At 47.6% G+C, this 131,818-nt stretch overlaps 5 protein-coding genes and 1 long non-coding RNA gene across 11 annotated transcripts in view; 2 read left to right on the forward strand and 4 right to left on the reverse strand.

Moving 5' to 3' along the window:
- The window catches only part of LOC308515054, a 3,196-nt gene extending 1,391 nt beyond the window's left edge, over positions 1 to 1,805 (reverse strand). The window contains exons 1-2 of one of the 2 annotated variants that reach the window (XR_013995638.1): positions 1,671 to 1,805; positions 1,357 to 1,578 (exon numbers count right to left, since the gene is read on the reverse strand). This is a non-coding gene — a long non-coding RNA (uncharacterized lncRNA). Of the gene's footprint in view, positions 1 to 1,139; positions 1,579 to 1,670 lie in introns of both variants that reach the window. The other variant, XR_013995639.1, reaches the window with a different exon arrangement.
- Positions 1,806 to 1,833: 28 nt separating this feature from the next.
- Positions 1,834 to 9,559, forward strand: HEMK2 (HemK methyltransferase 2, ETF1 glutamine and histone H4 lysine). Its single transcript, XM_081085497.1, has 6 exons — positions 1,834 to 1,978; positions 3,959 to 4,045; positions 5,115 to 5,205; positions 6,091 to 6,174; positions 7,684 to 7,825; positions 8,763 to 9,559. The coding sequence occupies exons 1-6, from the start codon at positions 1,845 to 1,847 to the stop codon at positions 8,894 to 8,896; spliced, it is 672 nt and encodes a 223-aa protein (XP_080941623.1). The 5' UTR covers positions 1,834 to 1,844; the 3' UTR covers positions 8,897 to 9,559.
- Positions 9,560 to 12,246: 2,687 nt separating this feature from the next.
- LTN1 (listerin E3 ubiquitin protein ligase 1) lies at positions 12,247 to 63,544 on the reverse strand. Its single transcript, XM_081085498.1, has 30 exons — positions 63,433 to 63,544; positions 58,702 to 58,905; positions 58,140 to 58,238; positions 56,591 to 56,821; positions 52,971 to 53,023; positions 52,084 to 52,264; positions 50,354 to 50,527; positions 49,364 to 49,554; positions 48,107 to 48,242; positions 46,335 to 47,144; positions 45,970 to 46,011; positions 42,547 to 42,736; positions 41,637 to 41,876; positions 40,199 to 40,352; positions 39,333 to 39,477; positions 38,787 to 38,973; positions 37,040 to 37,199; positions 36,128 to 36,232; positions 33,366 to 33,508; positions 30,031 to 30,166; positions 29,690 to 29,834; positions 28,655 to 28,868; positions 27,781 to 28,018; positions 27,389 to 27,463; positions 25,287 to 25,473; positions 20,861 to 21,029; positions 19,445 to 19,665; positions 17,420 to 17,614; positions 16,168 to 16,335; positions 12,247 to 14,621 (listed from the first exon to the last, which is right to left on the reverse strand). Exons 1-30 carry the CDS (start codon positions 63,472 to 63,474, stop codon positions 14,559 to 14,561), a joined length of 5,298 nt encoding a protein of 1,765 aa, XP_080941624.1. The 5' UTR covers positions 63,475 to 63,544; the 3' UTR covers positions 12,247 to 14,558.
- Positions 63,545 to 64,009: 465 nt separating this feature from the next.
- Positions 64,010 to 72,636, reverse strand: RWDD2B (RWD domain containing 2B). Its single transcript, XM_081085499.1, has 5 exons — positions 72,423 to 72,636; positions 67,373 to 67,599; positions 67,226 to 67,293; positions 66,739 to 67,101; positions 64,010 to 66,195 (listed from the first exon to the last, which is right to left on the reverse strand). The coding sequence occupies exons 2-5, from the start codon at positions 67,577 to 67,579 to the stop codon at positions 65,961 to 65,963; spliced, it is 873 nt and encodes a 290-aa protein (XP_080941625.1). The 5' UTR covers positions 67,580 to 67,599; positions 72,423 to 72,636; the 3' UTR covers positions 64,010 to 65,960.
- Positions 72,637 to 72,705: 69 nt separating this feature from the next.
- Positions 72,706 to 97,676, forward strand: USP16 (ubiquitin specific peptidase 16). 4 transcript variants are annotated; one of them, XM_081085503.1, is made up of 20 exons: positions 72,706 to 72,847; positions 73,429 to 73,675; positions 75,669 to 75,785; positions 76,063 to 76,164; positions 76,729 to 76,907; positions 80,586 to 80,689; positions 81,552 to 81,655; positions 82,805 to 82,986; positions 83,449 to 83,544; positions 84,091 to 84,221; positions 84,530 to 84,617; positions 85,731 to 85,809; positions 87,101 to 87,192; positions 87,454 to 87,510; positions 88,372 to 88,548; positions 90,784 to 91,447; positions 93,218 to 93,312; positions 93,810 to 93,896; positions 96,540 to 96,696; positions 96,799 to 97,676. In XM_081085503.1, exons 4-20 carry the CDS (start codon positions 76,104 to 76,106, stop codon positions 96,921 to 96,923), a joined length of 2,478 nt encoding a protein of 825 aa, XP_080941629.1. In that variant the 5' UTR covers positions 72,706 to 72,847; positions 73,429 to 73,675; positions 75,669 to 75,785; positions 76,063 to 76,103; the 3' UTR covers positions 96,924 to 97,676. The 4 variants fall into 4 exon arrangements, with proteins under 4 accessions (XP_080941629.1, XP_080941626.1, XP_080941628.1 ...); XM_081085501.1 differs by lacking the exon at positions 73,429 to 73,675 and having other exon boundaries at positions 72,770 to 72,847; positions 82,802 to 82,986; XM_081085500.1 differs by lacking the exons at positions 73,429 to 73,675; positions 75,669 to 75,785 and having other exon boundaries at positions 82,802 to 82,986.
- A 443-nt stretch (positions 97,677 to 98,119) lies between these two features.
- CCT8 (chaperonin containing TCP1 subunit 8) lies at positions 98,120 to 111,056 on the reverse strand. 2 transcript variants are annotated; one of them, XM_081085504.1, is made up of 15 exons: positions 110,901 to 111,056; positions 109,429 to 109,519; positions 108,729 to 108,808; positions 106,746 to 106,895; positions 106,097 to 106,277; positions 105,943 to 106,004; positions 104,697 to 104,834; positions 103,651 to 103,829; positions 102,330 to 102,396; positions 102,168 to 102,255; positions 101,970 to 102,085; positions 101,527 to 101,598; positions 101,286 to 101,450; positions 100,969 to 101,088; positions 98,120 to 98,257 (listed from the first exon to the last, which is right to left on the reverse strand). In XM_081085504.1, exons 1-15 carry the CDS (start codon positions 110,958 to 110,960, stop codon positions 98,180 to 98,182), a joined length of 1,647 nt encoding a protein of 548 aa, XP_080941630.1. In that variant the 5' UTR covers positions 110,961 to 111,056; the 3' UTR covers positions 98,120 to 98,179. The 2 variants fall into 2 exon arrangements, with proteins under 2 accessions (XP_080941630.1, XP_080941631.1); XM_081085505.1 differs by having other exon boundaries at positions 109,429 to 109,509; positions 110,901 to 110,991.
- Between the last annotated feature and the right edge of the window lie 20,762 nt (positions 111,057 to 131,818).

A 131,818-nucleotide genomic window follows, 5' to 3' on the forward strand; every position in this document is an offset into this window, starting at 1 on the left:
GGGGGCATTCCACACGGGATTTAAGTCGCGTCAAGAAAGTCACAAATTTAACAGAAGAACGAACTTTCTGGGCGCTAAGATTATAAAACAGTAACCCGTTTCCGAGAGGTTTCGGATCTACTTTGGGGTTCGTAAGAAGCAGCTCTGTTCTCGCGTCTTTCTGCGGCAATGGGTGCAGCTCCGCCTGCCGGCCTCAGGCTCTCGGCCGCGGTGGGCAGTGACTGCTGGTCACGCGTGTGGTTCCCCCCGGAGCGCAGGGTGGGCGCCGGCTGGACGGACAGCGGCTGTGCCCCCGGCGGGCCGTCCTCACTCAGCGCCGCCTCCCCGGACCCGAGCCTCGGGCGCCTGGATCCTCGGACACCCGCCCGGCCTCCCTGTCACCGGGAGTCGCTCCCCCCGGTGCCCAGCCCTGCGGGGCCGGCCCCGTCCGCATCCCCACGCGGCTCCTCTGGCTCCAAGGGCCACACTGGCCTCCCCCCGCGGGCGCTGGTCCCGACTCTGCGGGCGGCTGCTCGGGCTCGCCTCCCCCCTCCGTCACCGGGAGGGACCACGCTGGCCCCGGGTCGCGCCTGGCCGCGGGGACCAGCCCGGCCCTGGCTGCCGGTGGGCGCGCGGTGGGTGCTGCGGGGACCAGCCCGGCCCTGGCTGCCGGTGGGCGCGCGGTGGGTGCCGCGGGGACCAGCCCGGCCCTGGCTGCCGGTGGGCGCGGTGGGTGCCGCGGGGAGCCCTCCAGCCGGAGCCGCCGCCGGGCTCTGAGCGCGTCCACAGCCGGAGCCGCGCCACGTCCCAACCTGCGACGGCGGGCGGAGGAGCAGAAAGGGCTCCGCCGGAGCCGGAGCCGAGGAGCCGGGGCGGCTGTGGCTCCTGAGAAAGAGTCCCAGCGACACCGGGAGCCGCCTCACCTGTGGCCCCGCCTCACTGCCCGCACCCCGCACCCCGCACCCCGCGGCCCGCCCGCCTCGTGTCCCGAACCCGCGCGGCTCCCGCGGGGCCCCCTCCCTCCCTCCCTCCCTCCCCGGGTCAGGCCTCCCGCCTCCGCTCCCGCTCCGCCTGCGCACCGGCGGGTCTCTGGGCTCCGGGCGCCCAGCACGGCCCCTCCCGGCCCGCCCTCCACGGGGCCTTCCGTCCTTGGTCCTCACCCGAGGGCATGGCTTCTCCGTCCGTTTTTGTGGAGAGCGCGGGGGGAGGGCAGAGACAGGGAGACATCATGTGAGACGCCACACCCTGCGCCCGACCGGAACCGAACCCCGAACCCCAGGGCCGCCCTCTAACCACTGGGCGCACAGCTCGGGCTGCAGGGACTTCCTCCGGGACCCGCTGCTCTCCCGGCCCAGCTCCATTTATTATTTCACGCACATTTTCCTCATGACCCGAGGAGACGTGTTCATCTGACAAAACCGATCTTTGGATCTGGGTCTCTTCCTGCACCTCCGATTCCGTTCCATGAACTGATCGATTCGGCCGGCCGGTGTGGCTCAGTGGGAGCGTCCGTCCCGTCAGGGCACCGGCCGGGCCGTGGGTCCGACCCCCGCGCGGGGCCTGAGGAGGCGGCGGTCAGTGACTCCCCCCTCCCTTCCTCTGAAACCAACGAAAACATTTGTTTTAAAGTAAGACTTTGTAACCACGTATTTTCCATTCGCTGCTGACTAGGAATAGATTTGTAAACGCACCATAAACATTCCGCTCAGTCAGAACCCGCTGAGGACTGTCAGGCGCGGACCCACAGGATGAGACACACTTCCATGTTCCCGGAGCTTTTACTCCGACCGGCCCGTTACCCGCCGCGTCACCCGCCCCGACGCCCGACGCCCCGCGCCCGGCGCCTGCGCGGACGCTCCGAGGAGATGGCGGTGCGCGGCCTCCCCACCCCCGCGCACGGGCACGCGGGCCGCGGCGCCTTCCGCGACGTGTACGCGCCCGCGGAGGACACCTTCCTGCTCCTGGACGCTCTGGAGGCGGCGGCGGCCGAGCTCACGCGGTGCGAGTGGGCGGGTCCCCGTGGGCCGGCGACGGGCGTCCCGCCGGCGGCGGCCCGGGGTCCCGGAAGGGACGGAGGCGCGGTCCGCGGGGCAGGTGACCCGGAAGCCGTCACCGCGCTCCCCGGAAGCAGGAGTAGGGCGCCGGGGTCCCGATGTCGGTACCGGAGCTGCGAGCGCTCCGCGCGGCCTTTCCGGGCGGCCTTTCCGCACCGGCCCCGCCAAACCCGCCTCCCCCGCGGCTCAGCCACGAGACCGGGAAGCGGGGCCGGCGCCGCCGACTTACCCGGAAGCCCCGCGGCCCCGGGGCCCAAACAGGAAGTGAGGTTGAGGGACCCGGATGGGAGGCATTGGGGGGGTTGTTTGGTGTTAATTCTCACTGGGGGACATTTTCCCATTGAATTTTAGAGAGAGTGGGAGGGAGGAGGGAGAGGTGGGGAAAGAGGAGAAAGAGCGCGCGCGTTCAGTCGGTCGCCTCCCACGGGCGCCCCAAGGGGGACTCCAACCCGCCCCCCGGTCGGGCCCTGGACGGGGATGAACCCTGACCCCTGACCCCGCCAGCACCGGCCGGGTTCTGACCTCTGCGCCCTTTAAAGCCCGATTCGCAGGCGGGGTGACGGCCGCCTGACTTTTTCATTGAATTGTAACAACTTCGGGACCTGCAGCCTCCATGTCCCTAGCACCTTACGCCTCATCACACCGACCTGTTGAAATGCTAGAAACTTGACATTTAATGACCAAAATGAATGAATACCGACATTGTCAGTGTTTGAAATGAAGGGAATCTGGGTATTCAGATGTATTTAAAAATCCAGCCTTGAAGTGGCTTTTCTCAGGATGAAACCTGGTTGGATTTTTCCACGTATAAAATGGCACAACTATTATTATAAACTAGTTTTTCATTGTAAACGATGGAGCTTTGGGGTTTCCTGCAATCTAGACTGAAATGGTGCTGTGCTGTAGGTCCTGACATGTCAACGATTTACAAGCACAGATTGGGCTCCGCACTGTGCTGGCAGCAGATCCGATTCTGTTTTAAAGTTTTGGGGATTTCTGGTCTTGGACTTTTAGGTATTTATGAGACCGTAACAGTTTATTTTGTCCAATATCAGCTGCCTGGTAAGATTCAGTCGCTCTTCCCATAGAATAAGGCTTTGTCGGATATGGGACTGGCGCCTAGTGAGGAACCCGGGCTTTGAGGTTGGGTAACTGGGGAGCTGGGTATCAGTGAGCCCCCTAAACCCCACCAAGCCCGTTCTGTAGTGGGGATACTTGGCGCTTTTGACACCATCTGTGTATGTAGTTATAGGCAAGGAAAGACATTTAATTGAAGGACAGAATACAGTAGAATGGAGATGTTCAGTGGCAGCCTTAAGATTATCACTAATAGTCTAAGAGCCAATACTTCAGTGTTTTCCCAATTTAGTATATAGTACAAATATGGAATTTCTTTGCTGCTCTAAATCTGTTATCTGTAGTATAGGGTAGCTTTCCTCCCCTAGGATATGCTGATGGATTTATGAGTGTTACATACTTTTAAATGATAGAGAAATGTCTTTCACAAATAAATATTGCAATAATCTATCATTTCAGGACATGCCACACTAGGAACTTCTCCTGGAAAGAACTGATGTCTTTCATATTAAAATGTCTAACCCTAAACTAACATTATTTCATCGTTTTTATGTAATGTGCTATAGAAATGAATTGAAAGCCATCTATTATATTAATATGTTATGGACTTAGAATAAACTGCATGCCCAAAATTTTAACAATTTTGAGCTATGAATATTAAATGAGGCCAAAACAGTTGTCAGAAATTAACTTATTTATAAATTTCTTTTATATTTGTATATTTTTGTGACACTCTGTACTTTAGGTGAGTGCTAATAGGGGAGAAATGGATTAAAAGCAGCATGAGCGTCATTTTCTGTGATGTGTGTTTCACTGCAGCTGTAGTAATGCGACTTTCTTTTGCTTAGAGTGGAGCTATGCCTGGAAGTGGGATCGGGGTCTGGAGTGGTATCCACATTCCTAGCCTCCATGATAGGCCCCCAGGCTCTGTACATGTAAGTGTCAGGATGTCAGAGGCATCCACGTCTTCCACTAAGAGATTGACTGTAAATACTATCAAGTGTTGCTTGAATGAAATCATTTGTGTAATTAGATAATATGTATCTGATGGTGTCTGTTTAAGTAGAGTAAGGACTCAGATTGCACATGAAATTCCCTAAAAATTACAACGGAGTGTTTCATTCCATCAGAATGGATAATTATAGAAGCTGCATAAGAATTTTAGGTCATCTCTAAATTTGAATTTTTTTAGGTAAATAATTTATCACAAATTAATTGAAAGTTACCAGAATCACTTTTGAGAAAATTTGAGAACATAGAAATTATAAAGATAAAAATTACCTATAAATGTTACCACACGGTTGCTTCAGTTTTTTCCGTTTCCTATGTTTTTCAATTAATATGGTATCATAAGCATTTTCCTTCCAAAAATTCTTTAAATTTCATTTCTGGTGGCTGTATAGTATTCCTTCATTGGATTCATAATTTAATAAATTCCTTCAGATGTGTGTGTGATTATGTGTAGTCTACTTTTGCACGTTATCCTATATAATAAAAGGCTAATACGCAAATCGACCAAACAGTGGAATGACCGGTTGCTATGATATCCACTGACCACCAGGGGTCAGATGGCCAATGCAGGAGCTGCCCCCTGGTGATCAGTGTGCCAGAAGCCGGGGTCACAGCTGGCGAGCGCAGCAGCAGTGGCGGGAGCCTCTCCCACCTCCACAGTAGTGCTAAGGATGTCCGACTGCTGCCTAAGCCAGCAGTCGGACATCTCCCGAGGACTCCCAGACTGCACTGTGAGAGGGCGCAGGCTGGGCTGAGGGACCCCTTCCACCGCCCCACTGAGTGCACAAATTTCGTGCACTGGGCCTCTATATCAATATAATAGCCTTTCTTTTTAAATCAGTGTAATAAATCTTTATTCTTTTTCTACCATTATTAAAGTATTCAATTTTTAAAAAATCTGCTCCACATAAAAGAAATGGAATATTCCTTGAATTTTTCAGAAGCTGATCTGTCTCCTGGGCATGGAATATAGTCTTTCTTTTCTGTTTGTAGGTGCACTGACATCAACCCCAAAGCAGCAGCTTGTACCCTGGAGACAGCACGCTGTAACAGAGTCCATGTGCATCCCGTCATTACCGATTTGGTGAGATGTTACTCCTTGCCCAATAATAGATTTCCTTTTCAGATAAGTTAAGGTCCACAGGATTTAAGTCAAAGATACTTGAGTGATTAATTTTTAACCCAGTAAGCAGTATATCACAGTTGATAAATTCTTGACTGATACAGTACTCTTTGTCACAGTTCATGGGGGATGTCTATTGGCTTGTATATGTCAGGCTCTGTGTGTCACGGTGACAGCATCCAGTTCAAACTGGCTCCACTAGAGTGGGTGGCTTCAGGCACAGCTGACTCTAGGAACTCAAGTACCATTACAGGCGTCCTTTTCTTGGGTCTGACCTTCTCTCTCGTGGCTCTGTTCCTAGGAAGTCTTCCTTGATGGTAGCAAGATACTTGCATGCCTGTTTCTTATTTTTCAGCAACCCCCCATGGAAAGAAACCCTGCCTTCCAGCAAAAGCCCCAGAATGAGTATAGCTTGCATCAGTTGGGTCATGTGTCTTTCTCTCAATCCGATGTCCTCTCGCAAACAGTCCTCCTGGTTGTGGACAGTAAATGCTTAGTTCATAGGATGCAGCTTTAAAGCTGTGCAGTCTGTACAAGACAGATGTACCAACTAGACCTTTCTCCTTCCTTCCTTCTCTCCTAAACGTGCAACCACATGTCAACACGTGGGCTGAGGAGCTGAGACTCCTGAACATCATCTTCATTCTGTTACACAGTCTTATTTCCTTATTTTTAGGGAAATTCATATAATCTTTATCTGAGTGAAAATGTAAGAATATTCACCTCCATTTCTGTTAATTAGTGTGGCTTAACACATTTTTCTTTCTAAAAATATGAGATATTTTTAAAGATGGTTGATTTAATTTATACTCTGGTTTAAAAGTCTGACAGTTGTTGAACATTTAGGTCAAAGGCTTGCTACCAAGACTGAAGGAGAAGGTTGATCTTCTGGTGTTTAATCCCCCATATGTAGTGACTCCGCCTGAAGAGGTAAGACTTAACAGAATTTAATCATTAATGCTGTCTGCTGCTTCCTTTCTAAATGCAAGCAAATTTCATCATTTGATGTCAGCTGTGGATTAACATAAACTGCTCTGATTAAACTGACCCATCTCCATCCTTTAAAATTCCATTCAAATCAGGCCATGGTATTTAAATGGTATGTAAATTCATGTGTGTTTGTGCGTGTGTACATGCCCTTTAACCCCCCTTAAATTCTAATAGGAATTCTTTTTGAAAGTGTTCGGTTTCCTCCTCTCAAGGGTATTATGAGGCAGTGGGGGCAGGAAAAGGAGGAAATTAGAAGATAAGCTTAGAGGTTATATCCGGGAGACAGAACACACAGGAAATAGACGTGCGTGCAGGAAGTGGTGGCTGTACTTACCAGTGTGTCTAGACACACAACATGGGTGCTGTTGGCGTGTGCCCTGACCTGCACAGGATCAAGGTCTGGTACAGCTCAGAGGTGGGCCCAGGCAGCAGGCAGGGCTTGACTCCTCCCTCCTGAGGGACACCTCCCTCCTCCGGGTATAAGAATGTGGTTGGTGCCGGCTGGTCTTCCCAGGGGCACCTCCAGTGCAAGCACTTACACCTGGCTGAGCATTCCTGGGGAGGCAGATCAACAGGGTCCAGCCCAGAGGGCGCCTGTCCACCCAGGAACACAATGACGAGAAGGGCCTGGCCAAAGCTGCCTTCCCAGGCACTTGTCCACACACCACGGTGCTTGGTGCAACATCCAGAAAATGGGGTCCACCGAAATAAGGGAGGAAACATGAGCCTAGAAAGGAAGGAATCAGGAATGCCGAAACGGAGTCTCTAGGAGGAAAGTCGGACAAAACAGAAGAATGCATGAATTTCCTCATGATTAACTTTGTGGAAAGTTGTATATTGAGGTAGATATGGGAATAACGTAAATACAAAAGAAATTAAGCAAGTGGACACGTTGAATGTTCATCAATAGCTATATGTGATTATTTTCCATCATAAAATGTTTTCCAGTCCTTAAAAGCAAGTTAGAACTCGACTAGATCACATGAAGAGATTTCATAAGGTATTGCATAAGAAAAGAAAAATATACATAAGTATACATAAAATAGATGGCTAGACTATTCCCTCATTTTTTCCCCCAACAGTGGGAAAATTAATTTTTTATCATTATTTTCTAACTTTATAATTGGAAACTATTGTTTTCCTAATTTTACAGATAAGGGAGGAAAGGAATTCACAAAGACTACACATTTATACAAGGTCACAAAGGCTAAGAAATGGTGGGGCTCAGATTAAATTTTACGCCTTTTGTGTGGCAGTAAAATACAAAATACATACTTGTTTGATGACTGTTACTTGTCAGAAAGATTAAGTTTGAGCCTAGCTGGTGTGGATCAGTCTCTCCCTCTCCTCCCCTCATCTCTGAAATAAAAAAATATATATATTTTAAAAAGATTAAGTTTGTGATTCTAAGTGTAACTTGAGTCAAAACAATCTTTCCATTGGTCACAGGTCGGAAGTCATGGAATAGAAGCAGCTTGGGCTGGTGGCAGAAATGGTCGCGAAGTCATGGACAGGTTCTTTCCACTGGTTCCAGATCTCCTTTCGCCAAGAGGGCTATTCTATTTAGTCACCATTAAGGAGAACGATCCAGGTAACACAGACCACTGTCAAAGACTGCACTCGATAAAGTAACCTGGAATGTTAGTATAACCAGCTGGCAGATGATACAGACAACACAAGAGGGGTTTGTAAGAGGTTGATTTGGGGGTTTTAAAAAGGATTGTCTTGCGGTGGGGGTGGCAGTTTTCCCGTAATTCCTAAACTAATATTCAAATGCATATTCAAATACAAAATCTTCAGTTTCTTCTTCTGACACTTCACCCTCCATATTGTGAATTCTCTCTCCTCCTTTAGTCTTCATGCCCTTGAAAATTCTGCTATGTACGTTTAGCTCATCAGAAGTTTTATCATGAAAGCTATCTCATGGTATGGGTGTTTATGCCTTAGCTTTCACATTACTTTGTAACTAAATTGACCATGATTTTTCTTTTTCTGTACACCTCAGAGTTTGATTTTTTTGTTATACCTTATATCCCCAGCCCTTCAAATCACATTATGATTACTAGGTTTTTGTTTTTCATAACTCCATTTTCTTAGTTCAGTCTTCAGTGTTGTTTGTAAAAGGGAAGGTTTTGCTTTTTTCAATGCGCCTAAACGAAATAAGATATTTCATTTACTACCATTGTTCCACGTTACTGTACACTTGGCCCAAACCTTCAGTGACATTTTTTTTTATCCAAAGGGAAGGATCTGGGCAGAGAATGGAGCTAAATAACTAAAAGTCCAATTATTGCTGTAATAACAAGCAGGCTCCACTGCAACGCAGGCCATTTAGTCTGGTTAGAATTCTCAGTAACACCTGTGTCAAGTCCAAGTTCACTGCAATAGAATCCTGCTTGGGGTGCACTGTTTTCTCAGATGAATATACTCTGTAAATAGTCTATTATTTATTAAACCGTTTAGCAGTCATACACACTTCACCAAATGGTTCAGTTGAATTTTACCTTTTGTTTTAATTTCCATTTTAGAAGACATTTTGGAAACAATGAAGGTGAGAGGTCTGCAGGGGACCACCGCACTTTCCAGGAGAGCGGGCCAAGAGCTCCTTTCAGTCCTGAGGTTCACCAGGTCCCCACACAGTGTCTGCTCCACGTTATACTGAATAATATGTATTACACTGAATATACACGTGTGTGTGTGTGTGTGTGTGTGTGTGTGTGTGTGTGTGTAGATAGGCTGAACGTATTCACCATATTTTGAAACAAGTCATTTTTTGGTTAACAAGTGCAACTGTCAGAAATCTGTCAACTAGAGAAAGGTGACAGGGCTGGGCATTATCTTTCACCTACGAATCAAGCCTACAGACAAATGCCAGGAAATATGTACATTATGTATAATTTGCATTTACATATAAAAGATAGTTATATTATATATGAAAGGACATTCATTTCAGCATTGTCTAAAATAGCAAAGCAAGAAGTCAACCAGTGTGCCATCATGAAAGGGGCTGGTAAAGGAAGTCACAATATGCCCAGGACACTGAATGTGAGTGACATCCAGCCATCCAGCGACTCGGAGCTGTATGGCCTGAACCAGAAGGGGTTCATGGTGTACTATTCAGTGAAAATAAAGCACGGTACAGAACAGTATTGTCCTGCATGTATATTTCTTAAAGACCCACAGAGAGGGTAGATTTGTGCATATGAGAGTCTTAGAAGACATCAGGTGGGATAGAGGAACTTTTGCTTTTTTGTAGTAGCATTTGTACAAGGATAATGTATTATATAATTTTTTAAACTTTTCAATGAAAATTTTTTAAAATTTACTTTCACTTGTGTATTGTTTTCATTCTATTATAACTAGGGGCCCAGTGCACAAAATTCGTGCACTGGGTGAGTCGTGGGGGGGGGGGTGTACCTCAGCCAAGCCTGCCCCCTCTCACATACTGGGAGCCCTCAGGGGATGTCCTAGTGATGGCTTAGGCCCGCTCCCTGCTCCCCTTGGGATAGGGCCTAAGCCGCAGTCTGGCCTCCCTTTGTGGGAGGTGACCGGGCTGATCAGGGGAAGGCACCAGCCCCATCACCCCGCTGCTGCAGCCACTGCCAGTCACCGCAGCCAGCAAGGTTTTTTCATCAACATGGACTCCAGTCCCTTCACCATGAAAAAATGACAACTTTCTTTAGGCATTTTAAGATGTGTCTTTCATATAATAATATTTCCTTATTATTTCTTTTTATCCTCACCTGAGGATGTGTTTTCATTGATTTTTAGAGACTGTGGAAGAGAAAGGGAAAGAAGAAACATCAAAGTGAGAGGAACACTTTGACTGGTTGCCTCCTGCATGAGCCCTGACCTGGGCCCCGGCCAGGGAGGAGCCTGCAACCTAGGTACATGCCCTTGGTCAGAATTGAACCCAGACCCTGCCATCAGCAGGCCAAGGCATTATCCACTGAGCCAAACGGGCTAGGGCAGGATGTGACATTTCTTAGCCCTCCAGCAGCGGACCTTCATTTTTTTCACCAGGAGTGTGGTGAAAAACCCTAGATCACCTTTTTGGATTCTTATTACCCAAGTTACTAAGAATATTACCAGTGGCATACAGGGAGCTTAACCAATGAGTGTTTCCTCTGTAGTTCACACCAATCACCGGCTTGCCTCCCCCACTCCTGCCGGCCTGACACCTCTGGCCCAGGCTTCAGGCCAGGGCAGGGGACTCCCATCTCCCTCCCATCACCAGCTCCGCCCTCACCCAGGCCTGACGCCTCGGCCAGAGGCGTCGACCTCCATCACGCTCCGATCGCCGGATCGGCACCTTACCCAGGCCTGACTCCAACGCCAGAGGTGTCAGGCCTGGGCAGGGGACCCCCATCTCCCTCCGATCACCAGATTGACCTGGGCAGGGGACCCCCAGACCCCTCCGATTGCTGGCTCTGACCCCACGCAGGCCTGACGCCTCAGCCAGAGGCATCGACCCCCATCACCCTCCAGTTGCCGGATCGGCCCCTTGCCCAGGCCTGATGCCTCCGCCAGAGGTGTCAGGCCTGAGCAGGGGACCCCCATGTCACTGATCACCAGCTTTTGGGGCCGGCCTGTGGCCCGGGATGGTGGCTTGCGCTCGCGGCTGCACTTCCCGCCCTGCCTGCAGTATGCAAATTTAGCCGCCACCTTTGTTGGCGGTTAATTTGCATATCACGCTGATTAGCCAATGGGAGGCATAGTGAAGGTATGGTCAATTACCATGTTTGTCTATTATTAGATAGGATGCCTTGCTTTCATTCTCCTTCCTGGTAAGATTTTCCCTATCTTTTATCCTTTACCATATACTTGTTTTCTTCTTGCATATATACTGCAAATTGCTATACATTTTTTCTTAGACCAAGGAGGATTACATGTCAATAATCTGACCACTCAGTGCAGTGAGGAGATGTCTATCCAAGGGAAGTCGGAAGAACAAGGGTCGAGGACTCTTTACTCTTCAAGATTAATCACAAACCTTTTTTAAAGAAAAAAAAAAGTGTAGAATTAACAGATAAATAGGTCAGTGGAACAGAACACACCCGGGTATTTGGCGGCATGAGAAGGCGCAGGAACCTGGGGACGAGATACTGCTTCATAAGTGATGCTGTGAGAACCAGCTATCGATATGGCTCAGGACTTCCATGGTCCAGCAATCACAACATTAATTTCCCGGTGAATTAGGCATAGAGTTTTTTTTAAGCCCTGGGGAACAAACAAAACTTTAAAAAAAAGATTGACAAATTTGACTAAACCTAACTGGAAAATTCTGTACAATTAAAGACAGCCACAGACCACATAATAGCCAAGCCCTATAGCCCCGGCCAGTGTGACTCAGCTGGTTGAGCCTTCTCCCATGCACCAAGTCACCTGTTCAATTCCTAGTCAGAACCCATGCCCTGGTTGTGGGCTCCATCCTTGGTAGGGGGAGTGCATGAGGCAGCCGATTGATATTTCTCTCTCTTCCTCTCCCTTCTCTCCTGAAAATCAATAAAAAAACCTTTTAAAAGTCAAACCCGGTACTTGAAGAAGCCCAGTAATAGATAAACATTGTGATCAATAAGATAATAAACTCACAAAATAATGACCAATAAATAGATGAAATGAAGTTAACACTCTTGACAGCCAGGTAAATGTAAATGAAAACAACGACCTACTATCTCACAGCTGTGACCAGAAGAGGCAGTGTCTTGTAAGCCGGAGTATTGGAGAGGAGGAGGGAAAGCAGGGGCTCATGGGTGCACACCCCCTGGAGAGCAGGCAGCCACCAGCTGCCGGTCCATGCGGGGCATTTACCCAGCACATTTGCACAAGAAAACACATCAAGAATGCACACGGGCAGCTCTGTTACAAATGGCAACGAATACCAATCGGAATGACCATTAGTGGGGGAACTGGTGAGTAAACTGATGTAATCTGGCCCTAAAAGGTAGTTATGTTGAGTTAAAAAGCAAGTTACAAAAAATAACATACAAAATCACAAATATGAATTTTTTTAAAACCACTATATATTATTTATGAACACAAACACGTGGTAAAGTATAAACTCTCCAATAGGAAGGAGTCCCACCAATTTCCATTTAGCTCCAAGGAAGGAGAGAGGAGAGGCCTCAGAGAGAAGTACAAGAGAGTAACATTTTATTTCTTTAAAAATTAGAAGCAAATGTGGCAAAATAGTTTGTGAAGAGCACAAGGGCTTTATATTAGTACTCTGTATATTTGACATTATTGTGTAATTAAAAAGAACTTTAATGGGCACATATGGCATAACAACCAAATAATAAATTAATTATTCACAGCACAAACTTATTAATAACAATTATTTAAGCTATGGAAACTTATGTACATACATTAGAGCGTGTGGTACACAGAGTTAAAAATAAATCCTAAAATTTTCAATTTACATTAGGATTTTAAGTTAATAATTTTGCTAATGGGCTTTGAATCTCATGCAAGTTAAAATGTCCCTATGCTATAATGTAAGGGGTGTTCTCTAGAGTTGCCAAAGCTCTATAAATACAATTGTTTATAGCGTGGTACTCTGAACTCCAGTCTCATTTTGGAAAGCCCTCTCTTTAGCAGGGCTTTAACAGTAACAAGCACTATTTACACGTGTATTTACAGCTCAGAGAGACGTGAGGAGTCTGGTGCGGAGCGGTGCCCACCTGGTCACAGTGGCAGGGGCCCAAGTCCCACTGGCAACACTGCTCCCTCCCTCCCTCCATGTCCTGCCTGGGTTTGGGTCAGAGGCCGAGAAGTACCAATACTGGAAAAGTCATAAACAAACTCTCATTATAAAACAATTTTTAAAGAAAAAGTGTGTGCCTTTGAAAGAAGTAACGCAGTCCTTTGGGAATACTATGTCAGAGGCTGACCTGGGAAGAGTGGCCGTTTGATGACAGGGGTTAAGAAGAGGTAGTAGGATTTCGCTATCTGCACTTCACTTACGGACTCTGAGCCCCGAGGCAGTAGGACTATAAATACTAAGAAGAAATTCAGGGGACAGACAGAACCGGGTAGGACTGTGCACCCACAAACACAACTCCAGAGACCTGAAACGCACGTAATACCTCATTCTCGACTACAATACTCTGACCACATTCATACTATTTCAACAATAACCATTTTACCCATTTGATGGTGAGCAGTTGTTTTATTAACATGAATTGCTTTTGCCAATTAAACATTTGCAAGAGATGATTAGCTGATCCTTCAAGTGACCTGGCTGCTAGATATGCTAATATTCCCCAGGGATGAAAGATTGCAATGGAATTATTCCAAGTTCCAAACCTCACACTTTCTGCTTCGGGCACAGCTGTTAGGGTGACACTGCTGTGACAGATCAGGTTTCACTATCCACGTCAGCCTGTCATGTTCCCTTTTACTTGGTACTAAAACCTTAACTTGACGGGAAAATTTAGCTTCCTCAAATCTAATTTAATGTAACTTTGGCAGCATGAATAGCAAACTTCGCTTACAAAATCGGAAGCTATCTACAGCATTACTTTTTGTTTTTAATTTCCCCCATCACCAATTTTAAGTTTCAGGACCACTCATTAATTTCCTCCTCCCTCTCACAGAGGGCTAGATGCCACTCTGCTACATGAATAAAGTAATCTGATTCCCGTTCTCTCAAATTCTCACGTAACTGAGTAATAATTCATGGGCAAGTCTACAGTTCGGATGTCATGGCACACGAAAGTCTTCCACAGCAAAGCTCGGTGTCGTGAGTTCCTGCTCTGGAAGTCAGAGCCCTAACAACGAAGGCCGTGAAGGCCCGCGGATTTGCTGATGGAGGACTGCAGAGCATGCTTCAAACAGCTCAAGATAAACTATATTGATAGCTTAGTCATTTTTATCATTAAATTAATCTACAAATAGCAGAATACTAATTTTGTTTTCATAACTAATAAATAAGCCTTAAAATATTGCTAGGTATAAATCATCCCTCTCAATTCATTTGCCTCACTGGACTGTTCTAGAACATAGATCAATGCAATGCTTTCACAAATTCCAAATCTGTAATTTAGGGGTTTTCCATATTTATTTTTAAATATATAAAGAGATTAAACTATTTTATGAATATTTTCTCCCAAATACGTAATATTCGTATGTCAAGAAAAGGTTCCCAAACTGTTCCAAACCAACCTAAAGGTAATTAGACCCAATTGCAGGGCCACTGCATTAACCAAGGGGCTCCCCCGAGCAGGCCGTCTAAGTACGCTCACTGCCTCCGCACACCAGCGCTTCCGGGCGGGCCCAGTCCACTGCCTTTGCTTTCCTTCAGGGTCACTTCCGGGGGGGAAACCTCAGAAAAAGGTCTCACGACAGAGCGGACAAGTGGATTTGTTGCTAGATGTAAACCATTTGTACTGAAAAAGAAAAGGTTTTAAATGTTAGAAGAACTTTTCAAAGAGCTGTCATTTTCCACATACATCTAAAGTAACCTTAACGCGATGCAGTAAGAGAGGGAGACGACTGTAAGCTCCTCCATTCGCCTCCAAATCCACACGCTCAATGTCATGTGCAAAGGCTACAGTGTGGTTCTTCCCACCAAGGCTCATGCACACGCCACTGAGACCCGCCAGGAAGGCCTCCAAGCAACTAACCGGCCACGTGACCTTTAAAAAGAGCAAGAGGGCCCTGGCCGGGTGGCTCAGTGGTTGAGCGTCAACCTATGAACCAGGAGGTCACAGTTCGATTCCCGGTCAGGGCACATGCCCGGTTCTGGGCTTGGTCCCCAGTGGGGGGCGTGCAGGAGGCAGCCGATCCAGGATTCTCTCTCATCATTGATGTTCCTGGCTCTCTCTCCTTCTCCCTTCCTCTCTGAAATCAATGAAAATACATTTTAAAAAAATAAAAAGAGCCAAGAGCTCTGATGCAAGACGGCGCTCAGTTCCAAATTTTTCAGTCCTTTAAGGTCTAGATCAGGGGTGGGCAACCTTTTTGTGAGTGCGTGCCCAAACCAGCAAAATCTCTGACTCAAAATTCTTCTGGTGCCAACCCTCATTTTTTGAGAACATGTTACACCTACTTGATATCTCTTAAGGTGTACGTATGTGAGGAACCTTGAAGAAATAATAAAATTCATTCAAGCGACAGAAACACAGTATATGATGATGAAAAATACATTTATTTTTTAATGTATACATGTACACTGATAGTCGAACAGAAAACTTTATGACTCCGTTTGACATTATCAGTGGGACTTTTGCTGCTGCATCACTGATGACAGAGATTTTACATCAGGTTTATATTTCGTGACCTTCAGAGATATGCACGAGCTACTACTTTCATCCGGCAGGCTACTCCTATTACGAGACTTAACGAAATTCATCACTGAGAACAAAGATTCACAAGCGTATGTGGATGAAACCAAAACACTGGTTGGATCTAGGAAGGCAGGGAGAGTTAAGGCAGAGGCATAGACATTGCTCTTCCCCTCTCTCGTCCATCCATGTCTATGGGCTTTAAGATAACTTGTTATGTAAAATTATTTATTTATCTAAGATGCACCTACACTAAATTTATCTGAAAAAATACAAAAGTCGATATTAAGAAAAAAAATTGTAAATGGAAGATTATAAGAGAGGGTTTCGCGTGCCAGCAAAAGTTACTGGCGTGCCATATTTGGCACACGTGCCAGGGGTTGCCCACCCCTGGTCCAGATCTTATAAGACCACCTATTTTTTGAGTGCTGAGACCTGTATTAGAAACACCCAATGATTAAAATGCTTTCTTGCTACCATTCTCAGTAATTTACTATTTACTTTGTACAGATTTTGAAAAACCATCTTAGTATGTCTCCCATTAACTACAATTAAGAGTTTATTTTTCACTGTTTTCTTTTCCAAAGTTAGATATCATACATAAACATTATACATAAAATAATAAATGTTAATTTCTTTTTAGACTCACCAAACAGGCTGAGTGAAACTTCTTCTTGCATGTTCTACAGGCTTTTTTGGGAAGAGAATAGTTGAACCCATGGATGACTGAAAAGCAGATCATGCAATCTTCAACACCCTCAAAGCGTTTGTCTACATTATTTTTCCATAACGCTAAGCCTTCCATAATACTTCCATTCTGTTAACAAGAAGAAAAATAAAGAGGAATATACAATGAAGACAACCAATCAGTTATTTTTATTCAACTTCAAAAATTTTAAAGTTGAGTTATAACTTGGAGAGAAGAAAATCTGTTTTGCTATATTCACATCTTTTAAGTTTTATGAATATTGGTTTTCAAAATGACCACCGAAATTTTGGAACAGATAAATCTTTCTCCAGTAAAGACAGGAATTAAAAAAGGGTTTTGCACCAGTACTTCAAAGTTCAGTCTCAGCTTGTTGCTTTATGAAACTCTTAGTAAGTCAATCATTTAGATTTTTTCTGAATTTTAAACTAAAACAATTAATCATTTTATCTTCCCAGCTGCTGATTTGTTCCAGCTCTACAAATTGGTGAATATATTTATTTATTTATTTATTTAAATATATTTTATTGATTTTTTACAGAAAGGAAGGGAGAGGGATAGAGAGCCAGAAACATCGATGAGAGAGAAACATCGATCAGCCACCTCCATCACTCCTCCTACTGGGGATGTGCCCGCAACCAAGGTACATGTCCCTGACCAGAATCGAACCCGGGACCCTTCAGTCCGCAGGCCGACGCTCTATCCACTGAGCCACACCAGTCAGGGCAATATATTTATTTTTTAAAAAGTTTTCTTTACTGTGCAATGTTCACAATGTGTAAACAAAACTAGAGAAGGCTTATAGGTGTTTAAAAGTCAAAGGTCTTTAAAAGTACTGGGATTTCTACAACCACAGAAGGAGAGTTGAAATGTTAGACTCAGCGTAGCTTGGAAGACATTCATCTGTCCGGCGTCTTACCAAAAAATTCCATCTCTGACCACTTCCTTAATTACCATGTATTGTTCTGTATCGTTTATAATGTCAATAAAGTCAAATCAATTCCTCTCGAACACCAGAAGGAGATGCACATGAAACCTTGACAGGTGCAAGTCACTCAGGCACAGATCTGTGCCCACCAAGGAGCCAGAATCCCATCTCCAGCTGAAGCAGGAGAGATGTGTGTTCAGTGTCACTGCTGTGGCAGGAACCGACGAGTGGCCCTCCGTGTGGAGGCCACGTGTGCGCGGAACCAACCTGATGGGTGAGGTAGGTGCTCAGCTGCAGCATCCAGTTCCGCCACTGCTGCACGGCCACGCCCACGCGCCGCCCGCTCTCCACGGTGATGGAGCCCAGCGGGTAGTTGGAAGGCAGCTGTATTATCAGCTCAATGACGATGTCCTCGATGCTGTAAGTAGCCATCACTTCTCGAGTCGTAGCTCGAGCCTTAACCTGCAACACACGAACAGTAGTATTTGTTTTGTCAAATTTTCTTTCCTTTTTTTCACTCAAAAAGTATTTCAATAGGTTGACTATTAGCAGCCAAAGTTTCCATTCAAGCAAAATGCAGGTAAACACATTCACTTATTGGACATCTATATTTAATAAGTACCTGACACAGTCGTCCCTCGGTACCCACAGGGTAACTTGGCAGGACTCCCCTGCCCCCACGAGTCCCTCTGTCCATGGGTCCACATCCCTGGAACCCTACTCTGATTTTGGACCCGAGGCTGCTGAGCCGTGGACAAAGAACCCACGGCTGAGGAGAGCTGAGTGTGTTTTATGGTGGTTTAGGACATTCCAAGTGCATTTTACTGGAAAGTCACACTTATGAAACAGTGTATTTTAGCCCTGGCTGGTTTGGGTTAGTGGATAGAGCATCAGCCTGTGGACCGAAGGGTCCCATGTTTGATTCTGGCCAAGGGCACATGCCTGGATTGAGGGCTTGATCCCTAGTAGGCGCCGTGCAGGAGGCAGCCGATCAATGATTCTCTCTCATCATTGATGCTTCTATCTCTCTTTCTCTCTCTCTTCCTCTCTTAAATCAATAAAGAAATATATTTAAACAACAACAACAACAAAAACCCCGTGTATTTTATTTTATTCTATCAGCTTCACCAGGTAACACTAGTTCTGACCGGACAAAGGACAGATGGGTTAGCCATTACTGCTTGTCTTCAGGGCATCAAGTGCCACGTGTGCCCAGCCTCCCTCTGCTGCGGATTCTGAATTTCACAGCAGAACACTCACCCCTGGTTCTGGTTTCCATACAGCATTGCAAACGCAACGTGAAACACCAACGACCCCCCCGCCCCCAACAACTCTACTCTCTGACGCCCGAATCTCCAGGCTGACACCACAGCGTCACCTTAAACGTCTCCTGCCTCCTCCCAGCTATTCAAGCCGGGATACATTTCCACCAAATTCCCCACCCCGTTTACATTCCCACCAGCACTGCCCACCAGGCCTGCCCATGCCCACAGCTGACGCCAGCACTCCCCACACGCCTCAACCCTGCGCTACTCAACAGCCCAGGGTTTATCTCATGGTCAGTCAGAGCAACTGCACAGATGATAACGCCACCCGTCACCGCCTCAACAGAAATTTGTCAGTGGCTACACAGGACCAAATACTTCAGACTGTTCTGTGAGGCCCTTCCCAGCGTGACCTAACCCCTCGCAGATCTGCCCGCTCCCTGACAGCCGCCTGCAGGAGCCTCCTCTCCACGAACACGGTTACTCGTCCTGCCTCGGGCAAAGACAGAAATTCTCACTCCCAGCCTTTTGCTTCTGCCACTGTTTCCCTGCAGCGAATGCCTTCCACACGTCTCCCCAGACAAACTCCTGCCCCTTCCAGCGCCTTTCTCCATCGTCTCCCCTCCCCAGCCAATGGTCCTCACCTGGGACCACACTCCTCCCCTCCGTGCGCCACTTTCTAGTCTCAAACACAAACCGTGGTCGGTGTCTCCGCTCCCCTGACCAGAAGGCACGCCCCACAGGCCAGGCCCTGGCTGTCGCCCACACGGCTCGCACCCAAGCCCGGCACCTGCAGGTGTCCGACGTATATTTTACAGGAACTGACGACTATTCAAAAGCTCCTTGGTGGTGGCTGTGAAATTATGCCACTGTTTCCATCTACGCATTCATATGAGATCTGATTTACAAGAGTCAGAGAATACAGTAGCAACTCCTGTGAATTCTAAACCAACGGTCCCAATGGTGATACTCAACTCACTACAAATGCCAGACACAAATTCTAGAAAAAGTTCAAGATCATACGAACCGTCATGCCATTGAACAGCTGTGTACTCGTCTGCACAGAAGCTATTTCCTGCAGAGAAAGCACGCTGCTGACGTACTTGCTGGTGAACCGGTCGACAACGCTGAAGACGCGCTTCTCGCTGCTGGTCCACCACAGCCGCACCATGGCGGGCAGGTCCTTCAGGGTCATGTGGTAGACGGAGCAAGCCAAGTGCGGGATGTGGTACGGAAGGGTTGCTGTTTCTGAGGGAAAAGCAAAGTCTTCATTCACAGCACGTATCTCGGACACAGAATAACAGACTAAGACAAGGACTTTCCTAAGAAAATCCTAATTCCTCACATGAGGACCAGAGCTCCTACAACAAACAAAGAAGCCGGGACGCTACCACATTAGCTTTTTCTACATATTTAACACGAACCACGGCAAAAAGAAGATTCCAACTGACACGGGAAAACCTGCCTGGAAACAGCATTCTGTATTTCACACGAAGAGTCACAGGTAATATGAAGCACTGCCTTCAAAAGGGGGGAATAAAAGATGAAAGGAGTCGCAGCTCCTTTACTCCCAGCATCACTGACGTATTCACGCCAAGTCCTGGAACACCCACCTCAGCCTCACAGCCCCGCCCGCGGTGCTCGAAGGCAGTGGTCGCCATCCTTTCGGACCTCACGGACCACCAGTTGGCGACCGCTGCTCCAAAGGTTTCCTGAGCCTAAGGCATTTAACAAATTATTCCAAAGAATCAGTTACAACGGTAGAACAGCCTGAACCCTTGGCTAAAATCTGAGCCTCCACAGTGAAGGAAAGAACTCGTACTTGTCTCTGCTCCCCGGCGGCAGACTACTGACTCACAGGCCTACAAACCATTATCACACAACAAATACTTGTTTACAGAGTAAAATGTAAGTCTCAACAACCTAGGATTCAAAAATGTATTTATTTTTTAATATATTTTATTGATTTTTTACAGTGAGGAAGGGTGAGGGATAGAGAGTTAGAAACATCGATGAGAGAGAAACATCAATCAGCTGCCTCCTGCACATCTCCTACTGGGAATGTGCCCACAACCAAGGTACATGCCCTTGACCGGAATCGAACCTGGGACCCTTCAGTCCGCAGGCCGATGCTCTATTCACTGAGCCACACCGGCCAGGGCAGAAATGTATTTCATTCTTAACTGCGTTATCCACAAGGTCACACTGCGTGTCCTATGTAGAGAAACATGGACGGCCTCGCACTCAGGCCCCGTCTGGGGCTGGGCTGCACCCTCAGGTCTGAACCTGTCTCCAGGAGAGCTCACATGCATGTGCGCACACATACACACATGCACATGCACACATACCACACACACACACACCACCACACACACCCCAACACACATACATGCACACACCACACAAACTTGTGCACACACACAACACACACACCCTCGCTGACCTCTGATACTCAGCTGGACCTCCTCCGTGAAGAAGGTCTTGGGTTCCTTGCTGGGCTCAGCAGCTGCCTCGGTGCAGGTCGGGTTTTCGGGCATGAGCCTGAACAGGTGATAGAGCAGTTTATTTAAACTCTTTGTTTTCCGGAGGTACATTGAATACAGAGCCCGAAGCTGGTGGAAAGCAAAAATGTGTTAGTAAACCCAGTTTAACCAAGAGGAGTAGGCAAGAACAAATCAAAGCAGAACAGATTGCACAAGAACAGTAAAAAAATGTCAGGGGACATATGTAATACTTTCGACAACACGACTTCTAAAAGCCATTGATCTGAGGACTCAGAATGACACAGCAGAGTCCGCAGAACAGAGGCCACATCCTTACTCCCCGATGGGCCATGTGAGGGCCCTGCCTCCTTTCCTCATAGACTGCAGACCTGTCGCTCCCTCCTCACGCGACGCGTGCTCTAAGGTCTCCCTCCAACCGTCTCCCTGGGAGGCTCCCCTGCACTTGGAGTCCCTGAGCCATGGAAACCCACTCGCCACTCCCCAGGTGACTCACTCGCTCTCTCACGCCTTCCACACATTCCTTCCACACCACAGGTCCTCGTCTCTGGAAACCTTGCTTAGAACCAATTCCATTTCCTGGCGGACCCGCCCCACCAAGACCCTGCAGCGCCTCTGCAGACGGCACCGCCAGAGTCCGCCTGTCGCTTTAGGATCGGGGAGCTTCAGGTAAAACCAGAGAGCCTGGCACCATGGGGCACTGCGGGCACCGGTGAGGCCCATCTGGAGAACTCCTCGTCCCTCAGGTCCCAGTACTTGTCATGTGCTCACATGGCTTTACCTTGATTTCCTCCATGCACTGCACAGCTCCTCCCAGGACAGAAGCTGAGGGCTCAAATGCGGGGATCAAGCCATAGGGTTTCGAACCGATTCTTAAAATACGCTGATCCAAGTACCTTTACCATGGAGCATTCTGGGGAGCACTACCTTGACCAAGTACCACACTCAGTGTCACCAACAGGAGGCCTGGTCATGCTGAGCCTCTCGGGGACACGGTGAGACACATTACCCTGGGCAGAAGCCCTCCTGCTGAAAACCAATCGGTATCTAACCACCAGGAAAGTCAGAGCTGAACCGTAACCATCTACAAAATAGCTGACCTGGTGAGCGACCAGAGAGAGAAGAAAGGTGGGGAATTACTGAGTAAAGAAATATGACAAACCAACGCAAACAAGATCCTCGATTAAATCCCAAGAGAAGGAGATTAAACTATAAAGGACATTTACTGAGAAATGTGAATACAAATTAGCGAGTACCATTGTATGAAATTCATTTGAGTGTAATAGTTACATTGCACTTAGGTATGAACATGTCCTTGTTCTTAGGAGATACATGTTTATTTATTTTAAAAAATATATTCTTATTGATTTCAGAGAGGAAGGAAGAGGGAGAGAGAGAAACATCAATGATAGGAGAGAATCATTGACCGGCTGCCTCCTGCACGCCCCCTTCTGGGGATCGAGCCCACAACCCGGGCATGTGCCCTGAACTGGGAATCAAACCTGGGACCCTCCAGCCCGCAGGCTGATCCTCTATCCACTGAGCCACACCAGCCAGGGCAGGAGGTACATGTTTAAATACTTTTGGTAAAGCATCATGATGTTTGCAACTTACTTCCAAGTAGATCATCAGGAAGAGCAAGTGTGAAAGTGTCACAACAGGCGTAGGAAAAGGATACATGACTTCAGGAATTATTCTCCTTCGAACTTTAAAATTTTTCAAAATATAGAGAGCAAAATTTGTTTTAAACATTGTACAACGATACTTTTTACTACATGGAGGTGGAAAAATACATTTGTGTTGTTTTTTAAAAATATATTTTTATTGATTTCAGAGAGGAAGGAAGAGGGAGAGAGAGATAGAACATCCATGATGACAGAGAATCATGGTGGATTGGCTGCCTCCTGCAAGGCCCCCACTGGGGATCGAGCCCACAACCCAGCACGTGCCCTTGACCGGTATCGAACCCGGGACCTTTCAGTTCACAAGCCGACGCTCCATCCACTGAGCCAAACCGACCAGGGCAGAAAGGAAATTTTTTAAAAATTAATCATACATATCAATGGACTTTTAAAACCACACACATCTTACCTAACAATCCCACTCCTGGGTAAATAACACCAGAAATAAAAACGTGCACACAAACATGTCCACACGAACGCTCGCAGCCGCGCGAGTCGCAGCAGCCACAGGTGGGACCACCTGAATTCACCAGCAGGTGAACGCGCTACGCTCGCATGTGGTACGTAAACACGACGTGGTGGGTCCTCAGCAGAAGAGACTCAGCCACAGAAAGGCCTCCAGCCCTGACACCCGCTGCTACCGGGTGGCTCCTGAGACTCGAGCTCAGGGAAGGAAGCAGAGGCAAAAGGCCACCTAGAGGGTGTCCCCCAGACGTGCACACACTGTGAGTCACTACTAATTCCAATGGGTCAAATCGGAAAAGAAAAAACACCAACTGAGCCACCAGCTGTTGAGTGTGTAAGACAGCCTTCGGGACGCCCTGTACATAAAATGCCCATAATCGGCAAATCCAGAGGTAGAACACAGGTAAGTGGTTGCCAGGGGCTGAAGGGTTCGAGAGGAAATGGGAACTGAGGACAAATGAGCAAGGGCTTTTTTTTGCAATCACACACAATCTCACACACACACACACACACACACACACACACACACACACTCACACACCTTTGGTTACAGTTCAATCTGATTCACTAGGAGGTTTTTGAGGAGGTAAAAATGACCCAGGTTCAGGGCTGATTAAGGTTTTGTGGGCGGTAAGTTCTGCTACGGGGTTCACCCCGTGTTGTCTGGGGGGGTTACAGCGGTTATCTGTCCGCAGCTCAGTTCAGTCCCAGGCTTAGCAAAGCCGCTGGGCAACCCTCTGTGCCCTTCCCACACTCTGGCTTCATGAAAAGATGGTGCATGGCCCTTTTCCAAATTCTGAATATATGACGACAAGACCAAAATGCCTACACATACAGGCTTCAATTTAGGGCAATTTTTTGAAATGAGCAACATTTTAAGAAACAAATGTAAAAGCCAAACAATGAGCTCTTGAGGTTTGTCACCAGCAAATAACACGAGCTCAGACCATGGTAAGGCTCAGGCCACGGGGAGGATCAGGTTACGGGGAGGCTCAGGCCACGGGGAGGCTCAGGCCATGGTGAGGATCAGGCCACGGGGAGGCTCATGTCATGGGGAGAATCAGGTCACGGGGAGGCTCAGGCCACAGTGAGGCTCAGGCCACAGGGGGATCAGGCCACGGTGAGGCTCAGGCCACGGGGGGATCAGGCCACGGTGAGGCTCAGGTCATGGGGGGGATCAGGCCACGGTGAGGCTCAGGCCACGGGGAGGATCAGGTCACGGGGAGGCTCAGGCCACAGGAGGCTCAGGCCACGGGCAGGATCAGGCCACGGGCAGGATCAGGCCACGGTGAGGATCAGGCCACGGGGAGGCTAATGTCACGGGGAGGATCAGGTCACGGGGAGGATCAGGTCACGGGGAGGCTCAGGCCACGGGGAGGATCAGGCCACGGGAAGGCTCAGGCCACGGGGAGGCTCAGGTCACGGGGAGGCTCAGGCCACGGGGAGGCTCAGGTCATGGGGGGATCAGGCCACGGTGAGGCTCAGGCCACTGTGAGGCTCAGGCCACGGGGAGGCTCAGGCCATGGTGAGGATCAGGCCATGGGGAGGATCAGGCCACGGGGAGGATCAGGTCACGGGGAGGCTCAGGCCACAGGAGGCTCAGGCCACGGGCAGGATCAGGCCACGGGCAGGATCAGGCCACGGTGAGGATCAGGCCACGGGGAGGCTAATGTCACGGGGAGGATCAGGCCATGGGGAGGATCAGGTCACGGGGAGGGAGGCCTGAAGAGAAACCAAGTGATTTTGACACCGAGGTGGATGCTGCCCTGTGACCTGATTCCCGAGAGATACAAAGGCAAAGATGCACCTCGTGACATACTTGTCCCAGGAGATGGGTCACGCGCACAGCAGACCCCTAACGTAAGCGTCTGAAAGTGCACGTCGGAAAGGAGAGCCTGCACTTCCACTGAAGAGGGAAACTACGTCTTCTAGGAGGACCTGTCCCAGAAGCCACGTCCTCTATTAGACTGATTCCAAGCCTCTAGGAATTCTCAGTCGGTATCTGCCTAGAAGATTTTAAAAACAGGTAAGTAAACTAGAGTCTATTTTCCAAGTAAACATGACGCTGCAGAGTAACGTGGGCAAAATTACTGCCATCGGACACCCCCACGCAGAGGGCGCGGCTGGGAGAGCGTGGGTCGTGTGCGCAGGTCTTCCTCTGAACACGGGTCTTACAGGATTTGCTGAGGACAGGCTTGTCCGACGGCCCCACAGTACTGACCTGAGAGGAAGCAGCTTTGAAGAAAGTGAGGATGAGCTTCCAGGTGAGGAGGTAGCCCAGCACAGAGCAGAAGTCCTGGCTCAGCGGCTGGATGGCCACAACCTGCCCGACGGGAACGCAGCCGAGGATGTTCTCCAGCAGGTCCTCTTGCGCGTGGAGAAGGGACATCAGTGCTGCTGGTGGGGACCTGGGAGGAGGAGACACCACTGTCCTCACAGCTTCCCCAGCGACTGCCAGCACGCACACCCTCAGACGTTTCAGAAAAACCTCTTTATTTCCCCAAACCATTTAAAAATCTCCTTTTATAGATTCACCTTGAACTCCGAATTTTACATAATGGCAATTATAGAAAATAAAAGACATAAAATGTATATCATTTATACATGAAAATATATGTATTGTACATTATATATTTTATATTCATAAAGATGTAAATATGATATATATTACATGTAAAATATTTTTAAATATGGAACTTTTAAATTATATGTAAAATGTTACATACTTTAAAAATATGGACTCTAGAAGTTACCACTTAAAAAAAAAGACCCTTTTAGGAAACATCTATTTCAACCATCTGTTTTAAAGATGGAAAAAAATCACACCCTTCGCCAAGCTAAAATGACTCAAGTCCCTCAGCGACTGGAAGAACGAGGTTGCCAGGGGCTGCCAGGCCTTCACCCCCTACAGTGGGCACGAGACACAGGCTGCGGAGCATCTGCTCAGGAAGGTTAACAGTCATGGCAGCGCAGGCCCCATGTGCTCCCCCGGGGAGGTTCTCTGCAGGGGAAGCTGGTGAGACCCTGGGACCCTGTGTCCTCCATGGCTCCCTTCCCACACCCACGGGGTCTTCCAGCTCCTGCCATGTTTTCCTCCACCACCACCACCTCCCACACTGGCCTTTCTCTACTCCAGAGCTCACAGTCCAGCTCAGCTCTCCACTCCCCACACGCCTCCAACGCATGTTATGATTTCTGGAATGGTCTCTACTTCTGCATACACTTTAGGATTCATACTATTGCCAGAATCAGCTGGTGATATCCCATTTCCTACCAATTATGCCCAAACCCTACAAAGTGTCATTTGTAAGCTCCCTTCCAGCTTCGTCTTCCACTACCCCTCCTCCCCGCGACTCCACACACTCGTTCATGTATTCTTTCCTTCAACAAAGGAGCATCACTCGAGTCTGCTTTAGGCCCGGAACCATTGTGGATGCTACGAACATGACTGAGAACAAGAGACAAAAGTCCCTGCCTTCACTGAGTGGAAGAAGATACGCAGTAAGAACGTGTGTCGAGGGGCGACGACTCGCCATCCCCAGCACAGCCTGACGATTCCTGCCGCCACACTCGGTGCGTGGTCTCCGGCCGGCGGCTCGCTGCCTGACCTGAAGGGCCAAACGTCTCTTCCGCACAAGGAAGTGTCCCTTCCTGGTGCCAGCAGGGTGGCCCACCACAGGCTCCCTGTCCTTTTCTCAGCATCCGTCACAAACTGGCCACTTACTTGTACAGGTCACACTGTAACAGTCAGCGAGGGCAAGCTGCTTATGAAAAGGAACAGTTAACCCTGGCTAGTTTGGTTCAGCAGACAGAGTGTTGGCCTGCGAACTGAAAGGTCCCGGGTTCGATTCCAGTCAAGGGCACAGGCCCAGGTTGTGGGCTCGATCCCCAGAAGGGGGCGTGCGGGAGGCAGCCGCTCCATAATTCCCTCTCATCACTGATGTTTCTATCTCTTTCTCCCTCTCCCCTCCTCTCTGAGATCAATAAAAATATATTAAAAAACAAAAGAACGTTTACTCAACACTGTATCCTCCCCTCAGCATTTAATCAATACTTTGCACTAAATGGGTGCTCAAGGGACATTTGGCCACAAAAGCTACCATTGTGGCCATAAGAAATTTTACTAAATAGCAGGAAACTAAAAGATGGTTAAGGAGCAATTAAGATGAGAGAGAAACCATCTTTCTGGGTGAACTCTAGATTTCATTTACATCTCACAGCTGGCTGTGAAGACCTGCTGAACGAACACACACTCCACACTGAGAGTCACGCTCAGTGAGACCGGTTATGACGCTGTAACAAACACATCATTAAAAACCTTACAAGGCTGGTTCCTCCTCCTCATCTCCGTATGACTTCAGATTATCCTGATCATATTGTGGTAATTCTGGCATCAACCTGGAAATCAGAACATTATTTTAAATTGTTTGTTGTTAAAAATCATGTTTAAGAGCAGAAAGACCAATACTTATTTTGTAATGAATATATTTGTTAAATATTTCCTGAAATAACTACCTATGGCCAGAATGATCTAAATGTAAACTCTGCATGGAGAACACAGTGAGATCAAAACCCTGGCATCCCTTGTCATAACAAACGCACAGTCAAGTTTACTTTGTTTTTCTGTTGTTTTTGTAACCGTAAATGACTTTAAAAGCGTTAAAACTGAATATATTCTATTATTTTAGAGCGCCATGACATCTATTCAGACTTACTTGTACAGCATCTGGTAGACAGCAATTTGCACGGGCCGAGCTCCGAAGAGGAGTAACGGGGCCAATGTGTTCAGCAAAGTCTGGAGATGCTCCGGCAGGTTTGTTTTCTGGCCGGCAATCAGTCTGGCAGGGAGCTTGTGACTCAAAAGCTGGTCCTTCGGGACGTACGTTAACGTCTCGCACATGGGCTTCAGCACGGCGTTCTGAAAGGATGTTTCAGACGTATCTCTGCTTTCTCCTGATGACAAATAAACCCACAAAACACACATGCACTTCCCAAAACAAAATGGGAAGCACAGCTCGACTGCTTCACAGATGACCAGTGTTACTACAGAAAATGCTCCTGGAAAACCAGAGCCCCGGCCGGTGTCGCTCAGTGGGTTGGGCTGTGTCCCAGGCACCAAGAGGTCACTGGTTAGATTCCCAGTCAGGGAACATGCCCGGTTGTGGGTTCGATCCCCAAGAGGCAGGAGGCAGCTAATCAGTATTTCTCTCTCATCAATGTTTCTATCACTCTCTTTAAAATCAATTAAGAAAACTATATTACAACTTCACATTAAACCAACTATAACTCTAGAAACACAAACTGAATATGTACAACATTTAGTGATCTCAACTGTCCGGCGACTTCTATTCTCGCTAAGACAGGTCTGAGCTATAAACCTGTGTGTATCTGACTCCTATCCTTTCACTCTGCAGTGGCCTCCGAAGCCATTTCAATTCTCATCGTGACTGAGCACCTGGCGCTCGGAGAGGCCCTGATTCTCTGGCTCTTGTCTCCTCGTCTGCTTTGACTGAAACACCCAGAGAAGCTGTTGTGGATTTTCTGACAAGTCGTTCTTAATGAACCTCATGATTACGCCTTTTTACTTGCCTGTAACTGTCACCAAGAGAGGTAAAAGCAGGTTGTGGATGCCTTGGGAAAAAAATTCCTTCCATTCACTGACTAGGTTTGCAGGAAGATGGCCAGCAGGGCCCCGCGCTGTGGAATCGAAGAGAGCACTGAGCTCACAGGCCAGAGCACAGCTGACACAGGCCAGCAGCTGCACCAGCGGCACAGAGCGCAGCGCGTGGTTCTCACGCGTCGTCTGGGGAACAGAAATGAAGTCGGTAAGCAGACCTCTACCGGAACACCCGAAAACAAGGCCATACAGCGAAGGCCCTTTCAGTTCTCAGGGAGCATTTCTAGAGTTCACATCAAATAATTTTTCAAAATTAAATACCAGAAATTAGAATCAACCCATTTATTCTGAAATGTTCTTTTTTATTTCTAAAACTACACAACAAAGTAGCATCAATGACCATTTAGCAAGTGGAACACATTAAAGACACATTTATCATATTCTCAGGAGCCCTGCTAATTGGGCATCTTTAAATTATGTTAAAATAAGGACACCGAGGCTCAACTAGGTCACGCTTACACCCCCAGGCCAACAGCGGGCAAGGCAGACACTCCGACCAGGTCCACCCTGACCCCCTGCACGCTGGCGCCCACGATGACGGCGCTCCAGGCCCCTCTGGGTCGCAGAAAGACGCCGATCCCCTGGGTCAACTGACCTCAGAGGATTCAGTTACTCTGGCAATACTGACAGTGTGTCTGAAGAATAATTTAATTAGAACCAAAAGTCCAAAAATCTTGTCATGGAAAGATAAAACCAGAAAGAGCTATGCAGCAGATACTACATTAAAATGAGTGAATGGGGAGACCAGCTCAATAGCGGTTGGGAGAGGGTCACGGAAGGATAAGGAACCTGTCCTCATACTGTCCCGTGAAATGGGAGGCGGCGAGGAGTTTGTCCCCAAAGGCGCTGGTCACCATCATTACGTAAACGACACGACTGGGCGGCCGAGCTGCTCTGTAGGTCGGCACGAAGACTCGGACGAGGGCACGAGACACCCGTGCGCTTACCTCCAGCCAGGCCAGCATGGAGCACAGGATGAAGTCCCACTCCTTCTCGGCCAGAGGGGAGGAGCAGCACCTCAGGAACAGGGAGAGGAACCGCACGATCTCCACGTTCACTCCCAGGACCTCTGGGCTCACTCCTGACAGGTCACTGTGACCAGGACAAAAGCAGAGCAGAACACAAAGCATTAAAGAGCCTTACAGACGACATTCCCCTTCACCTCACACACGACGGAAGAGCGACTGAAATGTCCACCACCTGTCACTCTGCACAGCTGTGACTATAAAACACACATCCTGGGTCCAGATTGTACATACGGAGGAAAACAGTATAAAGAATCACCCACCAACTGAAAAGAAAAATGTCCTCATGGTCTTTCTTCCAGCACATCAGAATGTTCAGTATACCATGGAATAGCTCTCCGTCATCTATGCTTCTGGTTTGCAGACAAGAATTTAAAATGGCAAGATGTCCAAAACCTCCTAAAGGGAAATTCAAAATGAATCTTAACAAAATGTAAGTGATGTTGCTACTATCATAAAGACTACTTTGAGCTGGATGAAAACTTTCTTGGACAGAGAGGGTGTTAGAGGCACCAACCCCTATGCAGTTGAAAATCTGCATGTAACTTTCGACTCCCCCCCCAACTTGCTCCACGCCCCCACCGCATGGACCCTAAATCCTTGGGTGCTCAGGCCCCTGTATAAACCCATCGGGAACACGCACTGCTGCCTCTGCACCCAGGTTCCCACTACAGGTTGCAAACGCCCAGGCCACGCAGGGAGCTGCACGCTTATTGAAAAAAGCGTGTACGAGGGGACCAGCCGCTCCAACCATGCATTTCAAGGGTCGACTGTGAATGCATCTCCTCTTCCTTTAAAGGCAGAGCTTTTTTTTTTTTTTAATCTTCCTGGCAAAATAGAAGAGACTTAAGGTACAAGGTGAACAAAAGTAGGTTTACATTGTTCGTATAGAAAATAACAATGAATAAAATAACACAAGAATAAACTCTGTTTAGCGTACTCACAACTGAAAACCTACTTCTGCACAGCCCTGTATAACCACCCTGTATAAACAGAAATAACTGATTTTCTAAGAACTAGAAGTCTTTGTCAGCTAATTCTGTCTCATCTGTTTGGCTGAAAGAACAAAACTGGCTGTCAAATATCAACACATCTGTCCCCCCCTTCTGTCCGGGACACGCCGCAGTCCCTGCCCTGCTCCTCTCTGCCGTCCGTGCAGCACGTCCTCGGTACCCCTGTGCTGGGGAAATCCCCTGCTCCCATTGGGAACTCCTCTCTACAGGTCGGGTCAACTGCTTCCCCCTCCAGATCTGCAAATCCCAACCCCACAGCGAACCCCACGTGCACACAGCAGGGAAGCCCAATGCCACAGGTTCTCTCTGGCATCAGCTGCTCCAGGTGCCATTAGGGCAATGCCTCTAAACCAGTGGTTCTCAACCTTGGCTGCACATTAAAATCACCCGGGAATCTTTTTAAAATCCTGATTTCTGGGCCTCATCCTCCAGAAATTCTGTTTCTTTGTGATGGGGTGGGGCCACAACATTAGTAACAAAGAAACAGAATTTCTGGAGGATGAGGCCCAGAGATCAGGATTTTATAAAGATTCCCAGGTGATTCTAATGTGCAGCCAAGGGTGAGAACCACTGCTCCAGTGTTTGTTGATAGGCACCTCTTCCGTTATTTCACACGTTCACTGCCCTTCGGGAAATCTACAATGTAGTTGCCACGCGTTACATGGCCCGGCCTGGAGAGGCCTGAGGCCCGTCAGTCAGGCACACAGGAGTTCCCCTCCACACTCACCCCACACGGCGCCTACGAGGCTGACATCCTCTGACGTGTGTTGAGGTCCCGCCCTCTCACCTTTCCTCACCTGCTCAGTGGGAATTCCCATCAATGATTTTGTCTCAACTTTCTTCCCCTTCTCCTCCCACGTGCATTTTTCCCTGTGACCTTGTATTCCTCTCCAGCTCCCACCTTCTTCCTACCACCCTTTTGTCAAACACCTAGAACAGACTGTCCGCCCACCTTCTCAGCACAAGTACCTCCAACGCCGATGCCAGCGGACACTCAGGCCCCAGTTCTATGCGACCTTCTGTGGCTTTAACACAGGTGCTGGGTGCTTCCTAAAAGTCCTCCGTGGCTTCTCTTTATCTTCAGTCCTTAGTCTAGTCTCCCTCCACGCACACCCCCTTTACTCTGTGTCTGAACAGGCTCCCCTCCTTGATGGATCTGAGGCCACCTGCACAGCGTGGACCCCACAGCAGCAGCCCTACCCAGTCGACAGCCTGCTGCTCCCTGAAATCTCCATGAATCCTCATTCCACAGGCACCTTCACCTCACATGCTCAGAACGTAGCACTGGCTCCCTGTACACTCCGCCCCACCCTAACCCTCGGGTGTCCTATGGGGCTTCCCACAAGGGCTACTGGTGCTTCTGCCTCCCCCGTAGGCAGCCCTTCAATTCTGTGTCCTACATCTCTTTCATGTCCACATCCTCCTCCACCTCGGCCTTGACTGAAGCTCTGCTTCTCTCATTAAGACTATCCTAGCAGTTCCCATCTTGTCTCTTCCCCAACCTCCCCTCTCACGCCCGCCCTTTCCACAGTTGTCAATATGCTTTCTAAGGGAATGTGCTCTCTCCTCCCAGATGTGGGCCAACAGCTCCTGCAGCTTCGAGTCCAAGCTCCACCCACACACCAGGCTCAGGATCTGCTCCTTCCCCTGCACGGAACCCACCGTCCTGCGCACCCCAACCTTCCACCTGACACGCCAGCTAAACTCAACTACCCGCTCTCGTCCTGTGAGCTCTTCCCACACTGGGGCCATATAGCGACGACCCTTCCACACTCAGGTGGTGATTCCTCTGTGAGGTCACCACTGGCACTCAGAGTGGAAAACCCTTTTCTGCCACTTCCACACAAGGATTATGCCGGTTTTCACATGGTGTAATTTTATGTCTATTTTCTCAACACATAGCCAGTGTTCAACAGGGTTTATTAAGTTAATAAACAAATGGCAAAGTGTCCAAAGTAGTTTAAAACCTTTCTCTATTTCCCCAAAACCATTAAAAAGTCTCCTTTTATAGATTCATCAGGACTTTTAAGAGCTGCCCAGACAGTGCTGCTCAATGGTTGGGCCTTCACCTATGAACCAGGAGATTGTGGTTCAATTCCTAGTCAGGTCACAAGCGTGGGTTGTGGGCTCAATCCCTGGTGCTGGAGGCAGTCAATCAATGACTCTCTCATCATTGATGTTTCTCTCTCTCTCCCTCTCCTTTCCTCTCTGAAATCAATAAACACATATTTTGAAAAAAGAACTTAAAAAAAATAAAAGACAACAAAAGCTATTCCCTCTTTTGCCTTCCTGTGCTCACTCCCCGGCTGACTTGGAGACAAGGCACAGCTTGAAGAGCTGCAGGCAACCAGAGGGCCTGTGGTTGTAGGTCTTCCCTGGAGACTAGCTTTCTGTCCTACACACTGTGACAGACTCTCCAAAGACACTGACCGACTGCCCATCGACTTGTTATGTAGCAAAAGTATCAACTAGGATAAATCAGCTAGAATTTATCTCTGCTAGATTTGGGTTCAGATATGAAGAGACACTTACTTCAACTCAAGCAAGAATTAAAACAACAGAATATGTACCATCAGGAAACTGACCATTCGTACTGCCAAGGCCTTCCTCGGCCCAGGCCAGAAGGGCAGGCACACACTGGGCAATGAATTCCTTCTTGTCGTCTTCGGGCAGAAACGGACAGAGGCTTTGGATGGTGTGCATCTTGCCTTCTGTTAGGGGGAAAAACCTGTTTACAGAAAAGGTGGGAATTATATTTGCCCTAATATGAGCTATTTCAGAAATGCCTGACTCAGACTACTCAAATGCGCTAGTAATTCTACTGTATAAAATAACTGCATTAAAAGAAGGAAACTCCGGAGAGAGACTGGCAATTGCTGATTCTGGGTGATGAGAATGCACACAACTGCAACATGCTGCTTCTCTCTCCTTTAACGTGTTTCTAATTTTTAGAACGAGCATGCTCCCCTCCCCCCATGTGTGGCTGCTCTGAACTGCACACACGGTGCATGGGTAAGCTTACCGCATAGGTGCGCAGAGCTGGGCTCATTTCTATAATGAGGTCACACTAAACATGCTATTTTCTTATTTGCCACTTTCATACTTGAATACAAAGTATGTAAGTTGTTATCTGTCACTTATATACTCTGTAGATTTTTCTATCAGAACACAGAGGTACAAACTGTTCTTTTTTAAAACAACACAACTTTAAAAATTAGAAACAAAAATATTCCACGCCACGAATGTATCACCATCTAACTACTTCTCTGTAGTGGACACTTAGGTTTTCCTCCCCACACTTTTGCTCTCATTTCAGTAACGCTGCAGCAGATGTTCTGAGCACACGTGCACACACCTGTTCTGGCCAGATTCCTGGAAATGGGACTAGAAGATCAAAAGATCTGACTGCATTGCACTCTGGTCATTTCAAACTGCTTCCCAACAAACACACACACACGTAATCCATTCTACTTTCCCCAGAAATGCACACGGGAGTGTTTTGCTGTACACTCAATGAATCTTTTAAATTCCTGGCAATATGGTCGATAAAATATGCTTCTCTTAATCTGTACCTCCATCATTACTAACGAGGCAAATCCTTTATACTTTACATTTCACCTGTGAATTACCTGCTAAAGTCCTTGACATATTTTTCAATTTGGATTATTTTACTAATTAATAGAAACTATTACATAATATGAACATTAATTCTTTATTAATTTGCAAATGTTTTCTCCCATTTTGTCACTTGGCCTTTAATTTTGCTGTATTTTTGTCATACAGAAGTTTTGTTTTTTAAAAAATATTTAATTCTGGAGTGTGAATACAGGGTATATGCAATGCGACCAAACTATGCACTTAAGAATGCATGTCAGTACTAATTAGTTCTAATAGTTTGTTAGTTAATTCCCTACACCAGTGATTCCCAAAGTGGGCGCTACCGCCCCCTGGTGGGCCCTGCAGCGATCCAGGGGGGCAGTGATGGCCACAGGTGCATTTGTTTTAACTTTTTTTGTATTACCTTTCTATTCTGAGTTCAATAAATAGTTTCATAATTTCAAACTTCAATGTTTCTAATTTACACCTTTCTTTACTATATTTTACGAAAAAGGTAGAAACATTAATACATATATCTTTCTGTTTAATTGCTATTAAAATTTTAAAAAAATTAATTTCCAGGGGGCGCTGAGTAATATTTTTTCTGGAAAGGGGGCGGTAGGCCAAATAAGTTTGGGAACCACTGCCCTACACTTTTATAATCAGAAAAAAATTTAAATTATGCTGGATAAAACAACCAATATCAAAAGATCATAAACTGCATTCACTGACATCACAGTCCTAAGTGATGCAGTTAGAGAGGGAGGACAGACGACTGGTGGAGGGATGAGGAGGTGGGATGCAGGGAGCTGGCTGGGGCTCTGAAAGGATCACAAGGGCCCTTATGATCAACACTGTCCTACATCTCATCTTGAGACTTCGGTGACTGGTGGTCACACATGTGATCTACACAGAACACACGGAAGCAAATGACCACATGTAACCTGGTGGACAGATCGCATCCATGCCATTTTCTTAGTTGTGAAATTGCACTAAAGTTACACAAAATGGTGCCAATGGGGGAAACTGAACTATGGAATCTCTTTGTATTAGTTCTTATAATTTGCATGTGAATCTTTAATTATCTCAAAATAATAAATCTATCATATCAAAGTACTAAGTTTTAACAATTTTAAATAAGATTTAAAACACTGACATTCGGTTCACAATTTTGCTGTGCCAGAACGTATGCCCGTCACCCTTGACGACTTCTCGGAAGTCAGTCAATTCCAAGCCCTTGGAGAGCCTCAGCCGAGTGCTTCCTGGGTGCCCGGCCTCTTTCTCTAGATCGAGTTACACCTCTCGTATCTCCAACCACAGCTTAGCTCTTTGTCTTAAGAACGTACTTACTGCATTTCTAGAATATGCTTCCATAGGGTGACCCCCTACGCAGAGAAGAGTAAGGAAATTTTCATAGAGCAAATGATGTAATGGAAAGGGATGCAAGAGACGGAAAAAGGAAAGACATCTAACCGAGATTTTTGGGGAAAGAGAACAAGTTTATGAAATGCTACTTGTGTAAAACAAGCATGAAATTCCACAACAAAGTGTTATAAAGTTAAAATGGCTTATTATAAAAAAGAGTGTTCCCAACCAAAAACGATATTGTTTTGTCTTTAATGCTCATTTCCTTTAACTTAATTTTTTCATCCCCTGGACCATGTTTTCCCGATTCCTCCGACACTACTAGCTGGAGGGAGCAAGGTGGTCCAACGACACATTACAAAGGAAAACATTTAAGTGAGTCTACCCTTCTTTCCTCCTGTAATGCTGCTTCACGTCATCAGGTGACACACTTCCGGAAAGGACCAATTTAGCAATAATAAGAGACCACAGGGTGCCATGTTCCATGGATCTAAAAAAGCAGGAAATAAAACCTATTTAGAAAGTGCACGTAAGATTTTTAAACACTGTTACAGAATTAAATCGATCCTGGGTTTCTGTTACAGAAGGAAATCCCCTCACGAGGGCATCAGCTCCACAGACTCCTGCCCCTCAACAGCTGCGGGGCTGGAAGGATCGGGCGCTGAGGCTCCTGACAGAACTTCCCAGCACAGGGCAGCCCTCAACCCCCATGTCCCCACAGGGACGACCTCACACAGCAGCCTGCACCGCGGAAAGGGCACCTCCCGGGACACAGAGGCTGCGGACTGAGGGGCTGCGGAGGCGAGCGCCGAGGGGGCAGTGCGTGCAGTGGGACGGCAGAGGAAGCCCTGACCAGCGGTCAGCCCAGCAATTTCAACCACTAGACATCTGACTGCCGCGACCTCTGCGACGACTGGTTTCCACCCTACTCCTCATCCCGGGGAGGGCTTATGATTCTACCATCAAGAGGCAACTGCAAGAACACGCAGCACACAGGCACTCGGAATCCCAGCAGCGGAGAACGGGGCAGAGGCAAGCTGAAGCCACGCCCACAGGCTGTTCCTCCATCACCTGCCCCTTGAACATGCTCATACAATAATACCACCAGCAAAGTTCAAGTATCTCCCCATAAAAATAAACAGTACCTAGTATCCATAAGTTTTTATCATTAAAAATTCGGATTAATTTAGATCAACCTGACTGAAAAATTAGTATGAAGAGGGCTTAATTTTTTAGAAACAAGCCATAAAGTAGTAAAATGGTCATTTAAAAAATGGAACTAGAAAGTGATTTTTACCTGTTAAACAGCAGGTGCAAAAGGCCAGACGTATTACCAAGTCCACATAAGTTATCGTATGTAATATTCATTTTTTCCAGCATTTCACAAAATCCGGTGAGGAAAGCAGGCGGGTTGTCCAGCTCCTCACACCACTGCAGCGAGTAGAGCAGCTCTGCGGCTGAGAAGGGGTGCAGGTCACAGATGCGCTCTGCCCACCACCTCCCGTCCTGTCACTCCCCGGCCCCATTTCCTAACACTGCTTTATGTCCGCTCGTCTCAGAAGATCTGTGAACTGATTCGAATCTGCTTTGAGGTTTTCAAGATGATGAATACTGAGAATGTGTGTTTGATACAACATACCACTCCTCTCCCAAATCTTACTGCATCCCTTGTGGACAGTCAGAAATGTGACCGAAACCTTCGTTACCAGATGAACTAAGGGATCCACGGCCTAAGGGAGACATTCCGGCCAGTGTGTGAAGAACGGCAGCAGGAAGCAGCAGGGGGCGGGGCTTCGGCGACTGATGGGGCTGTCTTCCAATGGGCTGTCCACCAAGTTATCAACTAGAAACTACAACCTCCCTCACGGGACTGTTGAGAGAGTATCTTTCACAAAACCTGGCATGTCATAGGTTTTTAATATACATTTAGTCACAACTCTCTTTTATAGATCCATGTATGATTTGGATTTTGAAGTCAGAAGGCTAGAGACCTGGCTAAAAATCTAATCCTCTCCTTTTCCAGCTAAGTAATTCTAAGCAAATGAAGATAAGAAAAACAGCCTGGCCGGCATGGCTCAGGGGTTGAGCATCGGCCTATGAACCAGGAGGTCACAGTTCTATTTCTGGTCAGGGCACATGCCCGGGCTATGGGCTCAACTCCCAGTAGGGGGCATGCAGGAGTCAGCCAATCAATGGTTCTTTCTCATCATTGATATCTCTCTCTCTCTCTCTCTCTCTCTCTCTCTCTCTCTCTCTCTCTCTCTCTCTCCCTTCCTTTCTAAAATCAATAAAAATGTATTTTTAAAAATTAGGAAAAAAAGATAAGAAAAGCAGTCACATCTAACTGATAGGATTGATGAGAAGATTGAATACATGATGTTGTAAGTTTGGAATTAGTGACAGTTAACAAAAATAAGTGATCACAAAAATGATGCTCTACTTTCCAGTTCTGCTCTGAGCAATGTCCTGTGTGCTCATGTCCTTGCCCTTCACAGCACGTGGGGCTGGCCAGCCAGTGCTCTGCTGCCTCCTCAGGCACAGCCTCCGCCCAGCGAGGTCCTGGCTGAGGGCTTGCCCACGAGCCGACACAGGAACTGGAAAGGCCCTCCACTTCCAGCGCCACCCTGTCCAGGTCCCAGGGACCTGCGATTCTACACCCTGGGAGCCCACCTGCCAGGAAAAGGACTTCAGCCCAACGGAGAGGGACAGCAGTCCACACACCAGGTCAGAGACAGGGCCCTCGTGAGCCACCAGACTCGCCAGCATGTCCTCACGGCCGCAGGACGCAGGGTCCGCGGATGCTCTGTCCTGCTGGCTCGAAAAGTGTGCTGACACCAAATTCCGCTCAACACCCGACGCGTTGAGAGCCACGATTTCATGTTTCCACCCAACTTGCAACTTAACATTCATCACTTAACTGACCTCACATTTCTCATTACTAAAAGAGTTAATTAGGGGCTGAAGATTCTTGATTCTTTAAGGATTTAAATCGCAGTATAATCTAAAGTATTTCAAAATTCATATTTATGCTCACATATACTTACTTATTTTCTCAAGCTCATTATTTTCTAGGACTATTTCCTTTTTCAGTGCAACTAATATCATTTTGCTCAATAATGCCGAAGTACACAAATGGCTAGGAAGTTTCTTTATATCTTGTTCTTTAAAATCTGCTTTGAAACACTCATAATTCAAGCTCAGTCGTCCTTCTAAAAGAGGTCTATGCAACCACTGTAAAAATATAAATTATACACAAAGTCATTACATATTCTATTTACCACCAAGTATACAACTAAGACAGGGAACAAAAATACAGTTATCAGAATATTCAAATCGTCATTAAAATAACTTCAAAAATGAAGTTATTAGCACCACCACAGAAGCCTAAGCTTTGGTTTCTGCTACAGGAGCCTCTCATATGCATGTTTCTGCAGACCCTACAGACATCACATACAATACAGAGCACTCAGAGGATTAAGAGCGAAGTGAGCTACTCATCTCACTTGCTTTTCTTCGCCAGAAATTAATACATTTAACCTCGATGAAATCCAAACCTCAGAACGATGAATGCTCTCCAGCCTCAAACACACCTGCTTAGGCAGAGACTGTCTCATCTTCTCCCACTCCCTGGGGTCCGGCATCACACTCCCAATGTAGACGCCCAGGACGGAAGGATCTTCGCTCTCCAAGAGCTTGTTCAGCAAGTCGTCCACAGCAGACAGGAGTCCCTGGAGGCTGAAAGTCACGCAGAGAACTCAGCTGCGCAGTGATGCTGACTGACACATGGTGAAAGCCCACGGCAGAAACAGCTTACCTGAACTCAATGACCAGCAAAGCACATGCAGGCGGCCTGTCCACGCCCCTCCTCCCAACACACACAGGCCACCTGGGGACGCAGTCCCACATTTATGACTGAATTGAGTGATACTTGCACCTCAGCATGCAGGGGACCTGCCCTACTTCAGATCCGACCTTTCTGAAACGCAGCTCCCTTGTTCCACAAAAAGAACATGGTGACCAGACAAATATCTGCCTCAATCCCAAGGCCTCTGGGTGCATCTGCTTCGTTTCCACTTTTATAAGTGGGTTTAGGTTGAGCTGTGAAATACACTGCAATGCAAACGCCTTGAAACAGTGGCTGCCAGACCAGCCAGGTCACCAGGCGAGAACCATCAGTGACCAGCCAGGAGAGGCTGTGGTCACACCCGCCCAGGTGAGACAGAGGACAGCACCAGCACCCGCCCCGGCAGCAGCCAGGAGTGGGCGGGTCTGTCACAACAGTCACTCTTCCATGAGCTTAAACGATGACCCATGTGGAAAATCCTCTGGGGAGTCCTATCAATTTCTTACATAACAAGTCATTTTTCACAGGCACCCACACTAGTTACGGAGCCTGAGGTCAGGACAGTGATCAAGTAATAAGAGCTGCTGTGCAAATGAGCACAGACATGGTCACCTTGTAAGGTCCAGGGACGGAGACTGCGCCTGGGTCTTCAGCCACAGCGCCGACGCGCGCAGGAAGGCACTCTGCTGACCTGGACGGCCGGGGTGGTGGACCAATAAGTTCACGCCAGAGAGCCAAGTGTTTTTCAGTTTACAGATAAGGAAGTCTAAAAAAAAATGTCAACAGGAATTTGTAATCCCACCGGAGTAACTATGATCATTACAAAACATCTGAAAGAACTCACTGCAGATCTCAGATATTCTAAGGTGCCATTTAAAAAAGAAAACAGCCGAAACCGGTTTGGCTCAGTGGATAGAGCGTCGGCTTGCGGACTGAAAGGTCCCGGGTTCGATTCCGGTCGAGGGCATGTACCTGGGTTGCGGGCATATCCCCGGTGGGGGATGTGCAGGAGGCAGCTGATCGATGTTTCTCTCTCATCGATGTTTCTAACTCTCTATCTCTCTCCCTTCCTCTCTGTAAAAAATCAATAAAATATATTTCAAAAAAATAAAAAATAAAAAAAGAAAATAAAAAAGAAAACAAAAATTACTACTCAATGTCAAACAAAATGTGTCATAAATATGCAATAATAAAGCTAGCTCATGCCACATGAGGTAAAAAAATGGTACGATTTTTAAAGTTAGCTTTTTTCTGTTCTGAAATTCTTTACAAGAAAGGTGTCCTTTAGAAGGTGTGAAAAATAGTATACCTTTTGCAAATAGAGAAGTTAGCACTGAAGAAGGGTGGGAGAGGAGGGCTCCCTATCAATAGTATTTTTTAATATTCCTTTTATAAATAAGTTTAAATTAACACAAGGCAGAATATAGTCCTTAAAAAGACAATCTAAATTTCATTTTGACATACATCAAGATTGAAAGTTTCCATTAACGTTGCGGATGGATCATGAGAATTCTCGTGTTTTCATATTAAACAGTGTTTCACAAAGTATCATACTTTAAAAAGATATTTGCTTGTAAGAACATGTAATAACTTCAAAATGCAATGGGTATTTAATTTCAAAGCGTCCCTTTAACATTTATGTAAAACGTTTTTTGTACTTGTTCAATAGAAACTTATCTGGCCACTGGGTAAAGCTAGCGATAAAACTACTGGTCCACATTGTGTTAAGAGAAAGAGATGTTAATAAATGTGGAAACTGAGGCATGAAGAAATTAAGCAAACTGCCAGAGCTCCTGAGTAAAGGGCTAACATTCTAACCAGGGCCCCTTGCAAAAGGACTTCCTTGATATCACGTAAGAACTGTAGACATCGTGTCTCTATACATCTTTAACGTGGTTTCAAGGCTGAAAGTATTGAAGATTTGCAGCCCTTTACTCAAAAGAGTCTGAACTGTCACACACATTATGACTCAGTTAACGAAGCCTGGCACTGACACTGCGAAGGGCAGGGCCAGAGCTTCCAGCAGGACCTGTGAGCCGTGGGCTGTTACCTGGCAGGCGCCCGTGTGCTCTGCTCTGAGCACACAACTGAAAGAGAGTGAGCAGCAGGTCTTCCGAGGACGGCACCAGCAGGCACCCTGTCGCTGAGCTGAAATAGTCATAGGCCACATCACAGGTAAAAGACACCGAAGAGTCAATATTTTCAGCTTCTGACAATTTCTTTATGTTGGATAAGGTTTCATGAAGTTTAACAATAATTCTTTCAACATATACCTCTCCAATCAAGTAATCTAGAGAAAAATAATCACAAATAGAAAATATTAGCAGTATAATTTTGAATAACTTCCACTTGAGTCTTTCTATGTGTTAAAAAAAAGAAAAAGGTGCTAGTGTGTTAGACAAAAGAAAATCCTATCAGCCAGTCAATCTGTTCTCACATAGAAAAGCCCTTGTGTAAAAAAGCAGGCCTAGCCTGGCCGGGGTGCTCGGTGGTTGAGCGTCGACCTAGGAGCCAGGAGGTCACGGTTAGATTCCTGGTCAGGGCACATACCCAGGTTGTGGGCTCGATCTCCAGTGTGGGGCGTGCAGGAGGCAGCCAATCAATAATTCTCGCTCATCATTGATGTCTCTATCTCTCTCCCTCTCCCTTCCTCTCTGAAATCAATAAAAATACACTTTTAAAAAAAGCATCTTTACATTAAATTTAAAAACAATGCTCTACAAAATTAGAACGAAGAACTTCGCTAAATTCAAAACCCTTTAGAAATAATAAACTAAAGATATTAAATGTCATCCAAGTTATGCTACAAGGATTAGCAAACATTTAGGGTACTTACAAAATTAAGATATTTTAATGAAGTATGTCTTGTTATTCTCAACCAGTAATATGCAAACTTAGGAGCATGAAGCCCAAGTGACGGTATTATTCCTACTGAAAGCAAAAGCCGTCGTTTTGCCTACCATTGTTAACATGCTGGGATAACACCAAGCTTAAGAGAGCCCATCGTTCTGAGAAGTAAGGTTCAGAAGTCACTGTAGATCCCAAGTCCTTGTTGCAAAGATGATCTGCCAAGGTTACCAACTTCTCTCCGAGGATATCTCCTTTCAGCCAAGAAATTACTAAAGCATGTTTATCTGAACTAGAACATGCCTAAAAATCACAATTAGAGCAATGATTAGAGATAAGATCAAAACATGTATCTGCCTAACGGAGTACTGTACCAGTCCATATGCCTCCCTTTTTTCACGTGGCCCGGCACCACGCCCCTCCTCCTCCTCAGGTCCAAGGCTGGGTCACCTGCTCCCACTCGGCCTTGCTCACTGCACTCCATGCTTTCCTCATCCATCTCCCCACCAGGAGTACCCCCTCTTCCCCACTCATCACCATCCCGCCTGCTGTATGAACCCCCCATCCTCTCCAGCCCATGCTCATCACTATCTGTCTCAGACTGTCTAAGGCACTTACTGGACTGCATTATTATTTACACTGTTTCATCTGCGTGTGTCTTGTTTCCAATGGGACTGTCAGTTCCTTGAGAGCAGAGACTGTCTTAAACTTCTTTGACACCTATCAATACTGCAGACATGCTCAACAACAGAGGGCTCAACTTGGAGGACACTTTTTTTAAAATGCTCTACAGGTATTCAATTTTGTTCATTAATTTTGCTAAATTAAAGAACAATTAATATGTAATAATGGTAAATTACTTCAGTATGAGTAATGGGATTTAATATTTCCACAAATTCTTTGAAATAGTTACCAGGGCCAGATATCTGACAGCATCTGGTTTATTTTCATGGGGTGGGGAAGCAAGGAAAAAAGGTGTAAATCCACCCCCAAAAGCTGATCCACGTTCCCAGAGCTTCTTTTGCTTTAAGGGCTGAGAAGAAAGGAATTTGCAACTTGGTTCATTTCAAAGCAATCTATGGAGAAAAAAAAATCCAAGTGTGGATTGGGTAGTGCCTGAAAAACTGTTTATCCTTTTACTTAAAAAATTGTAGGTAAGGGGGGGGGGGAACATCTGTGATACTCTCAATAAAGATGAAAAAAAATTGCAGATAACCAGAGCTTTTCTTTTAGCCCAAGCTTTACCACTATTCTGGCTTTATGACTTTGGGCAAATCTTTTTAAATCCTCACCTAAGTATATGTTTTCATTGATTTTTAGAGAGAGAGGAAGGAAAAGGATGGTGGTGGGGAAAGGAGGAGGGAGAGGGAGAGAGAGAGAGAGATATCAAGTGTCTCCCATACAGGCCTGGACCAGGGAACGAACTAGCAACTTATGTGTCCTGATGGGAAATCAAACCCGTAACCTTTTGGGATAGGATGACATTCCAACCAACTGAACTACCACCGGACTAGGGCTTTAGACAAAACTCTCTCTTTTTAATATTTTTTATTGGTTTCAGGGAGGACAGGAAAGGGAGAGATAGATAGAAACATCAATGATGAGAAAGAATCATTGATTGGCTGCATTCTGCACACCCCCTACTGGGGATCGAGTCCGCAACCCGGGCATGTGCCCTTGACCGGAATCGAACCCAGGACCCTTCAGTCCACAGGTCAATGCTCTATCCACGAAGCCAAACCAGCTAGGGCTGGACAAATCTCTTAAATCAACCTGGACCTATTTCCTAATTTGAAAAACGAAGATTAAACTAGAAAATATCTAAGGTCTCTTTCTAGATACAAAATTCAGGTAGTTTTTAAAGAGGGTGACTTTAGGACTCTGCTCAAAGTATGAGGTTGCATAAAAAACAAGGGAAACTAGAGTTTAGCCTACGAAATAGGCTTTCCTAATACAGTGTACCAAATAAACCAATCTAGTTTACAGAATCCTCCAGAATCCAGAAAATAATCTTCGGGATAAAATGTGTCTCGGTTAGCAAGGTGTGAAGTTCAGCCTCTCACTGTTTTACCGCAGCTACAGAGAGGAGACCAGCTCAAGGAGACGGGAAGCTGTCTGCGAGCACGTGCGGAGGGGCCAACCCTGCCCAGGAGGACGGCCGTCCGGCACCTGTGCCTGGTGCACGCAGCCCTTCCTCCGCCGCCTGAGTGCACGCTCTCATCAGTGTCTCGGCCGCCCTTACTCTGACTCTAGACCTGTCAAGCAGCTCTCGTCAGGGTGGCTCTCCACGCAGCCCGCCTATGGGGAGAGAAGGCACTGGATAAGCTAATGCAAAGATGTGCCTGGGAAGTTACATTTCTCACTGAAAAACGGTAACTTTCCGTTTTTCTTTTGTGAAAATAAACTATTGGGGGAAAGGGGACGTGAGACACGGTTCAGGTGGTAAATTTCACTATTTTATAACGTAACTTCATTTTATTTTTAGTTATTTTTTATTGATATGAGAGAGTGAGAGAGAGAGAGAGAAAGAGAGAGACAGACAGACATCGATTTATTTATGCATTCATTGGTTGATTCTTGTATGTGCCCTAACCAGGAATCAATCCTGCAACTTTGGTCTATTAGGAAAGCTCTAACTAACTGAGCTACATGGTCAGAGCTGTACCATAATTTTAAAAGAGAGAAATGCCCTAGTCGGTGTGGCTCAGTGGATAGAGCATCAGCCTGTGGGCTGAATGGTCCCAGGTTCAATTCCGGTCAAGGGCACATGCCCCCGTTTTGGGCTTGATCCCCAGTGGGGGGCATGCAGGAGGCAGCCAATCAATGATTCTCTCTCATCACTGATGTTTCTATCTCTCTCTCCCTCTCCCTTCCTATCTGAAATTAAAAAAAAAAAATTTTTTTTAAAGATAGGAAAACACTTGTAAATTAAAGAGTTATCTGTTTAAAACTTAAAAAATAATCTAAAATTGTTTTAAAAAATTTAGGTAGCTAGTCATAACATTTCTAGGGGTAGAAATGTGTTGTTACATTTGTACCTTCATTAGGAAAGACTACTGAAGCTATTAATTTTCGAAATTGTTTATGTTCCTTGATTTATTTTCATTATTCTCATCACCAATTTCTTATTTAGTCCAGTGGCCATCAAAGGCTGGAAGCTGGGCCAACAAAATTCCTGATGTGTTCTAGCCAAAGCTGGAGCCAATCAGTCCATTTATATAGAAGGAAAAGTAACTAGGGCAAGAGTAGAAATTGTAGGTTGTTTAAAAAATAAACTTTTAACTCTGCCTTTGTTACCTGCTAAGAAACAACCCTGGATTTCCCAGAGCCTGTTCATCCATCCCCGATATTTCTAACCAGAAAAACACTACAGAAAGGCAAGCAGCAACGTCTTCCCCAGTGATGGGAAGTTACAATAACGAGGAGGTCCTCTAACACAGACACCTGACCACATTCCAGGGTGTGATTGTGACTGTGGTGTCAATTTTCCTATACCCATAAATACACAAAGAAAAAGGAAATAATCCCTGTGATACCTTTTCAATGACCTGAAGAACCGAATTCCATTTCAGATCCACCTAAAAGAAGAAAAAAACTCAGAAACAATCTCTGGAAGGAACAGTAAACATATACACGTAAAGTAACCATGTCATCACTGAAAAAAACCCACATTTTTAGCTCATCCAACTTTAACGGATGGAGTGAAAGCACTCACCCTTTTACTTCCAAGCTCTTATCTGAACACCCAGCCGAAGTCTGACACACTTCCCAAGTCACAGCCAATAAATGCACTGCCTGTCCTTAGAAACCACCCACACAGCCCCGGCAGGGCCCCCGCTCCTGGTCTGTGGTCACAGTGCGGTGCACACCACTCCTGTGAAAAGACTGACAGCAGCGATACCTCCGTGAGATCATCCAGGACGTCTTTTCTCTCCTTCTCGTCCTCACAGCAGCAGAGGGCGCTGTACAGAATGTCCACCACGAAGCCCGCCTCCTTCCTAGTGTCTTCGTTCAGCCACCCGACCACTTTCTGGTACAGGAACTGCACTGCTGGGTTCTTCTGGATAAGTTTGGCTATTTCCAGGGGTTTGGATTTGATGACACTCGGCTTTTCATCACCGAGGAGTATCTTAAATACTTGGGTCGAAGAGAAGGAGCTGAGCAGAGTGGAAAGAAACCGCAGGTGTTGCTCTGACTTCTGTTCGTTGACATAATTAATACTCATCTCTGCTAGTCTGCAGACTAAGTCTTCCAGCGGTTTCCTCCGCCGCGGAGATAAACAGTCTGAGCCGGAATGGGAGGGAGGAGGCTTAGCCACCAATTCACAGCCCTCACTGCTCTGCCCTTCTGAGGAGACACGCTCCTCATTCTCTTTGTTACTTTCAGGCATCTCATCAGCAAATCTAACTTTACCCACTTTTTTGTTATTTGACTTCAATGAGCTGTTTGGCTTCTGAAGGACCTGCAATAGACTCGATACACCTGAAACCGACTTCACATCAGCTTCTGGCTCATCGATCTTTGCGCAACAGATGTCTGAGAGTCTCCCCCAGAAGTTCAGCAGCACTTTCTCAAAGTTCTGAGCCGCTTTATCATTTTTCTCCATATCTGCTTTGGCTTCCCAAGAACTTAAAGTTTCTGCTAAATAGTCAAAGAGTTGCCCATCTTGCAATCTCGGGTCTTTGAGAACTGTGTCAATCACAGGAATCAACTGAAAAACAAGATGAAACAAAAGTTCAGTTTTCAGGAGAAATAAAATTTAAACAAGGGATTTGTAAAACATTATAAATGTTCATATTTAATGAATGAAAAACATGGATTTCCCCCCCGAACTCTGAAGAGTTAAGTTGAAAATCATTTTCACATCATAGAAAGAGCATAATGATTTCACGCTATTCCCCCTGCATTACTTCGTTTTTATGATATGATTAACCAAGATTATTGTCATTAACAGATAATATAGTTTTCATCTTCTGAAGTTATTCAAGTTTTCTTATTTTCTAAGCCATTATGAAAGACACAGAAGATCTACAGAAATCAGAACCCTTTTTATTAAATTACAAAAATAAGAGAAGTTAACTATGTGAGACACCCAGGAGGATCTGGGCTTGTGTTACATCAATTAACTGCCCATTGGAAGAGCCACATTCCAACACCTGCCGCATCACTGGTTCTAAGAGCCAAGCACAACTGTCCACAAAAGAATACAAGACCCAGCCGGGCGTGGCTCAGAGATTGAGCAGCGACCCAGGAACCAAGAGGTCACAGTTCAATTCTCGGTCAGGGCACATTGCCCAGGTTGGGCTCAATACCCAGTAAGGGCCGTGCGGGAGGAAGCCAATCAATGATTCTCTCATCATTGATGTTTCTCTCTCTCTCACTCTCCCTTCCTCTCTAAAATCAATAAAAATATATATATTTTTTAAAATATACATGCATGTAAATATTTTAGAAGTAATAAATAACTGTTGCATTATTTAAACTTAATACAAAAGATCACAAATAGCATCTTCTTGTACATCCAGTGACCAGTCCTCAGGCATGGCAGGATGATACTATTCTACTAGCAGCTGTGAAACCCTTAGGAGGAAGGCTAATGGCAACAAGACACCATGAGCTGGACTCTTCATGGTCAGGGTGAGAGGGGCACTGGTGGTTTTCACTCTACGATACCTGGTCATTGACGAGCATCTCCTCCAACTCCTCCTCACCTAAGCTCTGCTGCATTATAAAACGTAGGCATTCAAAAAAAGCAGACAGAACTGCTGAGCACTCTGAGAAGCTGGTTTTGATTCTCTCTGTCGACAGCCTGAAATAACAAATAACTGTGGCTTACTCTTTCAAAAAAAAGAATATAAGCAATGCAGAAACACCAAAATAAAGTCATGGAAAAGGCATCACACCAAAAGGAGATGCATTTTTACAAATAAAATTCTTAAACTGAAAACTAAGAACAAATACAGCCTGATTAGAATGTAAACCTGGCCGGAACCGGTGTGGCTCAGCGGATAGAGCGTTGGCCTGCGGACTGAAAGGTCCCAGGTTCGATTCCGGTCAAGCGCATGTACCTGGGTTGCGGGCACATCCCCAGTGGGAGATGTGCAGGAGGCAGCTGATCGATGTTTCTCTCTCATCGATGTTTCTAACTCTCTATCTCTCTCCCTTCCTCTCTGTGAAAAATCAATAAAATATATTTAAAAAAAAAAAAAAAAAAAAAAAAAAAAAAAAAGAATGTAAACCTGAAGAACTGTGGAAAAAGACTCAAGTATCCAAGACAAATTTCAATTTAATTCTCTGAAAACCTGAAAAGTGTTTATAATGAACAGTAAAGCAATTTTGGGGAAATTTAAATAAGAAAGACAATAATGTGTGTGTGTGTTCGTGGATAGAAAGATAGATAGATAGACAGACAGATAGATATATCTTCCACTTATCTGTGAAAATAATAGAAATCTCCTTCACTTTAAAGATCATGACTCTAGCCCAGCCGTGGGCAAACTACGGCCCGCGGGCCGGATCCGGTCCCTTTGAAATGAATAAAACTATTGAAAAAAAAGACCGTACCCTTTTATGTAATGATGTTTACTTTGAATTTATATTAGTTCACACAAACACTCCATCCATGCTTTTGTTCCGGCCTTCCTGTCCAGTTTAAGAACCCATTGTGGCCCTCCAGTCAAAAAGTTTGCCCACCCCTGCTCTAGCCAGGCCAGTGTGACTCAATGGCTGAGCTTCAACCTATGAACCAGGAGGTCACAGTTTGATTCCGGATTTGGGCACATGCCTGGGTTGCAGGCTTGATCCCCAGTGTGGGGGGCGTGCAGGAGGCAGCTGATCAATGATTGTTTCTCATCACTGATGCTATCTGCTCTCTTCCTCTCTGATATCAATAGAAAATATTTTTAAAGATCAAGACTTTGAATTCCTTACCCTGCAACGAGAGAGGTGAGGAAGTTTCTGAAGAAGTCCAGCCTGGGGTCTGTGATGGACTGAGGGAGTTTGCTGATGAATGGCAGAAGATAAGGGTATATGACAGTGGCCAGACCCCGACCGCCTTCACGAACCACAGCTGACAGTTTGGGAAAAACACTTTTTTTTGCATTTACATGAAGCCAACAGTCCTACCAAAGAAAGATGATAATAATAAAGGTTATAAACACACTTTTCCCAATTAACAGAGAAGACACATAGGTCTCTAAAATAAAAATCAAGTATTCTACCTAAAAAAGCTAACATCTCCCACTGCCATTAAAAACGAAAACTCTTGCCCTAACTGGTGTGGCTCAGTGGATAGAGCGTCGGTCTGCGGATTGAAGGGTCCCATGTTCGATTCTGGTCAAGGGCATGTACCTTGGTTGCGGGCACATCCCCAGAAGAGGGTATGCAAGAGGCAGCTGATTGATGTTTCTCTCTCATCAATGTTTCTAACTCTCTATCCCTCTCCCTTCCTCTCTGTAAAAAATCTATAAAATATATTTTTTAAAAAATCCTAAATCACTGTGCATAAATATGATTGACTTTAAAAAAAAAACACCCACGAAAACTCTGAAATTATAAGAAATTTATTGCATATAGTATCATGTATCCAACATGCTTCCAGAATATTCATCAGAAATAATTACTTACAATTAAAATATTTCTATAAAAGCTGCATTCTCAAAAGAACAGCAATATTTAGCCTTAAATATAAGATTCAGATATGCTTGCTTCAATGAGCCACATAAGAATGAGTGATACTGGCTAAACTGAAAGTAAAAAACTCTTTGCCATTTTATAATCAGTTTATGATTTACACAAGTTTTGGATTAAATATTTTATTTCCAAGAAGCTTTTTTCCAATAACTTTTAGATATTATAACCTCGTAAGCTCTTTCCAAGACAAGTGTTCCCGGATGTACCTAACGTACTTCTCTTTCGTACCTCAATAGTGGTAAGTGTGTAAAGCACAGCTTCCCAGAGAGCAGGGCAGACAACGGGGTCACTGTCATCGATGCTGAGCAGAACAGACGAGCTCACTTTTGAGGCTTCCTTTTTCATCAGTTGTGGAATACGCTGGCACAAAGCAGAAATTAGCTCAAAATAAGCTGAGCGGATCTAAAAGAAAACACAGAAGTTGAATTAAATTCAAGCCAAATAAGACTAGGATAGGCTTTTATTCGTGGTTAAGGACAGACAGGTTATTCATTACCCTCCCATTAATAAAACTGAAACAACTAGAAAAATACATCAAAGGATATTTTTAAAAGAATCGAATGACTGAGAAGCCACGAGGAATCACCAAGCCAAAGTTAAAGGCAGGAAGAATTCAACTTCCCGTTCCTGTGGCTGAAGGAAACACAGAGCCAAGTGCAGAAGCCTCTGTGGGGCCGTGGATTATTATGCCTACAGACACACTAGCAGCACAACGTTAAACAGAGCCAGACAAAAATCAGACACCTTGAGTCGCTATCAGTAGAAACCCAAGATAACACAGAGATCTGAGACTTTAAATCTTAACATGATCAGTTACAAACTCCGTATCAACAAGCCTTATTATAGTTAACACAAGTTTAAAGAAATTTGAGAAGAAGGACTCTTAGAAAAGGCACAGCAGATCTGAAAAATAAGCAAACACAATTCCTAATCTAAAGTAAATAAATACATAATTTTTTAAAGATCAGTTCAAAAAGAATTATCCACCAAGTAGACTGAAAAGACAAAAAGATAAAAACACCAATGAGAGCATGAGACACAGACCAAGAGAATGAAAACATCAGCACATCCCAAGCAGAAAAAGATGCAAACAAGCAGATTAGAAAACCGCACACAATAACATCAATAGCTGATGAAGAGATGCTAAAGGTCACCCAGCAGAGAGCACTTGAACGCCTATGACTCTGGTCACAACCAGGAGCTGCAGGCTGCCCAGTCGTGGCTAGAACAGAAGACTGTGTCGGACTCCATGCACGGAGGGGCCAGTCGAGAGTAACGGCCGTTCAGGTGAGCAATCTAGCACGACTTCAGAAAGTTAGTCCGTATGCATTTACTCTGGACTCAGCAGTGAGAGGTTTTCAGAAAAATAAGCTCTCACAGGGCTGAGGATGCATGAATGAAGAACGGTGAGGGCGAGGAACTAGAGGAACCAGGTGTCTGTCACGGGGGAATGAGCAGGGAAATGGAGTGGAGGCCCACTTCTGAATACCACGCAGCAGTTAGAAGCCATGGACCACATACACATACAGGAACACGATGAGTTTAAAGTATTTTAGTACTTTTTAAAAGTACTAAGTAAAAAGCAATAAACGGAACAGAATGTAACACAATGCCACTTAAGCACATTTAGAATGGCCAGCTGGTGGAGGTGGAGGATGGAGACAGAAAGGAAAGAGAAGAATAAACACATGCAATGAGAAGAGCCTTTGTACACCCCACAAGGTTAAGGTGCCAGGAGTGAGGAGGATGACAATTCACTCTGACGTTGAAGCCAAATAAGAAACAACAAAGAGAAAATACAGTTACATCTGGTAAGAGAGGTGATTCAGTGCCACCACAGAGATACATTTGTAGAGTGTTAAACATAAACAATAAGCATAAGGCATAAACAAACTAGCAAGATCAGAGGGAACAAAATAAACCAGAGCAATGTCTTAAAGTCAAAAAGATTACGATACCTGAGGTATACTGTGTTTTCCATACTTCCAAAATTTATTCTGTGATAGAAGAGACTTAAATTTCTCCTCCAGAGAATCAAGTTCATTATCAGGTAAGAGGCAAAGCAATTTCTTTAATGCCAATAAGGAACAAGTTACAACCCGATAGAATTTAGCTTCTCTCTCTTCCTCTGGAACAGTTCTTATTGTAAAAAGAAAATAAATATGTATAAGGATTGAGTATAAGCCAAACTACATTTTTAAAATTAAAATGTCTAAGATTACTTTCCCAACAGACTCTTAACAGTGTGATTACAACATAAGAAACGTAAAGGGAACATTTTGCGACTATTTCAGTAAAACTACTCATAGTTCTTCAACTATTTCACCAGACCAGAGAGTGGTTCCTGCGATGATGGCCAAACGGTGAATGTGGCCTGGCCGGTGTCGCTCAGGCTCAGTGGCTGAGCGTCAGGCCGTGAACCAGGGGCCTCGATTTGATTCCCAGTCAGGGAACATGCCCAGCAGGGGGCGTGCAGGAGGCAGCAGATCCATGCTTCTCTCTTCATCATTGATGCTTCTCTCTCTCCCTCTCCCTTTCTCTCTGAAATAATAAAAAAAGATATATATTTTTTAAAAATCAATAGTACATATTTTTAAAAAGAAGTGCATGTGGGAAAAACCTAAAAGCATCTCTTTGTAAACAAACCAAATGTGTGGCTCCCAGATCATTCACCTCCCACAGCAGGACGGACCGCAGGGAGCAGCACCTAGGACAGCACCTGCAAACGGCACTCCAGGGCGTGTCCCCATCTCTGCACGCAGCACCCCTAACCACGTCACATTGCAATCCCCTTAGAACCTACGAGTGAGACAAGTCTTGCCGCGAGTTACACGGTGCCACTTACTGTGGGTCGCTGAGCGAGTCGGGTGTCTCCTTTATCAGGTGGTCCTGCAGCACCTGCAGGGGGACAACCGGGCCGTGAGACTCACGGAACTGAACGGTGACAGGGAGAGCACAAACCTCACCCCACCTCAACGCGTCCCCTGCCCCACAAAGAAGCTCAATGAAGCAGCAAAGCTAAAAGGTTTGACTTGCACTTACTTTCTCTCCCTACCGTCCCCGAGACTGGCTGCTACTGGGGTGACTTCTCCAACAAGTGCTGTTTCCATCAGGAGGAGGCGCCCCAAGACGCTCCTGCCCTGGCTGCTGGGTCCGCTGGCCCAGGCGGTGCCGCGCATGGACTCCCCATCAGGACGTCAGGACGTCCGGGCGAGAATCAGGCCCTGCTCCCCTCCCCCCCTGAGCGCCTCCCTGCTCAGAGAAGAACACAGCTGTGCTCTGCCCCGGCACACAGGCAGGTCTAGACTTCGTCGGAAATGCTGGGTGCGTCTGCCGACTTCTGGGCCCAGGACAAGCGAGGACCCGGCTCGTGTCAACGTTACCAGCACAACAAGCGCTGGCATTTCCTGAGCGTTTCCACACGCCAGACAAAGCCCGGGCACACTTCCCGCATCACCTCAGCCAGTCCTCACACCTCCCGAGTGGAGGACCATTCCCGCGGTAACAGACCGGGAAACGGAGGGACACTCACCGCACAACGGAAGAGGGGCCTGGAACGAACGGCATCGCCCAGGCCCTCATCTTACAGGCGGCACAGAACGCTGTCCGCAGACAGCGTAACCGAGGCCTGGACTGGGGCACTGGAACGCACACCCTACACTGTCTACGCCTGGCAGTTTGATCTTCATTTGTCTACCTCCCCTCTCATAAGCTGGTTTTGTATTTGGGAAAGTTCAAACCTAGTATCTGCAATGAACTGTGATAGAAGCGAAAGGGAAAATAACAAAGAGGAAATCATCCACAGGTTCCACAAAAGCCAGAACACACACACACACACACACAGAACTCTGAACAGCCGAATCAGTTACCTCAAAATCCACTTTCTGAAACTCTTATTTTTAAACATTTTTTATATTTTTAAAATTTACTTTTATCTTACATATTTTTACTGAATTCAGAGAGAAGGGAAAGGAAGAGAGAGAAAGAAACATCAATGATGAGAGAAAGCCCTAGCCGTCTTGGCTCAGTGGATAGAGCATCGGCCTGCAGACTGAAGGGTCTCGGGTTCGATTCTGGTCAAGGACACATGCCGGGGTTGCGGGCTCAATCCTCAGTGTGGGGCGTAGCAGGAGGCAGCCGATCAATGATTCTCTCATCACTGATGTTTCTCTCTCTCTCCCTCTACCTTCTTCTCTAAAATCAATAAAAATATATTTTTAAAATGATGAGAGAGAATCATTGATCAACTGCCTCTTGCACGCCCCTCATTGGGAATCGAGCCCACTGGGGATGCATGTACCCTTGACTGGAATTGAACCTGGGACCCCTCAGTCCACAGACTAATGCTCTATCCACTGGGCCAAACCAGCAAGGGCGCATTTTCTAAAACTCTTAGTGTCCAAACTCATGCCACTTCACTTTCATAACAGTTACCACTTGATATTTACATAAACAAGTGTCTCTTGCCCTGCGGTTGGGTTAGAGAACTCCCTTTGAGAAGAAGACTGAAGGTACAAATCCTCCGCCTAGAAAGACAAGCTTGGCACACCTGAGAAATGGAGCCTGGATGGACCGAGACCTCCTGGGGAAGGAGGCTGCAGATGTGTGCCTGTGGGAGAGGCGTCGGGGAAGGACCAGCCATGAAGAGCCCTGGAGTCCAGCTGTAGCGACGAGGGGAACCCACAGGAAAGCTGACCCACTGACAGGAGGAGGGAGAGAGGGAGGGAGAGAGGGAGGGACAGACACGGGCTCTGAAGAACCAGGAGCACTGCATAAGGGATGAACGGAAGCACACGTTTTTTAGATCCTCAACTCCCTCTCACTCACAGTCCATCTACTTCTACTTCATGTAATACTGAGAAGCTTGGTCATCTGGTTTTTCCAGTCCATATCTCAGGAATAGTAAAAAGGAGGGAAGAAGTAAGGAAAATAGTACTAGATGCAGACAAACTGAAAAATGCAGAAGTTATGGCTGACACCAGTTTGTAAAGTGTGGGCCAGGAGTTGAAGAAACTTTCAGATGTGTTAATAGGAGTCTAGATATGTATGGCCATTTGAAGGGTAATTTGTCAATATCTACAGAAATTTTACATGCTCGTATCTTTTGACCCAACAAATGATGACTCAAAGTGCTGATAGTTATCACTCCCACAGGTGGGAAGATATCTACTCATGAATGTCCACTAAAGTAGTGTTTGCTATCTTAAAAATATTGGGGTAAAACTACAAATGTATATTTTAAAAGTTAACTAGACTGTCATATATCCATACAAAGGAATACCAGAGAGCCAGAAAAAAGAGTGAGGTAGATCTGTAAGCATGTGTTAATATGGAAATACAGGGGGGAAATAAGTTTAGATTGAATTTTTAGATGCACACTTTTTTATATTATACTAGAGGCACAAATTCGTGCACGGGTGGGGTCCCTCGGCCTGGCTGGCGATCAGTCCCAATCAGGATGGATCAGGCCAGCCAGCCGGGGGAAGGGACCATGGGATGTTGGTCGACCGGCTGTGGGAGGTGGGCTGTGGGTGTGTACTGACCACCAGGGAGCAGCTCCAGCACTGAACATCTGCCCCTTGTGGTCAGTGCGCATCATAGTAACTGGTCGACCGCTCATTCGGTCGACCGGTCGTAACGGTTGCTTAGGCTTTTATATATGTATGTAGATAGATGTTACAAAGCATATATCTAAGTTTTTTAGGTAATATAGTTTGAGACTCATAAATTAAAGATGGAAAATTTAAACAGTTTAGAAAGATCCAGTCCAACATCTAGCTATATAAAAGGCTAAGATGCAAAGTGTCCCCTTGGGAGTTCAACCGGGAGACCCACAGTTCGATTGCTTGCTATGATGTGCACTAACCACCAGGGGGCGGCACGGAATGAAGGCAGGCCCTGGTCGGCAGCCGGGAGGCCCCAATTGGCCCTGAACGCTGGCCAGGCCCAGGGACCCTATCTGTGCACGAATTTCGTGCACCAGGCCTCTGGTGTTAATTATATTTAAAATGCAACATGAACAGTTGTGTTAAATACTATTTTAAAAAGACAATCTTCTGGCCCAGCCGCTGTGGCCCAGTGGTTGAACCAAGAGGTCCCCAGTTCGATTCCAGGCAGGACACATGCATGGGTGTTTCAGGCTGGATCCCCAGCAGGGGGCATGAAGGAGGCAGCTGATCGATGTTTCTCTCTCATCAGTGTTTCTGTCTCCCTATCCCTCTTCCCTCCCTTCTCTAAAAAAATCAGTAAGAACATATATATGTGTGAATACATATATACATACATACATACACACACACACACACACACACACACACACATATGTATTTTTTAGAGACAATTTTCTGTTGGAAAGACTCCACACACTTACTCCGTCATAATGCCAGGTAAGAGAGCTGTCATTGTAACATGCCTGCTATCCCTTAAATATTGAGAAAAAAACAGAGAAGAGTGGCAAGAACTTACACTTGTGATCTCATCCTTACAGAATGCTATGGCTTCAGGCTGCTTGCTGGGAGGGAAGGCTGCTTCAAAAGCATCTTTTGCTGCAGACGCGGCTGGTGCGTACGTGTCACACTGAGCTATGAGCCAATAGCCCATTAAACTTTTTAAATAAGGAGCCAAGTGTTTCTTAACTTTGAGGATAAGTTTTTCAAAAGCTTGCTGTGTGGCTTCTCGAACCCGGCGGTCATGGTCCTATTGAAAGTATAAGATGGTTTAAAACAGCTCTAGCTCATTAAAACAAGTATAAATAATTCTGTACGTGCTATGATGACCCCTTAATAAGAATTCAACTATGTACAGAGCTAAACAAAAGTCAGTAACTACGTGAAGTAATTAATTTATTTCCTTTCCCTTCTCCCAGTGAGATAAGAACTATATTGAAGACGGAGTCAAGGCTAGGCCTTAACCCAAGAGTGGGGAACCTTTTTTCAGACAAGGGCTATTTGGGTATTTATGACATCATCGGAGGGCCATACAAAGTTATCAACTTAAAAATCAGCCTGCTCTATTTGGTCAAACATTTAATTAACTCACCACTAATGCCTGGCAGGGCCAGACCAAATGACTTTATGGGCCTTATAAGACCCGTGGGCCAGACATTCCCCACCCCCGTCTTAAACAATGAAGCAACTGATTCTCATTTTTCTGCATCAAATATACAAAGAAATTAAGCCACCCAAATTTACTGTGACTGGAAAGTATTTGGGTAATTTTGACCTAATTTTTGAAAACATAGACTCCCTATACACATCTTACAATGTGTAATTATGATCCAATCTACATAACAAGACTGACATAACATTTCATCATCCTCACCAAAAATGTCCTATATACCTGACAGTCTCTATAATTTCAATAAAAAAAATATACAACAGCCCTGCCGGATAGTTCAGTTGGTTAGTGTGTTGTCCTAAAAGACCAAAGTTGTGGGTTCAATCCCCAGTCAGGGCACATGTATGAATCAACCAATCTATATGTATAAAAGTGTAAGTGACCATTACAACCGGTCGACCAAACGACCAGTCACTATGATGCACACTGACTACCAGGGGGCAGGCAGACAATGCAGGAGCTGGCCCCTGGTGGTCAGTGCGCTTCCACAGCCAACATCCTGTGGCCAGCCAACCTCCCGCACTCCCTCCCGCCGGCCAGCCCGGTGGTCAGTGCGCTCCCACAGCCAACCTCCCACGGCCAGCCAACCTCCCACGGCCAGCCAACCTCCCACAGTCCCTCCCTCCAGCTGGCTGGCCCTGATCGGCCCCTATCAGGACTGGGTGAGATGGCCCCGATCGCCCCAATTGCCAGCCAGGCCGAGTGACCCCACCCGTTGACGAATTCATGCACTGGGCCTCTGATTAATACATAAATAAATGGAACAACAAACTGATGTCTCTCTCTCTCTTCCTCCCTCCCTCTGAGCCTCCCTCTCTCCCTTTAAGGCCCTCCTCACTCTAAAAGTCAATTTTTAAAAAATACAACAGAAATAAGCCAGTAAAGTCTTGATACTTACAAGTGAAATTTTGCAAAATATTCTTGGCCAGTATGGAAGAACTCCTTTTACAATTTCTGTATCTCTCTCTGTACACATAGTTCCAAATTCTTGCATAGCCTAAAGTAAATTATTAACATTGTTAAGGATCAACAGCCATAATATTGGCTTTTGATTAAATTTTATTCTGTTCTAGAAGCTTCATCTGTTTTATTTAACAGGAGAATACATTGTTTCTATTTGTGCTATATAGAACTAATTTGAAGAGTTCCTTTACAAGCTAGTATGGTAGAAAATTTTAAGTTGTTTTTAAAAAGATAGATATACAGGATTAAATTACATTCTCTAATGGGACAGGAGAATACAGGGAGAAATCCAAAGTGGTTCCAAAAAGTGCAGAGCAATACACTAATTTATAACCTAGAAGGTAAATGCAAACTACGCTTAAGTCTGTGTGTCAGAAAAAAGTGCAACTGTGAAAGAAATTACTAGTGATGATTCATTTCTCTCTACATGAAACATGCCAATGATATCTTAATAAAAGGATTGTCTTCATCACTTTCATGAAAGCAAGAAAACTTACTTTTAATTTCGTGGTGACATCTTTCTTAGAAAGTTTCCGCAGCACCATTCGGAAATCAGAATCTACAAGGTTGTCTATTTCCTCAGCTCCTTGAACGGCAGGAACGTAGCCCAGGTCACTCTGAAACGTTCCGAAACCAATGAATCCAGGCACGGTTCCCTGTTCTTTGGCTAGAAGTTCTGCAGCTCGGCCACTGTTTGAAGGCTGATAAGAAAGGAGAGAAAAAATGTCCGAGTCCAGGAAGAGTTCACAATTTAACTTTGAGTTCTTGAGAGTCATCCCTTGGTAATTCCCAGGGGAGAACAAGCTTTCACTTGGGAACTTCTTCTTCTTAGCCTATGATTTCACTGCAATGTTCCCCAAAGGTGAATGTTTCTGTCACCAAGAGGTTATCAGTAATGATCTTAGCACATTGCAGACGGATCACGAGAATTCTTGTGTTTTCATATTACACAGTGTTTTACAAAGTATCATACTTTCAAAAGATATTAGCTTGGAAGAACATATAGTAAATAACTTCAAAATACCATGGGTATTTAATTTTAAGGTGTGCCTTTAATATTTATGTAAAACGTTTTTTGTACTCATTCAATAGAAACTTATCTGGCCACTGGTTAACGCTAGCAATAAAATTACTGGTCCGCAATGTGTTAGGAGCCATTTCCTGGTTTCCTAAACATCAGAAAAATGTTCTTTAAACTGGGTACATGATATCAAGTTAATGAGTCATGACATCATTTTTAAAGACATAGATTAAAATATTTAAAATCAGAGAATGCATCATGAATGGTAAGCCCAAGTATTGCTTTATCAAATGTTTTACTTCCCATATTTGTATAAATAATATGTATATACACTTGTATACTGTGTAATAATGCAAAATTAACTCAAAATGGTTACAAGTTACATTATTATGGACATAAAAATCAATACAATTATTTTGTTTTGAACCATAATCAGTGGTCTGCTTGACTGATACACAAAGCGGTAGTCTCTTAGCACTAAAAGGGATTAGTTGTGACAGAAAGAACATATTTAACTGTTGAAAGAAATTCACATACTAGTACTGTCATCAAATAGGAAGATGCCTCAGTTCAATGTCCAGGATGACATTACAATCCATCTAAACTTATCTGTTTTTCTCTGTAAGAATGTTCAAAAGGGCTATCCAGATGTGTGATTCAGTTTGCTTGTACCTAACAAAATTGTGTATGGAAAACTTATTTGTCAAGGAATATTCTGGGTTACTTTCTTTTTTTTTTTTTTTAACATATTTTATTGATTTTTTACAGAGAGGAAGGGAGAGAGATAGAGAGTTAGAAACATCGATGAGAGAGAAACATCGATCAGCCGCCTCCTGCACATCCTCCACTGGGGATGTGCCCGCAACCCAGGTACATGCCCTTGACCGGAATCGAACCTGGGACCTTTCAGTCCGCAGGCCGACGCTCTATCCACTGAGCCAAACCAGTTTCGGCTGGGTTACTCTCTAAACTAAAATGAGTGACCAGAAATGGAAATGATGGCCTGAATTACATTTTTTCAAAACAGCAGCATTTAAGACTAATTGCAAAATAGGTTCTCTATTTTAAAACCTTATTTAAAAAAGCATTATTCAATTCGTCTTTCTCAATATTGACGCATGAACAAAAAGCTACAAAGAAAGTTAGTGAACTAAAATACAATTCTGAAAACTAAATATGATGCTCTTAGGACAGGGGTCCTCTAACTACGGCCTGTGGGCCACATGCAAATACAAATATTGTATTTGCTCCCGTTTTATTTTTTACTTCAAAATAAGGTATGTGCAGTGTGCATAGGAATTTGTTCATAGTTGTTTTTTTTAAACTATAGTCTGGCCCTCCAACGGTCTGAGGGACAGTGAACTGGCCCCTGTTTAGAAAGTTTGAGGACCCCTGCCTTAGGACATCCAAATTTTATCTATAACCCCATTTGTAAACAGCTGTATGATAAAACAGAATGAAGTAGTATAAAAAACTAATTATTGCTAAAAGCTAAAGGAGTCAAGGTTGAATTCTGAACTGACCTGAATTATCAGAGCTGGACAGCGAAGGAGAAAAGCTGTCCCATTTCTAGTTTCCAATTTAAAAGTAACAAGTTAGTTCAATGTTCTGATTGTATCTTTTACTCAATGGCCACTTGGAGTTTAAAATACAGTTACTGTTTCTTTTCACTTACTCTATTGTATCTCAGATGTTCATACCCACAGCTCAGAAATCAAGAACCTTGATTTTCTTTCTGGCAGTTACTTTTCTTATACACCCAGCTCACTCTTGTGCCTGTCTTCCAGTTTTTAGACGACCATAGCAATAACTGATTCTAGCAATTATTATCAAAGAATGCCAAAACTATCAGATGAAAGTTTGTGGGAGAAAACAAGGTATTCCCAGTCTCAAACTACCACTTAATATATTTTTAATTAGAGACCCAATGCACGAAATTCGTGCATGGGGGTAAGGGGGGATCCTTCTAGCCCAGCCTGTGCCCTCTTACAATCCGGGACCCCTCGCTCCTAACCGCCCGCCTGCTCGCTCCTTACCCCTTGGCTCACCACTCCTTAGCGCTGCCACGGAGACTGGAGAGGCTCCCGTCACCGCCACACTCACCAGCCGTGAGCCTGGCTTCTGGCTGAGCAGTGCTCCCACTGTGGGAGCACACTGACCACCAGGGGGCAGCTCCAGCATCGAGCATCTGCCCCCTGGTGGTCAGTGCGGTCATAGAGACCAGTAGTTCTGGTTCTGCCATAATGGTTGCTGGGCTTATATATATATACATATATATACATACATATACATATATATGTAGACTAGTGGCCCGGTGCATGAAATTCATGCACAGGCGGGGGGGAGGGGGTGTCCCTCATCCCAGCCTGCATCCTCTCCAATCTGGGACATCCCTCTCGCAATTCAGGACCGCTGGCTTCTAACCGCTCACCTGCCTGCCTGCCTGATCGCCCCTAACTACTCTGCCTGCCAGCCTGCTCGCTCCAACTGCCCCCCTCCCACTGACCTGATCATCCCTAACTACGCCCCCTTGCCAACCTACTCACCCCCAACTGCCCCCCCCCCCACTGGCCTGATTGACCCCAACTGCCCCCCCCCCCGCCAGCCTGCTCGCCCCCAACTATCCCCCGACCTGATTGCCCCTAACTGCCCTCCCCGCCGGCCTGCTCACATCCAACTGCCCCTTCCACCAGCCTGATCACCCCCAACTGCCCTCCCCTCCTGGCCTGATTGCCCCTAACCGCCTCTGCCTCGGCCCCGCCACCATGGCTTTGTCCGGAAGGTCTCCGGGAAGGTCTCCCAGTCTTTAGCATATTTCCCTTTTATTAGTATAGAGGCCTGGTGCATGGGTGGGGGCTGGCTGGTCTGCCCTGAAGGGGGTCCCGGATCAGGGTGGGGTCCCCTTGGAGGGCATAGCTGGCCTGGGTGAAGGGCCTGGGGTGGTTTGCAGGCTGGCTACACCCCCTTCAGGGTGGGGGTCTCTGTGCGGGGGCATGGCCAGCCTGGGCGAGGGGCTGAGGGCCATTTGCGGGTGGTTTGCAGGCCGGCCAAGCCCCCGGCTTTGTCCAGAAGGACGTCCAGGTCGTCTCCGGAAGGTCTCCCGGTCTAATTAGCATATTACTCTTTTATTAGTATAACCAATGGAAAAAGTTCTCTTCATCAAGTAAAGAAACAAATACCACCAGTAATGAGAGAAACAGGCTATGACACAGGGAGAAAGTCAGAGCTCCATCTACAAAGCATTCCTGCCAAAATGGCTTAACCTGAATCAAATCATACGGAACAACGAGACAATTCTAAGTTAAGCAAAACAATTGGCCAAACTGTCCATGTCATAAAAGAACACCCTCCACCAGGGGAAGAAAAGCTGGGAAACTGTCAAGATCTAAATAACAAAAGGGAATGAGGGGTCTCTGGCTGGATCTTGGATGTTTTTTTATTTTTATTTCTTAAAAATCCTTTAAAATATGTTTTTATTGGTTTGAGAGCGAGAGCGAGAGAGGGAGAGGGGAGAACATTGAGTTGACTACAGAAATCTGAATACAATGCTGTGTATCCTATTAGCTAACAGTATTATACGGAAGTTACACTTTTCTGCGTGTTATAATTGCTCGCGGTTACGGAGAATGGCATTATTTTTATAATACACGTGAAGTACTTTAGAGTTGAATTTCTGCAAGTAATTCTCATATGGTTCAACAAAATACATACATTAGACAGAGGAAGCAAATACGGCCAATTATTGCCGCCTGGCGAGTCTAGGTAACGAATATATTGGTTGTCCTTGTAACAATCTTGCATATTATTCCCTAGTACTCTTTTCCTTATATTTGGAATATTTAAAAAACAAAACACTGAGGACATCTTTAAAATAAAAAGGCCCGGCTCCGTGAGGAGTCCGTGCGGCTGCAGAAGGGACGGGAAGAGGCGGGAGGGCGAGAGCCTGCCCGGACCCCGGCGCGCAGGCTCCGTCGGCAGCCTCCCACCCACCGAGTCCGCGGCCCGGCTCGCCGCGCAGGTGCCCTCCCGGTCCCGCTGCACCGACGCATCTGCTCATGAAAGTGTGCGCGCGGGGGCAGCTCGGCGCCGCACCCCCTCCTCTCTCTCCGCCACCTGCTCCCCGGCCCCGCCGGCAGGGACGCAGGCGGGAGGCCACACGCCCCGCGCCCCGCGGCCCTGCCCCGCGCGGCCGGCCACCCGCTCTCACCCGCAGGTTCCCTTTGGTCCGCTGCTTGTTCTTCCCGCCCATGGTCGCGACCTCCGCCACACTCAGCCCGCAGCCCCCGGGTTGACACAGCCGGGCCACCACCTCCGGCCCTGCCTCCGGAAGCGGTCACAGAACAACTTCCCGGCCCTCCCCTTCCGGCGCCCACCCCGGTCTTCCTGCCGCCCGACTTCTGCTCCCGCCTCCCGCCTCCCGCCTCCCGCCGTGGCCTTGACTACCTTCCGCATCACCTCACAATTAGAGCCACGTCTCCCTGAGTGACGTCACCCCTGTCCAATAGGAAGCCGAGCCTGGGCCCACAGTGCTGACTCTCCGCTTCCTCAGAGGCAGGAGGCGAGATTGGTTCCGATGGAGGGGAGGCTGGCCGTGTTCTCCCCACCACAAGGGTGGCAGTAGGACACTATCCATTGAGCCAAACTGCCTAGGGCAGTGTGAGATTATGAAATGCAGTCATCAGCATCATCTGGGTGTTTGTTAGAAACGCAGGCTATTAAATCACTTCCTATCTCTCTAAAAATCAATAAAACATACTTAAAAAAGAATACTATTGTTTGTATAGGAATTACTTTATAAATAGAAGTGGACATGTAGCCAATGTTTTCTGCTCACACTGTTTTCCATAGATTTTTAACTTTTAATCATAATTTGATTTGGCATTAATAGTTTCTTTTAAGGATAACACTTTCTTCACAGATGATTCTAATTCCAGGCATGTTACCGAAATAATACATAGAAAAATTGTCATTATGGAATGAATATACATATTGAACAGTTTTACATTTCAGGATCTTTATATCAAATATATATTCACTTTGAAAGTCTAAGGAAGCCATATTGCTCTAACATTTAACTAGCTTCTTACAGCTTTTATTGGGTCTCTTACATTAATGTAGGTAGGACCATCTAACTTGCTGTTTTCTTTTTTGCTACTACTCTCACCCATTTTCAAAGGAATTTACTAATCATGAGGTTGGAACATCTGTACTTTCTTGGTCACTCTGTCAATAATCCAATGTCTAAATCTGACAGGTTTGTCTCAAGGAAGAAAACTAATATATTATTATATTCTATGTGTTTCTTGTTACACTTGAGATCTGTATATTTGTACATAGCAGTGTGCTTTTTCTTAAAACAAAGTACAGCCTGGCTGGTGTGGCTCAGTGGTTGAGCGTCGACCTATGATCCAGGAGGTCATGGCTCAATTCTGGTCAGGGCACATACCTGGGTTTTTGGCTTGATCCCCAGTGTGGGGCGTGCAGGAGGCAGCCAATAAATGATTCTCTCTCATTACTCATGTTTCTACCTCTCCCTCTCCTTTCCTCTCTCTGAAATCAATAAAAACATTTTTTAAAAAGAGATTGAGCTCAGTTCATGCCTTACCCTTCTGTGAGGTGAACTCAGGAACAGAGCATTAAATATACACAAATCTATATGAGCTGCAAACTCTACTTAAGAAATACTTCACATATTTGTGTATCAAATGGTTGGGGTAGATTAAACCTTTGAGGTCCAATTTTATTTTTGGAATTCAAACAGTCTGGTGGGATTGATGGGATTGAATGTTGGGATTGAATGTTGAACTGGTTTGCGGTGTCGACCTGAGCCTCGACGTTGGACCTGTTCCTAGCGCCTGGTCTGTCGAGTCAGCCTCCACGTTGGACCGAAAAGGGTTAAAAACTAAAGCTTTCAAAAATTGATTTGGCAAAATAGCTTCCCACTACTAGTAAGTGGCACAGAAATATAAATAAGATGGTTTTTATTTCATAACTAGAAGCCCCCGTAGGGTCCCTAGGCCTGACTGGCGATCAGGGCCGGCTGGGGCCTTCCTTCATTCCACGCCACCCCCTGGTGGTCAGCGCACATCATAGGGAGTGATCGAACTCCTGGTCTTTTATATTAGGCTTTTATATAGATAGATAAGCTCTCTAAAGCGAGGCAGGGGCTGGTGCTGGATCAGCAGCTCACCAAAGGCGCTGGCATCTCTGTGGTTCTCCTGGCCCTTCCTGCCCTCGTGGATGAAGGGGCTACTGTAGCTCCAACCATCAGCCTTGGTGTTGTAGCAAAAAGAGGGGTAAGAGGTGCTCTTGCTGTGTCAATCATATTAACCAGGAAAGCAAAAGTTTTACCAGGCAACCCATAGCCAAAGCCCTATCCCCAGGCCACCTGAGCTTCAAGAGAGGCTGGGAGAGCTCATGGAGGCAGGTAAAAGGCAGGGGTTAGAGAACGGGTGGCAAGTTGGACTACCAATATTATCTAACTCAAGTCAAATTAATTTCTCTTTCAAAATGGGTAGATATGCCAAGGTATTCCTGTCAGTAATTTTAAGATTATAAATAAAGCCTCAGTTCTTTCAATCAGGACAATTTTTAACAGATGCACTTGAGCTATGCTACTTTTTCTCTTCTTTTACCCCTAACATTTTAGAATGGACTGAAGGAAAATTACTGAATCTTTCAAGAAAGAGTGGGTAAAAACAGTGACAAAATACTTTCAGTGACTCCTCTGCTCAGCTACTGTCCTTCCACACCAAAGAACATCTGGAAAACATCCCCACATCCACTGGCATTTAAAAAGTGATACAGCTGACCAAAGTCCATGTGGTTTCCTCTGGCTCCACCAACACTGAACATTTTTTCTTCAAAAACTGAAAATTTTCTCCATCTTTCCATTTCATCATTTGTACCATCCAAAGGAATGTCTTCTCGATGGCGAATCAAAATTCTCTTCCAGTTTAATTTTTTGAGTCTGAAAAGAAATATTCAAAGTAGAAAATTTGAAACTTGTGTTGTGCATTCAAGAACACTGAAAACATTACTTTCCTAGAAGGGTAGAAATCTACTTTATAATCTCAGGGATTCATTTTAATCAAATGTGATTCTGGTCATAATCCTGTCCCCAAAGTTATTTGTTGCATTATCACTGATACAGAAAGTACTAATTCTCAAACTCCCAAAAGGGACACCTCGGGTACTCATTTAGGAAACCAGTAGAGAAGTGTGGGATTAGAAACTCCCATGCCTCACAGGGAATACGCAGCTTATGATGAGGAAGAGTCAGATCCATGGGCAGGGAGGGCCTTGATGCAACATCTCTTTACAGAACCCTCCGACGTGCACTGTGTCCGATGAGCGAAGTGATGTGACCACGTGTGAGTTCTCCTTTGTCCAATGACTTGAGACTGAATTCCCAAAGGCACCACCCAGGGAAATACTTATTTTACATCTCCAGGATCTAGTCGAGAACTGAGATGATTGGCACGGCACACAGAGTTTGTGCGAGTGCACCCACCTTGACCAGAATTCTTCACAAGCACCGTGAGGGCCTTCCACACAGACGACGCCTGGCTTCCCAGGCATGCTAAACCCAGACAGGGAAAGCTCCTTCGCCCACTGCAGAATGTCCTTTCGCTTGCATTTGTTGTAGATGTGATGGCTATAGATCCAGAGTCTCGTGAGAATGACATGGACAGGCTGGACTGTACTTTCTGGAACGGGGGGAGGGGCGGGGCCTCTGCTGACATAGCCAGAGGCATGTTCTCTAACCCAGTCGGTGGCATTCAGTATACAGACGTCTCCGAGGCAATGCCTCTGCAGGTATGCGGTCAGATCTGTGTTCAGCTGAGTCTGCTGGGATCTAGTTAATAATGCTGACCTGGTAGAAAAGATATGAGATAAAACATTAAATCAACTTTCTTGGAACAGAAAAAAAACTCAAGAATTGCTATTATTCTCCGATTAATTTTGACCTTAAAAGCTAGCCAGTTCCTGTAACACACCTGACAGTGATTTCAGGCAGAACTTCAGGGTATTCAAAGGGAAGAATACAGGCCAGAGAAAACACCACCTGATCAAAAGAGAAGGAAAATGCCCTCAGCATTAAGTCTTGATGTGTTTCAATTCTCCCAAAAGCAAAGCTGAATTACCACTGTGCCCGCAGACATGTCCAGGTTCATGTTGATAGTAAAGTAAACCTTTGAAGATCGGCCCTCCATTGTCCCCTTTTCAATGCAATCTTTCAGTTCTGCTACAGCGAGCTGGTCATTCACTGTGAGCTCATTCTCGCCAGGGAACATGCTGGCCAGCAGGTCTAACTCAGAGAGCTGGGCCTCAGCCTGTTGAATCTCAACCATTTTTGGATATCTGTAAGTTTCTAAGGAGGAACGAATAAGAGACAACACATATGATCGTAGGATTAAGGGTACTTATTAAAAAAGTATTTGATTTCTTCAGAAAATGTGAAATTTAATCAGAGTATTGTTCCCCATTATTCTACTTTGTAATGTCCTGTACTATGCATGTAATACATGTAATATGTTAATATGGAACAATCCAGTGAGAACAATAAACTCTAATTATAACCACACACCAATTCCTACATATCCAGATAGTTGATTTGGCATCTTGATCTACTTTATAAAAGTAACTGAATAATGTAATCAAAACCCACATCAATGATACAGCCAGGAAAGAGGCTAACACAGATTACCGTGGAAACCTAGAATGAACACAGTGAGTAAGCAGAGCTAATTCTATGGATGGTTAATTTTTTCTTAATATTAAGTATATTAGTTTTAAAAGCAGGAGACTGGGAAAAGGGAAAATAAAGGCTTCTAATTATTCCACAGATCAAGTAACCCCTGTCCACATTAAAAAAGTACAAGGTTGGAAAATTCAAATAGTAAAGAAAAAAATTAAGATACAGTTTCCTGCTGGTAGTCTCTTGCCTGCCTACCTAAGTCCCCGATCCAAGGCAGAGTATTTGGTGTTTCACATCCAAAAAAATGTACGTATTAACATAAATGGAAACTACATGCTGGTATAACGTGTAAATACATGTAGAGTGAGCCACATAAACATAATTACAATGTATCCAAAGGGATGACACAAACATCTCCCTCCACCACTTCCCACCCCTCTGACCCCTCTTCCTTGGAGATCCAGTCACTGCCAGTACCTGGCGATCTAGCTCATTTTCTCGAGGGGCTGTCGTACTGAACCAGGTGGACATCATTTATTGCGTTCTTTACCTTGGACATGGGGTTGTTCCCATATTTTTGCTATTATGAACAATTCTGTAATAGAGGTTCTTTTCATATATACAGTTTGATGAGCAATACACACAAACGCACACACACACACACACACACGTGTATATATAGTTTGGTGACTACATATTCAAGGATAAGTTTGCAGAGATGGCTTGTTGGAACAACAAGTTCAACATTTAAAATCTGGGTAGATATTACCAAGTTGTCTTCCAGAAAGTTGCCATACAAAAGTTTAAATTTTTTACATAGTTCCCTCCTTTTTAAAAGTAATTATGAATACATTGTCTTGTGTGTGTGTGCACGCGCACTTGTGTGTGTGTGTGTGTGTGACATTCAAACAGAGTTTTAGGGATATACAGGACTATAACAAACCTAACAACATTCATGTCATCCGAGTCCCAGAAGGAGAGGAGAAAGAAGGCAGAGCTGAAAAAGTATGTGAAGAAATAGTGGCTGAAAACTTTCCAAATATGTCAAAAGGCATAAATGAATTCAAGAAGCTGAACATATCTCAAGCAAGACAAACCCACAAAAATCCATATCAAGACACATCAAACATCTGAAAACTAAAGACAAAACCTTGAAAGCAGCAAGATAAATGAGGAAAAGTAATTCATGTAAGAAAGTATTTCTCATCAGAAACTATAGAGGCCAGAAGGAAGAGTCATGATATTTCCCAAGTGCTGAAAGTAAAGAGATTATCCCACAGTATTACATCCAGTGAAAACATCCTCAGGAATGAAAGGGAAATCAAGGCATTCTAAGACAAATGAAGCAACTATTAATAGTTGACTAAACATGGGTATAAGGAAGAAGGAAAAGACTTTTACTTTCCAATTCGGACGCTTCAATATCATTTGAAGTTTTGTGATTAGCCTGCAGTACTTTTAAATTTCACAGAAAAAAGGAAAGGTTATACTCATAAAAAAAACTCAGTCCCATTGCTCTAGAGGAAAACATGACTTATCTTCTTACAACAGAATTTACTGAGTGAAATCAAACACCATTATTTATGTTAGTGGTATCCTCGGGGAATTCTTTCTCCTCTTTGGTAAAGTTTCATTGAGCAGTTACTATATGTAGAGCTTCACCCATCCTTCCTTTCTGGAGCTTTTTATTTATTTATTTACTTATTTAATATATTTTTACTGATTTCAGAGAGGAAGGGAGAGGTAGAGAGATATAGAAACATCAATGATGAGAGAGAATCATTGATTGGCTGCCTCTTGCACGCCCCCTACTGGGGATGGAGCCTGCAACCTGTGCATGTGCCCTTGACCGGAATCAAACCCAGGACCCTTCAGTCTACAGGCCGACGCTCTATCCACTGCGCCAAACCAGCGAGGGCGAGCCTTCTATTTAGTTTGAGGATCAGGTCATTAATAAGATCTAGAACAATGAAGACTTGGTGTTAAATGATCAGTATAAATATTATTACAGGCATGGGGAGTAAGATGAGGGCACAATAATGAAATGGGCCACCAGGAAACTTTTGGCAAAGGCCACAGGAACGGAGCTGAGCCTTGAAAGAAGGGTAAGACTTAGACAAGCAGAGCGGGAGGCATAATGGAGAGAGAGAAGAAAGGCCTGTGAGGCCGGAGAGCACAGAAAAATCACCGAGCCCTGAACCTGTCCCTGCCTCAGAGCCCCAACTACCACGCCTAATCCAGAGGCTCATGATTTGGACTCTTTTCCTCTGGCGCTAGCTACTTTGGCCCTAACCCATTTGGGCCCGTCTTTCCTCTCCGGGCAGGTGACTTCCACAGCCTCCAGCTCCCGACTCCTGTGCCTTTCTTGTGGTCGGGTTCAGCCAATGGGCTGGCAGGATGTGGAGGATGGGAGGAGAGAGTCCATGGTCCTTTTCCACGGTTCACAGCCATTCTGACAATGGCTGTGACGGGCGGAAGACCACCCCTTCTGCAGGCAGCCCTGTTCCTCGTCTCCAGCAGACCTTCCAGGCCGCCTCATGTTCCTTTACACGTGGCCACTCCTCTGTAAGCAGACCCTTCATTAACACTCTCCTCACAGCTTCACAGTCGAGTGTGTGCTGTTTAGTTCCTTCCGGACCCTTGTGCCCTCCTACGCGGAGTCTGGTTCTAAGGTCTCTCCATCAGCTTCGCTCCGCACTGTCATTACACTGGCTGTATGCGGTGTCTGATAGATGTATCTGAGACCAGCAAGAGAGCACCAGCAGCCCTGTCATCCTGCTTAGAAAAAAGTCAATGTGCCTGGTGACTGGGCAACAGCGTTGCAATCTGAGGGGAAGGCAAGCTGGCTGACCCGGACAGCTCCCCATGGAGTGAACTGACCAGGCTCACCATCTGGCTGTTCGCTTCAGGCTCAGAAGCAGGAAGTGCCAGCGCGTTGAGTGGACCCACTCTCCACAGGCTGCGTGGGATGATCCATTGCCAAGTCCTTTAGGACATTAGCTGCCATGGGTCCTGTCGAAAGCACACCACAAATTACAGGGGTGACTGAATGTCGGGGGAGCTGAGCTCACTAGGATGAACTGGACACAAATCGGGAAAACAGGAAGCGCTCTCGCACCCGCGGGGCTGTCTGCACCCGTGAGTGAGAGCTGATGATGACACCGCATCATTCCTGATGCCAGTGTGGTTCCAACTGAAGTCCCGGTGCCAGTGCCACACTGGGAAAACATTACACAAAAGCACTTTCTGTTTAAGTAAGTTCTTGAGATGCAGAATGACAGAGTTCAAGCAGGTTCTGTAGGGTGTCCAAGAATGGTCGTCCTATTACCGTGACTGATCTAGTGTTTACCTTAGACACAAGTGATTGCATTTGGACAATAAATTATACGGGCACTTTTTGTGTGTGTGGCTGCTCGGCCTTTATTGTTAGATCACAATCTGCACCGTGAATTTCTAAGAGGAGGGTTTAGTATGTGCTGTACCCCAAACCTTTCTGACCCTGATCACGAGAGTGAACATTTTCCTCCAGACCTAATGGCGTTAGCTCTTCTGGACACAGGAGCCATTCCTGGCTGGTCATCTAGCCGCCCCAACTTAAAGTCGTTCAATACCAAGGCTACGTTCCATCTTCATGGAGGCCTTTAAAATCCCTGGACTTATTAGAATTCCAAAAATACCTTCTCCAGCGTGTTTTGCAGCTGAGGACTCTAGGAAACAGCGTATTGATTGGGTGGTTATCGGAGGAAATGAAGCCGCGCTGGTCTTTGTAGCGGTTAAGTGTGCGCTCTTGCCCGTCGGCCCAAGTGCCACCTGCGGCCCACGACCTAGGCCAGCGGCTCGGTTTCTCGGGCCTCAGTCTCCCCATCTCCAAAGCGGGGAGACGGCTGCTGGGAGGCCCGAGGGCGCTGTGGAAAGTGCACACAGAGCTCGGCACGAGCAGCGCCCACAGCGCCGGCCAGGACCGCACCTGCCGCTCACCCAACGAGTGTCCCGCACGGTCCGGGCACCAACTGGTAACGACCAACAGGACGAGGAAATCTCTGCCGCCACGGCTGCCCCCGGAGGGAGGAGCCAGGCGCGGCCTGCGGATGGCTGTTGGGAGGCAAGGGCGGAAAGGGGACCGGAGCCAGCGGGCAGGTCTGGGGGCCCAGCACCCACAGGCCGAGGCAGGAGGATGCGGACCGGGCGGGGGCGGGAGCGGGGAGCGGGCAGCGCCGTGGGTCAGGGCTGGAGAGGGAACGCGGGCAGTGCCTGCTGGGCTCCCGCGGGCCACGACGTCCCCTCCTGGCGCACACGGGAGGCCCCCGCGGGGCTGCTCGGTCACGCAGGGGCCGCAGTGGCGCCTGGTGCTGGCCGCGGGGGGAGGGGGGCGCACCTGCCGGCAGGGCCCGCGGCTGGAAAGGGAGGCGCCGCTTAGTCCCCGGACCGCATTTCTGTGGACACCCGCGTCCTCCTGCCGCAGTGTTTCCGGGTCAGACCGGGCCGGCGGCGCCCACCTGTTTAATTCCCACCACGGGGCTCGGCGCCCATGGGTCCGGAACCAGCAGACGGAACCGCAGGTGGTCCACACGGGCCGCGCTGGGGCCCACCGAAGCTCAGGAGGGCTGCGACGCCCCGCGTGGGCCTGAGGAGCAGCGAGGGGCCCCAGACCGCCGGCGGTCGCCGCTTCCCTAACCAGCAGGTGAACAACCCACAGCCACGCCCCGCGGGGCAGCTCCCTCAGGCCCAGACCTTCCGGACGCGGCGACTGCACTTCCGGCGCGAGGCGCGCGCATGCGCACCGCAGGGCCGCGCACCGGAAGCGGCTGCTGTCCGACCGCTCCGGCTTCCGCTCCGTCGCTTCTTACTCGCCAAGGGAAGGAGGACGGAGCCGGCCGCGCGGGGCCCGCGAGGAGCGCTGGGATGGGTGCCGTCGCCGCGGGTGAGTCGTGGCCTGGCCGCGCGGCCTCCTGCGCCCTGGGCGCGAGTCTCCTGCCGGCCTCGCTCTCTGCGCCGCGACCTCGCTCGGAGCGCGGGTCCCCGCCTCGCCTGGCGCCGCGGCCTCGCCGTCCTCGTCCTGTCACTTCCAGGAGTTGCCCCATGAGTTGTGGGTGCTGGCGGCCCCCTCGCCCCAGGGGCCCGCGGTTCCCGAGGATGGCGGCCGTTGCGGGGAGAGGGCTGGGGCGCTGGGGAAGCGGGCCGTCGCCTCGGAGACCCTGTGCTCCAGGGTCGGACCCCAAACTCGGCGCCACGGTCCAGACCTGCTGACAGCAGTCCAGACGCTTCCATGCTTTTTAGAGAAATGTGTTTTTATTGATCTTATTGATTTCAGAGAAGAAGGAAGTGGGAGAGAGAGAAGCATCCATGACGGGAGGGAATCACGGACCGGCTGCCTCCGGCACGCCCTGCACCCGGGCCTGTGCCCTGACCGGGAATTGAACCCTGACCTCCCGGTTCCTAGGTCGGCGCTCAACCCCTGAGCCACGCCGGCCGCGCTTACTGAGGTTTCTTGCTGTTTTACAGCTGGCGGTGCCCACGGCGCCGCCGCCTCCTGACTCATTAGAGCCCCGCACACGTGTCAGAATGTCACTGGGGCTGTTTCCGCGGCATTGAAGGCGGGACCCGCACCGTCCCGGCGCAGCTCACCCTCGGGTTTCCCTCCAGGCACTTCCTAGGGCGCGGCCGTCGCCGGCGGACGGCACCTCCTCCACTGGTTGCTTCCTTCTCTTGGACGTACCTCTGCACCTTGTCATCAGCCCTAGTGCGTCAGGTATTTCCACGCGCGAAGTGTTTCTTGAGGACCTGCTAACACTGCTTTGGGCAATTCGGAGGCGATGCCGAAAACCGCTCCTTTCCCAGAGCTTTAGGTCCCCGGCGGAGAAATTGCACATGTCCCGGTGGAGATGCCCCAGCTCGCGGTCAGAGGGAGGTGTTTGCAGCGGCGGGCACCAGGGACTGCCGGGGGGAGAAGGGTCGCCCGGGGTTCCATCTCTGACGCCCTGTGGTCCTTCGTCATCTTGTTTTTGAGTTTCCTCCTTTAGTGAAATGCTCCGTGTGCGGAGCTGTGAACGCCAATGAGATGGTGGTCCTGAAAGGGCTTTGAGAGCAAAGGAGAAGCCATGAGGGTCGGGATTGCAGCGCCTCGGGGGCAGCTTGGGCAGGACCTGGGTGCAGGCCCGGGAGTGCGGACTGGGGCCTGGGGAATGCTGCCGTCAGGAGGGGGATGTGGTGGAAATGGCGTCATGGGAAGATGTTTCTGGTGCAGAATGCAGCGGGTCAGAGGGAGTGACTGGAGGCAAGAACTTCAGTGCTATTTTTTCCCCTAGCATCTACAGTTCTAGATAAGTTATGTTAAATGTTATCTTTAGGTCAAGAAAGCATACATAAAATATACCTTGTATTATATATACCTGTATACTTTGTATTCTTTTGTTAGTTTATTTGCTTTGTAAACTTGTTACATTTTAGATTATCTTTGTAAAGGTTAACAATTACTTGATGTACTAATTTTTCGTACAGGCCTTTTGAATTACCTTTAATTACACTAACCCATTAAGAGCTAAAAGAGGAATACTTGTAAGATTCTAAGACAAGACATGGTGACAGCTAAGTAGCAGAATTAATTGGGAAGTGTTTTCAAAACACATGATCCAAGTCTTACTCTCCACTAATGTAATCAGAATTCTAGTGAGCATGCCAGGTCAGATAGTCAGTGATTTTGACACTAAGCTATTGTAATGTATGTTAAATGCAACTTTTCAAAATCATTACTATTATTTAAAATTATATAGACCTGTATGTACTTTCAGCACTTTTCATATTTACTAACTTTGCATTGTTGCCTAAGGAGGTGCAGACCTGATGTGCAGCTAGATTTGTCCTAGTATTCCAAACTGACTTTATAATATGAATCCTATATAATCCTGTATAATAAAGAGCTAATATGCAAATGGTCCTCTCGCTGGGGCCGGGGGACCTGAGGCCGGGCCCCCTCCCAGTAGGGCTTGAGGGGGGACCTGAGGCTGCGCCCCCCCGCCCTGCGGGGCTTGATGGGGGTGAGGCCAGCCGGGTCTGGGTCTCCCACGATTTCGAGGTGCACATGGGTGGATGGGAACTTGACTCTGGGTCCCATGGCATGCCCCAGACTCTAACAGGAGGGAGATTGTCTTACATATTTTACTCATTTTCTTTCATCTCTGACACTTCTATTATAGAGAAAGGGCAAATAGCAATATTAAAATATTTCCTCTAATTAATTCCCTTTTAATGTGCATGAATTTCATGTACCGGGCCACTAGTATATAAATATTTGACAATGCAATTATAGTAAATTATCATATAATATCCATATAGGGTAGTATTCATATAGGAAATCCTGGTGTGGAAAATGCTGAACAATGTATCATTGTTTTGTATTTGGCCTGGTAATTATTTTGCAAATTTTCTAACTCCCTTTAATAGTTTGTTTTCAGAATTATTTATAATTTTTCTTAGAGAAATTATCGATTTAATTTGCATAGACCTCAGAGCTAAGAATGGAAGCTTAGCCTGGCCAGCGTGGCTCGGTGGTTGAGCGTCAAGCTATGAACCAGGAGGTCACAGTTCAAATCCCTGTCATGGTACATGTCTGGGTTACGGGCTCCATTCCCAGTGTGGGGCGTGCAGGAGGCAGCCAGTCAATGATTCGCTCTCATCATTGATGTGTGTCTCTCTCTCTCCCCCTCTCCCTTCATCTCTGAAATCAATACAAATATGTTTTAAAGAAAGGAAGGAAGGCAACCTAGAAGGGAAGGACATCGTCTGGGTGCCAGCAGCATTCCACACGTGCTTAGTGAGACGTTGAATCCAAATGGTGTCACGTGCTGAGACTTCAGGTCTTGGTAAGAAGACCTGGGTTCTCTCCTGACCTTCACATTTATTGAAAACCTCTTAACCTGACTAAGAATCTGTTTCCTAAGCTAAGAAACTGGTGTAGTACTATTTATTCTCTCTATTTCACAGTTTTTATTGAGAACTACATGATATATGTGAATGGTCTTTATAAATTATAGTGTGTGATAAACATGTAAAGTGTTACCTGTGGCTGAGTTCTCTTACTGTCTCAGAAAAGCATAAATGAACTTTTTTTTATCAAGCTAATTTTATCTTGTTTCCTAGATTATTATTTTGTGTCAGGAAGTAATCCATGAAGTGCCAACATGGGAAAGAAACGGATAAAGGGAAAAATTGTTCCAGTTGATGATTCTTCTGAATCTTTAGGTATATTTCCCCAATTGAACCTTTAAAGTGATTTTATGTCTGTAAATGGACATTTTTTAATGTGTAAAAATGGGATTGCCCTAACTAGTTTGGCTCATTGGATAGAGCGTCGGCCTGAAGACTGAAGGATCCCAGGTTCAATTCAGGTCAAGGCACAGGCCCCAGTTGTGTGCTGATGGCCACTAGGGGGCGTGCAGGAGGCAGCCAATCAATGATTCTCTCTCATCTTTGATGTTTCTCTCTCTCCCTTTCTCTCTGAAGTCAATTTTAAAAAAGGAGATGCAAATTACAGAATAATAATGTACACTTTGATCCTCTAAAATTATTTTTAAAATATATTTTATTGATTTCAGAGAGGACGGGAGAGGGGGAGAGAGAGTGAATGTATTTAGGACTACAAAAATAGCAAAATTCCAGATTTCTCACGTAATCAACTGATGCTCAGATTATCTAACAGTTTGTACCTAGTAAGTTCATATTTGAAGTTCAAATGAAAGGTAAACTTTGTGATTCTCTGAGAAAGTTGTATTTACCTCATCACTCGTGTGTTACTTGTTTTCATAGAACCTGTGTGCAGGCACATTAGAAAAGGACTGGAACAAAGTATTCTGAAAAAGGCGTTAGTGAATGTGGAATGGAATGTTTGCCAAGACTGTAAGACAGACAATAAAGTGAAAGACAAACCTGAAGAAGAAACAGGAGGAACCCCTCCCGTGTGGCTGTGTCTTAAATGTGGCCATCAGGTATGCGTGGTGTGATCAGTGGGGATCGCACAAACTGACCTTGTTTTAGAAGGTGTGACCTAAGTACAGGGTGGTGAGCAGGATGCCAGCTCGCATAGGCCATGTGCCCTAGGGAGAAGGGGCCTGGACTGGGGTTTGTGAGATTTAGGTGGTTTCCTGGGGTGTGTTTGCACTGGCTCTTCACCAGGAAAACAGGGGGGCAGGATTAGGCTGAGGGAGAGCAAAGGGGCAGACCTGCAGGGCCTCAGCTAGCCGCAGGATGAGCCGTGGTCTTGGTACCTGTGCATAGACCAGTCCTTGGATGTGGGACAGGTCGGGTGGGGGCCACCCTTAGCCAAGCCAGCTGCCTTTCTCGGGATAATTCCCGAGGATGGACAGACCGAGCTGTGAGCTGTCAGCAGGCTACATTCCTGGCAGCTGGGAGAAGGGAGTACCTTGGTCTTGTGGGTGGGGGTATCTGGGTGGCCGAACAGCTCCCAGGTATGCACGCACTAGAGGTCAGTGTCCCATAGTCACCTGTGTCGGTTAGGAACGGGGCTGCGAGCCAGGCCTGCCATGAAGCTTGAAGATGAGCAGAGACCTTTGTTTTTCAATTTCTTTTCAACTGAAATTTTACTGAGGTAATTATAAACTCAAATGCAGTATGAGAGATAATACAGAGATACCTCTGTACACTTTGCCCAGTTTCTCCCAGTGGTAACATTTTAACAAAACTAATACAGTATTATAACCAGTATATTAACGTTGATATGATCCATCAATCTTAATCAGATCTCCTGAGTTCTTTGTTTTGGAGAGAGAGACCTCTGTATCCACCACAACAGTTAAGATGCTGAATGGGCCTGGCCGGTGTTCCTCAGTGGTTGAGTGATAACCTATGAACCACGAGGTCACAGGGCAGATGCCCAGGTTTTGGGTTTGATCCCAAGTAGGGGGCGTGCAGGAGGTGGCCGATCAATGATTCGCTCTCATCATTGATATTTCTATCTCTCCCTCTCCCTTCTACTCTGAAATCAATAGAAATATATGTATATTTAAAAGTTTAAAAAAAAGAGAACACTGAATGATTCCAATATCACTTGGATCTCTTCTTTGCTCTTTTATAACCACACTCTTCCCTCCTCCTGTCCCTCCCCTCAACCCCAAGCAATTACTAGTCTGTTCTCCATTTCTAAAATTTTATCATTTAAAAAATGCTGTAGAGCCCTAGCCAGTTTGGCTCAGTGGATAGAGCGTCAGCCTGTGGACCAAAGGATCCTGGGTTCCATTCTGGTCAAGGTGATGTACTTTGGTTGTAGGCTCCTCCTTGGCCCGACAGTGGTCAGGGCTCATGCAGGAGGCAACCAATTGATGATGTGTTTCTCTCACATCGATGTTTCTGTCTTTCACTATCTCTTCCACTCTCCAAAACCAATGGAAAAATATCCCCGGGTAAGGATTAACAACAACAACAAAATAATAAGTAAATAAAATAAAAGTTACTCTGTTGTCAACATTAAAAAAAAAATGCTATACAACCTGGCTGGTGTGGCTTAGTGGTTGAGCTTCAACCCATGAACCAAGAGCTCACTGGTTTGATTCCAGATCAGGGCACATGCCCAGGTTGTGGGCTTGATCCCCAGTAGGGGGCGTGCAGGAGACAGCTGATCAATGATGTTTCTCATCAATGTTTCTATCTCTCGCCGTCCCTTCCTCTCGCTAAAAATCAATAAAAACATTAAAAAATAAAAATAAAAAATGTTATATAAACGAAACCATCTAGTATATAACATTTTGGGACTGGTTTTTCTCTTACATAAGCACCAAAGATTCATCCAGGTTGTGTATCATAAGTCTGTTCTCACTGCTGAGTGGTGGGTGGTTTAACTGCTGCTGCTTCACTGCGCACCTTTGCAGGCTGTCTGGGCTGGTCCCATTTTTGGCAGTTATGAGTAACACTGCTATAAACGCTGTGCACCAGTATCTATGTGGACTGAAGAATTCATTTCTCTGGGAAGTGTGCTCAGGAGCCAGCGGCTGGGCCATGTGGTCCTTCACTGTCCCCCAGGACAGCTGTGCCCCCCATGTTCCCGCCCCGGCGCGAGGGGTGCACGTCCTCCGCGTCGGGGCAGTGCTTAGTGTTGTCGCAGTGTTTCTTCCTTAGCCTTTCTGATCGGTGAATGGTGCGGCCCCATCATGGTCAGACAGTTTCTAAAGATTGTTAGCAAAGAACACATTTATTTGTACTTGAAAGGTTTTCATTGAACCTCTTAAATACATATGGTGAGCAGGAATATATTTTGCTACTTTAAATTTAAACTCTTTAAACTCTTTCATTCTTGTGTTTCAGTTGATTTCTGATGGTGATACTAACAAAATTAATGTGAGATTTAATTCATTTTAGAATTAAATGTTGAGTGGGATAAACTAGATCAGTAGTGTCTTATATCATAGTTATAGGGTTAGAAGCCACTGACAGGTAGTTCCCCTCCAGAGTATATTTTTAGCTGCACTGGGAACAGGACCCATCGCTGCAGTGCTGTCCATGGGAGCTGGCCTGGTGCAGGCAGGTGCACAGTCCACATGGATTTCTTAGCAGTGACTCAACCAGCTGCAGGCAGGAAACGCATGTCCTTTTACGAGTAAGACTTTAGATCTTGTGGGTAAAAATCTCTCATTTACTTGCATATGTGCACAGCCCATGGACATAGAGGACAGTGTGGTAGGCCTGGAGGGTGTGGGATAGAGGGGTCAGTGAGAGGAAGTAAGGGGGCATCTGTAGTACTTTCAACAATAAAGAAGAAAAAGAAAAGTTTGAGTTTGGAACCATAAAAAAAATCTCATTTGTTCAATTAATGCTATTGACTTTCCATTTTCTAGATAATTTTGATAATAGAAAGACAAACTCATTTCTTGTGCCTTCGAGATTTACAGTTCAGGGGAGGATGGGCATGCACGTTAGCACCTTTAATATAAGGTGGAAAATAAGGAAGGCCACCAGGATTTACACCATATTTGGTAGGAGAGCATTCACTGGGAGATCGTAATATTTTCCTCTGGGAGGACAAGCACAATTCTTCTGAGGGAGGTCGCCTCGGAGCGGGATCCTGAAGCCTGGGTGGGATTTGAGCAGAGGCAGTTGTGGTAAAGGATTCCGCGAAGGGAGTCACGGGAACAAGATGCTGTTGGTTGGGAAGGTGCCGAGTGTGTTAGCTGGTAGACGTACGTGGACAGGAGAAGGATGGACTTAACCCTGGAGAGCTCGGTTCGGTCAGAGGGTGTCAGGTTTGTTGACTAGGAGTTTAAGAGCAACTTATAATTTTTGAATTAAGTATATGAACAGAGCTTTGTTCTATGAACATGAAACTGAAAAGATACGTATGTGAACAAAAAGGTTGAAGTTAGAAAAATATTATTTAGGAAGCTGATACGGAGTCCAGAGCAGACCCAGTGAATGGCTGCATTGGCACAGCTTGGTGGGGACTGGAGGGCAGGCTGCGGGAGGGAGCAGTCTTACTGCGTGGTTTTCTCCACGCCTAGGTTTTCACAACATCCACTCTTTAGAGTCTAATGTTGTGTTTTCAAAATGATGAGAAAGGCAGAATGTCTCGAGCCACTTCCTGTTCACTACACAGTATGCATTCCCTCCTCTTTGGGTGAGTTTCTGTGGCCTTGAGACTGACGATGCTGGTTCCCTAGGGCTGCGGCAGGAACTCGCAGGAGCAGCACGCTCTGAAGCACTACCTGACGCCGAGGTCCGAGCCCCACTGTCTGGTGCTCAGTTTGGATAACTGGAGTGTCTGGTGAGTTTCAGCTTCCTGGCTGGACGTTGAGAAGGGAGGCATTTGAAATGTTTAAGGAGCAAGAAAGTTAACATTTTTGTGTTTGTTTAAAGCCACCACTCACAGAAGGCTGGAGACTGTGATGTTAGGAGAAGCTTCTCCTTAGTATTGCACTAGCACAGCACTTGTAGCGTGCAGGAGACTAGAGCCCTCGTCCTGTTCTCTTGTTTGTGATACTGTAGAGCGTATGGTAGGTTGTTTCCAGTTTAACAGTTGGGACACCAAGAACAAATTCCAGATCGACAGGGTAGAGTAAAACTTCGGCAGTGATTTTACACGACAATAATTTTCACATCTTTAAAAGCCACTTACACAGCAATGTTCACGGAACATTATCTGACAGCTAGAGGCCCGAAGCATGAATTCGTGCAAAAGTAGGCCTTCACAGCTTTGGCTTCGTCCGGAAGGTCGTCTGGATGGTCATTCCGCTCTTCAGTCGTTCTGTTGATTTGCATATGATGCTTCTATTATTATAGATTATAAAATTTGTTAATTTTGATGATGTAGGTTTGTACTTTGAAATATGTGTAGAGAAAACTTGTGACTTTAATGTTATAAGTAGCCATTTCAAGTACTATGTTTGTTTGGGATATTTTTCACAGTATTTATATGTAGCCATAATTTGGGCTAATGTTATTAATAGTAAACCAGAGTTTAATATGGACAGTCTTCTGTAAGAAAACATACAAGCTTTATTTTAATTTTTTTTATTTTATTAGTAGAATAATTTGATGGCTATACACTTTGGATTCCAGGAATCATAATTTGTGCCCCTTTTGGTTGTTAGTTTGTCACTTTTTTCTCTGTGGTCTTTGGGACGCAGGTGTTACCTATGTGATGATGAGGTCCAGTATTGCAGTTCAAACCGATTGGGTCAGGTGGTTGATTATGTTAGGAAACAAGCCCATCTTACAGCTCCAGAATCAGGTAAAAAAATCATTGGTGCCTTAACAGATACGGTGATGTTGACTTATATATCTGCTAATATTTGATTAATTTACTGGACTACCCAGTATTGCATATAGGTGAGTAATATTGATTATGGTTGACTTTACACTATGAACCTATTTTTGGTTTAAGGATCTAAAACTGAAAACATAGATAATTCTAAGGTGTTAGAGTTAGAAGGGAATCAGAAGTAACCTCGTCCCATGTGATGAAGAGTCTGGCCTCATTGAGGGGCAGTCACGCCCTGTTCCCATGCCCTCCCGGCACAGGGGCTTAAGGTTGACCTGCTTTATTTTATTTTAAGACTTAAATTACTTTTTTAGTATATATTTTTATTGATTTCAGAGAGGAAGGGATAGGGAAAGAGAGAGAGAAACATCAGTGATGAGAATCATTGATCCCCCTTCTGGGGATTGAGCACACAACCCAGGTATGTTGCCCTTGACTGGAATAGAACCTGAGACCCTTCAGTCCACAGGCTAACGCTCCACTGAGCCAAACCAGCTAGGGCAAAGTCGACCTGCTTTAGACTGAACTTAATCTTGTTTGAATGATATAAAAGTAAAATACTTGTAAATTCTTCAAAAGGCCAGGTACTTTTCAGGTATTTTTCACACATAATTAAATTAATTGGGTGCTGTGCATCCTTAAGCTTTAAGTTTGTGCAGGTTTTTACAAACACAGAAGTATCTTTGGCAGAGCCAGAATTGTTTGTTCCTAACTTCAGGGTGCGTTTTTTAATTCATTACAAATTTTATTTCATGTCTACATTCTTTACTTGATTGCTCTGTATTCCAGTTGCACAAGGTAAGATATGCTCATTTGTGCATTAACAAAGAAAACTTTGTGCATTAACGAAGGGGTTGTTGCTCAAAAGCATATCCTGTTTGGTTTTATTTGTCAGACTAATGCTCACCTCAGTTTTGAATATTTTACTTTATTGGTTTTTCTCAATGGTAGTTTACTTATATTTATTAGAAAACATTTAAAAAGCAGGTGGTAAATAATGATAGTGGGTAAAATTCACAAACTCTAGTACTTCATCCTCAGTGTAAATTTGCATTCGATATGGCTATATTACACATTTTGCTAAATCATTTTTTCTTTCTTTTTTTTTTTCTAAAGCAGCAAAAGATAATGGTAGCATTGAACTTGAAAATAAAAAATTAGAGAAGGAGAGTAAAAATGAACAAGAGAGAGAGAAAAAGGAAAACATGGCTAAAGAAACTTCCATGAATTATACTTCTCAAATAACTGTGAAAGGACTCAGTAATTTGGGAAACACGTGTTTCTTCAATGCAGTTATGCAGGTGCCAGCGTTAATTTTCCTCCTATGAAAATTAAGTATCTCCCTATTTGTTACTTCCAGTATTGAGCTTTTACGCCCTAAGTAATTTATTCCGATGTTTTCAAAGAAAACTCAAGGAAGTGCTTACTTTGCATGCCAGTTAAACACTGCTGAAGGGTACAGTCGGGTTCACAACAAGCATGACCCCTGCCCTCGGACTTGCCCTTGGTGCGGGGGTGTGGGCACGGGCTAACCCAGGACAGAGCGGTGGTGCATGGGCTGCAGGAGCCGTGGTGGAGGTGGGTGGTGGAGCTGCTTGTGCCGGGAATTGAAGTGCCGATGAGCGTGGAGAGTGGGCAGAAGAGCATCCGCTGCTTGTTTCCTGGATAGAGAGTTGAGACTGCAATGTGGGGAGTGACTTTGTGTTTGGATCAAATGGTTGATTTGTCTTGAGATAACTTTCCTTTTCCATCCTACATTCTAGAATTTGTCACAAACACCAGTGCTAAGAGAACTACTGAAAGAAGTAAAAATGTCTGGAACCATTGTAAAAATTGAACCACCTGACTTGGCACTAACAGTATGTACTTTAAAATTTTACTTATAATCACGAATTTTCCTTTGTGAATATCCATAAAATATCCATATTTAAGTTATTTTAAAGCATTAGTGCTCATTTTCATCATTTTTGTTTGCTGTGTTTTAGGCTACCAAGTTAATGACTTTCCCACTAACAGAAAGTATAAGGAGCCTTCCCATTTCTTGCTGCTGCTTTGCTGTGTCCTGCTGTGCTCTCGTGTGCGGCTTCCTTCTTGGGAATGTTGTGGATGTTTGTGGCCCTGGGCATACGAAAGTGTAGCCGCATGAATTTCACCTTTTGCATTAGGTCTTTTGCTTCTTAAGTATTCTAAGTCCCTGATCATCTAAAACTAAACCAGTAGAACTGAATTCTTCATAAAACAGTCTTGTGACCAGAAACTTTCTACATCTGTTGATGTGTATTTTGAACTTTTGAGTAGACAGCTCAATCAGGCACATTGGTACTGTAGGTTAACAAGGTACATTTCACTAAAATAAATGCTTCCTAGTTTGGAATGAAGAGAGTATTTTTTGTTCCCGTCTTCAGGAGCCCTTGGAAATTCACCTTGAGCCTCCGGGCCCTCTTACTTTGGCCATGAGCCAGTTTCTCAGTGAGATGCAAGAGACCTCAAAGGGAATTGTGACACCTAAGGAACTCTTCTCCCAGGTCTGTAAGAAGTGAGTATCTGCGTTGAGTGTGCCTTCAGTGCCTAAGTCAGATGCTGAGAAATTCTATGCAAATTCATAGCACTAGGGCCAACCCAGTGCATCCATTAAAGCACCGTCTGTTGCATTTGGAGTAAAGAACATGTGCTTTATGTGACAGTGAAATCTGCCAAGGGTGTTGTTAGACTAAACAGAAATTTTGAGAAACCACAGCACATCGAGATTTGGGATATGATCCGAAGACTTTCGTAAAAAGAGCTTCACATTTTGTGGACTCGTCATCACTTTCCTCTCTCTCTGTCTTTCCCTGTCTTCTGTAGAGCAGTGCGCTTCAAAGGCTACCAGCAGCAAGACAGCCAGGAGCTGCTCCGGTACTTACTGGACGGGATGAGAGCAGAAGAACATCAAGTCAGCATGTTTCATAACCTCATCTCACTAGCTCTGCTGTCGTTTGGTACCTTAAGGGGCATTAAAGCAGTGAAAGGAGTTACTGAGGCCACTGGATCGGAAAGGTTTTTTCCTGCACCGGCCTTTTCAGTCTGGCTTAGTCATCAGTGATGATGAGCATTAGAGATGGTGCTCCTCCTCGCGATGGTCTGTGCTCTGGGGTCCGGGCAGCACCGCCAGCTCTCGTTCCCACCGCGGCGCCTCACTCTGATTCTGGGTGGGACTCTGCACAGCCTCTCGAGTCGGGAGCACAGTGGCCTCGAGTAATGACTCACGTGTTGTCCGTGTTGTGTTGCTATCACGTTGATGAGCCTTAGGGCTTAACTCTTCTTTATATCGATGAGCGGGTGGTAACATTGGTTTTGTTATATGTCGTTTTGCTTAAAGTCACAGAATCTAGACAACGTTAAGTGAAGATTCACTATATATTAACTCACTTTGTATGAGTCGGGACATTTGTTGCATTTTAAAGTTTTTGTTACTTGCCAGGATGGAAAGTAATGTACTTGGGGATGTGAATATAATTAATAATAGTAATAATGTAGTGATAACTAATATTTATTTTGCTCTTATTTTATGTCAAGCTCTGTGCTTAGTATTTCATATGAATAGCTTAGTCTTCACAGCCATTCTGCAAGGTAGACGCAGTTACCGGCCCCTCGCTCCTAGGTTCTGGAGCGAGGCTGCAGGAAGCCTCAAGTCCCCTAGTGATAGGCGGGCTGTCTGGCTGGAGTCTGTCCCTGTGGCTCCTCAAACCGTCCTGCCTCTAGGACGCAGCTCAGTGGTCTCTGCAAAGGAGACGGGCCTGTTTTGAAAGCTTTGGTTTGAGTAGGTTAAAATTTTGAAATTATAAGACAGTGCCTTTTCTATGGGTTAGTGGTTTTATAAGTAGAATTCTTGTTAGCTCCTTGAATTAATTTTGAAAATGTGATTTTAGAAATATTAATTTTTATTCAGTAAGTTTGGAGAGCTAATTCTTGATCACTTTCTTGACTTGATCACATATTTTCTAAGGAAAATAATTATAAAATTTTAAATTTAATAGTATGCATATATTCATTTTATTACTTTTAGAGAGTGAGTAAAGGAATTCTTAAAGCATTTGGTAATTCTACTGAAAAATTGGATGAAGAACTAAAAAATAAAGTGAAAGGTAATGTTTGACTTTTTGAACTAAACCACTGTCGTTAGTTCCTCTGCCCTTAGGTGCAGATGCACCTGTACTTTGCATCCGGTTATTAACATATACTTTCTCTTTACCACCATTGACTTTAAAACTTGTTCAATACTTCAAAGATTGATATTTTACAGAAATTAAATTTCTGATGTATTCTTTTTATGCAATGTTATAGTGACATTTACAAAGATAGAGCTAAGATGACATCACAATTTGATTTTTCAAAAGCTTAAACTTCTAGTCAGCAGTAATCAGTGAAGTACGCTTGTCTGTGTGAGTTGGCATTAGCTGGTTTATTATCATGGAGCCAACGTCGCTCTGACTTGTGTGGCAGTTAGAGACCTGGCACCGGTCTGTCTCGGGGGCTCTGTGAGGTCGGGACTCTTCTCTGCCTCCTGTCGCCACAGTCGCCCCCGCTGGGTGCTGAGTCCCGGAAATGGGGTTGGTGCAACTGAGGAGCTACGTCTTTATTTTTACTTAATTTTAATTAATTTAATTTAAATGCCTGCAAGACCAGTGGCTACTGTATCGTAAACCACAATTTAGAATCAACAGATAGCAACTCTCTGCCTCTGTGGTGCCCCTTAGGGCCTGGCTGGTCACAGAAGGACTCTCCTGCTGTCACTATCTGTCACAACATGTGTTTCTGTATAAATTGACATCTGCTATTTGAATAAAGTATGTAAATTCCATCTATTTAGAAAAAGGGGTGACCAGGTAGTAAGATTATGTTCCCTTATACTAAATTTATCAAGATTATTTCTAGAACATAGGAAAATAAAAGAATTTTGTCTGAAACATTTTCCTGAAGGTTTTTCTTTGTTTGTTTTGCTCTGGTTGTAAGTGGAGCTCAGTCTTAGCCACCAGAAAGCAGGTGACGTGCATCGTTGCCCCAGCTTGCTGCCGAGTGTGAGATATCAGAGCCTGGAAGAGCGAGTGTCGTCCAGCCTCGCTGTCTGCTCGCTTCTCTGGACAGATAAACAGAACGTCTCCCTGCCTTGCACAGTTTGTTTTCCACTGACTAGGTCTTGGAGGAGAACTTTTTCGTCTCATGAGATGTGACAGCGTGGAATTTGTTGTGCTCAAAAGTGCAGTATATGCCGCTGATTATATAGCATAAAAATAAAATCATGGTAATTTTATGAATAGAGAAAGACAAGTCTGAGATAGGAAATTAAGAAGTAAAATTTTAGGGCTAGAGAGGTTAAGAAGTTGTAGCGTATTCCGTTAGTTTTGTAAGTGTAATTGATACATTTCCCCCTTACAGATTATGAGAAGAAAAAGTCAGTGCCGAGTTTTGTGGACCGCATCTTCGGTGGGGAGCTCACGAGCACGATCATGTGCGACGAGTGCAGAACGGTGAGTGGCAGTCGTGCTGGGGACTCACTGCCAAGCAGCCTCCAGCTGTGCTTTCAAACAGAGGCGGCGCCACCAGGTGCCGTCCGCTGCTGGCACGGGGCCTCTTGATGTTGGAAGAAGTTAGTCACGTGTTTTGCTTCCCTGACCCACAGTTCTCAGTGTTGTATTTTTCAAAGCTTAGGCCCCGCCCCCAATCTTACTCTATGATGTTTACAGTGAATCCTTTCCTTCCTTTTACGTTTTCTTTTTTGGTTGGTTAAGGTCTCCTTGGTTCATGAGTCTTTCCTTGACTTGTCTCTACCAGTTCTAGATGATCAGGTAAGACTGTTGAGCTCATTTTATTTAAGTAGATCTTTTTCCTGTTTGGATTTTATGGGGGAGCCTTGTCACCTTTTCCAAGTGTGTACATCACTAGCCCGTGAAGAATTTTTCTTAAATAGTTGAATGAAGAATGGGCTAAATACTTTTTTTTACAAAAAAAGAGGGGACTGCGGTTGGAATTCTTTATAGTTAAATTGGTTAGTTTATATGTAAAGATGTATTTTCTTCATACTAAAAGTTGTTTATTTTCATTATTTAAGACTATCCACAAATCCCTTACAGTCCTAAGTTCATAGGTGTTAATAAAGACCATCTCAGTTTTAAGCCATATGAATTTGGTTTCTAGTAGTAGTAGGAAAAAAGAAAACATGGTATGAATTTTGGATAAATCATTATTCAACTTAATATGAATCAGGGGTCCTTTTAATCACTGTTACATAGTGATTAAAGTCTTACAAATTTATTTTCTCTTTCCCCAAAACTGTCATTTCCACACAAAGAAAAAAATGAATAAAAAGAAACACTATATTGGGACGTGGAGATGATGGGGACAGAAAGTGCACTTGGAAGTGGACAGGCCCATCGGGCTGTGGCCTGTGTTGAATGCAGTGGCTGCGTGCCTTCTGTCGCCCTCCCCTGTGGACTTCCCTTTCTTTCTGTGGGTTTGCTTGTTTTGTCAGGATATGAAGAGTGCTGTTTAGTATTTGAGATGAACAAATTTTGTCCCGGGTATATTTTCAAACATTGTGGGAAAGCAATTACTGTAAAATAGGAGTAGAAAAACATTTATGTAACATGAAGTCACCAAATAGTAGTTGTGAAATTTTATTTTTGGCCCATTTTTCCCCATATTTTAAGAGTGGTAAGAAAAGTATAAATGATAAAAATCTGAAAAAGACAATGGAGAACGAAGATAAAGACAGCGAGGAAGAAAAAGATAACGACACTTACATAAAAGAGAGAAATGATGCTCCGTCAGGAATAAGCAAGCACTTGCAGAAAAAAGCAAAGAAGCAAGCCAGAAAGCAAGCCAAGGTACGTCACGGGGGGAGCCGCTCCTCTAGTTTCCCACTTGAACGACTGCGTGTGAGTCGAGGGACGTGGCGGACAGGCCTCGCTTACAGCCAGCACTTCCACTTGGTCCCAGGGTCGTTCCCTGCGTGCTCTCCGCTGGAAACCTCTTCCAGTAGATGCCAAGAAAAGGGACAGCTTTAAAAGAGTTTTTGTTCATTTTTAACTTTTTTGAGTTATTTATTCAAATAACATTGACATCCAAACTTTAAAAACACATTCATGTGTACAGGTCCTCTTGACCCCCATCCTTTTATGATACTCATAACCACTTCACAAGCTCACGTGTTCTCTGGAGTTTCTTTTGGAAAATATGATCAAATACAAGGATGTTTTTATCTCCTTTTAGAAATTATGCACATGGTTTTGGACTTTGTGTTTTGTTTGTTTCTACTTTATTAGATTCTTGGTCTTTCCATTTAGGACACAAACATTTGTTTTTTAAATATTTTTATTGATTTAAGAAAGAGGAAGGGAGAGGGGGAGAGAGAGAAACATCAATGATGAGAGTATTATTGATTGGCTGCCTCCTGCACGTCCCACACTGGGGATCGAGCCCGCAACCCGGGCCTGTGCCCTGACCGGGAAGTAAACGCTGACCTTCTGGTTCATAGGTCGAGCTCAGCCTCTGAGCCACACCAGCCAGGCAGGTTGTACCAGTTTATATTCCCACTGGCAACATCTGAGACTTGCGTTTTCTCCTTGTCCTCAACAACAGTGTGCTCTCAGGCGTCCAGATTTCTGCCCGTCTGATGGCGACATATAGTAACTTACTGCAGCTTATTTTCCACTTATTTGAATATAAGTGAAGTTCAGCAGATTTTTATGTTTGAGTCATTTTGTTTCATTTAAAGCATTCACTTATGTTCTTTCCCCATTTTTATTTTTCTAATTGAACTGGCTGAGGTGACATTGGTTAATGAATTATACAGGTCTGCAGGGCACAGTCCTACAACACGCCACGTGTGCCACGTCTTCCAGGTGTGACTGTTCTTACTGAGTCCCCTGGGAGGCTGTGTGTGCCCCTCTGTTCACATTAGCCTCCCGGGCCTGGCCTCTTAGTTACCGCCAGGTGGTGGCCCGTCTTCAGGCGGGACTCTCGATGAAGTAAAGGCCTTTGTCCCTCCGCATGGAAATAGGCAGCAAATGGACAGTCCTCTGTACACAGGCTTCCTTGCTTCTCCCCTGACTTGGGAACATTTGTTTCCTGAATGTTTCCCTCCGTCTCTCTGTCCACAGCAGCCCTGTCTCCTCAGGGAAACCAGCCTGAGTTGTGTGTGTAAAGCAAGCCTGTCAAACCCAAAGGCTCACATGGGCCATGTAAGATTTAAGTTTACGTGGCCGCAAAATAACAAAAGCTTCAGTTTTTGTAGGAACGTAGCTTTAGTTCGATAGAGACATGCTGAATACAAAGGGCTGAAATAAATGAGTCATCGTTAACATAAAATAATAGAACACTTAAATAAAAATTAATATTTTTCTTGAACATTAACCTACCAGAAACTGAATAACTGCACAAATTAATAAGCGTAACGCAAATAAACCTATTTTTCTTTTCTCTGAAAGCAAAATATTTCCTGTTGCGCACACCAAACAAGTCAACCCAAGATGAATGACATGGCCACTGGCTGCTAAAATATTGGCTGCTGGTATTAGTGGAAATGGTGCACCTGCGCGTACAGTGTGTAAGGGAAATGAATGCAACACGATTATAATCACTAGTCATTAGCGAACATTATAGTTCGTTGTTAATAATTATGTATAACAGGATATTGTAAAAATTAAGTTACAAAATTTTTAAAACGTTTCTTACATATCGTTATATTGGCTGGGCCACAAAAATATTCGTTGGGGCCGCGAGTTTGACACGCTTTGTGTAAAGTCACTAGAGGGTATAACAGTCTACTGCTCTGTGCAGAGCACTCCTCTTAGAACATCCTGCACATTTTTATTTGCCCTAGTGTGACAGTGGTTTGCTGATTGGTGATAGTTTATTCCTGCTTTCAGTCAAAAACCTTTTCTTCAAAACTTATTTGATCCCTGATAGTAAAGGAACTCTTAGGATCAGTTTTGGGAATAAATGCTTCCTTATCAACTTTATTTTTGATGAATAAGCAAGAGAACCTGATGTGGTATATGTATGCTCTTTCTCTTCCTCTCTCTCAATTTTTAAAAAAATGTTTTATGCTTTTTACACAGAGCCAGCGAAGGCAACAAAAAATTCAAGGAAAAGTTCTTCATTTAAATGATGTCTGTGTCTTGGACCATCTTGAAGATAATGAGTGTGAGACTGAAATGTCAGTTGAGGGAGAAGTGGATATTAAATCCGACCATATCTCACAAGAGGAAGTTATAAATAAAGAATATTGTGTTAATCAGAATGACTTGAATGGCCAAGAGAAAGTGATAGAAAATGTAACTGACAATCAAAAATTCACAGAGGACGTAGATGTGAAAAGTGTCAGTGTAGATAACGACCTGGAGGTTTTATCATCTTCTCCCACTGACTGTCCCGGGAGTTTGAACGGTGCCTGCCTGGATGCGGGGGGCGGTGGGGAAGTGGACATTTCTAGGGGTTTCCAGAACCTGCACTTGGATGCTGCTCTTCACCCCGACGACATCCGTCTGGAGATTCTGAACGGCAGCCCCGCTCCCGGGACCACACTGTACGAGTGTGTGGGCCAAGATCCAGAAACTGCCTTCTGTACCCTTGCGAACAGGGACGCGTCCAGTGCTGACGAGTGCTCCATCCAGCACTGCTTATACCAGTTCACCCAGAACGAGAAGCTCCGAGATGCCAACAAGCTGCTGTGTGAAGTGTGCACCCGGAGACAGTGGGGTGCACCAAAGGCAAACCTAAAAGGTACTGGTCCCTCCCAGCAGGCACACTCGGTGTGGGGCACGTGCTGCCATCGGCAGGGCACTGCTGCGCTCATTGTGTCAGGACTTGGATGGCACCAGAAATTCTCTGCATCTAAAGATTCGACTAGGAGGTCGGATCACCCGACCTTGACTGTGGGGCTTCCCAACAGTGTGTCCTGGACTCCTCCCCTGTGGGTAACCGGTCCCGGGCATGGTCACAGCGGGAGCCTGACGGGGAGTGGCGGCTGCCTTGCTCCTCAGTTTCCCACCAGCATTGGGATGGCCCTCACCTCCTTCCTCCCAGGAAGCCACACTTTATTTTTTTTTTTTTTTAGCATAAGAACAAATTCCATTTATTGAGCATCTCTTTTTTTTTTTTAATTTTTTAAAATACATTTTATTGATTTTTTTACAGAGAGGGAGAGGGATAGAGAGTTAGAAACATCGATGAGAGAGAAACATCGATCAGCTGCCTCCTGCACGCCCCCGGCTGGGGATGTGCCCACAACCCAGGTACATGCCCTTGACCAGAATTGAACCTGGGCCCCTTCAAGTCCGCAGACCGACGCTGTATCCACTGAGCCAAATGGGTTAGGGCTTTTTAAAAAATATATATTTTATTGATATTTTTTTCAGAGAGGAAGGGAGAGGGATAGAGAGTTGGAAACAAGGAAGCCACACTTTAATTCCTCAGGTACTAACTAAAGGGACATGCCCAGTGCGAGGTCCTGGGAGCAAGGCTTTCTCAGCCGCCCTCAGAGGGAGGAGGAGCTTGGGCGAGTGGGACAGGGACGGGGGATGCTTAAGGACTCTTGCTAGATAGAATTGTTGAAACTAATTTTCAAGTCTAGTTTTCCATGTATTTAGATGTCAACACAGAATAAACTGTTGATTCCACAATTGTTTTATATTTTTTACATTTTTAAAAAATGTATTTTATTGGTTTTTTACAGAGGAAGGGAGAGGGATAGAGTTAGAAATATCGATGAGAGAGAAACATTGATCAACTGCCTCCTTCACACCCCCTACTGGGGATGTGCCTGCAACCCAGGTACATGCCCATGACTGGAATCAAACCTGGGACCCTTCAGTCCAGAGGCCGACGCTCTATCCACTGAGCCAAACTGGTTAGGGCCACAATTCTGTTTAGAGCAGATGTTGACAAACTATAGTCCAGTGTGGCCTGCGTCTGTTTTTGTATGGTCTCTGGGGAAATGCTTTTCATACATAAATATTTGAAAGTTTATTTTATGGTAGAAAACACTAACTCTGAGCCCCAGTTAATTAAATGTTCTCTCTCCAAAAGTAATTACATTATTTTCTTCAGTAGACTTGATCATACTTTATTACATTTTGAGTTTCATCAGTAAAAATTTGTGGAAGTTTTTTTTTTTTTTTTTTATATATTTTATTGATTTTTTACAGAGAGGAAGGGAGAGAGATAGAGAGTTAGAAACATCGATCAGCTGCCTCCTGCACTTCTCCTACTGGGGATGTGCCCGCAACCTAGGTACATGCCCTTGACCGGAATCGAACCTGGAACCTTTCAGTCCACAGGCCGACGCTCTATCCACTGAGCCAAACCGGTTTCGGCAGTTTTTAATCTGATGTATAAATACCTACAAAATCCTTGATTGGTCCTTAGTCCATAAAGCCTAAAATATTTACCTGGTCCTTTCCAGAAAGTGTACAATTCTGGCTTTTTCATCACAGACTGAATGCCTTCGAGTTCTAAAATGTTCACACTGCTATATTTTTTTCTCTTTTTTAGGTGAAAAGAAACATGTTTACACCAATGCCAAAAAGCAGATGTTGATATCTCTCGCTCCTCCTGTTCTCACCCTTCATTTGAAGCGATTTCAGCAGGTACCCATTTGTTACCTGAAACTTACTAATTCTAACGTCAAAGAAATATGAAAGTAAATATGTGTTTGTAAGACAAAAGTTTTGATTAAGGTGCAAGTCGAGGAGGAGGAGGGATTTAGGCACAATTCTTCCTGTTTTACTAGAATTCACATTGATCTTTTTAGTAATGTTAGCATTGTGCTCTAACCTTAGTTTTAAGTTAAAAAAGACCAGTTTACCAGTTACATGCCCCACTGAGAGCTGGCCCCAGTGGAGGCTGAGTGCTTCTCAGAAGAGTATTCTGCTCAGTTTTAAGCATCAGAACCTCAGGTCTAACATGGCTTTCCTTATTGCCGAAGCAGAAACGCTGAGTTTCCTCACAGGAGCACGTAGCCACACCGATCAGCTCAGTCAGTGAGACACACTGAAGGAGGGCGGAGGGGGGGGAGGGGGTTGCAGTTTCCTTACCATGTACAGCTTGTGCGGGACAAGAACCTAAATCTGTTCCTCTTTTTCAGGCTGGTTTTAACCTACGCAAAATTAACAAACACATAAAATTTCCGGAGATCTTAGATTTGGCTCCTTTTTGTACTGCTAAATGTAAGGTAGGTAAAGTGTTCTTGGGAAAATCCCTCAAAGGGAAATCATCTTACAATAGAGCAGCAGCTCACCAAGTGTGAAGGTGAGCGTTTCTGAGTGGAGTGGACCTTTGCCTTCTGTGCCTTCAGACTTTCAAGATCTGTGATGAATGGTTTTGAACGTTAGCGTTATTTCAGTTCAGGATTTTTTGAACTCCCATTATTGTGGCAGACCTTGTCTGGGGAACTGAGAGCACAAAACTAAAGGTGAGCAGACATACTAACAGGCAGTCTGTCTAATGAGGCTCAGTGGTAAGATTGGTGCACACAGAGCAGGGTGGTTCCAGGGAGGTTTTGTTGAGTGGACGCGTCTCAGCCAGCACTAGAGTAGGACTGGTGCGGCGAGTGGAGTGGCCATGTGAGGTGGCGTGGAGGGTGCAAGCAGTTCTGGAGCTCACAGGACAAGGTCTGGGGAGCGTGGGGAGCTGAGTTAGGAACCTGGCTTTATCAGGCGAGCAGTGTGGAGCCACAGAAGGGGGTCATTGAAGATCTGTGTATTACATGGGTTCTTGCTGAAGCCTGGAGGCTGGGCTTTGAGGAGGAAACGACTAGAGGCAGAGGAACGAGTTGGGAGGCTGTTGAGTTCAATCTGTGGGTGCTGGGCTTAAACTAGGGCAGGAGGAAAATTAACCAGACTTGTGGTCAGTTGGCGGCCTGCAATATAAGACAAGAGTCCTTCCCATAAATGCTGAGGGTGACCCAGAAAGAGGGGTTGAGTGTAGATTCCGGGGCCTGGCTGAATGACTGGGTGTGTGGGCAGAGGGAATGCCATACATTGATGTGGGAAACCCACAAAGGGTGGGTGGACAAAGTTGGTAAAGGGTTCTGTTCGGGGCACAGAGAGTTTCAGACGTTTTTGGGAAGGGCTTGGATGAACTTGTTTGAGGCCCAGGGCAGAGGCAAGGATTTGGCCATCAGTGCTAGATGGTGGTTAAAGCTGGGAGGTAAATGCAGAGCTCTGGCTGTCGATCTCCAGGTGGAAGGTCTGTGTCCAGTTTAAATACGCCAGTCTAAGTACATCCAAAGTTTTACTTTATCCACGAAACTTGGAATGATAGGAATTCCTCTTCCCAATCTAAACTTTGCCTTGAAGCAGATTTCAGAGATGGCAGGTAGTGAATTGCAATTAGTATGTTCGTAGGCCACTGCCACTTTTGCTGGTAGCTTTGGATACAGGGCATCAGGAATCCAGCTTTTGCCTAAAATGCCAGTGCCCTTTGTTCAGGCTTCAAGGGAAGGGCCACGTGTCCTTGACGTCAGAGTTTCAGAGAACAAGACTGGAAAGGAGTATAGATTAAACAGTAGAGAGATCACAGCAGGAGATACTGGGGATAAAGCAGGTAGATCCGTTAAGAGGCTTTGTGAAAAGGAAAAATGGCAGATCCTTGAACATTTTAAGTCTGGGAGACTTGGTAGGTTTGGAGGTCAAGAGGAAAACCTAGAAGCTGAAGATACAAAAGGTAACGGTCCTTGATGTAGGGAAGACCCCGAGGATGAGGACATGGCATCACAGGGCGAACAGGCCTGTGCAGTGTAGGCGAGGCTGTGCCTCAGTTTCCTGCAGGGGGAGGTGAGGCCAGTTTCTGGGAAGGTCAGCCGAGGACAAGTGACAGGGTTGTGCAGTCACACTGAGGACCTGAGGAGGGAGGAATTCGTGAAGGTACCACCCACACGCACAATGGTTTCCCAGCAACAGCAGCGACATGGGTGGGTGTGTGATAAACTGGGCGTGGGGGCCGTGTGGTGCGGGTGGAAGGTTGTGATGCTCATGGTCTGTTCGAACGCGAATGGGCGCTGGAACCACCAGGGAATCACTAGGCCCCGCGGGGTCTGAGCATCTGCATTTCTCAGCTCTCAGGTGGTCCCAGTGCTGCTGTTCTGTTACACTGTGAGTCTTGAAGATACAGATTTTATCTGGGAACGAGACCAAGAGGCAGGAAGAAATGGGACTGGAGGGTCCTGTTAGGTTGCAGAGTCCAGGTGAAGTGAGGCTGGCAGAGCTGTGCTCCAGATTAGACTTTCAGCCAGAATCCTGACAGCTCCGAGCGATGAAGCTGAACAAGAACGGCAGGGACAGTGCTGAGGGCCTGATGGACAGTCCCTGAGGAGGGTGGCTGGATTTGGGGTGAAGCAGCATTGAGCTCAGTGAATAGGGGTACCAATGAAAGCGGGGTGTACACAGCACCACTGGAGGGCGGGTGCTGGTTGGCAGCGGCCCCAGCTGGAGACGCCTGTCCACGTCCATCCAGCCTGTAATGGGCGGGTCTACGGAGCCACCTCAGCTCTAGACAGGGACTGAGGCCCAGCCCCTCACTGAACCCAGGGGTCCCCGGGGGGTTGGATGTTTTGAAATGTGACTGGTGGTTTTTAGCAGGACCAAGGGTGAGTGGTTGAGGCCTTTGGGATGATTTGATCCCAGCTCTCCTGAAGGAACTCGGGCAGGAAACGACGCCATGGGGTGGCCTCTTTGTAGGGAGCGTGGGCTTGGCTCAGTGAGGGGAAGAAGTCAGATACAACCTCACGGGCGACCTCTGGAGCACAACTGTCCTGCCCACATTTCATGTGTAAATGTGACGAGAACTAACACTTGGGTCCTGTCCGGTTCTACAGAATGTAGCTGAAGAAAGCACCAGCGTGCTGTACTCCCTGTACGGAGTCGTGGAGCACAGCGGTACCATGAGGTCCGGGCACTACACTGCCTACGCCAAGGCGAGAATGGCAAACACTCGTCTGTCTGACCTTGTTCTCCGCGGGGAGGTCCCCCAAGGTGAGCCCGTTCAGTTCTGGTAACTTGGCATACACGTGGCAAACCCAAAAGTGAAGAACGGGAACCGTTCCATTTACACTTAATTTTCCGTCTCCTCGGCAGATTTTGAAATGGAATCAACCAAAGGGCAGTGGTTTCACATCAGCGACAGCCACGTGCAAGCTGTGCCTACAGCGAAAGTCCTGAACTCACAAGCGTACCTCCTGTTTTATGAGAGAATACTCTAAGTTTTTATAACAGCTGTGATAAAAATAAACAAGTGAAGACTAACTAAATCATGTTCACAGTAAATTACGTCACCAGGAGAAATCACGTGCTGAAATATTGATGGAAACACCTGCAGATTGACCACGGTTTTGTCCTGTCATCTGTCGTCACGGTGTTCCCGCCTGCTCCCAGGTTCTGGACGGATTCTGAATCAAGTCCTCTGGTTAACGTGTCTGTGGTGGTTACAGCACATCAATAAACTGACGTACCCCAACACTTGTTTTATTACTCCCAAGAAAGATGTTGTGTTGATTACCCCCACCAAGTACCATGTGACTGGCGTGTTAACTTTATGAACATAGTTATTTGGTATTGGCAGTGGTGACAGGCAGAAGCATGTCTTCAACACTGATGCTACGGTGGGCACAGCTGCATGCAGACTAACTGCAAGTAACTGGCACCAGGCACCAGCTCCCTTCAACGCCAGCTTGTCGAGGGAGCCTGCAAACTGTCCGCCCAGTCCATTCCCTTTACCAAGCCTGTCAACAGTCCTGGGAGTTTCTCTAGGAATTTCTTTGATGACAGGAACCCTGGACTATGAAGTTACTGAAGAGGTGTCACTTTTTAACATGTGTAGAGCTTAGCTGGGACCCTATCAGCCATAGGGCTTCTAAAAGTCCTTCAGAATACCAAAAACAATATAAAATTTGAAAGTTTTCCAACACATATGTGACACGTCCCATAAAAATCAGTTAGCTTTTACTGATCTTATGAAAGCAAACTTGGTTCATTTGTCCGGGTCAAGAGGGGCGTTCTCAGCTGTATCTCAGCATCTTTGCACTTTGCTGCTAGAGTAAGGATTTCAACCCTTTGCTGCTAATGAAACAAGTTACTGTGAGTCTTAGGGTTTCCAGAGTTGTGATAAAAACTGGTCTGTCACACCCCTTCTTCACAAGGCCAAGCCCCGCGAGAGCAGAGCAGCGCAGACCATGTCTGAGTACACGAGCACAGCCACGTGCAACACAACTCACGCACCCACAGGCAGCAGGCCAGGCACACCCTGGAGAGAGGCCCCTGACCACGCCCACAGCCAGTTTCATGAACGAGGTCATCTTAGATCCAGGGACAGTGGTCAACAGAAACGAGGGTTTGATAGTAACAACACCTTTACTGCACTGTCCAGCCAAGGACAGAAACACAACACTTCTTAACTTAAGAAAAACGCCAGGCAATTCCTAGTTCACTACAGCTACTACTACAGCAAAAATTAACCCACTCAGTCATTTTGGTCGTCATCCCAGTCTTTCTTCCCAGTGGGAGGCTTGGGCCCACCGGCTGGTTTTGCCATGATGATCTGCAACACAAAACAAGAATACACTTAACAAACTCAACCTTTAGGAGGAGAAAAGACCACGTTTTATTGGCCTGACTGAAGATTAAGCAATCATCTAGACATAAGCCACGGGTTTTACGGTGTACATGGAATTCAGCGCTCAGCCGAGTTCCCTGCTTTCCTCAACATTAACAGCAACAAAACCCACACCCATTAGGGAAGGGCACTCATTCCCTCCAAGACCTGCAGGTCAACACCCATGGAGCCGAGAGACTGCCACGTACCACCGGCGTGAACCAATCAACATGGCACCCAATTTGCTATTTATACACGAGTGTTGTCTTGCCAACCATCTTCTTCACAATTTCCTTGAGGTTTAGGAACTTTAGGTCCACCTGCCAGTTTTGCCATTAAAATCTAGTAAGTTCAACACTGAAAATTTCTAGTCGTGCACCTGAGAACCACTCCAGCGGCAGGAAGCGTGTGGCACGAACCCAAGTTCACCTATCCAGTCCCTGGTAAGTTAAAGCACACACCAGAAGCCTCTGCCTCATCTGCGGTGCGCTAGCCCAGCACTCCCCAAGTACAGTCATCCAGAGGCCGCCACACTGGGAGCCCTGGGGGATGTCAGACTGATGGGGGCGGGCCTTAGTGCTGCCACAGAGGTGGGCCACTGCGCTCACCAGCCCTCAGCCCAGCTTGTGGCCGAGAGGGGCTCCCCCTGTTAGAGTGCACTGACCACCAGGGGGCAGCTCCTGCATTGAGCATCTGCCTCCTGGTGGCCAGTGCACATCATAGTGACCGGTCCTTCTGCTGTTCGGTCATTTGCATATTACCCTTTTATTACCTAGGAGGATTTGTTTGGAAAAAAGGGAGAAGGGAGGTGACAGTGTAGGGCTGAAATACATTTGGGAGAGTCTAAATTAAATTAGTCGGGTTTCCTCAGAATAGAACTCTCCAACTGATACTTTCTGAATCTCAAAACTAGAAACAGTGTTGCTTCCCAAACGTATATTAGGGAATGTTTCTGGGTTTGGCTTCTGTTTAAAGCACAATACCACCCCCTCACCCGCTTGGTTCCCACCTCTTTTCCGAAGCTTCCATAAGAAATATGAGCCTTAAATTCCTGGAATACCACTTTACAAACTGAAGGTAAGTTCAGATTGAACTAAAGGCATTATCATTTCAGAATCTAAGTGTAGCTTGATTTCTTAAACAGTACCGGGACCAGTTCTCAAACTTTCGGGGCCTTGTAACCACCTGCACGGCTTCTTTAAAACACACTGCTGGGCCTCCTTCCAGAGTTTCTGATTCAGTGAGTCTGGGTTGGGCCCCAAAATTTGAATTTTTACAAGTTTTAGGTGATGCTGATTTGTGGACTGTTATTTGACAAAGGTTTTCCCAAGTGCAGACCAGGCAGACAACAACGAACTCACGAAGCCCAGGCTCCCGTTTAAACCCAAGACCCAAAAGCACCTTTCTGACCAAGGCACTCGGCGACTGCAGCTGCTGTCTCGCTGGGAGAGCTGACATTCACAAAGGGTCTGAGTTAAGGAACTGCCTCTGTTAGAGTATCTGCTCCCATCTCCTGTCCCCTTCTACTTTTGATAGTTTTCATTCTTGGCCACATGCTAACTTTTAGAACAAGCATTTCCTTAGGCTTCCACTATGTTTATTTAAAATCTGGAAAATACGTATTTTCAATGAAAACTACCCAATACATCAATGTAACAACTAATAAATCTACCACACAAAGCCCAGCTGCATTTTGCTCATCTCGTGATGGGCAACGTGCTCTCTTGCACTGAGCTGCCATCTGTATTCCTGTCAACATCACCAACTGGTCCCTGGGTTCAGGTGTCTAGTTTCCACCCCACTTGCTTCTCACAAGATTAATTTGGCATAACTTTCACTTAATGGATTGATACTGTGCTCCCACAAATTACAAGGTTCTATTAAGTACATATACTTCATTGCTTAGAATCACTTCTAGAATCTTGTAGAAAAATATATTTCATTAAGTTTACTAGCAAACACCTTGAAAAATTATGAATTCAGGTTTGTCTCTGAACCCAGTAGTCGTTACCACAAATTTTTTTAAAAGCGGAGAAATACTATGATTTTTAATATCTTTAAAATCTTTTAGTCCTACCCATAATTTGTCACATAGGAAAGTTAAGCACCCAGTTCCTACCATCTCATGAATTTCCTATAAGCTGGTGACCTGCAGTGTCTGCCCTCTGTCCTGCCTCATTCCTCACCAACGTCGCCCTGAACTTCCTCTCCGTGCTATTTTACAAAGGGCCTGAAAACAATGACTATAAATCAGATCAGTTTAAAGACACTGGCCCGGCCGGCAAGGCTCAGTGGTTGATTATCGATCTATGAACCAGGAGGTCACAGTTCGATTTCCGAGCAGGGCACATGCTCAGATTGGGGGCGCAATCCCCAGTAGAGGGCGTGCAGGAGGCAGCCGATTTTCTCTCATCATTGATGTTTCTATTGCTCTCTCCCTTCCTCTCTCTAAAATCAATAAAAAAACAAAACCATATTTGAGGGTAAAAAATAAAGAATAGAGACACCGTTGCTGGCCCTCCTACACCTGTCAGGTGAAGATGAAGGCCACTCCTGTGAGCAGAATGAGAACTGTGCTCGGTCTAGTTCCATGAAAACACACTACTGAGCCCTACGAGTATTAGTTTTTCTAAAGATCAGAGCCCCCCTCCCCTCACCTGGTCCACTCTGAGCACCGTGACGGCGGCGTTGGTCGCCAGTTTGATGGCCCAGTACTTCCCCAGGTACGTGTCCAGGACACCAGCCTCCAGCATGTCCTTCACGGCAGGGACTTCAGCCTGTGGGCAGAGCAGTTCTCCCTTAAGGTTCTTTATGTGGAAATTTTTACAGGACAAAAGTGCCACCCTACACACGCTGTAGAAGGTTACTAATAAAGCAAGACACTAAATTCTCATCCCTGTTCCTTTTACACAAGTATTTCTACTTGCAGGTTTTGCATTCACAAAATCAGGTTCACAGTGTTTTTCCCAAATACCTCAATGTCTAATCCGACATTTTTGTTTCCTTCCTGATGCACTGCATAGAGCTTGGAGATGACTTCGTTGGCTTTAACCCCCGAGTTTTCCGACAGTGCCCGGGGAATAGCTTCAAACGCCTCCGCGAACTTCTTGATGGCGTACTGTTCAAGCCCAGGACATGTCTGCAGCAGAAACAAGCTTGTTAACGTATTTGTTCAAATCGCAGGAGGAAAGACACTGCACCTGAGAAAGCCATACCTCTCCGTACGACGTGATCTGCTTGGCTAACTCGATTTCTGTTGCTCCACCTCCAGGCACAAGACGTTTATCCTGTAACATGTAGAAAAATGTCAATGAGCAAGAGTTTTGTTTTCTGTACTCGGTTCCCGTGCTCCACCCAGGGCCTGCTGGTCAGGACCTGTTCCTCACTCTCTAAGCACAACTGTTACCCAGATGTAGAGCTCTGGGCGTCAGGTACATGATGAGGGAGAAAGCATGAATGGGAGCCGGTCACACCTGCAGACCGAGCACTAAAAGCTGTGCCTGTGAAGGAACCCACCACAGCCATCCCTTCAAGAACAGCTCACGATCTCAGGTAGAAGAGGGCTCTGCTCCCCACCAGCTGTCCCGGGAAGGCAGGAGTCTGTGCACTGCGCCTGAGCCCTGCAGTGAGCGCCACCTCCAGACGCCTTGGTACTGACCCTGGTGAGAACTTTGAAAGTGTTCACAGCGTCATCGACCGCCCTCTCCACGTCGTCCATCAGGTTGTCAGTGGAGCCTCGGAGCACGATGGTGGAGATGGCCCCGTCCTCCTTTTCTGTGGGTCAAGTGCAGACATTTGGGGAGGAGTAAAGAGCACGAGCTCCCGTGCTGCAGGCACCTGCGCCCTCCCCACCTACCGTGCTTGAAGACCACCACCTGGGTGTCCCCCACTTCTGAGAGTGAAACACTGTCACAATGTCCCATTTCTTCAGCCACAGGAGGAGTCTGGAAGAAAGCGACCGTTGTAACAACAATAACCAATAGGCTTGGCCGTTTGTTAATGTGTCCAAAATGCATACCAGCCTAGGCAGAGCTGTAGCACCAACAGTCTTACACAGCCGCCGGAGGTCCCACTTTGAGTTCAGCCTTAAAAACAAAACCCAAAAAACAAAGACCTTAATATAAGAAGCTTTGATTGCAACAGCTAGAAAAAAATGCAGAGATTAAGCAGGAAACTGTACACTGGTCCCCACACCACACATTTTTGAAGGTTCAAGCTCAGAAAAGGTTTGGATTGCGCGGTGGGCCCAGGTTGGGGTGGGGGCGGTGCGGGTCACGCATTAATCTAGAACAGGGAGCTTCAAGTCCCCGTCGACATTGAGGGGTCAGTTGTAAAACATGAGGGTACGTAGAAAACGTCTGCTTTCCTGTGGCAGCCACATATGCAGGGAAGAGAGCAGGGATTTACCTGCTCATTAGACCAAGTACGAGAAGAGGGGGAATGGTAGAGGACCTGTCCAGTGCCTCAAGTCCTGACCCCACACTCTGGTGACTGTGCCAGACCTCTGCCTGGAACGCCTTCCCGCCCTCTCTTCAAATGACACCCCAAGATTAACCCTTTGCAGTCGTATTAAATTTGGACATGGGTGTCGTACTGGTCGGAATTAATTTCCATGCGAGATTATGAAGGATTATGAAGGATAAACAAGATTCATTAATTCTTTTCTAGAACTACGTCACTACTAGTAGAATCACTACAAACGTTATCACTTTCTACGTCAGAGTCAGTATTCAAGGTGCCAAAATAAAACTCTTCATCGTTACTTTCAGATTCGCAGTACACTTCTTTCGGTAACTTTCTTTTTGCCATTTTGGAGTATTATTTTGAAATATCTTAAGCGAGAATGCCTAATTACAGTTAAACGCAATTTGTAAAGCTTTATTTGAAATTCTGCGAAGTATCTCCGAAGCTTGTCGATTTCTTCACTCTCAAAAGGCGACTGACTCGCCAGGTGTTTCGCATGGTGAGTGTGGAACGACCGCGTTTGTTTATATTGAGTTTCGGTATCTCCGATTTGTCGGGGCAATGTTTTGGTTTGTGACAAGGTCGCTTAGACACTTAAGATTTTCAGAGAAATTATGAACTGATACATGAATGAATAGAGTTAAGATTCATACGGTTCCTTGCTGTGGTGGCTGAGAGCAGACATACGACCGGAACGGTAAAAAAAGCTTTGGTGGCTGAGAGTAGACAAACGACCGCAAAGGGTTAAATTAGTTCTTTTGCTCTTTGATCGAATACCTTACACTTCCCTTTTTTAAACAGCCGTGCTGAATGTGATCATGCCTCACCATCGACAAGCCCTTTAACAGAGATGAGCAGAAGGAAGCAGCCCTCACCTCACCAGCATGACGTTGTACTTGTTTGCGTAATGGAGAGCCATGTCTGCCACCTTGCCGCCCGTGACGATGACGTTCGCACCGGTGTCAGCGATAGCTTTGACTTGTGCGTCCATAAGGTTTTCTTCTCCCTTACTGAAATTCATCAGCTCCTCAGCAGTCTTTATCAGCACTGTTCCCTAGCAACACAAGCAGGAACTCTCTTTAAAACCATCTCACGGCTTTGATGTTCAAAGCATAAGATAGCATTCTACTGAAGACATAAACATTTGGGAAAAACATGAAAATACACGTGAGTGTATTATGAAGCAGAATACGAAACCTTTACAATAGACACCCAGCTTGTTCCCTGCCTCCCCCGTTCCAAAACAGACACCTGCTCCCTGACAGGCGCCTTGGCGGAAAGGCTGGAAACACCTGACGTTAGATGTTTTGTTGGGCAAGGGTCCTGGTAACAATGTGGTTCTTCCGCTACAATAATCATCTGCCACGTGCCAAACGACAACGATAGGCTTTTCCGTACCGAGCAGACATTTTTATAAGAATGTGGACTGACCAATGCCCACCCAAACCTGTCCCACGTCTGAACCCATCAACAACTCGATTTCAACAATCTCGGGATGAAGCCAGCAGTGACCCATAAACTTCAAACTTGACGTAACATGTATTTAAAAAAACACAAATGTATCAATTTTAATGACATCAGCATGTTTTTCTTAGGGTGCCACCGAAGCCCAACATCACCTTTGAAAACACGAATGAACAGCACGCAGTACGGGGGTCCCCGTGGGCACCCTGCCGCTCAGTGGGTAACTCCTGGCGGTCAAGGCCACCTTTACCACCAGACACCGCACCACGGCGTTCAGACTCAAACTCAATATTCAGTGTTGGAATTAGACATTCAAATACAAACCCGGCGTTAAAAACCAGACATGACCTGAGCTTCCAACGATTTCACAGTATTCACTGGCTGAGAGCAAACCGCCCCGAACAGAGAATCCTATAGCTGCCTCAGCGGGCAGCCCCAGGTCTCCCGGTGCTGGTACCTTGGTCTCGGTTATCATGCCGTCGAAAGGACACGAGTACACAGCTATCTTCGCGTCTTTGACGGAGGTCACGTCCCCTTCCGCTTCCTTCTTGAAAACCATGCCGTGCAGGACCGAAGAGGAGCAGACGCCTGAGCCCTGAGGAGCGACACCAAAGCCACGATGAGCTCACAAGCAGCACCTGGGCTGTGCTGAGTCTGCAGTCACCAAAAATACCCCTTCAACAGCGACAGACAGCAGCGCTGACTCCTGGGGAATGGGTGGGAAGGGGCCACCGATATGGGGGAGGAGAGGACCTTCAGTACAGTGGGAGGAGCCAAAGACAGAAAACTGTTCTCATCCACCGACCCACCCATCCATCCACCACCTACCCATCGTCCACCCCCACCCCCAGTCCTGGGTGCCGAGGGACAGGCACACTCGGTACTGGGGCAGAACAGAGAACAAGCATCGTTTCCGATCTCCCAAGTTCACCACTTAACAGGGAGGGGGCACTGCATGGAGTCAGAAAACAGCATGGGCACCTTTACACACACAGAGCGGGCACGTGTGCTTGTGCAGGCTAAACTTCCGCTACATCAACAGTCATATGGCAATGTGCAAAACCACTAATTCTGGTTTTAATAGACCAATCAGACATTTTTATGAAAAACATAGGCTTATTTCAATGCTAACATTAAAGTTATCATTGCAAAGAACAACTTCCATCCCAAACAAAACTGCCCTGCCCAAGCTTGTGGCTCTAACGCAGCACATCCAAAGAATATGAAGATCAGTGTTTTGCTATGCACGCTCTCACCCTTCAAGCTGTCATGGAAGAATGACAACTTTAGCCCTTACCGGCTTGGCTCAGTGAATAGAGCGTCGGCCTGTGGACCGAAGGGTCCTGGGTTAGATTCCGGTCAAGGGCATGTACCTCGGTTGCAGGTTCCTCCCCAGCCTGGGCCCTGGTCAGGGCATGTGCAGGAGGCAAACAATTGATGAGTTTCTCTCACATCAGTGTTTCTCTCTGTCTTTCCCTCTCCCTTCCACTCCCTCTAAAAACCAATGGGAGTTGACTGATGAAGAAGAAATGGGAATGAAGAAGTGTCATTACACTCAAAATATCCCCAGGTGAGGATTAAAATAAATGAATCAATCATAAGTGCCAAAACCCAAGGCAAGGTTTAGGTGTAGATTAACACAATTTTTCCCCCCAAAACAAGTAACTTATCTAGGTCATGTCAAATGCATTTTCTAAACTTACCAGAATCTTACAAACTCTGATGTTATCCACGTTGAAATGGCCCGACTCAGGAAAGATGGACACTGTTGAGAAAGAGGACGCATGAGGAGCTGCACGGGGACAGCGAGGAAGCAGCTCCGTACCGTCAGACAAGTGATTTTGGATCTTGACTCACCACAGGCCTGAGCAATGAGCTTGGCCAGAAAGGCTTCGTTGCCGTACTGCTTGCTCATGATGGACGTGTGGAGAAGAGAGGCCACTTCATCAACATCCCGGAGGTTTTTTGCAGAACAACAAACCAAACTGGGGAGAATCTCGTGGGCTTTCCTGCAGGCGATTTCATAGCCTTCGATGACCTGCCGGGTGAAATGCAAAAACCGTTCTCAAAGGCAGACTTATGACAAAGCAGCACATCATGGCGACCCAATGAACACGTACGTTCATTTTCAATATGAAATAACAAACACACTTCCAGAACGACATTCATAGCAGAGCCTACGAGTTAGGATAGCCGTGGGCCAGAGGCCACATCTGAATCCTAACCACCACTTATTAGCTACAAGGCCTCGAGCAAGATTTGCCTGAGGCCTCACCGCCTTCTCCTGAAATGGCCTGGGGTCGTTTTATTAGCCTCACAGGCAGGCTCTGGTGTGGAAGAGGCAGGGCCTGCAGAGCCGGTCCACAGCACTGGCAGAGGGAAGGCTCAAGCTCGCTGGGGATCTGAGGATGGCTCTTGGAAGCAGTGGGGGTGTGCATGCACGAGCACACACATGTACATACGTGAGCACACACATACTAACTAGGACACTAAAGTAAACGCTTGCCTCAGAAACCGACAGGCCGATCCTCAGGAGCTCCTCAGCCAGCTCCAGCAGAGCGCCGGCAAACACCAGCACGAAGTTGGTGCCGTCTCCAACCTCTTGCTCTTGCATGTGCGAGGCCATCACGATCATTTTGGCAGCAGGATGCTGCACCTGGTGGAGGGAGTTGAGTTTAACAGCAAGTTAAGGCACCGGATATTTAAAGCAGTACAGCCATGCATTCCCATTTCTTCTTCATCAGTCACTCCGATCTCCCAGGGGCCAGGGACTCCGCTGCACAGACCAACGGTGTGGTCACGAGGGGACAACCAGGCATCCCTGGCCCCTGGCCACACGTGGTCACTGTGTGTGTGCTTTTCACCTGCAGTCGCAGCACGTCCATCTCCACACACCAGGTCAGAGCGTCATTGTATGTTCACTCAATTAAAAACAAAGTAACTCCCACCACTAGTTCTAGGCCTCTTAAAAAAGCTTTATGAGAGCTAAAACAGGTATCATTTCAGTGGGGCATGAGTCTCACTTTCTGTGTTTATTCTTAATGTAAGGGAATCAGTTGTGATTTGAAAAAAGGGAATAGAAAATGTTTCTTCCAAAAAAGTATACCAAGATTTTAAGTGTTTTTCCCCCTTAGAATTCAGATGCTTTTTTAGAAATGAGAAAGGGGTACCAACTGACGGTGAGAAAACTCAGAAGTCAGTACTATGATCACATCATGAGGATTGTATCGCCACCACAACCAAGCGACTCCGAGAACAGCACAGCCCACAACGCTCACAAGTCCCTCCAGCATCTTGTGCAATTAAATGTTTTATTCAGTACATTAAGGATATACTGTTATTTAATAAGTGAGAGAAATGTTAACACACCTATAGGGTTTCATTTAAAAGGACTAAGTTGCCTGACCGGTTTGGCTCAGTGGATAGAGCATCAGTCTGCAGACTGAAGGGTCCTGGGTTCGATTCCGGTCAAGGTCATGTACCTTGGTTGCAGGCACGTCCCCAGTAGGGGGTGTGCAGGAGGCAGCTGATCGATGTTTCTAACTCTCTATCCCTCTCCCTTCCTCTGTAAAAAATCAATAAAATATATTTAAAAAAATAAAATAATAAAAGGACTAAGTTATGCGGCCTTAAGCGCCAAGTTCAGGAGCATTTGCGGAGGGTCACGCGGCCTCTGGGACAGGCGGTGACAAGTGCTGACTGTCCCAATAACCTGCGGCCGTATCTCTGCTACCGACTCTCAGAACAGCTGTTTCATTGTCACCAAGCCAAACAAATGGTCTTTTCTTAAAGCCACTGCTCTGAGCATCAGCTGTCCCTGCCTTGGATAAGCCACTTCAGAACCAGACAGCATAGCCACCTGTGTGCTTAGCAAACCTACTTATTGTTGTTGTTAATCCTCACCCGGGGATATTTTTCCATTTACTTAAAATTAGAAAACAAATGTTTTCACTGATTTCAGAGGGAGAAAGGGATAGAAACATCCACGATGAGAGAGAACCATGGATTGATTGGCTGCCTCCTGCACACCCCCCGCCGGGGATCAAGCCCGAAAAACCAGCATGTGCCCTGACGAGGAATCGAATGCTGACCCCTGGGTTCACAGGCTGAGGCTCAACCACTGAGCACACCAGCTGGGCTCCACTGATTGGAGAGAGTGGAAGGGAGGGGGGGGAGAGAGAAACACTGATTGGTTGCCTCCTGCATGTGCCCTGAACAGGGACGGGGACCGAGCCTGCAACCAAGGTACGTGCCCCCCACCAGAACTGAACCCAGGACCCTTCAGATTGCAGGCCAGGGCTGATCGGTTTCCTTCCAAAAGCACCCGACAGGGGACCAAACCCGAGGCCTTCTGGTGCATGGGACGAGGTCCAACCAACTGGACAAAGCTGGACCGGCCAGGGCTGAAATGAGGTTTCTTCCAGGTTAAAATCTACTTAACCTTCGAGTTACCAACACAGTTCTTGGCTTTTTAAAGGAAGCAACTTACTTCCAGCTCTCTTAAAATAGTCGCCGCATCATTTGTCACAAACAGCTTCTCCAGGTGGTTGATAACCATTTTGTTCATTCCTGAAAGTTAAGTTAGAAAAGCAAGTCCATAACCATTCAAATCTGTCTCCAAACACCCAGGGAACTCTAATTAAAAATCTGTTTCCATGCATTTCTTAAACAACTGGAAAACCCACCCCACTCCAACTCTCCCACCACCCCAGAGCACTTAGGCCACGCCTCCCCTCGCATCTCCCCAGTCCACTTGGGACGATGCCAACCTCCTCTCCTTTATGATCAATAAATATAAATCATACTAACATACACAGAAGAATCTACTTAAAAGCATGTTTAGCTCTCTGCTTATTCCTCTGCGTTAACTAGATTCCGCTGATGGCAGGAGGCCAGAGAGCCTTCTCCCGTAAGTCACAAAGTCAGTGTGAAATGCTGGGCACCTGTAACACTGACCGTGAGCTCCCGTCTAGCAGTCAGAGCTCCAGTTTTCCTATCGTCTCCCGAGGACGGAAAGGAACGTCTGATCCCTACTTTCCTAAAGGCGACCTGAGCTGCTGATTCAACACTGGAACCTGAGCGGTGTCTCTGGACCTAGGTACCGTCAAAGCCGCCCTGTAGGCCGCTCCCCAGCGAGCAGAGGGGCCGGAGCCCGTGCTGCCCGACAGCAGAGCTTGGGGACAGATTACCGTTGGGTCCGTACGCCGTGCGAGTGGTCTGGGCGAGCTCCTTGCAGGCCTGGATGTTCCTGTACACGGCCTCTTCCAACCCTGAGAAATGCTGGGACAGGCCTTCTGGTTAGGACAGGACACAGGGACGGTCTTCCCAGGGACAGTGGGGCCGTCCTGACCACCAGGCGACGCAGGGGCGAGAGCCGGGGGCCTGGTGCCCGGTGTTCCTGACGCAGAGGCCCCACCAGCGTCACGGATGGAACACGGCCGGCCAGCAGGGACCCGGGAGGTCCCCCACCCTCTCTGCAGGGAAGGCCAGGGCTCCTCCAGGTGGGGGCACCGCCGACGCTCAGGGGGCAGGGGAGGGAGCAGCTGCTGTGTCGGGGCCTGAGCTCAGCGAGGCCAGCAACTCGGGGTCCGGGGAGTCCCGCTGGTGCACCCGCCCCCACGCCCAGGGCCCCGAGGGCAGGGTCCCGATGCAGCTCAACAACCCGCCCCTCGGACAGGCTCCCCGTCGCGCACAGAACGGAAGGAACCTGCTGCGTTCGGGATGCTCCGGACTTGGGGTGGCTGTGGCCTGTTTCCCGAGAGCCGCTTCCCCCAGCACAGCAGCCCCTCGCCCCTCCCGCCCGCGGGGCCAGTCCTGCACCCAGTCGCCCACGTGCGAGCGGACACCGCCCGGACAGGACGGCGGTCCCCGCAGAGGGGCTGTGACCGCAGCAACTCCCGCTCGAGCTGACGCCGCTCTCGGCCTCCTGCCTCCTCCCGGCTCTCGCCTGAGCCGAGCCGGGGCCCCCCTCGGGGACAAAGCCCCTGAGCTCCACTCCTCTCCCCGTCCTCCGCGCCCACGGGCCTCTCCGGCCGGGACACCCGCACTGTGACCGGGCGGCCTCCCCTCCGCCCCTGGGGTCCCTCCCCGGCGCCCAGCCCTCCGCCTGCGCCGCCATCGCTGAGCTCCCCTCCCGCTCCGGTCCCGCTCCGGCCATTGCTTCCCCAGCGTCTAGACCAGCCAAGCCCCGCTGTCCTGCCCGCAAGAAGCTCGCTCCCGACACTGTCCGAGACGGAGCCTCGCTGCCGGTGTCCGTAACTGACCGCAGGGAACGGGGGAGAGCGGGGCCACCGGGAATAGCCGGCGCCCGGCCGTCCCGGAGCACGGACACTTGGAGGCTCCGGGGACACCCGGGCCCGCCCCCCATCGCAGGGGCGGCGGGCCGAGCTCGCCATCCCCGGTCCCGTGGGGCCCGGACCACGTGGCCCGAGGACCGACGGCCCCGCCGCCCGCCCCGCCGCCGTCCCGGAGGGTGGGGACCAGGCGCGCGGCGGGACGCTAAGCCGAGGTCGCGGGGGGACGGAGGCGCCCAGGCCTGACGCGCCCCCACCCCGGGCACCGCCCTTTCTAGAACCTTCTCTCCCTACGACCGCGGGACCGGGAGCAGCCGCCCTCCCCTCCGCGGCCGCCACGCCCGCCCCTCCCCGGCCGGCGCCCTCACCTTCGCTCCCTCCTTGAGCATCTGCGCGAAGCCGGGGGCTTTGGGGACGTGGAGCGCCATGGCTGCGCCGGGAGCCGTTCACGCGCCGACCCGGAGAAGCGAGGGCCGCACAGCCTCCTGGGAACGCCGCGCGGCCTCAGGCCCCGCCTTCGCTCCGAGGTCCCGCCCCTCCCCGCCGCGGGCGGCAGCCTCGCGAGACGGAGCGGTTCCCGCGCCCAGACCGCGCTGACGATCCCCGAGCAGGTCGATCGGCCCGGCGGGGCGCGCTGTTGGCCTTCGGGTCCGCGCACGCGCAGGCCGCCCAGGCGAGGCGCCCGCTGCCGACGGCTCCGGCTCTGCGGGCGCGGGGCGTGGGCCGCCGGGTGTCCCGTGTCCGACCGGAGGCCGCGGCTGCAGCTCGGATGAACTTGCACGTCGTCCTGCAGACCCGCCGGCAGGGTCGAGGCAGGTCCCTTCCCGCCCGGAGCCCGGCCTGCAGGGCGGTTCGCTGTGAGCGAGTCTGACGCCGAGAGGCCTGCGCGGGGGGACGGTGCGGGCCGGGCCCCTGGGCGCGTTTCCCGCGTCGCGGCTGCGGCCCCGGCTCCGGCGCCGGGGTGGGCGGTCTGGGTCTCGGATGGCAGCGGTGCCCGGCGCCCGGTTCGGAAGCGGTGGCTCCTCCGACGGGTCAGCGCTGTGCCCCGGACTCGCCCTGGACGACAGCCTCGGAGCCGGCGCCCCACCCCCGGGCCGGCGCTGGTTCCTGGTGTGAAACCTCCCGCTCAGCGCGGCTCTGGCCGAGTTTCCCCGGGGAACCGGGAGGTCGGCGCGGGGCTGCGGGAGGCAGCGATCCGTGATTCTCATCCACGTCTCTCCCTCTTCCTTCTTCTCTGAAATCAGTAAAAAACATTTTTAAAAAACAGAACTCTTTCTGCTTATGAACCAGGGTCTTTGTTTCCTTCCCGAGATGCCGATGGGGTTCCCGTGTGAAAGGCAGCGAGGAAGGTGCGGACGGGCCAGGAGTTGCGTCCACTTGGAACAAGCTCTCACCGCCCTGGAGCCGGTCCGCACGCAAAGCCCGACCCAGACAGGGCGTCCGGGGAATGGCTGGCGGCCGCCCTGCACCCAGCCGGCAGCCGGGCTCCGACAAGCATTTTGGTATCTTGCCCTCGGCCTGGACTGGGTCAGGGACAGGGGCTGGGTCAGGGTCAGGGACTGCGAGGGGCAGTGGTCTCTGCTCTAGGCCTGTTGCTGTCAGACATTTCGTTGCATGGAATCTTTTATACGACCCGTGGGGAAAACGTGTCCTGTTAACCGCTTTTTATTTTACGGCCTCTATGATCTTACATCTTTTCTGTTTCTCTCTTTTTTAAAAATATATTTTTATTGATTTTAGAGAGAGGATGAGACAGAAACATAAGTGATGAGAGAGAATCATGGATCGGCTGCCTCCTGCACACCCCACAGTGGGGATCAAGCCCATAACCAGGGCATGTGCCCTGACCGGGAATCGAACCCTGACCTCCTGGCTCATAGGGCGACGCTCAGCCATTGAGCCCTAGTGGAAGGGTGTCGGTTATTTTTTATTAAAATGATTTCCATCGGGATTTTCATTAGGGTGAGTCAGTCTCAGGGGAATAAAATCAAGGAAGGATCTGTTGATGTGTGGTTGGCTGGAGCAGTTGCATTTTCTCTGTGCTATTTGATGCAGCTGTTTTCTGTCCTTCATGATACTCACTCTTCTGACTCCGCCTAATTGCACCCAGGAGGTGAGACCCCGTCAGGCAGGAGTCCTGACCCAGGAGGGTAATGGCTACAAAGTCCGTTCCAGGAGTTGGTTTCATCCCGCCTGCATCGTCACACGGGGATTTTTGACAACTTAGGAAAAGATCATCTAACAATTAGAAATTAACTTTCCAAGATGAAAAAGGAAAGTTATTTAGAAATAAGAGCAACAGAGGAATCCTGTAAAATAAAAGGCTAATATGGAAATCGACTGAACAGTGGAACGACCGGTTGCTATGATGTGCACTGACCACCAGGGGGCAGACGCTCAATGCAGAAGCTGCGCCCTGGTGGTCAATGCGCTCCCACAGGGGGAGTACAGCTCAGCCAGAAGCCAGGTTCACGGCTGGTGAGCGCAGTGGTAGTGGCAGGAGCCTCTCCCACCTCTGCAGCAGCACTAAGGATGTCCTATGGGGAGCAGGCAGTCGGACATCCCCCAAGGGCTCCCAGGCAGCAAGAGGGTGCAGGCCAGGCCGAGGGACATGCCCCCCCCCCCCAGAGTGCATGAATTCTGTGCACTGGGCCACTAGTATGATTAGAAAAATGTAATAATACACAGTCACATCTCAAGATGACTCACATTTTGCCAAAAAATTACCAAGGAGAGAAGGAAAAAGAAGTTAGCAAGGAAAATGCCTGTCTCCACGCCCAAGCGTTCTCTTCTCATTTGAGGTGTGGGGATGAAGTATGGTAGCAATCATCTCAGATAGAAGCTGTAATTTAACTTTAACCCTGCTGTTTGGCTTCTGTACTTGCTTTGTTTAGCAATAGAAAAGTTACTTTGATTTTCTGAACTCATGTATCCTATCCCAATTGGTTGAATGCTCCGTTTTTGGTGGTTTAAATATCCCATTGGTTGTGATCTTACTGGTTATCGAAGCACATTCCTCTGTACCTGGGAACCTGGGACAGCACAATTATCCTAAATTGCCTCAGTGGCCACAGATAATGTGTTCCGGTTGACTCAGTGGTCCCAAACCAGGGCAGCACAATTACTCCAAATTGCCTTGATAGCTCCAGATCATGTGTTTCCATTGACCCGAGGGCTCTAGATAATGTGTTTCTGTCGACTCTGGTCCGGAGACCCAAAACTATAATTTAACTAACTTGCTCAATTCTGCTTCTGTAAACTGCTTTTTTGCAAACCAGGTTCCTCATTCCAAACCCTGAGATGTAATCATTACCTTTGTGATTTTTGCCTATATAAATCTGGTGTTGGGGCTAGGTAATTACTATGAGATTTGAGAGAGCAAAATGCCCCCTCGTACTCCCGGATTTGCAATAAACTTGACTCCTTAATTCGACTTCTTGGGGCATCCTTGTGTGATTCATGGGGTACATTACAGCAGGGAGACTGTTAGGCCCTCATCAGGACCTTTGGGGCTGAGACGTGTAAGGTGATGCCACTCGTTCCCATAAGCTTTCTGTATGATTTCTCATGCAGCCCAAGCGAGAACAGGTGTGGGTGCAAAGGTGACACACAGACCTACTGATAACAGGAGGTGACAGATAACAGCCAGGGCCACACGTACAGAGACTTGAGGAACCAGAGAAGCATCATTGGGGCTATTCAATGAGGCATTGCCTGGATGGTGCATTGCAGGTAAGGTGATCACCAGTTGCGAGGAAAATAAGTAACGATTATTGCCCCTTTTACGTGGTCAGTGAACGTGTCAAATACATTTAAATTCTATCAAAAGTGACTTAATTTTTAAAAACATTTGGTTCTTTTTGTAAATTTTATTTTATTTTTTAAATCTTTATTGTTGAGATTATTACAGATGTCCCTCTTTTCCCCACCCCTCCACCTGGTTCCCACCCAACCCAGGCCTTCACCACTCTATTGCCTGTGTGCATAGGTAATACGTATCCTATATAATAAAAGGCTAATATGCAAATAGACCAGTTGCCATGACACGCACTGACCACCAGGGGCAGACGCTCAATGCAGGAGCTGCCCCCCGGTGGTCAGTGTGCTCCTACAGGGGGAGCGCTGCGCAGCCAGGAGCCAGGCTCACGGCTGGTGAGCGCAGAGGCGGTGGGAGCCTCTCCCACCTCCACAGCAGTGCTAAGGATGTCCCAACTGATGGCTTAGGGCAGTGATGGCGAACCTTTTGAGCTCAGCGTGTCAGCATTTTGAAAAACCCTAACTTAACTCTGGTGCCATGTCACATATAGAAATTTTTTGATATTTGCAACCATAGTAAAAGATTTATATTTTTGATATTTATTTTTTATATTTAAATTCAATTTAACAAAGAAAAATCAAGCAAAAAAAATGAATTCACGTGTCACCTCTGACATGGGTGTCATAGGCTCACCATCACGGGCTTAGGGGAACGGGCCTAAGCCATCAGTCGGACATCCCTCAAGGGCTCCCAGACTGATAGGGTGCAGGCCAGGCTGAGGGACGCCCCCCCCAAGTGCACGAATCTCGTGCACCAGGCCTCTAGTATACATATAAGATCTTTGTTTAATCTCTTCCCACCCCCTACCCCACTTCCCTCTGAGAATAGTTTGTTCCATTTCCATGCCTCTGATTCTATTTTATTTACCAGTTTATTCTGTCCATTAGATTTCTCATTTGTTTATTTGGATTTTTAGATTCAATTGTTGATAGGTATGTATTTGTTGCCATATTGTTGTTCATATTTTTTATCTTTTTCTTCTCAAAGTATATCCTTCATTTCATATAATACTGGTTTGGTGGTAATGAACTCCTTTAGCTTTTTCTTATCTGTGAAATTATCTGACCTTCAATTGTACATGATAGCTTTGCTGGGTAGAGTAATCTTGGTTGTAGGTCCTTGCTATTCATCACTTTGAATATTTCTTGCCACTCCTTTCTGGCCTGCATAGTTTCTGTTGAGAAATCAGCTGACAGTCATATGGGTGCTCCCTTGTAGGTAACTGACTGTTTTTCTCTTGCTGCTTTTAAGATTCTCTCTTTGTCTTTAGCCCTTGGCATTTTAATGATGATGTGTCTTGGTGTGGGCCTCTTTGGATTCCTCTTATTTGGAGTTCTGTGTGCTTCCTGGACTTGTGAGTCTATTTCTTTCACCAGGTAGGGGAAGTTTTCTGTCATTATTTCTTCAAATAGGTTTTCAATATCTTTCTCTCTTCTTCTGTCACCCCCATAATTTGGATGTTGGTATGCTTGAAGTTGTCCCAGAGGCTCCTTACACTATCTTCATATTTTTGGATTCTTTTTGCTTATTGCTTTTCCGGTTGGGTGTTTTTTGCTTCCTTGTATTTCAAATCATTGATTTGATTCTCAGAATCCTCTACTTTACTGTTGAATCCCTGTATATTATTCTTTATTTCAGTCAGTGTATGCTTAATTTCTGACTGGTCCTTTTCCATATTTTTGGAGGTTTCTAGAAGATTCTTCAGCTGAGACTACAGTGGGAGAGTTGCTGTGCAGGAGACACCCCTATGGAGCAGGACTTGCTTCAGTGGGGCTTTGGTGCTCACTGAGTCTGCCCCTTGAGTGTGTCCCTTGTGGATGTGTAGAGTTTTAATCTGGATGGTCTGACACTGACCACTGGGTACACTGGCTCTTGGGTCTCCAGGGAGGTGCAAAGTCAGCCAGTGCCTGGGGCCACCCAGCAGGAGCTACAGAGAGATCTGCAGATTCCTTCTCTTTGTATCGGGTTTGAAGTGCCCAGGTGAGGCCCAGCTGTGAAGCAAGGCAGGCTGGTGCTGGTGCTGGGTCTTGGGCCTTTTATTGTTAGGTTTTGGGCTCCCTGGCCCAGTTGCAGCTTGTCGAGAGAATTTAGCCTGAGTAAGGACAGGCCATTTATATGCAAAAGTTGTTGCCAGCTTGGGTGGGGCTGTAAATTGGGTGGGGCGGGGTCTTAGGGAATCACCAGGGTGGAGCAAACAGCAATGGCTACCAGTCAGCCCTGCACCGGGGAGGTCCCAGCACAGGAACAATGACCGCTGTGAGGACCTCGGTCTGGAAGAAAGCCGCCCAGAGCTCCTGCCCCGATGCCAGACAGCCCAGTTCCTCCTCATGGGTCTGTGTTCCCCAGACGCTCGCCTGGCGCTGGAGCGCAGAGGAAGCAGGACCTCGTCAGTTCAGTTCGTGGTGCCGGCCTGTTCAGCGGAGCAGCTGGGTCTCCAGCAGCCTCGGTGTCACTGAGCCCCAGTCCGCACTGGTTTTTACAGCCCGTCGTCCTCACTGCCCCTAGGGGGTCCTTTCCCAGCCCTGGGACCCTGAGCTGGGGGTCTGGTGTGGGGCTGGAACCCCTTGCTCCTCACAGGTGGCCTCCGCAGAGACGATCTCCCTCCTGATTAAAAAAGCAGCCCCCGTGGGGGCCGGACCCGCCCGTTCCCCGCCCCGCACCTCCACCCGCCTCAGTGCACTGTCTTCTTTACTCCTCTAGTGGTGGGGCGTCCACTCAGCCAGCTTTCCAGCGGTTCTGGATGAGGGTTCTTCTGTATTTTAGTTGTAATTTTGATGTGCTTGTGGGAGGTGGCAAGTACAGGCGTTCACCTACGTCGCCACCTTCCATCCTAAGTTTCTGCTTCCATCTCTTGGTGCTTGGTGGAGGGAGCTTAACTTACCTGAAACATCCGTTCATGACGCCTCATTCCACCGACATGATGTAGGAGTGAGTGCTGCTGCGTTTCCGTTACTGAGTGCGCACGGCGGTGTCTCTGTTGTTGGGAGCGGCGTGGGGCGGCTTCCAGGCAGGATCATAGCTCTCACTCCGTGCCAGACCCTGAGGCAGTGAAACTGCTCCCATCAGAGTGACGGGCGGCTCAGATCTCTGCGCCTCCCGTGGGTTTGTGGGACGTGGTGACATCTCATCATCCCAGCCCTTCTGTGCCCCTTCCGAGAAGACTGCCAACTGGAACATGCAGGAAAGCAGCAGACAGCAATGCACTTGGACGTCTCTGAGCTGACACTGTGGTTGGCACCGTGGGCGCCGTGGGGAAGGGCGTCTGTCCGTCCCTCGGGTGTGATGGAGACTCAGACACTGAGTTCCCCTTCATACAATGCCAGTTCCCAGCCAAGTCACTCAGACTTTGAAAACAGACTCTAAAATAGCGTGTGATACCCTGGAGGGGAAACAAACCATGATTTAGATCCACAGAGTGAGGACTGTGCCGTATGGCGAGCTCAGGGAATGAGCCGGTGCAGGTAATCGGGGATGGCCGGGAGGACGCCCTGCTGCGCCCGTGAATTCTAACCTGAGACGCACCTGTGATGTTCCCAGTCCGTACCTGCTGCTGCTCCCCAGCTCTGGGATCCCCGGGTCCTTCAGTCACAGGCTGACGCTCTATCCACCAAGCCCAACCGACGAGGGCAGGAGCGTCTTCATGAGCTTTCGTGCACCAAGCCGTGCTCACCACGTGAGCCAGGGAGCAGCTCGGCGCCCTCCCGAGGACTCGCGGGGAGACTGGGGCTGTTGATGTCGTTTCGTAGTGACCTCGGCGTTTGGGGGTTCCTCCTTCAGACTCGTTTTGCCACAGGCTGGGTGCCATGTCACTGCGGATGGCAAAGGTCAAGAATGTGAGCAGTGCCAGCCGGGGTGGACCTCACTCAATTGGCGATGATGACGAGAGAGCCCGGTGAGGCAGCCGGAACGGTGAGACCTTTAGCCCAGCGGTTCCCGACGTGGGCAGACGCCCGGGGGGGGGGCAGTTTGACTTTAAGGGGGCAATTTGAGAATGAGTTATGAACAGTGAAGTTTCTGCATTTCTTGTGGTTCTAGGGGCCTCATATACAGCATGTAAATGTATGTTGTGACATCTTTATGCATTTCAGTTCTCCATTATGTGTTTTGAAGTTTTATTTGCGATTTTTCATATCATTTCATATTATTATTATTTTTTAAACAGTTTCTTAGTGATTCTTCCTCAGTCCTCCCACTGTCCTTTCGTTCTTTTATTTTTCTCTTTCGTGGCTGCCATGTTCTTTGGAAGCTGGTCTAGACCGAGTTCATGGCCTTTGAGGCTCCCTGCATGTGAACAGGGGGTCACTTTTTGAACAATAAGAATTCTGCGCCACAGGGCGCATCAGGATGTTAGAGATGCTGAGGGCGGCCACGGCCAAAACAAGATTGGGAGCCACGGGGCTGGAGTGAGTGGTGGGCAGCTGACACCCATCTCAGCTCAGGCCCATCCTCACTCCGTCCATCTTGCAATAGCTCGGCCCCAAGTTCTGTACGATGACATCTTTGGACTCGCTTACGTGCTCTATGCCAGGGCTGATCCAGTCACAGCGATGACGGCGTCTCCTGTCGCGGGTTCGCCCTGAGCCGAGTTCCCTGTGCTGAGCCCCTCGCACGTTGGCTCGGACCATCATCAGCCACGCTGAGCGCCGCCAGCGACTTCCCAGAGACTCAGGAGTTCAACCAAACTGCACCAGCGCCGCCAAGGCCGGGCACGATGCGCCCATCCCTGCCTACGTCCTGCTGCGTTTGAGGCATGGAGAGGGCGTGAGAGGTAGCTCATCCTCTCGTTCTGCGTCACTTTCGGCTCCTTCAGTGCTTCCATTTTTCTTTTAAAATATTACCAAGCGGCCTGCAGAGGGCGCCCTTTCCTTAACGTAGGCCTTTGTAACCACTTTCCAGAGAGGACACGTTTTATGAGTAAAAACTATTGTCCAAGTGGAGAAGGAGGCTGGGACAGCTTTTCTCTTCCCGCTGTCCAGTGTTACAAAGCAGAATCTGCAAAGGGCATAGGGCATGCGGTCTCTTTCAGCTGACAGAAAATCAATCTCTGTGACTTCCTTTTTTAAAAATAAGATTGACTGATTCCAGAGAGGAAGGGAGAGGGAGAGAGAGAGAGAAACATCAATGATGACAGAGAATCACTGATCTGCTGCCTCCTGCACGCCCCCATACTGGGAATCGAGTCCACAACCAGGGCATGTGCCCTTCACCAAAATCGAACCCAGGACCCTTCAATCTGCAGACTGGTGCTCTACTCACTGAGCCAAACCAGCTGGCGCTATGACTTCCTTTTTTTAGGTGGAGCTGGAATTGTCAGGCCCATGTCCTCCCTCATGGACTGCGGTTTTTCAATTTGTTACATTCTTGGGGCTCCTTTTCCCTCACTCGTGTGTGTGTGTGTGTGTGTGTGTGTGTGTGAGTGTGTGTGTCTTCCCCTCCTTCAATAACAGCCTTGTCTATAACGCACCCTGCACATGTCATTGCAAAGTTTTTTAGTCGTCAGCATTAAACAAGTAAAAAGAAACAGGTCAAATTAATTTTAAAATAGACCCTATTTACTCCAACTTATCAAATTTTCTTCATTTTAATGTATAGCCAGCAGAACAACATTAGTGCAGTATTTTACATTCCTCTTTCCGCACAAAGGCTCCTAAGCCTGGTGTGAATTTCGCCCTCTGGCACGTCTCCATGCGGCCAGTGGCTGCTGAACTGGCCCACAGCTCTCCTTCTTCCAACCACAGCTCCCCCAGCCCCAGCCAAGCCACAGACATCAGTGTCCCGCAGGCGCTCTGTGTGCGGCCATGCCCAGTGTCTGCTGATTTGGGTCACGTGGGAAAACCAGGAAGCGACGCGTGTTCCTGGGGGAGACTGTCACCTCTTCTCCGAGGTCTCGTCAGTGGGCTGTGAATAACACTTCTCAGCGGCCATTTCTAAGTGGCCCTACCTCCCTCCGTTTGGGGGGGGGGGAGGGAGGGATGCTGAGACCTCCCACTGGGGGGGGGGGAGGGAGGGATGCTGAGACCTCCCACTGGGGGGGGGGAGGGAGGGATGCTGAGACCTCCCACTGGGGGGAGGGAGGGATGCTGAGACCTCCCACTGGGGGGGGGAGGGAGGGATGCTGAGACCTCCCACTGGGGGGGGGGAGGGAGGGATGCTGAGACCTCCCTCCGTTTGCGGGGGGGGGGGGAGGGAGGGATGCTGAGACCTCCCACTGTGTTTTCCGAGCTTCACGCGAATACCCTCCAGTCTTGCCTCCTATGGCCGAGGGCGGTGTGACCACTGTTCCCTAGGTGTTTCCACTTCATGGTCGCGATGCCCTCTGGGTTGGGTACCGTTACGACCTCTGTGTAACCTCGAGGATGCGCGGGTCCGGGAGTGTCCAGGACCCCGCAGAGCAGGGATTCCACGCTGGGTCTCACGACTCCTGATGGTGGCTCCTTTGACTTCACGCTCTTTGTTTCCCAAGTTGTGGGCATGTGGACCTCAAGGCGAGGACGCTGGTGAAGAGCAGAATTCTGCGTGTGGGAGATCCCGTCAGCAGATCCCTCGGTCTCACAGGAGCAAAGAAACCCACCCCTGAGCCCGGGGGCTGCCTGGTTTCTCCTTGAGTTTCCAAGACCAGAACCCAGGGCTCCCCCTCTGAGAGGAAATGTTTCCGGATTTAAACTCCAGTTCACAGGCCATTAGCGATCCTCTCTAAAGAGGAGGCGAGAGGTTTCAGATTCTTCTCAGATCAAAAAAGAACTGACATCAAAAGGTTTGCTTGGGGTCATTTGCCTCATCCTGACTTTGACTTGGCCTTGGTCTATACTTAGCATTTCAGTTTCAGGCCCTGCAACCTCCGTGGAGGGCCAGCCAGAGGCCACGGGCGGGTCGGCCGGCGGCTGGGCTGGTGGTCACTCCGAGGCCAACACTATCTCTGCGCCTTGGAAATCCCCGCTCCCCTCGGGTGCCCTGGGAGCCACCCCGGGAGGTGCTGTCGGAGTGGACGGCTCCCTGGCTCCTGTCCCGATCTGCTCCCCTTTCTCCCCGGGGCTGGTTCAGAGGAGGACAGCCTTGCCGAGTGCGTGCGATTGAGCTGCTTTTATAGGTGATTTTTATTGATTTCAGAGGAAGAGAGAGGGAGGGAGGGAGGGAGGGAGGGAGAGAGAGAGAGAGAGAGAGAGAGAGGAGAGAGAAACGTCAATGGTGAGAGAATCATGGATCGGCTGCCTCCTGCACGCCCCCCACTGGGAACCAGCCTGCAGCCCAGATATGTGCCCTGCCCGGGAGTGGAATCATGACTTCCTGGTTCATAGGTCGACGCTCAAGCCGCACACACTGCCCCCCTTTGAGTGCAGGACCCCGCCTGGTGCTTCCTTGTTGCTTTGACGTGCCCTCCCTACCCTGTGGCTGTGGCCGGAGAGAGAGGTCGGCCTGGTGGGCTGTGGGGCTGGCGTTCACCTCTGGGTGTGGTGCATTCTGCGTACAGAAAACGGGCGTGGTCTGGAGGGCGAACCCCAGGACTAGAAGGGAACTGTCTGCCCATGGCCTCCGCACAGCCGTCTCCTCCCCGTCCCTGCCCCGTGCAGGCACAACAGTGGCCTCCGTGAGTCATACACATCCTCCTCGCTTTCGCAGTTTTGAGGGTAAGCATGTGACCCAGTTCCGAGGAACGATTTTCTCCCCGACCGTAACCCTCCCCTCCCCCCCGCCCCCTGCTTGGAAGGTGGCGTGTGGGGATGTGGTGTGTGGAGCCACAGCAGCCATGGTGAGGCCATGAGGACATAAAGGTGTGGGAGCAACAGGGAAGCTCATAGGCAGCCCTGGCTTTCCCGAGCTGGGAATGAACCAATCCTATTCTGGGCTTTTTGTTCTGTGGGAGAGTGTCCATCGGTGAAGACATTTTATCGCGTGTTCTGCTAATGGCTAATGGCAATGTCGGCGCTGACATGGAGACTCCTGCTCCAGGCACTGTGCAGATGTTGTGGTCGTCAGCGCTGCTCCGTGCAGATGAATTGCTGTTCTCTCTCTGTTTGGATGTGAGTAAACGGAAGTTCAGAAACGTAGGGTGTTTTGTCCAACAACATGGCAGGCAATATCCTTATACCTACGTTTCAGTCAGAGTGACACCCCCACTGTTACCTTTAATCAGTGGTTCCCAACATGGGGCACACGCCCCAGGGGGGCAATTTGATGTTTAAGGGGGGCGATTCCAGAATGAGTTATTAACAGTGAATGGTCTGCATTTCTTATGGTTCTAGGGGCCTCAAATACAATATATAAGTAGATATTGTGACATTTGTGCATTTCAGTTCTCTATTATGTTTTGAAACTTTATTTGCTATTTTTTCATATCACTTCATATTATTATTGTCTTTAACAATTCCTTAGTGACTGCTTCCTCGGTCCTCCCCGTCCTTTCGTCCTTTTATTTGTCTCTTTCGTGGCTGCCATGTTCTTTGGCAGCTTGTCTAGACCAAGTTCATGGCCTTTGAGGCTCCCTCCATGTGAGCAGGAGTCCCTCTTTGGGGAATAAGGATTCTGCGTCACAGGGGCACCAGGATGTTAGAGATGCTCACGTGGCGCCAGAAGCAGGCTGGGCACCACGGCCTTCGACAGGAGACGGATGGGAGGGGTGGCAGGAGCCTGAGGACGGTGCTTCTCTCCACGGGGGACGTGACCTTTGACTCATAGCCCTCAGGAAATCTCGGTTTTTATTTTAGTATGTGATCCTCGCTGATGCAAGCCTTTTATTTCTGTTGCCCGTTGCACAGGCCTGTTGGAGGTTCTCTGTCTATAAAAGGCAGCGAGCAGAGCGCCTCAGACGTGTGCCTGCCGCGGTGACATTGCCACGGCTGCTAACTTGGTCTTTTCCACGTCGTCCTCTGGAGCCCATCCCTAAAAGCTCTAATTTGGGGACCGGAGCTGAAGCAGCTCAACGGGATCTCGCCTGCTTGTCGTTGAAATAGCTGAGCCCCTGCCATGGCCGGTTCAGCCTCTCGTCTTTCAGTCCGCTCAGCAGTTCTGCTTTCACATTTGGCTGATTTGTGAACGCAAAACTTCCTTTTCTTTACCCGCTGCAACCGGCACCTGTAAACAGCACCGACGGCGGGAGCGGGGCGTGGGCTCAACGCTCCTTTCATAAGTGACCTCAGCGGGGACGGCAGGACCCACAGGAGTGGAGCGCGCGGTCCCCGCGGCTCCCGGTGGGCACAGAGGTCCTGGCGCCCGGGGTCCTGGCGCCCATGACACGCTGTTGGACCCTGGCAAGGGACTCGCCCGCCCTTTGCCTCAGTTCCCGCATCTGTAAAATGGGAGTGGTGGCAGTGCTGACCTCACAGACAGGACTAGTTTCAACGTGTGCAGAGCCCCTTGTTCACATTTCGGTGAAATGAAAATGCTGGGCCCCCTGTTCCAGTTTCGAGGTGACGACACTAGATTGTCGATCCAAGCGTGAAGCCCTCCTGAGTGTAGGGCCCAGTGCCCGGGCCCAGGAAGCTGGCCCTGGTCGTAGGACCGTTGTGCGGGTTAAGTGAATTCTTGTATTTAAAGCCCTTAGTGTAGTGCCTGGCACAGGCAGGATCCAGGTGGATGTTAGTTAAAACTGAAAAAGAAGCCGTGAGGGCCCGGCCGGCGTGGCTCCGTGGCTGAGCGTCGACTAGGAGCCAGGAGGTCACGGCCTGATTCCCGGTCAGGGCCCAGGCCCGGGTTGTGGGCTTGATCCCCAGTGGGGGGCGTGCAGGAGGCAGCTGGTCGTGATTCTCTCTCATCATTGATGTTTCTCTCTCTCTCCCTCCACTTCCTCTCTGAAATCAATAAAAAAATAAACAGTTAGTGAATCTGGGAACTGGAGACACTGCCGCTGGCTCAGGGAAGGAAGGGCTCGGGGGGAAGCTCTGCCCGTGGCCCCCGCTCCGTTCACGTGCGTGTGTCCACACTGTGCTTCCTCAGGGAAGGCCTGCCATCCAGCCGGCGTTTTTAATGCTCTGAATGTTCTGTGCACACAGCGGGCAGAGGCAATGCCTCGTGAGCGTGGTGTGCTGTTACTGCTTCACCTACAGCATCCGGATGAGACCTGGGCCAGTGCCAGCCCTGTCGCTGGGCGGGCCGCCAGCCCGTGCCTGATGACGCCACATGAACTCAGAAGAGTCGAGTACATGACACTGGGATCTTGTCACCAAAAATGAACGAAACGTACAAGTGTAAATCATTTTTAGAAGATAAATGTGAGTAGAAATGATGCATGAGTTGCCCTGGGGGCTCAACCAGGGGTGACGTAGGTGATTTAAAGGAAATCTTCTGGTTTGAGTGTTGGCACTGTGACCCAGGTGCCGATTCGTTGTCCCTGCCCTGTGGGCCCAGCAGGAGGCCCTGCGTAACGTTCTCTGGCGTTAGTTCCTAACATGTCCTAACGAACGTCATCCGGACCATCTCAGGTCAAGGACAGACACAGTTTTCTTGAAATCTTTGAAAAACCTAAACGAGTACAAAATACTGTCTATATTGTGATTAATCTCCATTTGCTTTTTTTCTTGGTAAAAAGGGAGTGTCATTCTTGTTCACTGTGAATTTCAGAATCTAAATTTGGGAAGAGAATTCTAAAGGCCCGCTAAGGAGGCTCTGCAGAGAGTTCTCTAACGTTTGAATGTAGACATAATCGTAGCAGCGTTCAGAGTACGAGTTCGGGGTCGTTATTCCAGAAGGCTTTCTAAAGCAATGCGCCTTTTTCCTGTGCAGGAATGCTTTCCTGGCAGACAAACAGCTTCCATTTCATGGACCTCGGCCCTGAGGGCACTGGGCATGGACTGGTCTAATTCGAACGACTTGGCTTAATTTGGCCAACGGTGAAATACGGGTCCTTATCTCAGTCACGGGCACCCTGGTTAGTGAAGCCGCCGTGAACTCCGCCCGAACTACCGGTAGATTTAATACATTCTCAAAGCTCACAGGAGGCCCCGCCCATATGGCTCAGTGGTGGAGCGTTGACCCAGGAGGGTTCCGGGTTCCATCTCCACCCAGCGGGGGGCCTGGAGGAGGCAGCCGGTCAATGATTCTCTCTCGTTGATGTTTCTATCTTTCTCCTTTCCTTTCTCTCTAAAAATCAATCTAGCCCTGCTCAGAGTGGCTCAGTGGATAGAGCATCGGCTTGCAGACAAAAGGGTCCTGGCTTCAATGACAGCCAAGGGCACACACCTGAGTTGCAGGCTCCTCCCCAGCCCTGGTCGGGGCCCTGGTCGGGGCGTGTGCAGGAAGCAACCCATCAATGTGTTTCTCTCACATCAATGTTTCTCTCTGTCTTTCCCTCTCTCTTCCACTCTCTCTAAAAATCAATGGGAAAACTTCCTCAGTTGAGGATTAAAAAAAAATTCAATATAAACATGTTTTAAAAAAAAAAGCTCAGAGGAGATGCCCGACCTTCGCTGGGTTCTCTGCTGCCTCCTCCAGGAAGCCTCCTCCTGCTTGGCCAGGCCCCTGCCAGGAAGCCGCCCTCCTCTGTGGGGCTCACACCCTGTTCTGGGTCTCATTTGAGAGGTGAGGCAGCTCGTTTGTGGTCGACACTGTGGCTTTTAAGTATATTTTTAAGAAGCAGGGGACGCATCTGAGCTCCGTTTTAGTCCGAATGCGATCACTGCTCAGGCACACGCGACTGTCATCGGCCCGCGTCTGTGTGGGCGGGTCCCGCGCAGCTAAAAGCGGGAGCGGACAGGTGTCCCCGAGGCCCGGCCATCAGTCACCCGTGTCTGCACCGCGGTGACCCCTCCACACGCGGCCGCATTCCGGGCTTTCAGGAGGAGGCCCGCGGCAGTCCTGCGCCACTATTTTGGGACGTGATGGCTTAATTCGAGAAATGTAGGATGAACAACCGTGATCGCCTCCTGCCGCTGTCGGCGTCCTGGGCTCCCGGTGTCACCGACCGAATGGGCTCTGCTTGGGCAGGAGCAGCCGGTGACTGAGAGGCGCGGGTGACCGGCCCCGCGGGGAAGAGGAGGGGTTATCTTCCTTCTTTTCCTGCCGATGGCTGTCAAGTGTATTTTTGGTTCATTACAAGCCTTGGACGCTTCACTGAATCAAATCCAGGGAAGGAGTCCTGAGATAATGGTTTTTTCATGTGGGGGCTGCTCCACCCTGAGATGACAGGATGTGGATTCTAAGGTGCTTGGAGAGCATCCGTTTTATTTATTTACTAGAGGCCCGGCGCACGAGATTCGTGTGCGGGTCCGGTCCCTAGGCCTGGCCTGCGATCAGGGCCATCTTCCCCAGCTGTCCGCAGTCAGCCCTGCCCCCGCCGCCACCCACCCCCGGTCCCCCGTTCGCCACCGGGTGATCGGAGCCTGACGGCCGGGGGAAGGGACCGAGAGGTCAGTGGTTCCCGCCCGCTCACTGGCCCCGCCTCTGCCACGGGTGGCCCTCTGTGTGTGGGGGGCGACTGGCGGGGCTGGGGCCTTGGCCTGGCGTTGCCCGTGTCCCCCGCCCCCCACCTCCAGTTCCCCATTTGCCATCGGGCGATTGGAGCCTGCCGGCCAGGAAAGGGACCGAGAGGTGGTCAGTGTGCCTCATAGAGACCAATTGAGCAGTTGTGCTGCTGTGAGGGTCAATTTGCATCTCACCCTTTTATTATACAGGATAGAGGCCCGGTGCGCGGGTGGGGGCCCCGGATTGGGGTGGGGGTCACCGATGACGGGCGGGGCTGGCCAGGGCAAGGGGCCGCGGTCGTTCTGGTCTCTGGTTGTCCCGCCATTTCAGAGAGAGAGAAGGAGAGAGAGAAACATCAATGATGAGAGAGAATCATGGATCAGCTCCTCCTATATACCTCACACTGGGCATGGAGCCCACATTCCGGGCATGTGCTGGGAAACCCGGCATATCTCTGAGGACCGCGCCTTTTATCTTCTCTCCTGTGAGGCGTGGAATCTGTTTGGATTCTCGCTCTCCCTGCGCTGAGTTTGTTCCGCTCTCTCCGGTCTGTAATCACCTCGTCCACACTGTTACCTGCTTCCCAGCCCATGCACTCTTGTTCCTATTGTGTCCTCTCCCCATTTTCCCATCTTATGGATTTATGCCGACGAGCAAAGCCAAACCAATAAAAACACAGAACAGCACAACACTGAGCTTTACCAGCACTTCAGTAGGCGTCGGACATGGGAAAGTCACGCTCCGTCTTGCCTGGAAGCTTTTCAGCAGTAGGGCTGTGGGTCTGGGTTGGAGAGCTTGAGCTCCTGCAGTATTGTTGGAGACAAAGGCTGCAGACGTACAAACGCCCTCCAGGCCTGGCAATACTACGCACCGGCCGAGCCCTGCACCCACCCACCTTCACGGGTGCACCTTGCAGGCCTCAAGTGCCCAAGCACTTCTAGTCTTGCTCACAGAGTAGACATGGCGCCAAGCTTGGCCAGTGACTGTGGAATGAATGAGTGACTATCCACTCCAAAGCAAAGAGAGTATTTAATGGAAAAATAAAATATATTTGTACAAAAACAACTTTATTGGAGCCCATCCATCCATTTATATAGTGTATATTGCTGTGTTTAACAATAGAAATAGCAGAGATGAGTAATTGTGAGGGAGGCTTATGGCCTGGAAAGCCTAAAATATTACAGAAAAGTTTGCTGACCCATCTTCCTGATGGACAGACTGAGGCTCAGAGGGTTGACGTGTCTGGTCTAACTTGTACAGCATTTAGAAGCAGAATCTTAGTTCAAACCTAGGTTTTCTGACATGTCGAATGCCTTTGGGTATGGTTTCCCCTATATTTTTGCCCCTTTGAAAGAATGATCCTGTATAATAAAGAGCTAGTATGCAAATGGGCATCACACTGTCACACTGTCATGCCAGGGCCGGGGGACCTGAGGCCCCACCCCTACCCCAGTGCTGGGCTGGGGGACCTGAGGCTGTGCCCCCCGCCCTGTGGGGCTTGACGGGGGTGGGGCTGGCTGGGTCTGGGTCTCGCGCAATTTCGAGGAGTGTGTGGGTGGGCGGGGACTTGACTCTGGGTCCTGTGGCGCACCCCAGGAGAGAGATTTTCATATACATTTTACTAATTTTCTTTCATCTCTGACACTTCTATTATCAAGAAAAGGCAAATAGCAATATTAAAATATTTCCTCTAATTAATTCCCTTTTAATGTGCACGAATTTTGTGCACCGAGCCACTAGTGTTACTTATAAAGCACTTATTGTCTTCCCTGTTATTGTAAGTACTTTCCTTGTATTAAATCATTTAACCTCCATGTTCAGATTGGGGTGAGGCAGGAGCTGGTAAACAGGGGCCTGAGGCTGAATCTAAGCAGCTGTTCATTTTTGTAAATAAAATTTTGCCCTGGCTGGTATTTTTCAGTGGATAGAGCATTGGCCTGCGGACCAAAGGGTCCCAGGTTTGATTCCGGTCAAGGGCCTGTACCTCGGTTGCAGGCTCCTTCCTGGGCTCTAGTCGGGGCTCGAGCAGGAGGCAACCAATCGATGTGTTTCTCTCACGTCGATGTTTCTCTTTCCGTCTCTCTTCCACTTTCCCTAAAAATCAATGGAAAAATATCCTCGGGCGAGGATTATCAATAAATAAGTAAATTTTTGTTGGGACACACCATGCCCATTTGCTTCCTGTCTTTGTAAATAAAGTTTGAGCCCACCCATTCAAAGGCGTCTCCTCTGTGGCTCCCAGGAGGGCAGAGATGAGCAGTTCCCACAGAGCCCGTAGCAGCCTGGGAAGTGTGAACACATGTTGTCTGGCCGTTTACGGAGAAGGGCCTGGAGGTGCTGGGACTGCTGATCATTTCACCATCATGAAATATTTCTTTTTTGGAGACAGCAGCTGCACAGGTCACAGAGCCTGGGAGCGAACTGTGAAGATGGAGAAAACGTCTGTAGACCCTTCTCCAAACGCTGCGTAGACAGCAGTGTGTCTCGTGCAAATGTGCAAATCCCGGGCCTGCCCCGCTCTGCGGAGTCACTGCCTGGCAGGGCCTGGTCGTAGGCAAAGGCATGAAGCCAGGATGGAGGCGAATGCGGGAAAGGCCAGCCTGGAACACACTACGTCCTCCCAAAGTGTCGGCTGAATGGATGAGATCACGTGAGTTGAGGCCACAGTCGTACCAGGAGCTGCTGTGGGTCTGCTCGGCCGTCACTCAGAAGCTCAGCCTCTGAAAAGCTCCTCCGATCCTACGAGACATCACTTCCTGCATCACAGCAAACACTTACTTACGGCTGAAAAGGACTGCACGGCTGCCTCCCGAGTCCTCTGGCCGCGTCCACAGTTCGATGCGCACCAGCCTCTCTGGGCTGAGTTACTGTAGTTGGATTGAATTCTCAGAATGCCATGAGGTTAGTTTTGGTTCTGGTTCTGGAAAGCGATTCCACGTGGGGTGCGATTTGTTCCTTTCCTGGGCATGTTTCGCTAAAGAGCCAAGAAGACACGCGGTTGCTCCTCTGGGAACGGGAGGAGGGAATACTCATTAGTCTGTGAAAGTCTTGAATTTATACGATCAGACTCGGACAGAGCACACTGAGCCCAGGCAGAGGCATCCTTTTTGTTTCTTGTCAAATCGTCCTTGGGTGACGCCTGTCCCTTGGGGGCTCTTCGCCTGCTGGGCCTCTGGTGCCGTCTCTGAGGCCAGGAGGCTGCAGGTGGACAAGCCGTGCCCAGGCCAGTCCTGGGTCCTTCCCCGCAGTGGTCTCTGGGCGAAGCTCTGGGCGGAACCTGCCAGGTGCCCCGACAGTGTGGGCAGGTGGCCTTTCCCACCGGTCCCTGTGCAGCTGCCCCTCTCACTCTGGGCGGCTCCCTGGGGGCCTCGGCTAGGCCAGACGTCAACCCTCCAAGCCTCAGTCTCTCCATCAGGAAGATGGGTCAGGGCGGAGGAGGAAGGGCTACTCATTCCAGGCCTTCCTGTTCCAAGGGGCCAGTTTCATGGAACCCAGGTGCTCCAGTCACTGACTGCCACGGCGATGGTGATGGCGATGGCGGTGGCGGTGGCGATGGCCGTGGCGGTGGCCGTGGCCGTGGCGATGGCCGTGGCGATGGCCATGGCGATGGCGATGGCCGTGGCGATGGCCATGGCGATGGCCATGGCGATGGCCATGGCGATGGCGGTGGCCCAGGCCCAGGAGCCGTGCAGATGTGGTATCTGCTTCCCATCAGCACGTGTAAGATGCACGTCTTTGACTCCCTCTGGGTCCATCATGAAGACGCTGGTGCCAGGCGAGCCTGGATGCAAGGCCATTGGAGAAAGTCACACCTTCGTCTGCTGCAAGCCAAGAGCTGAGAGCCAGGCTTTTTTTTTTTTTTTCTTTAAATTTGTTTTTATTGGTTTCACAGAGGAACGGAGAGGGAGAGAGAGAAACATCAATGATGAGAGAGAATCATGGATCGGCTGCCTCTTGCACGCCCCACACTGGGGACAGAGCCAGCAACCCAGGCCTGTGCCCCGACCGGGAATTGAACCGTCACCTCCTGGTTCCTAGGTCGACACTGAGCCACACCAGGTGGGCCAGGCTCGTTGTTAATGAAACGATTCCGTTCACGCAGACGGCGTCTGGTTGGTGGGAACAGCGTGAGCTGTGACCCAATTGTCTGAGTCTCAGTTTGCTCCTCTGCCTGGCAGGGACGGGGGGACGGACAGGGATTATCTTATCGGATCTTGGGGAAATGAGGGAGGGACAGTGAATGAGATGCCTCTGATAAGATAAAATGTGTTACGCAAGGCGACGTGAACTGTCAAATAAAACCACGACAGTGATAATTCCTGGAAAGATTTGCAGTGCGCAACGCAGATAGGCTTCCCTGTGAATGCTCTAAGGATCCGAATCGACGCTGCCTGCAGGTGCAGCACGAAATTAGCCTCCATGCACCAGGTCAGGGAGACCTGCTAAGTCCTCTCACCCATTGATTGAACCTGTGTGAGCATGTTCAGGCTCACAGGTTAAAAAATGAGTGGAAATCAGTTTTCATGCATTCCCTCCCCCATAATGTCGCCCACTAAGAACGCCTTGCATTCGTGCGGTGCACTTGTGACAATGAGCCAATGCTGGTTCATCGCTGTTAACTGAATCCCGTAGTTTACATTCCATGGGTTTCGGCAAACATGTAGTGACATGTGCCCACCCTTGTAGCAGCACACGGATCACGGCCCTGAAACACCCCGCACGCCACCTACTCGTCCCTCCGTCCCTCTCGCTGGACTCGTCGCAGCCACTGAGCTGCTCCTGTCTTCCTAGTTTTTCCAGAATGTTCTACAGCTGGGATCTTATCCCTTGGTACGCCTTAAGCGTCTATAAACGCAGTTAAATTCAAAATATCATGGCGTGTGGGGATGGATTTCGTTTTGGGCGCGTGGCAATTAACTGGTTAATAGTGTGTGACTTTTCGATACCGGCTTCTTTCATCAGTAACGTTCACTAGAGTTTCCTCCATGTCTGCTGTGGCTGAAGAGCTCGCTTTTCACGACTGAATGAGCTTCCACTGCCTGCCTGGACCACAGCGATGCGCCCGCCACCAGCTGA

This window comes from Myotis nattereri (assembly GCF_964212035.1).
Source record: "Myotis nattereri genome assembly, chromosome: 3".
NCBI lineage: Eukaryota > Metazoa > Chordata > Mammalia > Chiroptera > Vespertilionidae > Myotis > Myotis nattereri.

What these genes read in the sequence shown, in the direction of transcription:
- CCT8 (XM_081085504.1), bottom strand. Translation starts at nt 110,960, where the DNA reads ATGGCGCTCCACGTCCCCAAAGCCCCCGGCTTCGCGCAGATGCTCAAG. An exon ending in GGTGGTGGTCTTCAAGCACG is followed by an intron (nt 102,086 to 102,167) that starts GTAGGTGGGGAG and finishes CTTGACCCACAG; the next exon opens with AAAAGGAGGACGGGGCCATC. An exon ending in AGATCACGTCGTACGGAGAG is followed by an intron (nt 101,451 to 101,526) that starts GTATGGCTTTCT and finishes TTTCTGCTGCAG; the next exon opens with ACATGTCCTGGGCTTGAACA.
- HEMK2 (XM_081085497.1), top strand. Translation starts at nt 1,845, where the DNA reads ATGGCGGTGCGCGGCCTCCCCACCCCCGCGCACGGGCACGCGGGCCGC. An exon ending in GCGGCGGCCGAGCTCACGCG is followed by an intron (nt 1,979 to 3,958) that starts GTGCGAGTGGGC and finishes TCTTTTGCTTAG; the next exon opens with AGTGGAGCTATGCCTGGAAG. An exon ending in TAGTGACTCCGCCTGAAGAG is followed by an intron (nt 6,175 to 7,683) that starts GTAAGACTTAAC and finishes CATTGGTCACAG; the next exon opens with GTCGGAAGTCATGGAATAGA.
- LTN1 (XM_081085498.1), bottom strand. Translation starts at nt 63,474, where the DNA reads ATGGGCGGGAAGAACAAGCAGCGGACCAAAGGGAACCTGCGG. An exon ending in CTCACCTCTCTCGTTGCAGG is followed by an intron (nt 48,243 to 49,363) that starts GTAAGGAATTCA and finishes TTGTTATTTCAG; the next exon opens with GCTGTCGACAGAGAGAATCA. An exon ending in GTCTACCAGATGCTGTACAA is followed by an intron (nt 27,464 to 27,780) that starts GTAAGTCTGAAT and finishes TCTGATTTCCAG; the next exon opens with GTTGATGCCAGAATTACCAC.
- RWDD2B (XM_081085499.1), bottom strand. Translation starts at nt 67,579, where the DNA reads ATGGTTGAGATTCAACAGGCTGAGGCCCAGCTCTCTGAGTTAGACCTG. An exon ending in ACATGTCTGCGGGCACAGTG is followed by an intron (nt 67,294 to 67,372) that starts GTAATTCAGCTT and finishes TCTTTTGATCAG; the next exon opens with GTGGTGTTTTCTCTGGCCTG. An exon ending in CTGCCTGAAATCACTGTCAG is followed by an intron (nt 67,102 to 67,225) that starts GTGTGTTACAGG and finishes CTTTTCTACCAG; the next exon opens with GTCAGCATTATTAACTAGAT.
- USP16 (XM_081085500.1), top strand. Translation starts at nt 76,104, where the DNA reads ATGGGAAAGAAACGGATAAAGGGAAAAATTGTTCCAGTTGATGATTCT. An exon ending in ACTAAAAAATAAAGTGAAAG is followed by an intron (nt 85,810 to 87,100) that starts GTAATGTTTGAC and finishes TCCCCCTTACAG; the next exon opens with ATTATGAGAAGAAAAAGTCA. An exon ending in TACCAGTTCTAGATGATCAG is followed by an intron (nt 87,511 to 88,371) that starts GTAAGACTGTTG and finishes CCATATTTTAAG; the next exon opens with AGTGGTAAGAAAAGTATAAA.